This window comes from Megascapheus bottae, chromosome 5 (genome assembly GCF_031878675.1).
Source record: "Megascapheus bottae isolate mThoBot1 chromosome 5, mThoBot2.hap1, whole genome shotgun sequence".
NCBI lineage: Eukaryota > Metazoa > Chordata > Mammalia > Rodentia > Geomyidae > Megascapheus > Megascapheus bottae.
The window spans coordinates 25,160,979-25,287,982 of NC_143513.1; the positions used below are offsets into that span (position 1 = coordinate 25,160,979).

Consider the following 127,004-nt stretch of genomic DNA (forward strand, 5'->3'; position numbering starts at 1 on the left):
AGTTTAATGCAGTCCCACTTATCAAGCCTTTCTCTGATTTGTTATGTTTCTTGGTCCTTATTGAGAAAGTTTCGACCTGTGCCAAGGAGGCCTAGTGTGTCTCCTATTCCTTCTTGTAAAGTTTTTAGTGTGTCAGCTTTTACCTCGAGGTCTTTGATCCATTTAGAGTTAATCCTGGTACAGGGTGACAAAGAAGGATCCAACTTTAGTTTTCTGCAGGTGCTTAACCAGTTCTGCCAGCACCACTTGTTGAAGAGGCTGTCTTTCTTCCATTCTATTTTTTTGGCTCCCTTGTCAAAGATTAGGTGGCCATAGGTGGTTTAATATCTGGGTCCTCAGTTCTATTCCATTGGTCTTCAGGCCTGTTCTTGTGCCAGTACCAGGCTGTTTTGATTATTATAGCTCTGTAATGGGTCATCGAGGAGATCAGAACAGAAATCCAACAGTTTATGAAATTCAACAAAAAGGAGCACACAAAATACCAGCTCCTTTAGGACACAGCAAAGGCAGTATTCAGAGGAAAATTTATAGCTCTGTGTGCCTAAAATAACAAATTGGAAAAATCGCAAACCAACAATTTAACGTGCCACCTTAAGCGCCTGGAAGAAGAGCAACAAACCAACCTTAATCCCAGCAGAAGAAGCAAATTATTAAAATCAAAGAAAAATTAAATGAATTGGAGTCCAAAAAAAACATAGAAAGAATCAACAAAATAAGGAGTTGGTTCTTTGAAAAAATTAACAAAATTGACAGACCCTTAGCAAATCTTACCAAAAAACGAAGGGAGCATACTGAAATAAACAAAATCATACATGAGAATGGTAATATCATGACCGAAATTACCAAAATCCAGAGCATCATGAGGGAATACTTTTCAAACCTTCATGCCAACAAATTTGAGAATCTAAAAGAAATGGATGAATTTCTAGCCAATATTAACATACCCAAACCGAACCAAGAAGACCTAAACCAACTAAACAGGCCTATTTCAAGCACTGAAATAGAAATGGCAATAAGAGACCTTCCACCTAAGAAAAGCCCAGGGCCAGATAGATTCACAGCTGAATTTTTTTTTTTTTTTTTTGTCAGTCATGGGACTTGAATTCTGGGCTTTGACACTCTCCCTGAGCTCTTCTTTTCAAGGCTACTGTCCTACCCCTTGAGCCACACCACCACTTCTGATTTTCTGATGGTTAATTGGAGATAAGAATCTCATGACCAGGGCTGGCCTTGAACTGTAATCCTCAGATCTCAGCCTCCTGAGTAGCTAGGATTACTGAGTCATCGCACCTGGCTGGAATGAATTTTTGCTATGTGCTACCACAACATAAATGAACAGAGACAATAGTGTGTGGTGTGAAATAAACCAGACTCAAGCTAACAAATACTGCATGCTTCCACCTACATGAATTATCTAGTAGATAAGCTCATGCATATAGAAAGTAAAGAAAAGGGGTGGAGAAATAATGGTTTTATGGATACAGAAGTTCTGTTTAGGATGAATGGGCAGTGGTCAGAACTACACTGCATTGGCACAGCAAGGTAGTTCACGCCTGAAATCCTAGCTACTCAGCTGAGATCTGAGGATCAAGATTCAAAGCCAGCCTGGGCACTAAAGACCTTATGACTCTTATTTCCAATTAGCCACTAGAAAACCAAAAGTGGGCCTCTAACTCAAGGGTTAGGGTGTTAGCCTTAAACCGAAGAGCTCAGGGACATCACCCAGACCCAGAGTTCAAGCCCCATGACCTACAAATAAGTAAATAAATAAATAAACAAACAAAGTACACAGCATTGGAATGCCACTGAATGATATACCTGAAAACAATTGAGGTAATAAATCTTATATTATTTTTATCTTGTCACAACATATTAGATAACACAGTAACACAAAATCATATCAGATTTTAAACCTTTAAGTCTATGTTCTAATCCCAAGTTAACCAGTTGTTAAGAATGTATATAACTTTAAACAAAGCCTTTCTGTCTACAAAAGTGAGGATCCTAGCCGGTCACTGGTGACATATAACTGTAATCCTAGCTATTCAGGAGGCTGAGATCTGAGGATCATGGTTCAAAGCCAGCCTGGGCACAAAAATCCTTGAGACCTCATCTCCAGTTGACCACCAAAAAAATGTAAGTGGCTCTGTGGCTCAAGTGGTAGAGCCATTGCCTGGAGTTGAAGATCTCAGGGACAGTACCCATGCCCATAGTTCAAGCTCCACAACTAACAGAAAAAAAAAAAGTAGGGATCTTGCTAATCATCCTAGGAGATTGCTGTAGGAATTGATGTGATTAGCCTGGTACATAGTAATAACTATGTAGGTAAAGGGATCTGATTTATGAACAAAAAATCTAGAGGATTATGTTGAAGCATTATGTTGTATAATTGTTTTTTTCATATGTTTTTATTGTAATTAATAGAAGGGTTACATGATATTTGCCAGATAGAAGGTGCATTAATTCACATACATTGATACCCTTCCACCTGTCTTGGTCCCTATTTCCCTCCCCCCACACCCCTCCTCTTGTTTTCCCCCTTCCCTATCCAATTTCAAATAACCAAATACAAATATATCCGATATATCAGATAACAAAGTGAGATACTGTAACAATATGAGATAACCAAGGGACAGCAAAAGAGATGAGAGATAACATAGTATCTGTTTTTCTGCCTTTGTAGAGATAAGAATATTCTTATTTTTCTTTTTTTTTTAAAAAAAGAATATTCTTATGAAATACAACTGCCATTGGATATTAAAAGTGAAAGAAGAATGGACAGACCTTGTTCTGGTCTTGGAATCCAGGGACTACAGTGCTGGCAGTCACATAAAATGACTGGGCCTAAGCTTGATGCTTCAGTTTGTACTTGGAGTGTCTTTAGGTTATCATATTGCTTTTCCTAACGTGCAAATTGTGTGCTTTCATTAGTACAGGCTTCCTGTCCTTGTAGTATGTCTTGAAAAGAGGTCTATGGCACGCATCAGTACAGAGAGAGAGGGAGGAGAGGGAGAGAGAGAGAAAAGAGGGCCTACAGAAAAATCATGTGTAGCAAAAACGAGATAAGAAGTCTATACAGAGAAGTAGCATGCACACATCCAGATGTCTGTGCAGAAACTAAGACATGAGACAGCAAAGAAAGAACTGACAGGAGAAAAGGAAGCAAGAAAATAGTTAATGCCTTGTGTAAGTCTGCTTGAGGCTGGCATCATGCTAATGTGAAGCCTGTGAAATTCCGAAAGATTAAATTTCATTGTCTGCTTAGGAAGAGGGTCCCATTCAGAATGCACTGAAATGATTTTAATGTTAATAATCTAAGATTACGTTATTAGGGAGAAACAGGTACATACATATGTTTATATGTTCTATTTCTATTCTGACAGAAAGCTAAGCTCTATTTGTTTTACCACCAAGTGATTTCTAAAATCTAGCTACTTTTGTCAGTCCCTAAAACTGCCTACAGTGTGTGTGTTTCTCATAAGATAAGAGATTTAAGTTTAAAACTATCCCTTTGCCAGATAGCCCATTCTTACAATCCTAGCTACTCAGGAGGATGAGATCTGAAGATCGCCATTTGAAGCCAGCCCAAACAGGAAGTCAGTGAGATTCTTATCTCAATTAATCACCAAAAAGCTAGAAGTGGAACTGTGGTTCAAGTGGTAAAGCACGAGCCTTGAACAAAAAAGCTGAACCAATATGCAGGCCCTGACTTCAAGTCCCATACTGGCACAAGTAATAAATTAATAAATAAATCTATTAAATTATAAATCATAATTATTAATTAAATAAAACTATCTCCTCTTTTTCAGAGCAGCAGTTCTTTCTTGGGACCATTCTTGAGCAAGAGACATCAACGCTGTGACATATGCCTGTGCCACCGCCACCACCACCACCTCCCCCACCTCCTCTGCCTCCCCCTCCTCCACCACTCGTGGCTCCTCCCCCTCCTCCACCATCTCTGCCTCTGGTAAGACCAGTTTGTTCCATCTAGTTTACTGTGGCCCATAAGCCACTTGATTATGTTCACTTCAGCATTCAGATCTTCAATATTTGAAAGCAGCTACTGCCAAGCTCCCGTGTCAGGTGGATCTTCAGTGATGTCACTTACTGTTTCCAAGCTAGCTTAATCCAGGGATATCTCACCCCAGTTCCTGGGCACATCCTACTTCCACCCTTTTGGGAGAGGAATCCATTATTTCCTCTCTACATCCTGGTGCTTAATACAGGATTCCCGAGCCTTCTGGAATGACTTTCTATCTCACTGGAAATCTCACATGTAAGGCCATGCCAAAATGCCCAGCTGATAAATAAGACTGCAAAATCAGGTTCCAGTGTGGTCCTTGGAAGGTGTTAATGATACCCTGGGCTTCCCTTTAGCTTCAATAAGATAACTGGCACTTGACATATCACAGTGTCATGCAAAATGTAAATCTAACTGAAGATTCCTTAGCTATACAAGACTGAAACTGGTCTATTTGAGTTTTCAGTTTATGTTGCCTCCTTCTCTTGTGTCTGTCTCTCTGCCTCCCCCGACCCCTCTTTCTCCACTTATTCATTGGTTCATTTGCTTTGGATTTCAGAGAGGCCCAGGGAAAGTTCTGAACTTCAATATCAGTACCTTTATGATCTGATAAATTTTGGTTTGGAATCTGTGTTGTGCATTATAGACACTGAGCAACATTCTTTTCATCTACATCCTAGATTCTAGTAGCACCCCTCACTTGGAGGGGGGCAGGGGAGAAGTCCAGAGTTGTATTTGTCAAGCAGTTTTATTACTGTCCAAATGCCTGAGAAAAGCAATTTCCTTGCTCTGTGGATTCAGAGGGTTCTTCTATTGTGGTGGAAAGGAGAGCAGGACATTTCACTGCATGGCAACCAAGAGAGAAAAAGGGAAAAAGAAAGCACAAAGCAAGATATAGTCCCCCAAAACACCCCACCAACCCCCATCCTGCCTTTCCTACTTCTTCCAAGGAAACTCTACCTCCTATTTTTCACAGCTTCTCCAAAAACCATCATATTGTGAATCCAACAAGGATGCTTCATTAGGTCAGAGCCCCAGGGTATCATGGGCTCTAACAAACACATTTAGAATTATACTTACTAATCTCCTAGGCATTTCTGGAAGAAGTCAAATTGACAATAAAACTAATGCTGATTTCAATAATGGTACAGAGTAAGTAGCCAGTTAAACAACAAACATGTCAAAACTCAAGTTTTTAGAGATTTGGGGGGTAAACTTCCTTTAAACATTGCTAATGACACACAAATAGCTGGGGCTCAATACATGTTAAACCAGACTTTCTGGAGTGTTTATGGCAGATACCAACAGATCTCTATGTAAGAGCTTTCCCTGATGATCAGTAATTTATTTTTTTTTCTTTTTCTTTTTTTTGTTTTTGTTTTTTGTTTTTTATTGTAATTAGTAAAAGGGTTACATGATATTTGCCAGATAGAAGGTGCATTAATTCACATACATTGATACCCTTTCACATGTCTTGGTACCCATTTCCCTCCCCCCCCCACACCCCCCACCCGTCTTGGTTTTCCCCCCTTCCCTATCAAATTTCAAATATCCGAATACAAATAAATTCAATATACCCGATAACAAAGTGAGATACTATACCAATATGAGATAACCAAGGGACAGCAAAGGAGATGAGAGACAACATAGTACATTAAGGACAACAATCATTCATTATATGGCTTTTGTTTCAATATCCTCCACCTCACTCCAGTTAGAATGGCCAGGATCAGGAAAATGAATAACAACAGATGCTGGAGGGGATGTGGCCAGGAGGGATCACTACTACACTGTTGGTGGGAGTGCAAACTCGTTCAACCACTATGGAAAGCAGTGTGGCAGTGCCTCAAAAGGCTAAACATAGAACTCCCCTATGACCCAGCAATTCCACTACTGGGCATTTACCCAACCATCCAGAAACAAGGGCATACTAAATCCACTAGCACAACAATGTTCATTGCAGCATTATTCACCATAGCAAAGATATGGAACCAACCTAGATGTCCCTCAGTTGATGAGTGGATCAACAAGTTGTGGTATTTGTACACAATGGAATTCTATGCTGCTGTCAGAAAGAATGACATCGCCCCATTTGTTAGGAAATGGAAAGACTTAGAAAAAATCATATTAAGTGGAGTAAGCCAGACTCAAAGGAACTTAGGCTCAATGGTTTCCCTCATTCGTCATAATCAGTGGCAACCTTGGGCTCTCCTAGCAGAGATCTGCAATAGAGCAAAATCTTGATACATAAAGCCATATAGTATGAAGCTAATTGAAAGGACCTCCAGGATATTGATGATCAGTAATTTAAGAAATTACTTAAGAATTTAATCCAAAAGATATAGAAACAAAAGCCATATAATGAGTTATTGTTGTTCTTAATGTACTATGTTATCTCTCATCTCTTTTGCTGTCCCTTGGTTATCTCATATTGTTATCTGATATATTGGATATATGCGTATTTGGTTATTTGAAGTCAAATAGGGAAGGGAGGAAAATAAGATGAGGGGTGAGGGTGGGAGGGAAATGGGGACCAAGACATGAGAAAGGCTATCAATATATGTGAAGTAATGCACCTTCTATCTGGTGAATATAATGTAACCCTTCTATTAATTACAAAAATAATATATGAAAAAATAGAATTTAACCCAAAAGGAACCAAAAAGATTTCTGCAAGAATCTGTAGGGAAATGCTCCTTATTCTACTAAAAATATCTACAGTGGGTTTTTGAGGACTAATTAGATTATACTATGCCTTTAATTAAAATGTAATCAAGCCTTAATGTTAGTTAAGATTACATCTATAGGTACTATAAAAAATGGATAAACTGGGTGCTGGTGGCTCACACCTCTTATCCTAGCTACTCAGGAAGCTGAGACCTGAGGATACTGGTTGAAAGTTAGTCCAAGGAGCTTTGAAGCCAGTCTGAGAGACCCTTATCTCCAATTACCACCAGAAAGCCAGAAATGGAGATGTGATTCAAGTACTAGAGTGCCAGCCTTGAGCAAAAGGATACTCAGGCACACTTAGGGACAGTGCCCAGGCACTGAGTTCAAACCCCAGGACTGGCAGACACACACACACACACACACACACACACACACACACACACACACACGCAGAAATGGAGAAGTAAATAGTTAATAAGTAAAGAGTGAATGTTCTTTGTGCATAAAAACTTTCAGATAAATTGAGTAATGTGAGCACAAGTATGATCAGTAAACAGAAATACAAATCTGTGTGTGTGTGTGTGTGTGTGTGTGTGTGTGCGCGCGCGTGCACTCATCAGTTCCCAGAATTATACTCAGGACTTCATGCTCTTCATAGGCTTTCTTGCTCACGATCACAGCTGGTATTCTACTACTTGAACCCTGCCTCTACTCAAGCCTTTTGCTATTTAAATAGAGATAAAATCTTGCAAATTTTGTTTTGCCTAGGCTAGTTTTGAACCTTGACTCCAGGTCTCAGCCTTAAGTAGCTATCATTACAGATGTGAGCCACCAATGTGGATTGGTTTGGCTTTTATTTTATGTCATTACTATTGGATACATGCAAGTTAAAATACAGATTTGGTGTTCTTTCCTTTTTATTTTGAGCATTTTAAATCCAAAAATCCAGAATCTGAAGTATTATAATATCCAAAATATTTTGAGCATCATATCAGTGCTCAAAATTTTTCAGAGGTTGGAGCATTTGGGATTTCAGGTTTTCAAATTATGAATGCTCAATCAGCTACTTAAATGTTCCAAATCTGAAATCTTTTTTTAGCCCAGTGTTTTAGATTTAGGAATAGCCAACTGTCATGAAAAACACTTTTGTACCTATTTGTTTGTCAATTGCGTATCGTATTTGACCCCTTTTTTATTTATTTGGATACCATCTCAGACATTTGCCTGTGATTGACCTAGAATCACAGACTTCCTACCTAAACCTTCTGTGTGACTGAAATTACAATGAACACCATACTGGAGCATCAAGAACAGAGATCTTCTAGTTCTTACTGGAAACAAAAATTGTTATAATTCCCTAGTTTGGAAACATAGATCAAATACTTTATGAAATGGGCATAATCTATGACCCAGTTTCATTTCAAGCATTTTTCTTTAACTAATTATAGTGTTGAGAAATATGTAGTCAGCATATTACTGGACGTGTTACTTACAAGCAACTAAGTAAGAAAAAACCAAACAAAATTTTTACTACCAAGTATTTGGTTAATACATTGATAGAAAATGAATTTTAATGGCCTAGACAGCCATGACAATCTTATGTAGTGTGGTGGTGTGCACCCATTATCCAAACACTCAGGAGGCTAAAGCAGGGAAGATCAAGAATTTGAGGCCTCTCGAATATGGAAGTAAGTTTCAGGCCATATGGCTCTACATAGATACATAGATATCAAAATAAATCATATCCAAACTCATAAATGATTCAAAGACTGTGTATGAAAACTGAATCACTAAGTGAAAGCTTGGGAGAAAGACATGTCCTCAGTGTCCCAAGAATCACCCACCGATGGCTGCTGCTGCTTCTCTTCCTCCTCCTTTTCTTTCAGTGCTGGGGATTAATCTAATGCATCATTTATGCTAAGCAAGTGTTCTGTGATTGAACTATACTCTGCAGCCATTTCCTCCTCCTTTTTGTAGAAAGGAGAAAATTTCTCTTTTAAATGAATTAACCTTCCTATTACCTCCATTGGAACAACCTTGTATCACTAGCCACTTGCTGTCGTGTAGAGAGAAATACATAGCATCACTTTGCAATAATCATCCAAAAATGTGTTCAGACGCATATATTGACCTATGCTCTTTGCAGTATAGATTAGCAAGGTGAATCCTATGGCCCAAATCTAGCTTATGGACCAGATATACCTATATGTGTATATATAGATGGATACAAATAGATCTAGAGTATGTATAGACAGACAGATAGCTAGATGAGTAGATAGATAGATAATACGTATATGGCTAGATCTTCAAAATAGTTTTTAAAAAACAAGAAATATGTTATTCTTCCATGAAAATTTTCTGTGATTTTTTTAAAATAATAGACTTATATTTTCTGCCTTCCTCTCCAGCCTCCTCCCAGCCTCTTTCCTGGTGTCACCCACTTCAGGGCTTTAGCTGTGCTGTGTGTTATGGTAGAAGGAAGGCTGTTTCTCCTGGAGTCAGCTCAAAAGTCTTTCTCCTACCAACACTGGCTTTGATACATATCTTTAAAATCCTCTTTCAGGGAAGTGACTAGTTTTTAATTCTTCTTTTATTTGATTGGCTTCTGCATTTAATATTTTGTGTTCCTTTGTGCTTGATTTAAGCTAGGCACTCAGCTCACTCATGAATGATGAATCTGTAAAGAAGGGTAAGAAATGGAGTTAACCAGGATCCAGGGTGGTAAGCATCAATATTGTTAAGGATTAAAAAATTACTCAGGGGCCAGGAGTTTGGCCTAGTGGTAGAGTGCTTACCTAGCACGCATGAAGACCCGGTTTCAATTCCTCAGAACCACATAGAAAAAGCTAAAAGTGGTGCTGTGGCTCAAGTTGTAGAGCGCTAACCTTGAGAAAGCCCAAAGACAATGGTCAGGCTCAGAGTACAAGCCCCAAGACAGGTAAAAAAAAATATTTAATGGTTTTTTGTTAAAACAAGATAAAGAAGACTTTATTCAGAACCCAAGAGATAGGTACAACTGCAATGGGATTTACCTTGGGAATGAGATATTGGCCTTGTCTCTGAATACATCATGAACAAATGGGAGTCACCCAATGAGGCTCTGTGTGTGTGTGTGTGTGTGTGTGTGTGTGTGTGTGTGTGTGTATGTGTGTGTCAGTGAATGGATGCTTATGAGGAGAAAAGATCAGGAGTCAGGAGGATTTTGGATAAGCTGATGTCACAGACATGTTGTTGGAAGCAGACCAGTGTGATCAGGCAGTAGCTGGGTGGTAGAGATTAAAGAACCCAATTAAATATACAGGGTAATCATATATTGAGAGCTGGGGAGAGGGCAGTTCTTCTTCAACCAAACTAGATCTTATAAATAAATGTGCCAGTGGGTCTAGGTCAAGGTTGAGGAACCTGACAAAAGTTTGGTCAAACAGAAAATCTTTATTCATATGAAGATTTCTCCTTCCCATAACTCACCTCACTACTTCCTCCTTATCTTTAAAAAAAAAATACATGGCAGTAGAGAAGGGAAAGGGCCAAGGGAGCCTGCTGAAGCCTTGTTTCTCCAAGGTTTTGACTCAGCCTAACAGACCCAACTCTCTGCTTTTCTTCCTTCTCTACAGTGTATATTCTGTCTTTCAAGCTCCTTTTTTTCTGTGCTTTCCTTTGTTTTTATTTTAATAGTACTAGAAATTGACTTTATGGCCCTACACTTGCTAGACAAATGTTTTACCACTTAAGCCTTGCCTCCAGCCCTTTTGTTGCATTAGTTATTTTGAGTTAGTGTCTCATTTTACATCTGGGCCAATCCAGAGTGTGATCCCCCTGTGTTCCTAGAGGTCATAGGCTCACACCACTGAACCTCACTGTTGCTTGATAGAGTCCCGCTGTTTTCTGCCTAGGTTGGCCTCAGACCTTAACCCCCAATATCCTCCTCCCAAATAGCTAGGATTAAACTTAGAACTGCTTCAAGCTGTACTCTATGGCTCCATCCCTTTAAAAATCAAGTAACAAATTCAAATTTCCCTACATGGTGCATCAGTTCCTATATTTAAGTTATTTTTATTGCTTTGTTTACACAATATGAATTTCATAAATACCTAAAGAAGGTACAGGATGGTGGGTTTGGCTTTCGAATTACATAATTTTATTGAACTTTTGTTTTCAAATGATTTTTGATCCCTCATAGCTAAAGTTTCCAAAGTGAACTGAACAGGCTGTTTGAGCTTAGTGAATTTTGTTTTCTGGCCACAATCACACAATCCAAATGTACACATCATCCACTAGTAGACAAGTTTTGGAGTTGGATTACTCAAACTGAGGTGAACAGTAGAATTTAGGACCATCACTTATGTGTTTAATTATAAAATAAATTCATGGATTTTGAGCCATAATTTTTTAGTATTACCATTCAAACTAAACACAGAAGGAAGGAATGTCCAAGGACTGGCTGGGTGCATTTTATTGTATAAATACCAATCAGAGACTGGCTTGGACTTTATTTCTGAACCATTAAAACAATTCAGAGGATGAAGGTATTTTTTTTCTGCCCTTACACTCTCAGGCTAATATTTTCTAATAATACTGAAAGAATATTGTAATGAGAAGTCTCTTAAATGCTTCGCTCTTCTGTTCCTTCTTTGCAATTTGCCAGAGTCTTTGTCTACATTCAGGAAGCTTGGCAGCATGATTTCTTTCTCCTATTGACTTAAGAATGGCATAATCCATGGACAAAATCAACTCAGCACTGATGGAAAGTATCAGCTGTGACTTACACACAGAGGTTCCCCCACCGTGTAGACTAGAAGAGTTCACAATACAGAAAAAAATATGCCCAGGTGTAAAGGGTGAGGTGGAGACAGTGTTGGAAGTCCCATGGGAGACTTAGAGTTTTATGTTTGCTGTTGTTTAAAAAAATAATAATAAAAGCGGGGGTGGGGAGTGCTCCTTGGAAGTGTTCTGAATAGAATTGCATATTACATTACATTCTGGAAAAGGCAATTTGCATGTTTTACCCATTCATTTAGAATAATGAGAGGCTTAAAAATTCTGAAATACTGTCACTCATGACGGCTTTCCTGACATTGCCATGCTTTGATTAGTGTGGCTCATAAGGAATGGGAGAGATTTGCCCAGAATAGACAGTGTGGATCAGGAGAAAGTTTTTGCATCAGTCCATCCTATGAGCATTATTTCAGTTGACACACAGTGGTCTCGGTGTGCCAGTTTCAAAACAACACATTTGTGTTCAAGTCTTGTCAAAACTTTGATTCTCCCTGTGTTTGTGAGGTTACAGCAAAGCATTAACAGTGCTTTCTTGAAACCCAGAGTCCATCTTTGCAGCAAATTTCCTGTCTGCAAGTGGGAGAGGTGTGTCAGATCCTGCCACTCATGCTTCCAAAAGACCATTCAATTCGGTATGTAAATGTATTTCTTCTTTCACAGCTGTGAGGTGGGTGTGTGGCTGTGACAGAAAAAAGCAGGCTTGCTCTGGTGTGCTGAAGTGATTGTGCGCTGATAATGCCCCAGACTCAGCAGGAGCAGCCTATGGGCAACCATGAAAGGCCTTTATCAAATGTCCTCATAGCCCAGAAGCAAGAAGGTTGGAGCCAAGGGCTCAGTCACAGAACATAGGACACAATGGATAACCCTTAAATGTGGTCCATTTCTGGAACAATGATTCCTCACTAGAGTTTTTTGTTTTGTTTTTTTTTATGGTACACCTGAACCTTCTGTCCTTTGCCTTTGGAATCCATGAAATTCCATAGTATTACTTATAGCCTTGTAAAAGCCTTCTTGTCTTCTGAATAAGTCACTGTTTATCTTCCAAGTCTGCTTCTCATGTGCATGGAGTTCTTTTCTAAATAGCTGAGTCAGGGGTGAGATGAAAGATGAGCTTTAAGGTGAGGGTTCCTGTAGTAAGCAGCTAACGAGTGACTGTGACATGGAAGATCCATGCCTAAACATGCTCAGTTCGTGGCCTGGTGTTCATTCCCAAGAGGGTGAGTTTCCTGAAGATATTCTAAGTCACTAGGCAAATCTCTGTGAGCTAGCCAGCCACTGTTTCTCATTCTCCACCTGCACAGCCACAGCATATTCTAGGTTGTATTTTACTAAAACACCAGCAACACATCTGTATTCTTGTAGGAATGTTTTACAAAGTAAATACAGATATTGTAGAAGTAAAAGTTAGGGACAACAGCAATTAATGCTTGGGCATTTTTTTTAAAGATTGCCTAGGTATTTAAAAGATTGCCTGGCTCATGGGTATAATCTTAGCTGCTTATAAAAGGCTGAGAATGAGAGGACAGATTACAGTTCAAGGCCAGCTTGGACAAAAAAGTTGGTGATACCCTTCTTTTTTGCCATTGATAAGAAATTTACTATTTATTTTTTTTTGCTAATCCTGGGGCTTGAACTCAGGGCCTGGGCACTGAGCTTTCTCAAGGCTAGTGCTCAGCCACTTGAACCACATCATCACTTCCAGCTTTTTCTGTGTATGAGGCACCAAGGAATTGAACCCAGGGCTGTGTGTATTCTATACAAGCACTCTACTGCTAGACCATACTCCCTGCCCAAATTTACTTAATTTACAATGCTGGCATTGTACAGAGAAACATTTAACAGGTATATTGATAATTATTATGAATTTGAACTGCTGAAACTTGTTAACTGGAACATTACTGCTTTATATCCCAGTTACATTAAAATTCACACACAAATGAACATGGAAAACCTGCCAATACCTGATTTCTGTCCCCTAATTTTCCACTCACAATCACATACTTAGGTACCTTAGGGGGAAAAATGTAACATTCAGACCCACCAATAAGAGAAAGAAGAATAAAATTGCTATTTTTTTGCATTTTTTATTGTAATTAGTAAAAGGGTTACATGATATTTGCCAGATAGAAGGTGCATTAATTCATGTACATTGATACCCTTTCACATGTCTTGGATAAAATTGCTTTTGGGGAATGAAATGCTTCCCATCTAAATGGATTCTTAAGCGTTGTTCTCCATGTATGCAGTATGCATGCAGGATACTGTTTTGGTTGCACTCATGGCACAAATAGCACACAAGTTGGTATCCAACCAGATAGGCCTCATTTTGTCTTCTGCAATCATAGATCTGCTTTGAAGTCCTGGGTAATTTCTTGCTGTAGACCCTGGAAAGGGAGCTTACAAATCAGTTCAGTGGACTTCTGATAGTATCAAACTTCCCAAAGCACCACTCTATCAGACTTGGGTCCCTGGGATTTCTTCACCTCATCTTTACCACGCTGTGAGCAGCTTTGTTTTGTGTGTGTGTGTGTGTGTGTGTGTGTGTGTGTGTGTGTGTGTGTGTGTTTGTGTTGGTCCTGAGTGGGCCTTGAACTCTGGGCCTGGGCATTATCCCTAATCTCTTTTTGCTCAAGGCTAGCACTTTGCCACTTGAGCTACAGCACCACTTCCAGTTTTTCCTGAGATAAAAATCTCTTGGATTTTCCTGCTAGGGCTGACTTTGAACCACAATCTTCGGTCAGAACTCAGGCTCCTGAGTAGCTAGGATTATAGCACAGTAACCCATAGCACCAGTCTTAAATAACTTTTTTTCCCATCTACTTTTTCAGATCTGAGGCCCAAACTTGGGCCTTGTCCTTGCTAAGCAATTGCTCTTCTACTGAGCTAAATCCTCAACCTGAGGCTTTTATAGCTAGTTATTCCCTGGGTGCTTTAGCACTGGTGGAGTTACAAGCAGTCTGCTTGGTTGGTACAAGCCATGGTTTAGAAGGTCTTATTCACCCCCTTTTCTTCTTCTCCTGGAGCTAGGCTAATGAGAGGCCACATTGGCATTGGAGAGCCACTGAAGCACAAAAGCAGCTGCCATGACGGACCTTTCTTAACCCATAACCAGGTATAGTTGCAAGCATAGAAGACTAAAGAAGGAAGAAGGCAAGGATTGTGGTTCCAGGCAAGAAAGTTCAAAGAGACACCATCGCAATGGAAGAAGCCAAGCAGAATGGTGTACATCTCTTTGCTAACTAAAATAGGGAGATTAAAAAAAAAGAGATGCTATTTTATGGCTCAGTGGTAGAACATTTGCCAAGCAAGTACAAGACCTTGAGTTCAAATCCTAGTCCCTCTACAAAGAAAAGGAAATGCCAGAAAGCATTATTTAGCACAGTCTTCTCCATTCCAGTTGGTTATGGTTTTCTAAGAGAACAGACCGGTACCTTTGCTTTACACCGGTACAATATTTTAAAACTCAGGAAAAGTACACCATGTACATGTATTATAATTGGAAGTAATAGATTTCCACTTGGTAATGATTAAGTTCCCACTGTAATACAACCTTTTCTCAATAGAGGAATTTGAATGCGCTGTCAAGCTGGTGAAAGCAGGATTCCACCTGTCCCCTGGGGAGTATTTAAAATGCAAAGGCGTAAAAACGTGCTCATGCCCTAGCACCCACTGTTCAGTTCTCATTGTGCTAAGTTCTCATCTCAGTAGGGACTGTGCAATGTTGCAGCCTGGTGTGTTTAAAAACAAAGACAGTTTTAGAATCAGACAGATTGGAAATCAAATCCCACATGCGCTGTTACTTCCCCAGTTTCCTCATGAAGACAATAATGGCCCCTTTCTAATGTAGGTTTCTCCGAGCATGAAAGCATCACAAAGGGAGGATATTTTGTCTTCCTTGTTCACGTATACCCCTAACACTTCAGCAGTGCCTGACACATAGTGGCAGTTGGTAAGTATGTTGAAACGAGATTTCAATAAGTTAGTTGTTTACAGCTGTTTTCTTAACACATTGTAGTTTCAGTTATTTCAGAGACCAGAAAAACTGGGCAAATCTTGGATTCATAAATTCAAGTCAAATACCCTGTAATCAGTGCAAGGAAATAGGTCAGGTATTCAAAAGTTAAGCTCAAGGATCGAAGTGGAGTTACCCTAAGTGAAGAGTTAGGCCAGTGGTCTGAAAGTAGTCCACAACTCAAGAAAACTAAAGTTTCCTGGAGTTCTGAACCTACCCTGTCATTATCTGCTCTGCATGTGGATTCTGTGGATTTGGTATTTTTCCTTCTCACCCTTTTGGTACAGAGATGAATGGATCTGGATCCACAGGTGTAATCAGAAGTAGCTGGCACACGGTCTGGACTATAGGATTGTTCTTACTGTGGTGAACAATGCAGGGGCTGGCAGAATGACCTTGAGGTGTCCTTTGGCATCCATTCAGCAAAATAGTAACATGATTTGTTAAAGTCTTTCTTTTCTCAGATGCTGTTGATTTCAGCCTTGACAGTAGCAAACCAAGAGACTGATGAAGAAGGCATCAATGGTTTCGGTGTGCGTGTGTGTGTGTGTATGTGTATGAAAGAGACAGAGAGAGAGAGAGAGAGAGAGAGAGAGAGAGAGAGAGAGAGAGAGAGAGAGAGAGAGAGGGAGAACGAATGAGAGAGAGTTCTTTGGGATTTGTAGCAGCTCTTCAAAGCTGAGATTCAAATATTATGGCTTTTCCTCTTTTTGCCTGAGTCAAATATTCATTTAAAGTCTATTGACCAAGCAAACGTGAAACATGGGTGGGACATATTTCTTTTTATTGGTTGTTATAAGGAAATTATAGTTCATTTATAGTTAATTTTAGTTTATTTAATAACATTGCTGTAATTTTAGTAGTTCTTTCTTTTAATAATAAACATTGAACAACCTATGGAAGATACACAATGTTAAATATATATGGCTTTTGTTTTTATTGGTCCTGGGGCTTGACCCCTGTCCTTGGGCTGTTGTGCTCAAGGTTATTGTTCTCCCTTGGACCACACCTCTACATCTCTTTTTGGTGGTTAATTGGAGGTGAGAGTCTCTCAGGTTTGTCTGCTCTGCAATTGCAATTCTCAGATTCAGCCTCCTAAGTAGCTAAGATTACAGTGTGAGCCTATGGCACCTGGGGGTGCGAGAACTATATAATATATATATATACTATATTAGTATATATATTAATATATACTATATTAGTGTGTGTGCACACGTGCACACGCATGTCAATCCTGGGACCTAAACTCAGTGCCTGTGTGCTGTACCTGAGCTTTTGTGCTCAAGGCTAGCACTCTACCACTTGAACCACAACTCCACCACTGGCTTTTTAGGTCATCATTTGGAGATAAGAGTTTCACAAACTTTCCTCTCCTGTCTGGCTTTGGACTCAGATCTCTTGAGTATCCAGGATTACAGGCATGAGCCTACATGTTTTCAAAAAAAAAAACAAAGATTTGTAAGGGAAAATACATTGAGGTATGTTGGATTGGGAATGCAGGTTAGCTATGAGTTAATAACTGTGGTAAAGCTGATTAATGGTTCCCATTTGCATATTGACATATTTCCATAACTGAAAACTTTAATGGCTATCAAATAGTTCATTTAATTCAAAAATAATGGGACAGAATCAGGAAGTTATAAAAACCTGCTTTCATCATTAATTCAGAGGGGAAGTTAAGATGATTAAGATATATATTTTTTAATTTTATAAAATAAGACAAATTATTCAAAATTCTATTGATAATCTGTAATTTGTCTCCTCCTCCCCTCATACAGCCTGGTTCTTGCTATTCTAGGGATTATATTAAGTCTTGGTTTATTTTGTTTTGTTTTTAGTATCCCTTCCCTACAGCTAGAATAAGTAGATTGGTTAGTGGAATGAATTGAGTTTTCTCCTAAGGTAAACGGATACAAGGAACTTTAAAAGGTAGCTGTGGGTTCACCCGAATAATCTCCCCTGCTACTTATTTTTCAAACAAACTTTGAGACTCAGGGAACACCAGATAAGAAGCAATGGTTGATGAAACTGTTGCATTTACAGTTCTCTGCCCCAGTCCAAGGACATCTAGCATGACTTACATTGTCTTCTTAGACAAACCACAGAGAGCAGAACTGAAATAATTGTTAAAATAAAATTCCCCCAGTCAGCAATTCTTCTTAAGGGCAAGGTCACAAAATGTGGAAAAGTTTTTACCTTCATCAAGCTGACTAAATGCTTCTTGTAACCACCTGAAGGACAAACCTGCAGACCTAAATAAGCTAGCAAAAAACATATAATGCATATATAATATAAATATATATAATGTAAAAATTGATAATATAAGTATACAGCCAGGTACCAATGACTTCCACCATAATCCTAACTACTCAGGAGGCTGAGATCTGGGATCATAGTTGGAAGCCAGCCTAGGCAGAAAAGTCTGTGAAATTTATCTCCAATAAACTGTGCAGAAAAAGCCATAAGTCATGCTGTGGCTTAAGTGGTAGAATACTAGTCTTGAGCAAAAAGAGGCTCAGAGACAACACCCAGGCCCTGAGTTCAAGCCCCAGGACTGGCAAAAAAATAAATTTTATATAGCTATATAGATACATATAAATTGAAAACATAAAATGTAAAATATAAGGATTATTTGTAATTGTAATATAATTATATGTAGTACATGATATATGTATAGTTATATAACATATTATGAAAACACTTATATAATGTATTATGACTATGTCATCATTAAATGACATGGGACAATCATTGAAGAGAAAATAGGTCTTGATTGTACTAATAAGGAATTCTTACACATTCCAGAAATACTCTAGCATAAAGACATGACAGTGATGGTTTTCTAGGTAGTTAACTCTTAGACAATGTTGGGTAATTAATTCAGAGCTAATAACCATTAGTCAAATATGTTATATTTTCCTCTGAATTTTTTCTCACCTAACTCTGTTTCCCATCTGGTTAGCTGCTCAACCATGCGCAAACTCACCCATCAATTTAATTCACACATCAGTTCCTCTTTGTCGTTGGGGTTGTCATTTTAGCCCAATTTTCTGTACCTGTTTTTTTGTTGTTGTTCTGTGTATTTATTTATGGCCAAATACCTTCTAGTCTTTACCCTCATCTGGAAAAACTCATGACTGTTTCCCCTCACCAGGACCATTCTGTGCCACTCTCTCCCAACTACTGTGTCCAAGTGAATAATGTAGCATAGCATCACCATTAGTGACAGTGTCAGACTCGGAGTGTTTGGCTCAGTGATTGAGCAATGGACCTTCAAAGCATAGTGAACTTTATGAAGTTCAATACTGTTTCTTCGTGCTGTACTTTGGCAGGAACAGCTACAGGGTCAGCTGCAGGGCTGGGTACACTGATATTAAACTAAGCCCCATGAAATGATCTTCCTTGAACTGGATTTACCAATGCCCTATGTGTCACCTTGAGCATCCCAACTTTGGGACCCACTGTAAGACGTCATTGGAAGATGGTGAGAAGCACTGCCTTTTTCCTTTTTATCTACTTGAATTTCAGTTTATTGTAATTGTTGCTAGGTATTAATTTAATATAAAAGCTATTGTAAAGTGTGAGGTTTGGGTCTATTTTCTTTTTGAAATTTTGTATGTAAGTAATTATGTTTTTTGTGTGAGTCTTAGGGCTTAAATTTGGCCTGGGCATTGTCCCTGAGCTCTTCAGCTCAAGGCTATCACCCTACCCTTGAGCCAAGCCCCACTTCCATTTTCTAGATGTTAACTGGAGATAAGATTCTCAGGTTCTTTTGTGCCCAAGCTGGCTTTGAACCTTGATCCTCAGATCTCAGCCTTCTGAGTAGCTAAGTTTACAGGCGTGAGCCACCACACCCGGCTTATATTATCTTTAAGTAATTGTCCAAAGGGGTTTCAATTCAACATGTTAGTTTATGAGTACAGTGAATTTTGATCAATGTTACCCCTTTCATAATTCTTCTTCATTTCCCCCAATCCCACCCATCCACTTGATTTTCCTAGTTCCATTTTCATATGTACAAGTTGAATATTATAACTGCATTTGCCAACTCTTCCTCTCTCCACTTGTCCTCTCCATTCGTCTACCTCCCCTCCCCTCTGACACCACAGATTCAACATCCTGGTATTTACTTTGTTAAATTACAATTTAAGTTTGAAAGAGTTATACCTTGGAATCTTCCCCTTGAATATATCAGACTATATCAGGCATACAAGCCTCTGTATATTTACATATATATTGATGGCTTAGATCTGATTTCCACACATGAAAGGCAACATGAATCCTTTGTCTCTTTGAGTCTGTTTTTTAAAGGCTATATTTCAAAGTGTAAACTTCAGAGTCTTGATGATGGGTGTGTGGGGACACATGATCACATCACACCTGCCCCTAGCCTCGTCTGAGCAGCCAATGAGATTTCAAGTGAAAACCCTTAACATCTCACGACAAATCACACAGGCTCCTTCTTATTCATACATGAAAGTCGCTGAAACATGACAGCTGTATTAGGATACATTATTCTTGCATCTGTTTCTTTAAGCTTCAGATATCAGGAGATCCAGGACCAGCAAGGATCAAACTCAGCACCCAGTTCCTTAAGTCATTGTGATTCCCAGAACACTAATCCTCAGTTCAGCAGCCCAGTGTAACATCAGATCCTTTCTCTATGGAGAGGCTGTGCATGCCAAGGCTCTCATTCTTTCTGCTACCAGTATATCGCCTTACATAGGGTTCCTGGTAAACCCAGGAGTCTGCTAGAGGTTCAAGTGGGGAGGACAAACTTGTAAAGAGGGAGATGTTAAGCTGTGTGCTGGTGGCTCACACCTGTAATCCTAGCTACTCAGAAGGCTGAGAACTGAGGATCAAAGTTTAAAGCCAGTCCAGGCAATAAAGTCAGTGAGACTATCTCCAAATAACTTCAAAAGCATAAATGAACCAAAACAAAACCCCTTGAAGTGGAGCTGTGTCTCAAATAATACAACACAAACCTTGAGCCCAAAAGCTCGGGAACAACACCCATACTCAGTGTTCAAGCCCCAAGACCAGTACACACATAGACACACACATATACACATCCCCCCCCAAAAAGGAGGATGCATTCAAAATTATTTATTGGCATGGAGACTTTTCCTTAGCAATTATTATAGTACCTTTAAATTACTCCTTAACATGGTGATTGGCTAGCATTTTAATATACATCTTGATATGAACCTCTGATCATTCAACATCCTCTCTGAGACAGGTGGGTCATTGTCTATAATTTAGAGTCCCATAGAGGTAGACTCTCAGGAACATATTTGGTTCAAGTAGTTCTTTAGGGGGCTTTGCACTGCTGGGAACACCAGGAAACTCTGTGAAGCCTGTTGTCCCACTAAATTTTGTTTCTGTCTGGCACTTAAGAGTAGTCAATCTTCCCATGGCAAAGACTACAAACAGCCCACAGGGTTGTGGTCAGAAGCCAGCAAGGCAGAAACAGCTATACATGGGATGACCCATGGCATAGTCACAAGTATGTCTGTCCACAAGGGAAATTCATAGAGGGAGAAACTGAGAGTAAGCAAAAGTTAAGGACTGACTTGGAGCCACCCAGCTGGTTAATAACTTTGAGTTCCTTACAGTCTGCTCCTGACATCTCCTTGTCTCCTGGCTGGTTATGTCCTAAAACTGAGCTGGCCAAACTAGGATTCTTTCCCAGTGTTTGTTATGTGGCTCCTTCAAGTGGTTCATTTTGCACAGTGTTTCAGATTCTTTGAGCCCAGGGGCTGCCTACGTTCCTTTCCTGAAAAAGGACACATTGACTAAATTCCTTAAACATGCTGCGTTCTAGTTTGGTCCTCTATTAAAAATGCAATCTCGGGCTGGGAGTTTGGCCTAGTGGTAAGAGTGCTTGCCTACCATGCATGAAGACCCAGGTTTGATTCCTTGGTACCACATACATAGAAAAAGCCAGAAGTGGTGCTGAGGTTCAAGTGGTAGAGCTCTAGCCTGAGAAAGTCCAAGGACAGTGTTCAGGCCCTGAGCCCAAGCCCAGGACTGGCAAAAAAAAAAAAATGCAATCTCTTTGTGGTTGATATGAAGGCGAAATAAATTAACATGTATAAAGTATTTGACACAGAATAGGGACCACAAATGTGTCCATTGATTCTGGTCAGTTATGTATGAATACATATTTCCCCTTTAATAACATGTTCCTGGCTGTAGAGTTAATGTAAACAAGTTGTGAATCAAATAGTCACATTTCATCCCAGCATTCATGATTTTTTGGTGTTTGGGTTTTTTTAATTAGTATCATTGTTGTTTGTGCTGATACTAGTGGGCTTGCATTCAGGGCCTGGGTGCTGTTTAGTTTTATAGTCAAGGCTAGTGCTCCACCACTTGAGTGAAAGGCCCACTTCCACCTTTCTGGTAGTTCATTAGTGATAAAAGTCTCATGGACTTTTCTGCGCAGTCTGGCATCAAACCACAGTCTTCAGGGACTTTACCACAGTATGTGGAAGACAGGAGAGAAAATAAGTCAAGAGCTATGGAGCTGAAATTTAACCAAGATGCCTAGCAAATATAAATGCTGCCCTGTTGGATAGCGGTAATCCTAACTACTCAGGAAGCTGAGACCTGAGGATCCTGCTTCCAAGCCAGTGCAAACAGCTTCAGAACTAGTCTGAGAGACTCTTATCTCCAATTACCACCAGAAAGCTGGAAGTGGAGCTGTAGTGAGAGTTAGAGTCAGCTTTGAACAAAACTAGATAGAGAGTTCTCCCTGAGCAAAAAAAATAAAATGCTCTAGAAAAGGGCCCAGGCCCAGGCTTAGGATCAGCATACACAAAAAATCTTGTATAAAATGATAAATTAACAATATACCTGGAGCTCTCTGGTGACACTAGAGTTCGCATTGCGCATCTCATGTTGCTTATGACATTGCCAAACATTCTCTCCTCTAAATTTTCTCCATATTTATAGAACATTATTCTGAGACCTCAAAAGAATTTTTAGCTGTGGCTCAGTTCTTACACAGAGCTGAGATGAAACACACAGTGTGACATTCCAATGTGCACTATTAACATGTACCACTAATTATCAGTGTGTGGTAAGGAAATTAATCTTAATATCTGCCTGATCTGGACATGCTCTCTTGCTTGTTTGCTTTATTTATTTATTTTTGTGCCAGTTCTAGGGCTTGAACTCGGGGCCTGAGCACTGATCTTAGACTTTTTCTCAAGGCTAGTGCTCTACCACCTGAGCCACAGCACACTTTTGGACTTTTCTGTGTATGTGGTAACAAGGGATCAAACCCAGGGCTTTGTACATGCTATGCAAGCACTCTATTACACTAGGCCAAACTCCCAGCCCTAGAAATACTCTTTACGATGAGGTCAGTGACAAATTTTATAGACTTTTGTTTAATTTACACAGAAGGAGCGCAGGTCCGTAGATCTGTTCAGACCACCCTGCTGCAGACCTGACCTGGGACAGGTAGCTTGTTCAGTTACCTAGTCCTTGTTGATAAATGTTGGAGACATCCAGTAGCAGCAGCTGTGGCAGCATCACTACAGCAGAGACCTGAGGTGTTGTGGGTTAAAACTGTTCCCTCCCCTACTCAGCACCAGTTGTTAAAGTCCTAATCCTCAGTACTTGAGAAAGTGACTCTTTCAAGAGAGATATTTACAGGGACCAGGACTGTGGCCTAGTGGCACAGTGCTTGCCTAACATGTACAAAACCCTGGGACTGATTCCTTGGTACCACATGAACAGAAAAAGCTGGAAGTAGAGCTGTGGCTCAAGTGGTAGAGTGCTAGCTCTATCAGTACCTAGGCCCTGAGTTCAAGCCCCAGGACTAGCAGAGAGAAGGAGGGAGGGAGAGAGAGAGAGAGAGAGAGAGAGAGAGAGAGAGAGAGAGAGAGAGAGAGAGAGAGAGAGAGAGAGAGAGGGAGAGGGATAGGGATTTACAGAGATAGCAAAAGTAAAATAAGGGCTATGCCTTAATCCTTTAGGGTTGGTAAACTTTAAAGGAGACTAGGACAGAATCAGAGAGGAAGAGCCCAAGAGAGATCTTACTAGAAGTTAACCAGGCTTAATCCTTGATCTTGTTATACTTTGAGTTCCTAAGACTGTGAGAATGAACCCCTGCTGTTTAAGCCATCCAGGTTATGATGCTGTGTATGGAAGCCTGAAGAAATTTATCCCACTGCACCGTCATTAGGAGGTACTTGATGCTGAATCACTCTCCACTCCATGAGCTCGATGCACTTCTATCTTCTGCGTGTCCATTGCCGCTCCTACCGCACTTTCAGAAAGGCCCACCAGAACACCTGCATTTCTAGAGACACATTCACAGCCTGGGCTTGTGCCGGGGCCAGCCGGCAGCAAATTGGGATTCCTGAAATAGGGGGCAGGGACTAGGAAAAAATAAAAGAGAGACAAACAGATGGGGTTCGGGAGGGCTACAGCCCAAACCAGGAGCCACAGATTAAGAAGCCTGTAGCCCAAGACTGTAGCCCAGTTTATTTCAAGTTCCATCCTTAAATACTCTTCTTAAAACTAGGGAACTGCCAGAGGCTACATTCATACAAAATAGTAATCAAGTCACAAATAGGATAAATGAGAAGCGATTAATATTGCCAAAGTCATCTTGATAAGAAGTGATTGACATTGCTTAAAGTTATCATGATAAGAACTACTTCTTTGTGTACACAATTGTGTGGGTCCAAGGTCACTGACCCCACAGTCACAGTCATTAACCCCACAGTCAGTCACTGACCCCACAGTCGGTCCCCAACAGGCTTGAACCTTCACTCCTGTGATACTGCATGTCCAACATCCCCAAGTTTCTGTGCTGCTTTGCTATGTTTTGTCTTTGGTCGTCCAGTATTCAGAAAAGAAAGGAAAAGGATTCCTGATTACAAAAAGCCTTCTCACTGTAAGACCTAGTTTAGGGCTTTGCTTCTAATGACATAGATGCTGACTCTACAGTAGCATTAATGTACTGCAGAATCAATAGGTAAGGAACTACTATTTCTAGAAGCTCTAGGGCCAGTTGTGTCAATTCTTTACAATGATTGGCTCATGTTTTAGTATCCACTGTGGAAGGATTTTTCAGCAAGCACAAAGCAGATGACCCTGCTGCCTTATCATGCAGCATCTTCAGATTTCTTTCTTAGAATCCCCTTCTTTCTGATAGTATTTCCTGTAAAGATAGGGCTCAATTGTGACCAGAGCTGCTAGGCAGACCCACTATGAATAAGACCAGGAAGACTTAGGGTAGATCTGAAGATACATAAGTATACTACGTAAGGCAGAAACCATGAGAAGTCAACGGTAACCTACTTTATACCAATAATCACACTCTCTTTTTCTTTGTTTTCCTCTTTTTTCTTTTTTCTTCACCCAGTTTTATTTCACCTAGACTCTGCTACCAAAGTTAGCTACAAGAAACCCAGGCCTTGTAATTAAATTAGAACTTAAACTAATTTTAAAAAGTAAAAGAATTTCAACTAAGAAATTAAATATGTTACATAAGTATAGTGCAAATGTGGACATACATATGGAATATATATATGTACATATATATGTATATATAAATGTACATATTATATAGATATAGATATATTTGTGGCCAGTGGCTCATGTCTAAAGTCCTAGATGCTCCTGAGATCTGCAGACCATGATTTGAAGCCAGCCCAGGTAAGAAAGTTTCTGACATTCTCCAGTTAACCACCAAAAAGCTGGAAGTAGAGATATAGCTCAAGTGGTAGTGCTAGCCTTGAGCAAAACAAGGTCAGAGACAGTGCCTACACCCCCAGAGTTCAAGCCCCAGAACTGGCACACAAAAAAGAATAGGGTTTAGAATGGAGAGAAATTGAGGACAGTAGAGTCGAGGGATTGCCTTCTTCATTAGAGTGGAGGGCGGAGCAGGGAGGCACTGAGGCTCTCACCTCCTTAACTTTTTTGTTTTGTCAGTCATGGGTCTTGAACTCTAGGCCTGGGCTCTGTCCCCGAGCTCTTCAATTCAAGACCTCAGCTCTACCACTTGAGCCATAGCGCCATATTTGTTTTTATGGTAGTTAATTGGAGATAAGAGTCTCATGAACTTTAGTGCCGAGGCTGGCTTTGAACCACTATCCTCAGATTTCAGCCTTCTGAGTAGCTAGGATTACAGGTGAGAGCCACCGTGCCTACCCATGACCTCCTTAACTTTGCAACCTAAGCCTCTCTCCCACCTCACTTTTCTCCCAGCCCTGTGACACTAAAATTAAACTTTGTTCCCACACAACATAGCTTTTCAGAAACTAAAGTGTATATGTTTCATAAAGAATCCTGTCAACATTTTCCAATTATTTAGTAATATACAAATGAATTTGTTTCTCATAATTTTGGTTTATGTCCTACCTAATTCCATTACAAAATGAGCCAATTGCTTTAAAAAAAAAACTGTGCTTATGGTTTATTTCCTTAGCCTTTTCTGGAACATTTGGCTTCTGCAGATGTTTTTTCCTCTGGTTTTTAAGGTGTCTGACTTATTTTTTTTACAAAATAAATCGATACCCTCTGTACAAGTGTCTGCCAATCCAAGGACAAGCACATTTTCTAGATTTTCAGTTCCTGTGGACAAACTGCCAGGTGATTTCAGTGACAGTGTAGGAGATACTTAAACTACTCTGCACTGAATAGCACTGACTACTGAATTGGGCCCATGAGTTAATTGAAAGCAGTATCAAAGCCTAGTTTCAGGCATTTGCTTTGCATCTGCATCCTTTGAGCTGAGCCATTCTCTTCTGCTATTACTGTAGGGATACAATGGGTTTCAGGAAGGACAGGATTAACCAATAAGCATCTTGTGACAAAAGGCAAACTGCCCCTCCAATAGGAAATGCTTTCTTCATATTGTCTTTTGGCAAAAGGACAACTGCCCCCAAAGAGAGGAAACAGCTAAACACCCAGGACAGACAAAAGCTAGGCAATAATGACATCTCTTCAGCTGTTCACGGCGGTAACAACTTCTGACGGCGGTAACAACTTCTGACAAGGTCTCTGAAACCCCCCAGAGAAGAAAGATCATGATAACAGTCAACTAGGCCATGTGAAATATTTTAACTCTAGCTACTACACTCCTGTTCCCGTGATCTATTTAAACCTAAAACTCAAGTCCATATTCTGAAGACAGCTGAATATAGGCTGTGCTGTCTTCCCAGGCTTGCCCTATCAGGCAATAAATCTCCCTTCTCTACCTTTCACCATATCTCTTTATTGAGCAGAAAAGTGTGAGTGGCAAGAATGGACATATAGAACTTGTGGAGTTCTGGCCCCAGGTCTAAAAAGTCAAATTTCAATGGAGTATTTTTACATTATGATTTTTTTCTCCAAAGTATTTTCGTGTAAACACTAGAATTTTTATGTGTATACATATATGTATACTTTTTAACTTCTAATAGACTATTTTGTTCACAAGCAAAATTAAACAGAAGTATAAAATTAAACAGTACTCAATCACTCCCTACCCTCCTCATTATGAACAACTGATGTTTCATCCAAATTTACGTTCTGTGTTTTGTTAAAGATCCCTCATCTTTAAAATTATCCTTTCGATAGTATTATTACTCATAATGAACTGAAAGGATTTTTTAAACTGTGATTTCTGATAAAAGTTTTATGTACTTATGCTTTACATTCGTATAGTATGGTCACATTTCCTGCTGGTGCAAATATTTTTGGCTTTTAGGGTAAAATTAAATATACCACAGAATGGAATAATAGCTGGCATGTTAAAGGCAGTTGAGACTTAGCTATGTTGATATTCTAGCCCTTTGAGAATCTTGTGACTTTCAAATGCCTTCTGGTCTTTGAATGACTTCTGCTCCAGCAGGGCTGTGCCCTCTTTTTTTTTTTTTCTTTCAGTCATGGGGCTTGAACTCTGGGCCTGGCACTGTCCCTGAGCTCTTCAGCTCAAAGCTAGCACTCTGCCACTTGAAGAAATTCATAAGCAGGTGGCTCTGAGGTTGCAGAAGTGCTGGTGACATCAGCCCACGCCACTCTGATTACATACAGCTTCACTCAGCAGCCCTAATTTTAGGATGTGAGAGACAGAAATACAGTTGAGAGGAGTGAACTAAAAATAGGCTGCCCTTTATCCTATTACGGTTCACTTCCTCAAGTGGTTGCAGTATTCTATTTAAACAAAATGCTTTCCCTGTCATAATTGCCATGAAGACCTTGTGAGGCTTGAGAAGAACAATGGAAGCCTACTTCTCGTGAATCATTGCAGCTGTCATGACCTTCAGTTTACTTCTGCTCTCCTCCAGAACTTCTGGCACGCAGTTAAACAGATGCTACTCTTTTTTCAGGAAGTGTTTTACTAAAAATATTCAAGGAGCATCATTAATGAAAATACGTTGTGAGTGATCCTTTAGTATACTCATGGGCATCTTCTGTTATTCTCCAGGCAAAAACATTTCCTTTGATTTTTGATTTATGCTATTATTTTAAAATTAAAGAGCAAGTGTGGTTTTTGTGTGGTAGGGGGTTGCATTTAGTATGTATAAGACATGGTGCTGAGTATAGGAAGAGAGGATTGAGTTATTATCATTCCTGCCTTAAGGAACTTCCAAGATGCTGCATCTGGCAGCAGAATTGCTCTCAGAAACAATTTTGGAGAAATAACTTGAAAAAAATGACAGGATGGAAGGTTAACAACTTACCTCATTTGATTCAATTCATTTTAACTCAATTCAGAAGAACTGGCTCCATGCTGGCGAGGTTAAGAGTTGACAGTGCTTTAGCTTGCTGCTAGATGATGTCCTCCTATGTTGTCCTTTAATGGCTACAGTGGTCAGTGTGTGGTCATTCATGATGCTTAGCATGGAAGAGTACAGTAAATCTACTGTATGAATGCTTTATAGAAATGTTTGGGGGTCTGTTTTTTTACATGTGTTCTGTTCTGTTTTTGATACGTTGTATCATAGAGGCTCCGAGTTCTATTTTGGAAACTATGAAGAATAATAAAAACAGGTCATAGCAAAGTAGGAATCCAGAAGTAAAGGTGCCTACAAGTTTTCCTAGAATGAAGTAAGTTTTCCTGATTTCAGAAAACTTTGAAGGACTTCAGGTGTCCTAGGGTCATCCAGTAAAACATCTGATCCCATCTCCTCCATATCTCAGGGTCAGAACATCTTAGATATGCTCACATTACTGGAGTAAACTCCTAAAATGTATTTCTGTTACACAATAATCTATGTGTGTATATAAAATGTGAAAGGAATTATTCATTCTAACTCTTTAATTAATGTAGGAGTCTCTGTTTCGTGAATTTCCTTAGGTGGTTTAAAGAACCACTTATCTCTAAACCAGGATGATTTCAACAACCCAAATGATGACTGAAGCAAGTGTAGCTTGAATGAATAAAAAGTTTCAGTAGAGGTTTGCTTATAGAGCAGTGGATGACTGTGAAGGACTATTTACCTCACTTGACCCAAAACTCCTGAAGAGCTATCATCTAGAATCTCTTGAACCCCCTCAAGCTACCAACAATCTATCCCCCTACCAAACTCTCATTGATATGGCTCTAAGTCTATGAAAGAAACAAAGACTTAGCGTTCTATTTACTGTAAAAACATGTGGCAGGAAAAAAGCATGCGATTGGGTCCAAGAGTGTAGCCTAGTGGTAGAGTGCTTGCCTAGCATGTACAAAGCCCTGGGTTTGATTCCTTGATGCCATATATACAGAAAAAGCTGAAAGTAGTGCTTGAGAAATCTCAAGGACAATGCCTAAGCCCCAGAACTGGCAAAAAAAAAAAAAAAAGCATGTGATAGAGTTGGTTACTCAGGGAGCAGAGAATAATTACTTGTGCCTCCTACTGTGTGACTGTAAGAAAGCAGTTAAGAATTCCTGAAAAAAAAATATTTTCAGGGTTACTATTTATGAAGCCATGTTATTTTGTATAATTAATTACTTTTTTTTTTTTTTGCCAGTCCTGGGCTTGAGCTCAGGGCCTGAGCACTGTCCTTGGACTTTCTCAAGGCTAGAGCTCTACCACTTGAGCCTCAGCACCACTTCCGGCTTTTTTCTATGTATGTGGTACCGAGGAATCAAACCTGGGTCTTCATGTATGCTAGGCAAGCACTTTAACCACTAGGCCAAACTCCTGGCCAACATATTTTTTTATTCCATTTTTTTCCTTGAGACTGGTAACCTATGGTAACCCCTTTCTTACTCTATTATGTTGCTTGAAGACAGTGTCTTTCTTCAACGCTTTTCTCTTCTGAAGTTTTAGGTTTTCTTCATTTTTATTACATATTCCTCTGCTTGTAATTTATTCCGTTCTTTTACATTTTTAACTAGCTGTTTTATAGGTCTGCTACACAGCTGTCTTCCGGGGATTTCTTTTTTTCATCCATGGCTTTAATCTGGGGAATGTAAGCTTTAAAACAGGAAAAGGTGGGAGTCGGGTGGAAGCTATTAAAGGGAGCTGATATTAATAGCTAACATTTATTAGGTAATTACTAGGTGTCAAGCACTGTTTTAAACTTGTTATAAGGTTACCTCATATAATCTTCACCATAACTTATGTTGTGCCTGCTATTATTCTTTCTAATTATTACAAATAAGAAAAGGGAGGCAGGCCTGATAATAAGTACTAGATAATAAGTATTAGATCTTAGATCCCATTCAAGATGGCAGGACTGTAGGGATTCTTAATCTACCAAAAACACTTGACTCCTGGAAAACTGAACCTTAAGTGAAACCTTGGGTGGTGGGGGTAGGGGGGAATGGATAGAATGAAGAAGCAAGCCAGATCAACTCTTTACACTAGACTACAGTGCCTTCTCAACATCTGACCAGTGAAGTCGCTGTTGACAGCTGAATAAATACCAGAAGCCATGGCTCAGACAAGAAAAAGGACGTCAAAGAAAAGGACTATAGAGACACTAGATGTGACTGTTCAAGTAGGATGTGAAGGATCACTTGAAAACCAAAGAAGGACACTTTGAATGGCAAGTAAAGAAGGACAGGCCTCCAGGTTTCATTGACAGGGTCCCAGAATAACAGTGGGAGGCCAAGGGTGCTTGTAGAGTTAAATGGTGATCTGAAGACCCAACCCCAGTCAGTCTTGAGACCAGATACTGGAATGATCAGACCTTTATCTGTGCTCCTTTTGGGTAAAGCTGAAAGCAAATTTCTCAAGGATCCAAGGCAAGTCCAAACCTGGAGTCGTTTCTTTTTAACAATTAACTAATAGGCAATTTATTGAACAGTTCACAAAAAAAGTACAAACTGCAAAGAGCATTCTATATTCATAGCTATCATGCTAATACAAATCAAAACAACATTGAGATTTTACTCACTCCAAATGCAAGTCTGGAGACTTCTATTGTACTTTCTATTACAAAAGGTCTAAAGCACTAGCTAGGAAAAACAACATCAGCAACAACAACAACAACAAAAATCTAAATTCATTTACATCATCATCCATAAGTTAGCTTGTGCCACCTTGGAAACATCTTGCACTTGCTAGAAATTTTGAGATTTTTTTTCCTCTTAGTTATCAAACTGCATCTTCGTTTTTGTTACCTTGGTCTTCTCCTTTACATGAACAGTGTTTATAATCACTATTATTTCAGAGTTAACAAGGGAAAGCCAAGTAATGAAACCTTACATTGTTGCCAGAAAGGAGGCATGAAAGGAGAAGAGGACCCAACTCTCAAAAAGAAGTAGGCTAGCAGGGTTGGCACGTAAAAGGCTCTGTGTTACCTGACAAGGGAGTTTCAGGTACAGGTAATTTACAGTTGAAGGTATCAGCCACCCAGCCTAGGGTTACTCTGTGCAGTTTCCATTTTAAGAGTTCCCAGTGACCCCCTGCCAAAGCAGCTGCTGGCTCACATTTAATTCACTCATTGGACTATTCTCAGCGTCCGTCATCACCCTTGGCTGTCAGTTCTGGCTCTAGCAAAGGTCTTGTGTTTAGCTCTATTTCTTTAACCCTGTCTAAATCTATGTCCCCAACCTCCCCCCTCTCACTTTTTTCCTTTTCCTTCTGCAGTGCCCCCTCTCTACCACTCTTCTCCATGCTCTAGCTCTTGCACTTCTTTGTGAAGCAACACTGACTGTGGTCTCAGGCCAGAAAGTTGTGCTTCCTCACCTGCATACTTGCAGTTCTGCCTTGAGTTTCCTGAGTCATTAGAGGCAAAGCCAGATAGCTCAGTGGTTAGGAGAGCTAGAATTGCATGGGCTTAACACTCAGCATGATAAGCTTCCTCTAAATGTCTGTTTAAACACTTTTGCTTCAGCTGTAAACTGGACAGAATGCTTCCAAGCAGAACATACATCACAGTGTTGTTCAATGATACCCAAAATGAGTTAAGACTCTCAAAGTACTAGAAACATGCACACAATGCTTTCCTAGTTCTTCATAATTTGCTATTATTGTCACTACGTCACCCTTTACATGTTGTAGCCCCTCATTAATTCCTTCCCATAGGACTTCAAAATTACCTCTGTGAGCACAATAGAAAAGAGAAAAGGAGGCAGGTCTTCATGGAAGCCTTGCAGTTTCAAATGAAAAGAAGTCTGTGAGTGCCTTGAGGTTTCAAGCTTGGGTGAGTGGCAGAAAGTTTATAATAACTTTGGGAATGGTGAGAGTAAACGAGAGGGTGAACTAGAATGGAAGACAATAGTAGTATTTCCATTTAACAATCAGTGAGGGGCTTGAATTCAGGGAGTCCTCATGCTTTTGCCCAACTTTTACATTTTCACACACCTGTTAATGCATTCTACCACTGGAGCACACATCTACTTCTGGCATTTTGCTGTTACTTGGAGATTATAGTTTCATGGATTTGTCCTCTAAGGCTGGTTTGAGGCCTGTTTCTTTTTCATATTGTTAATTTATTTTTATCTTCAAGAAGAAGACATTAAGTTTTTAAGATATAACTCAATTGCATTATTTATTAGCTAATCATCAGTCTGTTTCTCTGACTCCAGGCCTTGGTCTCAGCTCCTCTCTTTCTCTCTCTTTCTTCTTTTATGACAAGATTGTTCTTTCCATGTTCATTGTAAGAGTTTAAATTCTCTCACAATTTGACATTTTAAAAGTTTGGGATTATTGGCATCATTGAAAAAGAGAATGGCACTCAACTAAACTGACATTTCTAGGTACCAAGTAGCAACAGGACAGAAAGTGAGAGGATGGCTTGAAAGAATCAGGGCTGTGGAATAATCTTAAAGGTTAGCAAGTTTTGTGGAAAGAGCCAGATTCTAGGGATAGCAGAGTAAAAGATTAAGGTCTCCAGTCTATATGGAGTTCATTTTAACAAATTAATGAACGATCACTCATGCAGTCCCTGGTAATAAAATGTTAAGACGCTTAGTTTTTGCACTGAAAAATACAAGGGTAAAGGCTCATACCAATAGACCACTAGACAAGAACCAAGCAATGTAGTAGAGTCACCAATGGTGTGCTTTGATGTCAGGGGGTTTTGCTTATTTGAGGAAGTCAAAGACTAGACTTGATAAAGGAAACTTTTCTTTGGCAGCCAGAAGGAAATTTAAAAAAAAAAAAAAGTTTGGGCCAGGCACTGGTGGCTCCTGCCTGTAATCCTTGTAACTCAGGAGATCTGAGGCTTGCACTTCAAAGTCATCTTGGGCAGGAAAGATTGTAAAAGACTGCAATTAACCACCAGAAAACTGGAATTAGAGCTGTGACTTAAAGTGGTAGAATGCTGGCCTTGAGCAAAAGCACTCAGAGACAGCACCTAATCCTGCGTTCAAGCTCCATGACATACAAAAAAAAAAATGGGGGACTGTGGCAAGGATAAGGTGAAATATGACTAGAAAAGACAAGACCCTGAGCATGGATAGAAGAACAAATGGGAGAAATCCAGATCAGGGGAACAGGCGCCTAGAAAGAATTAGGAAATACAAAACAGTGTGGGAAGGCCCTATGGGCTGGGTACCTTGCTTTGGTAGAGAGTAACAGGTCACTGGAGCACTGTGCAAAGAGAGCTCAGGAAGCCCTCTCAAATAGAGACTAGGAGCCTGCTTTAGAAATCTGCAAAGAAGCTGATGTCTAGAAAATAAGTGATAAGGTAAAAATGTACACACATATGCATTCCTAATGCTATATACATAAGCATGTACATACATGCTCTGAGATCAAGATCGTGATTGTCTTACCCTACTCCATCACTGGCACACACAATTACTATGACAATGCCTAGTAGAGAAGCAGGATTCAAATCTTACATATTATTGAGATACATTAGGAACAAAGCAGTTTTTCTCCACTGATTGCATGTGTGTAGGTGGGGGTGAGATCGAACTCAGGGCCTCATGCTCTTGCTTAGCTTTTACTGCTTATGACCTTTCTAACACTTGAGCCACACCTCCACTTCCAGCTTTTGCTGTTCATCTCTTAGATTTGTCTGACCAATCTGGCTGTGATCCTCAGATTTCAACCTCCTGTGTTGCCATGGCTACAGTTTAAAGCTACAGGTGCCACTACTGATTTTTATTTACCATTTTGTGTGTGTGGGGGGGGGGTCATGGGCCTTGAATTTAGCCTGGGCACTGTCCCTGAGCTCTTGAGCTCTGGGCTACCACCCTATCCTTGAGTCAAGCCCCACTTCTCATTTTCTAGAGATTTATTAGAGATAACAGTCGCAGGTCCTTTTGTGCCCAGGCTGGTTTTGAACCTTGATCCTAAAATCTCAGCCTCTGAAGTAGCTAGGATTACAGGCGTGAGCCACGGCGACCAGCTTATTTACCGTTTTTTAAATTCTTCTTTCTGGCAATTTCCACAAACTACTTTAAAGTTTATTTTCTCAGGTAAAATAACTGTCTTGTGCTTCCTCCAACCCACTCCAGTCCTAGAACGTGAACTCAGGTCCTGGGCTCTGTCCCTGAGCTTCTTTTTTGCTCAAGGCTAAAATTAAGTATTGCGATTTTAGATTATATTTAAGGAGTGATTGCCCTTCAGTAAGACTTCATTGTAACATTTGTATTTTTTGTAATGCCAGCATTTGTGGGTAAACACAGGGTAGCAAATGAGAATGTGGGCAATCCTAGGTGGTGGTGTAAATGCAGACTTGGAATGTTGTATTGTAAACCTCAGAGGCTGTGAGTGGAGGATGACAGGTGCTCTGCTGAGGATATGTTGCTCTAGCAATAAAGACAGAGCTCTTCATCTGGTCTTCCAGGATCCAGGGACTCCTTGGAAGATTGCCAAGAGGCAAATGTAAACCAGTCATTAAGATGAAGTCAAGCCAAGACCTGGAAAAAAGTTTCAGTACCAAATGGAAAGTCTGGGCTAGTTTCATGGGACCTTGTAGGACAAGAGGGGATTTGAGCTAGAATTCTGAGAGCAATAGGGAGACTGAAAAGAGCTTTATGTTTCTTTGGGTCTGGATAGTAAACAAAAAAATGCACTAGGTATTTAGGCATATATACATTGTGAGACCAAAGGATACTCTTAGGAGAAGAACACAAAGGCACAAAACCTATGGGTATCTGATCATAGCAAATAATCTTTATTAAAATGAACTCCAGGGAATAAAACAAGGGGGAGGGTTGGGTTGTTGCTTTTCCTTTCTTTTTTTCTTTTCTTGTTTGTTCATTTAGCTGTCTTTGGGAGAGTGAGGAGGCCACAGAAATGATGGGACAAAGCTGAAGAAATGCAGCAATGGTACTCACTAGACACTCCTTGGGAAATGACCTATACAACATGTGGGAGGGAACAGGCATGAAAAAAATGAGAGCAACTGAAGGAAGGAGTGATGTTCAAAAAGAAATGTACTCATTACCTGACTTATATAACTGTAACACCTCTGTACATCAACTTTCTGGTAACAATTTTAAATGCATTTATTTTATTTTTTTTTTATTTTTATGTTGAATTCTGGGCCTGGGCACTGTTCTTAAGCTCTTCAGCTCAAGGCTACTGCTCTACCATATGAGCCACAGTGCCACTTCCTGTTTTCGGGTGGTTAATTAGAGAGGAAAAAGTCAGGCAATCTGCTTGTGGGGATAAGAGTCTCACAGACTTTAGTGCCAAAGCTGGCTTTGAATCTTAATCCTCAGACTTCAACCTCCTCAGTAGCTAGGATTACAGGTGTGAGCTACCGGCTCCTGGCTAAAAATGCATTTAAAAATTTTTTTATGGAGGAGTGTGACATGATAAATAGAATATCCCTTATAGTGATCATTCTATATGTGGGGAACAGAAAAGCAAGAGGAAGGAAGAGCAGGTAATGGACTCCAGAGGTGATGGCTATCTGTCTAAACACAGCATCACAGGGATGGAGAAGAGGAGCCGAAGAAGAAAATGGCAGGAGTTAGGAGTGAAAACAGGGAAGCCTAAGTTGGCCCCTAAGTCCTCTGGCATTGATCGTAATGCTTTTGCATCTATACTATAAGTTATACTATGGGATGAGATAAGATAACCTCTAAGGATAGGCTTTTTATAAAATGTGCTTCACTTCCAGCTAAGGGAGCAACAAAGAGCAAGCAAGCTCAGTGCTTTGGGGAATGGAGTTTTAATTTTGGACTTTAAGACAAAGGATAGTAGGAAGTGCATTGATTTTGCTTGAAGATTTAAATTACATCCTTGATTTCTAAATGCGAGATATAGTACATCGGGGTCACAGTATGCCTCCTTCTTAAGCAGCTTGACATAGTCATATTTGGTGTGCAAGGAACATTGTGTCAGACCTCACATGGGAGAGTTAGGAGATTTTGTTCTGGATATATTTCAGTCTCTCTTTTATATCCCAAGTTCCCTGTGATCTCTTACCTAAATGACAGCAGCAGGCAAGAATTATGCCATTCTCCGTGTCCTTGAAATTCAGACCTGAAAATGAACTGTGTGTACCCCAGCAGCTGAGACCTGTCTGCAATCAAGTTTAAGGAGGTTGGGGTAGGCTGAAGTTGCAGTGATGAACAGGTTTATATGCTTGGAAGCCTGTGTATCCGTTTTCTATGTAACAGCCACCATGGAGGCTATTAAATTTAAAACAATTTGGGTTTAAACAGGGAGCCTGAGGCTCATGCTATAATCCTAGCTATTGAGAAAGATGAGATCGAAAGACTGTTGTTTGAAGCCAGCCTGGGTAGGAAAGCTCTTGAGAGCCTTATCTCCAATTCAGCACCCAAAACACTGGAAGTGGAGCTGTGACTCTTTGACCAAAAACAGCTCAGGAAAGCATCTAGGTCCTGCATTGAAGCCCCAGAACACACACACACACACACACACACACACACACACACACACACACACACACACACACACCATAAAGAACTAGGATGAACTTAATAGATTTTTATTGAATTTTATTTGTCTGTCATGGGCCTTGAAGAGGCATAATTGCTATCCCTGAGCCTTTTTCCTGAAGGCTCACTCTACCACTTTGAGCCAATCCACTTCTGGTTTTAGAGTGGTTAATTGGAGATGAGTCTCACAGACTTTCTTGCTTGGGTTGGCTTTGAACTATGATCCTCAGATCTCAGACTCCTGGAGTATCTAGGATTACAGGTAAGAGCCATTTATTTCTGCCTCACTAAAGGTTTTTTAATAGACATCAGTATGAAACTGACATAGCATAATAGTATCTAGGTGACAAATAGCAGAATGCATGCAATCTGGGTTTGACTGTCATCTCTTTTCCTAAACTTTATAAGGTGGCTGAATCTTGTAGTAGAAAGAAATAATATGCAAAAGCTTTTATATGTTATCAAGATAGAAGGAAAATCCTTGTATTAATTTTTGAGGCTTGCTGTAGGCAAACTGAGTGACCCAAAGCTGTGTGTGGAACCCAGTAGATGTTCATGCTCCATATCACTTTTCACAAGAATCAGAAATGACCTTTGCATCACATTCTTTGTGTGTTTTTAAAATAAACATCATGGAGCATGGATTTTTCCATGAGGAAAGTGTCCCATAGTGGCTTTTTCTCTGCTGATTATATTTTTAGTGAAATTTCTAGTGATCAGGATTTTCATAGAATAAAAACATTCAAATGAGTATTTAAGAATCTTCTTTCCTCTTTTTGTACCCTGTAGCCATGGTAATAAGAATTCTTAGAGTTGCAGAAGCTATTTTAAAAAGCAGATTATGGTTGAATTGTTGATCAATAATGCAAATAAACTTCAAACGACTGTCTTTGTACAACATGTCTATAGCGTGCAAATGAATATGTCCTTTTATACAAAATCCTTTAAACAGATATAGTTACCACAGCCATGAAGGGAGCAGTTCTTCTCCGCTTTTGGTAGAGGAGAGAGTATGCCCTCTAGCAGAAGGGCATAGAACACACATCGGGACAAAAAAGAAAGCCTGAAGTCAGATAAGCACTTGTGAGTTTGGGGCAGAGTGGAACTGCATTTTGTGAATGTTTGCTGGTGTAGAAAATGTTTATTCACAGACTTGTCAATTTGAATCCCAGAGACTTATGGAGGCACATGCCTGGTAAGTACTAAAATGAATGTCACTACTTCGATGTGACTTCTATAGTGCTCTCCTGAAATACCTGGGCTGGGACAAGGTCAGAGAGTGAAGGTTACAGTTTAGTAATAAACAGTAAGATGAACCCTCTTCCAGGGGAAGTGAAGGCAGGGCTTTCTCATTATTCCAGGTGTTTCTTCTAAACAGAAGAATGAACCATTCAAGCCCTCGCCTTCCCCACCATCTGAATAGGGCTATGAATATCATTATAGTTCATCACTATTTATCTTACACATAGGAAGAAAATTATAAATAACTTCCTTTCCCATATTTCCAACCATAATACATAAATGGGGTTTCATGAATAAGACTTTAAAAATCTCAACCTTTGTACTTTAAAGTGATTTCTGATATTAATTGCTTATATTATATATTTTAGAAACATGTTATATGGGAATGACCCTGATATATGTATGCCTTACATATACATTCTATCTATATCATATAAATATGATTATATATATGTACATTTATCTCTACATGTAAATATACCCAAGGAATGAACTCTGAAGTTTCTGGCTTACAACTGTCATATTAATCACCATCCATAAGCCCCACTCAGCATTTCAGGAAACATGTTTCCAAGCAACAGGAATCAGGCCTGCTGGATGCAGGGTAACCTGAGCTATAGAGCTATGGAACCATCCATGAAAATATGGACTCAGCATACTTTAGCCTAGACTATGGTGGCCTTTATTTCTAGTCTATGAGAATACAGAGCCAAGGAGTTTCTAGTCAGCAACATTACCTTTCATTTTTCTGAACAGAGAATAATAACCACAGCAAAGATTTGTAAATCCCAGTTACACATCAGGGGTAATCTAATATCTCACTTTTCCCTGGAAGCCTGCTCAGCCTTATAAGGTCATTTTTACCTCTCCATCATCATCTCTGTGGGATAGTGGATTTGTAGTTGTGTGTTGCATACTGTGTGTCCTGAGTTCCTTGCATATGTTTACACCTTGGAGAGCAAAACTGCTATCTTATACCTCCTATGTTTAATTCACTCACTCACTCATTTACTCATTTATCTATCCAATAAATCATTTTTTCAAGCCTATCTCAGGCCACTTTCTGAGCTACTTGTTGGTGCACAAAACAGAGGTATATTTTCACTGCTAAGGAAACCTTCATTGTGATGAACATTAAATCCATAGCTTCCAGTGAACATTTTTCACAATGCAAACTTATATCCCATGATAAATAGTAGAGAGAGGAATACGATATCCTAAGACAAACAATGCTGACTTTATTTATATTTGGGGCCAGAAAAGACCTGCAATTTGATGATGCTTAAATGGAAGCCCAAAAACACATGGTATTGTCTATGCAACAGGGACTCAATTATTTCTTGCTTTGAGAAGTGATTAATCATCTCTAAGTTCATATGATGTAAATCTCCTAACTGCAGAGAATTCGCTTGCCCATGTCTTCCAATGAAATTCCTTCCTTTTCTCTTATTACCAGCCTCCCATACAGTTCTTTTTTTTCCCCCTTCTGGTAACCCTGTTCCTTGTCAGCTCGAATTGCAGTGTGGATAGTGCCCAAGGCAGTCTCCCCTGAAACCTGAAGATGATTGCATCTGTAAGGCTGGCCTGGGGAATGGGCATGGAAGACAGAGAACTATGGCAAGAAAAGCTCCCACCAGATAGGGTGTCTTGCTTATCTGCAAATAGTATATGTATGCCATTAGTGAAATCCCTCTTCTTCCCTTACAGGTAAGCACAGACACTTCCAGCCTTAGAAAGCCAGATCTGAAAGGCCGGAGCGCGCTGTTGGCTGACATCCAGCAAGGAACTCGCCTGCGGAAAGTCACACAAATCAATGACCGCAGTGCCCCTCAAATAGAAAGTGAGTAAACAGCTTAATCAGACTTTTCAGGAGCCTGTGGTGGCGCAGGTGTGTAAGACACAGCCAAATATACCCCTGGCTGCATTTGTGACCAGGCCACCTCAAGTGGGTGAGAAAATCCCTGCTTATGTTTTTGTTGTTGTTGTTTGTCTATTTGTCTTTTAATCCATGCTCTATGGATAAGAGCTGTGTGACTGGATTTGTCATCTAATCTTCCCAATGTCAAGTGGGTAAGATTAACCCCACATCTACTTTGGAGTGTGACAGTGGGGGTGGTCCAAAGGGAGAATGGCTCGCTCAGCTCTGCTCATGACTCTCGTCTTCTCTCTGAAGGTTCAAAAGGAACTAATAAAGAAGGAGGAGGCGGAGCAGGAGGAGGAGGAGGAGGAGGAGGAGGAGGAGGAGGAGGAGGATCTTCAAATTCTACCAATGCCCGTGGAGGAAGCACACCCCCAGCCCTGGGAGATCTCTTTGCTGGAGGATTTCCTGTGTTGCGACCAACAGGTCAGAGGGATGCAGCAGGTGAGGAAAAAGTCAATCCAGCTTGTCATCTTTATTTTTCATATCCTCACAATTGTGAAAGCCACTGCACAGCGATATATACAAAGAGAGACTCACACTTCATCTATAGCACAGCAACACAGTACTAAACTAGATTGTTCCCAAAGCACAGCACTGTTCTTGAGGAATCTTCCTTTTGGGGGGAAGAGGGAAGTCGAATTGACTTTTAAACTCTGAACTAGGCAGGAATTCTACCACTGGAGCCACATTTTCAGTCATTTTTTAAAAAATTTTAGTTACTTTTCAAATAGGACCTCAAGTTTTTCTGTGGATACCAGGTTCAGACTGTAATCCTCTTAGCTCTGTATACTTCCCATATAGCTGGGATTACAGGTGAGGACCATCAAACCCACTTTCTTTTGTTGAGATGGGGGTGTCACTAACTTTTTCTCAGGTTTGCCTACTAAGTAGCTAAAGTTACAAGCATGTGCCACCACACTTCACTCCCCTTGAGAACCTTTTAAATAATCATCCTATTCAAATTATATCCCATTGTTAGAATGACAGAGTAACTTGTCATTGTGTTTGTTACTTAGCAGTGGTGTGATAGTGAACACACAGAGGTACAAATCACAATAGAAGTTTATGATGGTATTATTGTCAAGTCTCTGGCAATGGATGAGTTGTAATGGCTGTCCATCATTGTATCAGCTAGGCATTGCTGCATAATAAAGCACTCAAACTTGGGAGCGTTAAACAACCATTTATGCAGCCTGTAATTCTGTTCACTAGTAATTTAGGGTGGTCTCCACTAAGATCCCTCTAGCAACTGCAGACAGCTGTAGGTTGGGCTTTTCTAGTCTTGGGTTTCTCTTGTCTCTGGGATCTCAGCTGAAACAGTTTCCCTGACTCGCCTTAGAACCCCATGGTCTCCCAGTCTCCAGAGACATGGTTCCATGAGAGAAGGAAGATGCACACCCACTCTCTTTTAGGCTTAATACTGGAAGTCTTTCTGGGAACAGAAGTCCAGGTAGTGTCTGTGCCTTTCACATCCTCTTGGCCAGAACAAATGACAAGACCAGCTCAGTGCCCAAGATGGAGCAATGGACCACTCCACTTAATAAGAGGATCTGCCCAGTCTTATTTTTGGTTACCTATTGCAGCCCGTTGTGCCTTGATGGGTACTTGGTGTTTCTAGAGTATTGCATTTAAATGGAGCTTTTGGAAGAGCTATTTGGGTGCTGGCAGGGCCCTTGGAGCTGGGACAACTCATCCCGCTCTAATGAGGAAGTCACTGAGGCCTCTCAGGCCAGTGCAGGAGAAGCCATCTAACATGGGGCTGGCTGACTTCAGGTCTATGTGTCACACATGCCACCTACATACCAAGGATTCTCCTTGTGTTCATGCTGAACTAAGCCAGAGTGTGTTTTATTTTCAGGTGGCAAGACAGGGCCAGCCCCTGGCTCCCGTGCACCTTCTCCCAGACTCCCCATCAAAGCCATCAGCAGTTCGCCTAACCCTCCTGCATCTCCCAGGCTGGGCAATGCTTCAGAGGCACAGAGCACTGCTAGGACCACCCCTCCTCGGCCCAGCGTGCCAGCCCCACCACCTCCCACCCCACCCCTACCTCCACCTTTACCTCCTTCATCCCCCATCAAAGCCTCACTGGTATCCCCACCTGTCCCACCAACCAAAGGGAATCCTCCAGTAGTTGCACCCCCTCTTGCCTGTGTACCTCCACCACCTCCGCCTCCTCCTCTCCCTCCCCCTACCCCACCTCTGCCCCCTGCCTCCGTGCTCAGTGACAAAGCCACGAAGCCCCAGCTAGCCCCCTTGCACCTGCCGCCCATCCCTCCTCCTCTCCCTCTTCTCCCACCTTGTGGGTATCCTGGGCTCAATTCAGAACCTGCCAGCCCAGCCCAAGAGGTGCTGGAGCCTCCAGCACCGCTACCTCTGCCACCCCCACCACCACCCTTACCACCTACACTCCCCATGTATGCTTCCTGCACCGCCAGGGCACCACTGCCCACACCCCCTTTGCCAGGTTCTAATAACAGCTGTGAAACCCCTCCGCCCCTGCCCCCTAAGTCTCCCAGTTTCCAGGCCCAACCTCAGAAGCCTGGAGTGCAGGCCCTGTCTGCTCCTCTGGTCCCACCAGGGTCTCAGATGCTCCTGCAGAAGAAGAGGCTTGGCCGAGGCCCAGGTAAGGCATTGGTGGGATTCTGCTGAGTTGTGCAGGACCTTGGCATGTGTCAAGCCTTGGGATTTTGTTTTAGACAAGAGCAATTCAGCACCTTGTTTCTCCTATGGGGCTTTATTGTTGGAGCTCTTTAGAGATGGAAACCAGGAGTGAAGAGAGAAGGGAGACTTGTACAAGATCATGCAGAAAGCCATGGGTTGGCCATTCGTAGCTGTATGACCCTGGACAGCCATTTAGCCCCTTTGGGCTTCTCATCTGTAAAATGGGGACAGCAAGTTTCTAGCCAACCCTCATGGGACTACTGTAATATTGTGTTGTTGCATGTGTGGTTCTTGGAACAGAGCCTAGCAACAGTAAGAACAAGACAATAGTTGTTTATTCTTGCAACCAACTTTCTGATTCCAAACCTGTTCTGCCAAGTAGAGGGCTAGTGGATGCATCTTTTCCCAGACTGTCTCAGGTTTAGTCTTTGCCTGAGACTAGCTCCCATGAAGAATTTTTATGTCCATCAGTAGACTCTTGTTCTGCCTTGTGGCAGATTCGCAAAAACAGGTCATGTATTTGGAGCTGAAGAGTAAAAGTAGTTCCTTCACATAAAGAGCAGAGAGATCATGAATGGTGGAAACAGGGCTCAAGACCCTATTTCCCTAGTTCCTGCAGCAGGGTGACTTCATGCACCCTTGGTACTGTTTCCCAAGGGAGTCAACCACCAGATGCACCAGATGCACCACACATGCAGACATGCTTGTGAACACAGGCATACACTCAAATAGCCATTCATCTGTGCATACAAACACACTGGTAAACATACAACCGGACACACACAACATCCTCACTTACACAACTACCTCAGTGAAGTCTCTAGGCACTCCCACACACACTGGACATTTACACTAATGTTCCAATAAACATACATTCCACACATACCCAGATACTTCCACAGTTACACAATGCACCCAGGTACATTCAAACACTCTGCACTCAAACACTTTACACCTATCCACATGCATGCAATCATACATAGCTACCTATAATCATACTCCACATACATTTACACTTATACAACCATGCTGACAGATACATTATCCCCACACAACCATATATTTCCACACTTAACAGACACACTCAACACCCTATAAACACACACACACATGCGTGTGCGTGCACACACATACACACATATACATTGTTCTTGGTCTGTCAGCAAGTCTTATAATTAGTAAGTTTCTTAAATGCATTTCCTTGAATTAAACTAATACACATTGTTACAGAGCAAATATATAGAAATTATAATCACTCATAATATCACTCAGATATGAATGTATTTTCATTTTCTTATAAAAATAATATTCACTATCATTTTATACATGCAAATTTATATTATTTTATTTAATACTGCATTCAAATAAACTTAGTCAAATAAATAAAACATATACTTATTTACCAAAAAGTAAAAGGAAATTGATATGACATCAAAATACTCTTTTTTGTAGTGCTACTGTCTATACTTTATTTATAGTGTTATTTAACTCTATTTTGTTCTTAGGGATATTATAGGAAACTCTTTTCTTAAGATTTTATTGCATGTGTTACTCAGTCCTTCTAAGGATATGTTTCTAAAGGAGAAATTACTGGTACAAAGGCAAGGATATTTTAAAACCTTGACAAAAAGAGATAAAGATTTAGTCATTCTGGCTTCAATTGGCCACCAGAAGGATTAACATTTATAATAGTGAATCTGTTCTGATATTTGTGATTTGAAATGGAATGAAAAAAGTCATACCTTGGAATCAAATCCCAAGTTCCCCCTCCACTCTTGTGTACTGAGTTAGTTCCCCATCCTTCTTGTGTAATCCGATAGTTTTCCCATTTAGGAAAAAGAAATATCATTGTTCTCATAGGATTGGTGAGTCTATAAAAGGTCTGAATGTAGCCCAGGCCATGATGTATCTTCCTTCCTCTCCTTCCCATGAAGAAGTCCAGCTGCTCATCCAAAGGAAAGGTGGCTTCCATTTAGACCTTCGCCACTTCAGTTTGCTCACAGGGGCAAGCAGAGCCCTAGTGGATTCTGCCACCTAGGATAGAACAGTCTGACCAAAAGTCTGACAGAAAGAAGGAAAAATCATAGACAGAGGAGAGAGGCAGCATCTTTCCTAAGAAAGCCAGGAAGTATGGAGGAAGGAGGATGGATTTGAGTTGGACCTTAATGGATGAAAAGGGTTTACCAACTGGAAGAGAAAATGGGTTTGCAATAGAGAGCCAGTGGGAATCGAACCCAGCATGAAAACATGTCCTTGTTGCTTCTTTTTTCTGGCTTTCCATTGAGACCTAACCCACATATTGCCTTTCCCATTCATATGACTCTTCAGTGAGCTCCTTTCTAGGATTGCATCATCTGATTATGAAAGCTAAGGTTTACTGATCACTTACTACATTCCACCTGACTTAATTCATTTAAGCATCTCAACAACACTAGTTGGGTGTGCTAGTAGTATTCCCATTCTACAAATGAGGAAGCTGAGGAACAAAGAAGCTGTGTTATTTATCTCAGTGGGAGCACTGTAATACAATCCCAAACAAACTAGATGCAGCAGGGGCTCTTTTGTTCACTTCTATATTTATATCCAAAAGTCAAAACAAATAAACACACACATAAAGTTAGAGCATCCATCATCCCCAGACCTGTATCTGAATGTCCCATCATCTTGTCTGGAAGGAGCCAGTGGAGGGAAGCTAAACCCACCTCCAGCTCCCCCTGCAAGATCACCTACCACAGAGCTTTCAAGCAAGAGCCAGCAGGCCCCGGCCTGGACCACAAGCCAGCAACCTGGAGGCCAGCTGCGAAATGGAAGTCTGCACATCATGGGTAAGTGGGGTGCACACTTTCTACTGGACTGCCTGCTGGTGAGGGGAGTGAGCTCTCCTGACCTCTGGGGAGTTGGCCAACATACCACACCATCATTTCGGAGTGTGTAATTTTCAGTGTACCCACATGCAGAACAGCCTACAGGAGCCTACAGGAGCTGTCTCCCAATACCTTCTAAGTAGTTCCCGGACTCATCCTTTAGCCTTCTGATTCAGACCAGAGGAAGGGAACACAAAGGAATCTGACTAGTGTTGAAACTGTATGTGTCTGTATGTGTGTCCATGTGTCATGTGTGTATGTATGTGTATGTATGTGTGTATGTGTGTGTCTCCATGGAGAGATTCTCCATGAGCCTAAAAGAAATGTATAAACTGGGTAAGAAAGAATGACAAGGAGGCTCAACAAATGGGAAGAATTAGAACAAAAATGCAAAAGTGGGAAGGAAAGCCAAATAGGGTCAGATATGACCATAAAACTTTTGCATCCATCTGAAAGCCGCTAGTAAGCCTAGCTACACAGGAGGCTGAGATCTGAGGATCATGGTTCAAAGCCAGCCTGGGCAGGAAAGATTGTGAGATTCTTATCTCTAACCACCAAAATGCTAGAAACAGAGCTGTGGCATCATCCTACATCCTTGAGAAAAAAAAAACACAAAGCTAAGGAGGAGCACCTAAGCCCTTAGTTCAAGCCCAGGAGTAGCACATACACAAAAAGAAAAAGAACTTCTGCATCCTTTCTGTGTGCTGAGCTCCTGAGTTCCTGTCAGACACAAGGCCTAAAGGAAAAAGCAAGGAGTTAGCCCAGGACATGGCCATATGGCTTCACCCCTCCTCCACCAGGACCATATGGCAGAACCGCTTCACTTTGGGAAGCCCAAGTCCCACACTGGACACGGGCTATGTTCCTCTCCCCCAACTAAGATGAAAACCCCTATTGCCTGCCTCTCCCTCCCATGAAGCCCTCCTACCTAAGGGAGCTTAGCAGGCACCTCAGAGTGCCCACCCCCTCCTCCTGTCTCTGGACCTTTGCCTGATTAGCATTGAACCACTTCTGTCCTGTCTGTAGTCTCTTTAGATGGTTGGAGTCAGTTGCAGTGAGTTATGGGGCAGGACTCTAAATTCTGATAAAACTAAACACAGGTGACTGGCCAGGGAATAGCCCCACCCTTAAAACCTTTCCGAAAAGCAGGAAAACAGAAAGCTGTGTGTTCTGTCAGCATAACCGGCGTGCTCCTAAAAATGGTCACACTTGGGTAGCAACAGTAACCTGAATACACTTTGCCATTTCCCACATGTACAGATGACTTCGAGTCTAAATTCACGTTCCATTCTGTGGAAGACTTTCCCCCTCCAGATGAGTACAAACCATGCCAGAAGATATACCCGAGCAAGCTCACTAGAAGTAAGTACCACCTTGACAAGGCTCCTGGCTTTTCTTGACTCTTCAGATATACAGACTGAATAGCAATGGTAGGGAATCTTGTTTCTCCCTAGGGCCCTTGGGATATGTATAACATTATTCCTGGGCCATACAAAATGATTGATATAGGCAGAGGGCTGAGGACGGCCAATATGAAGCATATGACTGGACCCTCACTTACCAAACAATTTCTTGAGCCTCATATTGCCCAAGGGCTAGATGTTCCACCCTGCCCTCACTCTAGTGTAATGGGTAATATGATTGCACTATCCTACTAGAAGGATGTCATGCTGTGCATACGTGTGGAAATTCCAGATCATTTGTTTGTCCTGATAACTGAGAATTTATTTGAAGGGTTTTATTTTTGGTGTAACTCCAGGGCTATTTGATATCAGATGATGATTTGATGATTAAATGTACCAGGCATTCCTCCTTTTTACTGTTTTGTTTTGTTTGTTTTAAACTGGAAGAACTAAATATACCCCAAACAAGGAAATATGACATAGGAACATTGAATGAATAATTAGAGGAAAACCCAGTTTCCCCTTTCTCCCACTCAGGAAACTTCCTCAATTCTGGTAAATCATGAAATAGAAAAATGTCTTTAGGCCAATGGTTCTCAACGTTGACTACACATTAGAATGAGCTAGAACCTGCCAAAGATCCAGAAGGCCAGGCTGCATCTAATCAGAATATTCAGCATGAGATTCAGATGCCAGTATTTTTGAAAGCTGCCAAGTAGTTCCAGTGAACAGCCATGACTGAGAATCACAGCCCCAAGAGAGCCTCCTCCTGATTTTAATTGTGTTCAGGCTCCATAACCTAGACTTACCTATCTAACCTGTAGAAGAAAGGAGGAGTCCAGCCAGCCTCCCCTTGAGGCAAAACAGGAGGAAGGCCAAGGGATCATGAAGGATTGGGTGCTTGCCACACAGTGATGCTGTGGAGTGCTTGTTATGAGCCACTTCTTATGCAGGGCCGAGCTGATCAGGTAGGGCAGAAGGGACAGAGACAGCAACATGGGGTAAGCTTTGGATGTGTTCCCTGTGCATCACCAAATAGGGCTCCCAGTCCCACCACTTCTGCACTCAAGTGCAAATCATGTGTCTAAGGCTGGCCTTAGACAAGGAATTAATGGGCCTGTCCTTTCAAAGGAGCCTAGTCAAGTACTTCCTGCAGGACTCAGCGTTCAAGCGAGTCTAGCTGTGACCTGCTCTGCTCAAGGCAAAAGTGCATCAGCCTGACACTAGAAAGGACTATATGTAAATGTCACTGCTCTGGAAAGAGACAGATGGAAAGGAAAAGAATCCCAGAAATCCTGTACTTATTATTCCAGTAGACCACGAAACTCAGGAAGAGACAGATACAGTGTATGCCTAACATTGCATTCCTGCTCAGGCCAGCAAATGCCTAGGAATTTCTCATGGTGCCTCAGGTACCCTATGAACACCAGAGGTTGCTGTACGTGAGAAACGGCTTCCCTCACTAAGTGCTCTCCACATGCCTCCTGAGGTAGACATGTGAGAAAGCATCTGTGATTGTCTATAATGATCTCAGCCTACATGGATATAGGGGCGAAAGTTGGGAACCCAAAAGCTTAGAGAGGTCACATTCCCACGTGGCTGTCACTCAGATCTGTAATAGTTCAAGTCTCCTGTGGTACTTCAGGTGTATGGCCTCAGCTGACTGTGCTAAGGCCATTCAGACTCTATAGGTGTTACGTTGGTTAACCAGCAAATCCAGAAGTGGCTTTTTGAAGTGTGGCTCAAGTGGTAGATCACCAGCCTTACATGGAAAAAGCTAAGGTATAGCACCCAGTCCCTGAGTTCAAGCCCCAGTACTGGCACCAATGTTTTAAGTGTTATGACCATACAGTTAGATGTGGTTCAATAATATAAAAGGACATACTGTGTGATTTTATTTATATAAAAGAGGTGAGTCTCCCATAGAAACAGGGGTTAGAGAATGGGAAGTGACTGCATTAGAAAAATGTTTTGGACCTAGATAGTAGTGATGGTGATACATTGTGAATGTAATAAATGTCACTAGTGCTGGAGTTTTATGTTGCATGTGTTTACCACAATAAAAAGAAAGTGACAAGGAACCACATGGGTTGGAATCTTTAGGGGAAAATGCATAGGCCCCTAGTATTTGTGAACATGACAGCAGAAGACTATATCATCAGGATATCAAACACTTGTCCCCAAGGAGAGATTGAAATCTGTGAGTACCTACGTGGCCTTCAGTGTTATATTATGTTGAGAGATGAAAGGAAAGACAGACATGTAAACTTGTCACTGTAATCTGGATTCCTAGCCAGCCCATCTTCTTTATTATAGCCAAAGGAAAAAGGTAACTGTTATCAAACATGGCTATTTTTTCTTAAAAAAAAAACCTTAATTTACCATTATACTAATTTTGAATGTACAGTGCCATGAAGTGCAATTACATCGCTGTGCAGACAAACTCTAGAATGTATTTCCTCTTGCAAAACTCAAACACTATAACTATTAAATAATAACACCATGTTTTTCTCTCCCCTATTTCTTGGCAACCATCATTCTTATTGTTTTTGTATTCATTTGTAGTGGTACTGGGGTTGGAACTCAAAGATTTGGATTCACAGGACAGACATTTCACCACTTGAGCCACATCCCCAGTCCTTTTTGCTCTGGTTATTTTTAAAGTACATTTTTGCTTTATATCCAGGCTGGTTTTGACAGTCATCTGCCTGTTCATGCTTTCTACAATATTAGGGATGGTAGTCACACACCAGAATTTATCCATTGAGACAGGGTCTCAAAAACTTTTTGCCTGCTAGCCTCAAACTGAAATTCTCCTGATTAGCTTACTGAGTAGCTAGGATTATAGATGTGTGCCACCAAGTTTTATACCATTCCATGTTCAATTCCTATGATTTTGAATATTCTTATCCTATTTTCTTTTTGTTGCTGGATTATTTCACTTAATGTAAAGTCCTCAAGGTTCATTCATATCATAGAGTATATCAGAATTTCTTCCTTTTTTAAGCCAGGCACAGGTGGCTCATGCCTGTAATCTTACCTACTCAGCAAGCTGAGATCTAAGGATCTCAGTTCAATGCCAACCCAGGCAGAAAAAACCCTGAGACTCTTATCTAATTAATCAGTGAAAAGCTACAAGTGGCTCAAGTGGTAGAGTGACAGCCTTGAAAGAAAAAGGCAAGCAAGAGCAAAAAACCCTAAGTTCAAGTCTCAGCACCCCACGAAAATGTCTTTCCATTTTTGAGGTTGAGTAATACTCACTGTATGTATTAATCTTTTTTGTTCATTGATCTTTTTCTGGACATCTAAGTTGTTACTACATTTTAGCAATTTAGAAAAATGCTGTTATGCATATGAAGACCCAGGCCCTGCTTTTTTTGTGGATATACAGATGTAGATATAAATAATTGTGTGGTAATTCCATTTTTAATTATTTGATGAACCACATTTTATGCAAAGGTTACAGTTTTCCTACACTAAATCAATTCATGTTATTTTCAGTTTTTTTAACTTAGTTTAATTTTATGAGTCACTCTAATGAGTGTAAAGTGATATGCCATCACTTTCTTTTCATTTAAAGTAGAACAACCCATCCTTATTTCCATGAACAATGAAAGTTCTCTACCAGACACTGCGGTAATTAATGACATAGGATGTGGTGTCATAAAAAAAAAATCTAATAGAGAGAGAAAAGGTGGGGGGGAACTGTCATGCTATTCTGTGTACATATGTGAACATGGAACTCGTTAACTAGAGGGGATGAGTGGGTGGAGTGGATGGAAGGGAAGGTCAGGAGTGGTGACACTCATCAGTATGCATCACATACATTAAGTGACATGTTTCATTGAAATCCCTTTGGTGATCATTTAAATATAAATAAATAATCAAAATTTTAAGGCATTAGATGTCCTGAGAACCCAAAAATCACAGAAAGAAAGTATGTTGGTAGGGGCCGGGGCCTACAGATAGAGTGCTTGCCTAGCATGCACAACACCTTGGGTTCAACTCCTTGGTACCACATACAGGAAAAAAGCTGGAAGTGGTTCTGTGACTCAACTGGTAGAGCTCTAGCCTTGAGAAAACTCAAGGACAGTACCCAGGTTCTGAATTCAATCCCTAGGACTGGCAAAAGATAAAAACAAGCATATTACCAGGGGGAGAGTATTTATTCCTGTCTTGATGCTAGATAGTGAGTAGGACTCTGCTCCAAGTTTTTCTTGGCTACTCTGGCTTTGATACTATTGACTACACTCCTTTCGAAGCTGTCTTGCAGCATCCCACTGTTTCAGATCTATGTAAAAGGTAACTGTCACAAAGAAGATTTGGAGAAGTTAATCCCAGACTTTTTTTTTTTTCTGGGGTAGGAAATTGAGATTAGAGAAAGGACCCAACAGAGAAGCCAAACTGGCTGTTTACTTTCATCTGTGTTCTTTGAATTCTTAACTGTGAGAATATACTTATACTAAGTTGTGCAACACAGAAGTACAATGTATCTTAAAGAGTTGGTTGGATCTCTAATGGAGGGGAAGTCCAGTCATGTCAACAAAGACATATCTTTTGTTTCGCTCATGGTGGGTGACCATCAGATGAGTGTAACCAGAGAGCAGGGATGTGTCAGTCAGTCAGCTCTAATGTGCATTAATGACTTATTACTGTGTTCTCATGGTAGATTGGATATGACTCTTCTGTGTCTGTTGCCTGTGACATGCATGTTCAGTAAAATTGTGTGGTCTAGGGCCAGAAGCCTGAAGGTGTCAGGTTGATGAGTTCACATTGTTGGGTTCCTTTGCTGATATTTTCTGGGCTGAGTTGTGTGCACAGCAGGCTCCTGAGCCAATAGATATTGAGATTGTGTTTTGTTTCTCTCAGGCCGAACACCTGGTCCCTGGCTCCAGGCTGAGGCAGCTGGTCAGAGCTCTGATGACATTAAAGGCAGAAATTCTCAGGTAACATGCCTCTCAAGTCTCTGAACATAAAACTGGGAATTCTCTACAGGAAGCAAAGACACGTTTAGAGCTTTGTCCTTGACAGCTTTAGATCTCTTAGCTTCAGGAAAGCCGTTTGGTGTACCTGCATTGCAAGCCAGAATGAAGTACCTATAGTTTCAAAATCCATAGCAGAAGGCGGGTTTCCATGGAACTATCACAACATGCACAACCTTTTAAACTTATTCTGTGGTAATTATCCATATCATCCCAGGTCTTCTCTGATTATGATGGTCAGAGAAACCTGAGAGAAAATCCCTGTAACATTCAAGTGACATAAGTCAGTGTCCTTTTGCGTGTAAAATGAATGCATGGTTTCTTCTTGCTCTTTCCTCCATCAATACGGTAAGTAATTTTGGCCAACCTTTAATCACAATTTGAGACTTGTGGTGCCTACAGGAAACTGTGATGCTGGGATAAGAATCTGAAGAAATGTCCTAGCACCTAAAGCAACAAACATGTTTCCTAAACTAGGCAGAAGTGACTTCTCACCTTGCATATGATGAAGTCTTTGAACATCCATGGTTTCTTTGAAAACACATACTCAGACAGGAGTGGAAAACAGATTTGGTTTGAGGATGGATACCAGAAGAAAGACTGAAGGAGAAAGGAGAGGGGGAATGGGATGAACATAGTGAAGTATATTATATTATGTACACATATAAAAATAGAACACTAAAGCATAATGACATTGTTTTAATATGAGGAGGAGAGATTAAAGGAAAAGGAGAGAATGACTTTGATGGGGTGCAGTGTAAGAATACCATAATGGAACCTCTGTACAATGAATATATACACATTCAAATGAAGAAAATAAAACAGAAAAGGGGAATTATGATGGCTCACATCCACCCTTTGCCAGTTATACAGAGGGAACTCTAGCTGAGGTCCCAGCTGCTGAGACAGTGGAGGAATAAAGACTGTGTGATAGGGAGAGAGGCAAGGAAGAAAATAAAGCCCCGAGGAATTCCTTCCAACGGGACCAGTCAGTGGGGATAAACACCAGAAACATCTGCCTTTCCCTGAATGTCACAGAATGGATTAACAAAAGTGAACTTACCTCTGCTAAGAACACATATTTCTTCCTAACCAGAAAGGATAAAATTTACATTAAAAAAAAAAAACTGGTCCTATCCTGGCTGAGTTGTGAAACAGCTTTCCAGGCTAATCTACAGATCTATAGAACATCAAAGAAAGTGATCTTTAAAGAAAGGAGTTAGGTTCCTGAAAGTTAGGATAGTCCTGTGGTAAGGATTACTTTCTCTAACAGATAAACACCCAATTTTCTAATCACAGTTCGTCCAAGAATCCCACTAACCTTTCTCAGATATTTGTATGTTCCGAATTGGGTGTAGAAGTTTATTTTAAGTTTATTTTATGCATGGAAGGAAAAAAAGAAGAGAGGAAGGAGATATGAAAAATTATTAATAGAAAGTACTCTTGGAGGATAGAAGAGGAAAAAGCAACTGGAATCTGTTTCCCTACCTAAGCAATAATTGTGCTGGCAAAATCTGTTTGACAGAGCAATCTTGAATTTCTGAGGTCTACTAAAGGCTTGAGTTGTCCAGCAGAATCATAAGAAAAATTATAATTCATTTTGTTAATTTCAACAGCTCCTACTTCTGTATCCCTAGCACCTTGATAGGTAGGTGGGCATGTGTTCTGCAGCAGGGTATGTACAACCTGCAGAAGCTAAGATGAACTGAATAAAAACAGAAAGCTGGTGCTGGTAGCTCACACCTAGAATCCTAGCTACTCTGAAAGCTGATATCGGAAGTCAGCACAGGCAGGAAAAACTCATGAGACACTTAAATCCAATAAACCCACAAACATCCAGAAATGAATGTATCATTCAAGTGTTAAAGTGCCATCCTTGAGTGAAAAAGCCAAGCAAGAACAGGAGAGTTTAGGAGTTCAAACCTCATTACTGGCATGAAACTAACTACATAGCAACAAAAAAAAAAAATCTGCACTGGAAGTATTGGAGCTCTTATAGCCCTTGGCTATAAGATGAAGATAAAAAACGGGGAGGGGTTATTGTTGTGTCTACTCCTGTGCAAGCCCCTCCCTTCTTGGCTGATGGGCAGTCTAGAGAATTTTTTTTCTTACTTTCATTTTTCTTTTCTGTTTCTTTCTTTCTTTTTTTTTTTTAGAGACAGTAGGACATTTGAAGGTAACTTCATATATAAGGTTAATTAGTTATGTAGGCTCAGAGAAAGGCACAGGCTCAGAAAATGCCCAAGATCTCAGTTTACCCCTCAGGCTGATTCTTGGCGCAGAGACAACCCATGAAAACAAAATAATAAAATAAAAATCATCAAAAAGACCCCCAGAAAACCCCTGGGAAAGAGACTCTCATCTGACTTGCCAGGATTAGTGCATATTTGGTTCAAATATAGAGTTTTCAACAGAAAATCACAAATCACAAATCATACAAGGAAATAGAAAAATGATAAACAAAAGTTATCTCTGAAAGAAATGGAAACCAACAAAGGCTTTATAAAAACTTTTTAAAAGATGTTCAGAGAACTAAAGGAGGTTGTGAAAAAAGCCAAGAAAATAATGTATTAATGAGATGGAAGTATCAGTAGAGACAGAAACAAACAAACACAAAACAAAAATTCTTAGGAAATTTCTAGAAACAGAGGAAAGGAGTAGAAAATATATGAATAAATAGTAGCTGCAAATTTTCCAAAAATTTAATGAGAAGCATGAATATAAACATCCAAGAAACTCAGTAAACTCAGTAAGATAAACTAATATGCCAACTACTATAATGAAATCCTTTTCAATAATATACATTGTAGAGAACTGAACAATCTGGAATGTTGTTGGTTCACACTGCAATCCTAGCTACTCAGGAGGCTGAGATCTAAGGATCCTGTCTCAAGGACAGTCCAGGCAGGGAAGTCCGTGAGACTTTTTTTGTGTGTGAGGGGTTTGGGGGAAGGAGAGTGGTTGTTATTTTGGGGTTTTGATGCCTGTCCTGGGGCTTCAACTCAAAGCCTAGACATTCCAGCCTGGGTGCTGTCCCTGTACTTTTCTGCTCAAGGCAAGTGCTCTATCACTTAACCAGTTCCACTTCTGGATTAGATAAGAGTATTTTCTCCTCAGATTGGCTTTAAATCTTAATCTCAGATCTCAGACTCCTGAGTAGCCAGAATTATAGACGTGAACCATTGGTACCCTGCTGAAACTTTTATCTCCAATTAAGCAACAACAACAAATAAATAAATAAACAGGAAATGGAGATGTGGCTACATGGTAGACTTCCAGTCTTTAGAGGAAAAGCTAAGGGACAGTGCCCAGGTCAAACATTGGTTCTGGTGTGCACTCACAGGGGCATGTGCACACACATGTGCCACACACACGTATTCACACATAAACACACACTGAAATGGAAAGGCAGAAAAATGTAAAATGAACCCTGTCCCTGGGGACATAGAAGGGTTCCTAGAAGAAAGTATGAATGGAGAGAATAAAATTGGCCAAAGTACTTTAAACTCATGTATGAGAAACAGACCAATAAAACCTGTTGACATTGTTTTAAGAGATGACAGCTGTAGAGAGGGTGAACAGAATCATGATTCCTTGTGATCATGTGTGGAAAAACTATAATAAAAAATACCATCAGCTTTCTATCTCACTTATCTTTTTTCCACCCACAATCCCCTGCATAAAAATCAGCTCTTTGCATATGACAGAACCTTCTCTCCAACTTTACTGACTTTGCAAGAAAGAGGAAAACCTTCAGGACCCACTCCTGGCAGCCAGTGTTCCAACCCTGATACTAATACCTTCCTATGTTTTCACAGCTATCCCTAAAGACACTCCGATGAGAAGATGGATGAAGCCAAGGTCCCTGGATTCTGTGTAGCCAGGGATGGGCCACCCCCCAAAGAACGTGTCAGACTCCAGCAATCATTAGCTGTACTCAATCCACATATAGGCTCTGAATAGAGCACTTATTTATTGTAAATATATGGTTTGCATGAGCTTTGGCCATTTAAACAACTTTTGAGTAATATTTTTAAAGACAGTCACCATCACTTCTCCATTTTTTTTAAGTTCCTTGACATTGTTTTTGTCTGTACATAGAGCCTTGTCCCACCCGTGGTGTCCATTCTGTGACTGTAAACGTGCTTGTGGGCTGGCCCTTGCTAGATTCTGAACCATTTTTAGAGCATCCTTAGTTGCAAGTACTCCCAAAGTTAGAAGTATCCACAACAACCTCTCATTGGCATGACGTTATATTCTCATCACACCAACTGCAAAATCAGACCAAATAATGCCTTATAAATGATGCAGCTCAGAGGAAGTAATATTTCCCCCACCCCCTTAACCGTGCCACCGTGCAGCCTCCAGGGAGTGAGATGCCATGTCTCATTTCCACTTCACAGTACAGGGATAACTTTTTGCTGCCTAATGTAAATAAGATTGCAATGTAATGGCAAGAGCGGGCTTGGTCCCTCCAAAGCCTTCTGCAGGCTCCCTCCCTTTTTGTAACTGAATTGTAGCCAGTGCTACAATTGTAGGATTGTAGCCAATGCTTTTAACTGTTTACAGCGCCCTCTAGCATCCACGTCTCCATCACTTTCCTCCTGTCTCTAAGCAAAAGGTCCCATCCTGGGAAGATTGGCTTTATGAGATTTCAGTATTTGTTTGCCCCTTCAGGTAAACAAACATATCACCTATGATTATGGTAAACGTGTCTCCCCTCCCATCTTTTCATCCCAAATGCAGGATTTTCATGGACTCTTTAGGAACCTGAAGCATTTGTCCTGACAAATGGATCTCCTTTCTAAGCTGAAAAACAAAACTGGCCTAACAGCTCCCCTGGCCTTGTGCTGGGCCCTCAGGATGTGTTGAAGTACAAAGGGCATTCAGTTGCTTTGCATTTTGGAAGAGTCAGTGCAGGCAGGACCTGTTCCTCACACCCTTTCTCTGAGCCTCAAAGGAATGGAAGTGTGTAGTTTGCTTCCTGTCTGACCCTAAATGTTCTCCATCCATTAGAGTGGGAGGCTGTGACACAGAAAGGAAGAAAAAATAGAAGGGAACAGACTGATCTCTGGGCTGTGCTCAAAATAGCTACAGATGAAAAGAAATCAGGGAGAGAGGGAGAGAGAACAGTGAACAATAACTAGCTCAGAACAACCCACCCACATTCACCCCTTAAGCCTAGCAGGCCCCAAGTTAAGCCATCCAGAAAAGGTGGAATGAGCATTTAGCCAATGTAACTTCAGACACAGACTGCTAGTTGTCCAAATCAAGGACTAAGGCAGTTGTCCTACATCTATGTAGTGTTTCTTTGGCCCAGATAAGAGAAATAGCCAGGGTCAAGTTGCCATCTCTGTGGGGGTGATTTCAGGCAAATTGATGGAAAAGGCCTTCTGATTCGGGCCTTTTGTGTTCTTGATTTGTATTGTTTCTGGAAATTTTCCAAAAGGCCAGAATTCATTCTAACAGCACCCACTCCTTTCAGTTGTGTAGAGTAAGTGTACATGATTTAATCATCCCAATGAAGAAGACAGTCCCACACCATGGAGACTCCAGTGTGGGAGTAAACCGCCTCCCTTGTTCATGACCTGCTGGGATAGAAATTAAAACAAACCTATCTGAGGACAGAGGGAAAGAAGGAGCAGAAACCAAAAAAAAAAATGGCATGTAGTAAGAAATCTCAGGAATCCAACATTAATCTCTCCTCCACACCTTCCACTGATCCCATGCCCCTCTGAGCTCCTGCTGGTACATTGAGCTCCTTCCAGAGTGAACAGACTGAACTTGTCCATGAACTCAAGCCAGGGGTTCCTGACATCCCTCCCTTCTTCTGACATAGTCTGTGACTTCCTGTGTTTCACCCATCTTTTATATTTATTGATGTCTCCTGCAGATTCATTTCTTTGTACTTAATAAACTTTAATAAATGGAAGTGGTTTTGGACATCTCTTTATTGAAAAAAAACCATTTGTGGTTACCAGTACTAATTTGAGTTAGATTTTTAAATTGATAAGTAACAAGTGTACATATGCAAAGGATATGGTAAAATGTTGTGGTATATGTATATACTATGTAATGATCAAAGTTGAGTAGTAAGCCACACTTTGTTAAGGGTTAGGAAGGCTTCCAGGAATGTCTAAGGCAAAGAAAACGTTTGCTGTAATCTACTATTTTAGAAATGAGGCCTTTCTCCTTTGAGTAAACTAACTTAAGAGTGTTGAGGAATGGGCTTGAACTCAGGGCCTCCTCATAATGTTTAAGTGGACCCTGGAGCCTAATCTAGAGGAGATGTGGTTCATCCACTGTTAAAGCTGACTTAGATGCAGAACTTGGATGGCAAACACGGATCTGAATCTCTGCTTTGTCTCTCATAAGTTTGGAAATAAAAATCACTGCTTTTGTGCCTCCATTTCCTCACTCATCAAACGGTGACAAGAATTGCATCCACGAGGCTTATCTGGGTGAAGATACCTGGGCACTACACTCTGAGGAACAACCAGTGTATGTGTTTTGTGCTAAGTCACAAACAGATGTTGCATTTAGAGGTTTACTGCACTGTACTGGCCACAACTTACTAGCTCTGCAACTGAATAGCAAAGTCAGTGCAGCATTTAAAGTTTATAGATGTTCCAAAATAAATCTCATCCAGAAACTCATTTTAAAGTTAAGCTGCTTTGCATAAGGGGATGACTGATTTTTCTCATATTTGTGGAGGCACAGATTAGCTCTTCCATGATCAAAAAGGTCAGTGGGAGTAGGAAAGAAAAGCAAGGATTCCAGATAATCTACTAAAATAAGATATAAACATCCAAGTCACTTACGTGGGCAGATGGTAAAAGAGTTCTGCTGTGAGGCACCTTTTAGTGAGTTGGGACAAGGAGAGAGAGTCCCTCTAAGGGATGAGAGGAATAGTTTAATGGAAAGAACCATAGACTCCAGGAACAGGCTAGTTATTTTTTGTCATTGTGACAAAATACCTGCGAAGACAACTTAAAAATGAGCAAGGATTTCTTTTGGCTCAATTTCACAAGATTCAGTCTATGCTTGGATGGCTTCATGGCTTTTGGCTTGAGATGAGACACAACATGGCAGAGAGGGAGTGGTGGACTAGAGCTGCTTTACCTAAAGCATCCAGAAGCTAAAAAAGCAAACGAGGGACATAGGATCTAGCCCATCAAAGATATGACCACAGCAACCGACTTCCTCTAATCAGCCTCTGCACTCCACACTTTCTTTTGTCTCCCAATAGTCCATTCAATAATGGACCAAACGGTGGATGAATCTATTGGTCAGATTGGAGCCCTCATGATCCAATCACCTCTCGATGCCTAGAGTTGCAACCCATGAGCCTTATAGGGGATACTTCATATTTACTGTAAATCCTAATAGTGAGAAAGTTGCAAATTCTCACTGTGTTCCAGGCATCTGAGTGCATCTGTATCTTGTCCAGCTCCTAATTTCAACTGATTTGTGTATATTCCTAGATGTGTAATTGTTGGTTCCATGTATAATTTTTTTTCACAACCTCCATAGGGTTGTAAACAATGGGCATGCCACTTTACAGTCTCACCAATAGTGCACCAGGGTTCCAGATGTCCATTGTCTCCAGATCCTAACAGGTAATGGGGTTTCTTTTCCCATTTTGTATTTTTGTCTTATAGTGACTATCCTGATGGGTCTGAGTTGATCATCATAGATTTGAGAGGGTTTAGTTCTAAAGAGTGAGTTTATCCAATAATCGGTACATAATGCAGAGAACTGTTGAATCATTTGAATTTTTTGAAGATTTCAGTTAACAAGACACATTCCTGTGTTCATGCCCTGTGTTGTGACTAAATGCCTGATTGCATTCATGAAACATGCAGCAGAAAAAGCCAATACACATTAATTTCAGTATTTTTATTGTATGTTTGATGCATTTAGATACAATCCCAAAGGCAAGCGTTAGACAGGGAAACTATATGATTTGTATATATTTGTACAAAAGATTGTTAAAGGCTATATACTAGAAACACAACAGTTTTCTTTTATATTACTCCCTGCCAATAACATTTTCCAACTAACACATTTAAATTCTCACAACATGATTGTATATACATATATGTATATATATGTATATATGTTCCTATAAAAATTCTGCATACGACATTTCAGGATGGTCGGTGCCAATTAGATAAAGCACACTTGCCACACATCACAGAAGGGGAGCAGGGACTTAAGACTGTGTGAAATGGAATGCCATGCCTACAGGAAGCATAAGGTAATGTTGGGACAACTAACCTTCCACTCCTTCCCTTCCAGTTAAGCATGGGTCTACTCTTTCTCCTCCCTGTGCCTTTTCCCAAAGCTAAGTGCACAGTAGAAGGCTTTTCCAATAAAGGATGCTGGCTCTCCAGTCAGGAATTCAATGGATTTGATGATAGACAAATTGGTCCTACTTTGCTTACCTGTTGAGCTATCCAAGTTATGTGTCACTTGTACCAATATGGGATGACATCGATTAGGACCAAAAGTAATTTACTTGGGTGACATTTAATTTTTATACTTAATAACCCACCCAGTAATAAAGGACCTTCACTGCTAAGAGCTAATAGTCACATACCTGCCCTTTTAGTTTGTAAAAGTAGACTTCTAATAATAACATTGAGCCTTACATGGTTGAATACTAAGGAATCGCCATAATTTTATTATATTCTTATTTTATCTAGAGATGTAAGATGGCTATTCTGTTTTGCTAATTTATTGTAAGTAGGGCATCTGCCCTGTTTTTCACCTATAGTAAATCCCATCTACTAGACGGACTAAGGTTAGGTTTTAAGGGGGATGGAGAAGATGGATTCTGTCCCTTATGTTCATGGCTTCTTTCTGTACAAAGCATGCACAGGCAACCCTACCCCATCTTACTAAACACACAAATGGTATTCTAGAAAGCTTATTTACACATGACTTTTTAACTTTATTTTTATATTTTACCCTGAACATTTATTTTTCTTACATTGCCTTCAGAAAAGCAATCCTTGGTCAAGAAGTTATCCAAGTGGTAAGATTTCTTGAAGCATAATTTGTAGGAAGCATTTCAAAAGACACACTTCCTACAACTGTGTACGTGAAATCCAACATGGTTCCAGCTCATAAGTGGATAAAGTCACTGTAAGATCACACAACTCCATTAGCAGATTCCTAGCTGTCTTCTTACCTTTATCTACCTATTCCAATGCACAAAGGCCTTGCCCACTACTGTTATCTGAGGTTTGACTGCATATAGGCCACTTACATTTCCTGATGAGGGAAATCAAGCTCAGAAATCATGCCAGGCTGTCATGGAGGGACACTCTGCCCTCTAGTGTTCACACTGAGACATCACAGTTATGACATACAGTGACAGCCAAGCCAATTCTCCAAGAGATTGACCTTTCTCTGCCAGTCTTGACTAAGGTCAGTGTCCAGCATCAGGAGTAGCCATTGTGTTTTCTGCTATATAACTAAGCAATTGGAATTGTATCTGTAACCCTTACCAAGAATTCTGTAATTTATTCCTACTAGATTTCTCATCACTCAGAATCTCCTTATCTATCTGGACATGTTATGTATGAAATGTTTCCCAAACAGATGGAGGAGGGGCCATACAATGGGATCTCACAACATTATTCAGTATCCACTTCTTTTAAATAACTCAGCAGGTGGGCTTAGGAGAAAACAGGTTCCTACATCCTCCTTGAACCGCAATCATCCAACCTTAGCTATTATAGACAGACAGTCAGTATGGCCTCTGGACCTGAGACCCTCAATTCAACATCAGGGAAATCTGTCTGAAGTACTCAACAATAAGCCATCACTACGGATGGCCATGAACTTACAGCTGGAGTATTGTTCCTATTTCTCACTGTTTATGGTTACAAAACTATTGAGCAAAAAGCTCATATCTATATCCACCGACAATCACTCTTCAAAGATTACTGGTAGGGAAAAAGAAGATATTCAAGTAAAACCCCTGGTCTTCAATGTTCACATCTAAGGCTGGGTTGTTGCTACCTGTACAGTCTGTGGCACTGCTGCTACCTTTTTGGTTGGAAGATCACTAATCCTGGGTCATTTTGGAGACTAGTCATAAAATATTTCCATTTTCAGTTTCCTGTCATGAATGAGGAAGCATAATTATGCCCAATGGCCAGCTTCCACTAGGTGCTCATAAATTTTTGCCTTCCTCTTGCCAGCTTCACAGTGGCCTAGAGTTTCAACAGATGTCGGTAAGCACCCCACACTCCTTCCAGCCCACTTCAGTCACCTCCTTGCAGCTGTCTGCAGACACAGACTGGACAGGTGGGATAGGAGGGTAATTCAAGAGGATGGCCAAGGAAATCTACTGATTTACACACCAATCTGTGGAATGAAAAAAGAACAAAAAGCAAAAAACAAACAAAAACACCAACAGAAGGCCTGAGCCTGAGTTGTCATGATCCTGCTGAGAAATGCTCCTTCATCCATCTGTCGCCTGCTTGCCCACTGTCTTCCCAGTGCTAAGCACACTTGCTCTTCCTTGTTTGCTTTTCTATGCTCTGATGATGAGTCCGAGTAGTGATAAGAATGGTGAGCCAATAATGTTGGAAAAGTAGGGACCATTAAGATTCTGGCTACTGGGGCCGGGAGTTTGGCCTAGTGGTTAAAGTGCTTGCCAGGCATGCATGAAGACCCAGGTTCGATTCCTCGGTACCACATACATAGAAAAAAGCTGGAAGTGGTGCTGAGGCTCAAGTGGTAGAGCTCTAGCCTTGAGAAAGTCCAAGGACAGTGCTCAGGCCCTGAGCTCAAGCCCAGGACTGGCAAAAAAAAAAAGGTTCTGGCTACTTTAAGAGAGATCTAAGTGCTTAAGAGGGTTTTCTGTTTGTTTTGTTGTTTGTATGTTTCCCTAATTAGCTTTGAGTGACAGCTGTGGAGGATGGAACTATGCCACAGGGCCATTTCATGATTCCTAGACCAGACATTGGATCTGGAATCCCTTCGACACCAGGCTCCCTCCAGGCAGCAGCTCTGTGTCCTGGTAGGGAAAACAGTTGCCCTTTGTGGGGTAAAACATGGTGATTCAGGAGACCTTCAAGGTGATTCATTTTCAGCTAATACCAATGCCCAGCTCTTTGCATTTCATACATAACATGTCCAGATAGAAGCAGGTTGGGATCTGGTGACCGTGGAACAGCTGATAAAGACAAGTTCTTCATTGTTTCAGCACTGGGATGGAGCTTGAAATGCAGGAGGACCCCACCTGTCAAAGGCTCTGTTCCCCAGGACACACCTGTGGGTGCAGTACACTATTACAGGCCAGTGTTCGAGCAAAGGGAAACTGGGGGGTTCTCTCTGACACACAGAGAGAGCCTTCTAGGCAAACAAATACCTTTTGTACTAGAAGAAACCAGTACCAAGAAATAGACTAAACTTTCAAAAGCTCTTGCTTTTCTCACAGACTCAGCTGTGCAAAGCCGGTCTTTCCAGGTTGGAGGAACTCTAACCCCCTTGAAAGAGGCCAGTGTGCCCACTGTGACTGAAATACAAGAAGAGCAGCTTCAAATCCGTAATTCACCATGCCACAGAATTGGGAGATACAGGTGACTGAGCAAAGGAAGGGGACAATTACATGGCAGAGAAGAGGATGTTTGGAGACACAGGGGATTAGCTTGATCGGGCTTCAGAACATGTGGCTACACCGTAGCATTCTCATTTTGCTCACACAGGAGAATGATTTGTTTTGCTGGTCCGTTAGTCAAGTGGGAAGTGTTAAGTAAGAAGAGAGACGAACCGCTTACTTCACTTAAAGAACTTAATCTCCGTGTCAACACAGTCATAGAAAAGGTCCCCCATCTCAGCAGGGTCTGGAGGGTCGGGGCTGCTCAGGATTTCCTCCATGGCTTCCAGACCTTGCTTTTCCAACTCCAGCATAGTCTTCCTCAGCATGCGGCCCTGCTCCTAAGGAACAACACGGAAACCGCACATGTGAGCAGAAGACACTGACAGCACTGGGGATCCTCTGGTTTCCTGCACAAAGACTGTCCACTACCACCGACATGGCTCTAGAATGTGATGACTGCCCTGGCCTGCTCAAAATACTTCCACAGCTCCCCATCGTTCTTCAAGAAAAAGTTCAGACTCCTGAATGCACTCCGTGAAGGCCTGGATAACCCCAAGGTCTTTCTTATCTGACCTCCTGCCAGGCATACCCCTCCTCTTCAGCCACCAGTGGACTGTACTCCTCCAGCTAATGGCTGCACAGGTGACTCTGCCCTCTGGACCCAATGCTTGGTCAGCTTGTGTCCATCTTCATTCTTTGCTGAAAGAACTTTCCTCTGAACCTCCATGGCATAATGCCTTTACCCCAGTCATGGCCACCAGACCCCATCAGATTACAGCTCTCCTACATGGCTGCATCTCTCACTAGACCTCTCCCTCTCCCTCTCCCTTCCTCCCTAACCATCTGTCTCTCTACCCTCCCTCTCCCTCTCCCTCTCTCTCTCTCTCTTTCTCTCCTTCAACTGCTTTCTGCCTGTGTATTCTCATTCTCCCAGGATACCAAGACAAGACCCACTCACTGAGTGACGTTTTCCATCTTTTTGAGTCTTTTGGTTTCAGGACACCACAATTCTCATTCTAGAAAAGGTCTTGAAATCTGGCTTTCTGGGAAGAGACTGCTCTAGCGAGAGAGCAAAGAATTTGCTAGCTGCTTCCCTGCTCCTTTGTCGCTGACATAGTCCCTTCCCTGGCCCTCACCCAGGCTCACCTGGTCATTCTCGATGACAGCACGTGCCCACTCATGGGCCTTATACAGCTCATGCCGACGATCGGGCTTCTCCAGGAACCGAGGCTCCTTTTTGGCAGGATCGTTATCCCCAAAACAGGGAGACTGTGCTTTGGGAACAAGTTTCACATCATCAACAAAGATGAAAGGCTTGAAAATGGACCTGGAGAGAAAGGACAGCTGCTTCAGCCAGATGGAGCTTGAGACTAGGAACATCCAAGCAATTGTCCTTTTAGCCAGCATGCACTTCCTGAGCCAAGAGTAGCCAAGTGAGTAGCCAAGAGTCTGGCCACGAGAGACACAACTGCATGTTTGAGTAGCTACCCTTCATGTGCAAGCTGCAACATCTCTACTTATATGGAGACAACAAAATGGATTTTTCTCTGTTCTGGGAAGACCACATGAGAGGATCCTTTCAGTTGCCTAAAGTAAGGCAGTTAGATGTGCAGTCTTCTGGGACAAGGATCTTTAAAGGACCGTCATCAAGTATTGCCATCTGGGATTACAAAGGTCTTCACCCCTCACTTCTGGAAAGGAAGGGTTTTGTGGTTTTGTTTCTGAAATACTACATTATTGAAAAAAGCGTTTGGGTTTTCATGGACTCAGGAGGGCAGATGAAGACACATAGAAGCAAAGGATCCCAGAAGCCAGTCTGTTTGTATGACTAGGCTAATGCTGCTCACAGCAGGGGACTGAAGCCCCATAGTCACTGATTCTGCTCTGCTGGCAAGATGGATATGGCTTAGGGGAAATGGTGCATACAGGCTTATACGCATGCATACACTTGGGTATGCACGCATGCATGTACACACACACACACACACGCATGCGCATGCACACTCCAAAAGAGTATGCAGCCAGGTACCAGTGGCTCATGCCTCTTTTCCTAGCTATATAGAAGGTTGAGATCTTAGGATTGCAGCCTGGGCAATGTGCCCATGTGCCTCTTATCTCCAATAAACTACCAAAAAATAAAAATATCTAGGAGTGATGCTGTAGCTCAAGTGGTAGAGTACTAGCCTTGAGCACAAAGAGACTCAAAGACAGTGCCCAGGCCCTGAGTTCAAACCACAGGATTAACCCTTTACCCCAAAGAATCATGCATATAGAGTGAGTGGCTACCCACTGGGGAAAGAGGCTGGCCCTCCCCTCTCTGTGCCCAGAGGAAGTAGTGCTGGTAGAAAGGGCAGTCCTGGCAAGCCCAGACCTCACTGGACCTGTTATCAGTCATATCACAGGCAGCGCCTGCCATAATGACAAGAGAGAGGAAGACCCTCACACACTTGGAGTCACGATGCATTTCTTCAATCTGGACATTTCCTTCTTTTCTCGATAGAAACAACTTGGCACACTCCAAGGAGCCTCGGGAAGGTGTAAAGTGAGCTGGGATGTTTCCTTCTCATCCCTGGGTATGTAGGGTTTAAGGCACTCAGAGCACCCTTGTGAATCTTTTCATAATCTGAAAAGGACTAGAAACCAGCCACCCTGGCAACCCAAATTATGTTGTTGACTTTTCAACATCAGCATCCCAGATGGGGGCCGGGGGGAGACATCAGGCCCTGCTCCATCCTGATGAGTCACAGTCACCAGTTTAACAAGACCCCCAGTCAATCGTACCATCCACATCTGAGGTGCTCTGCCCTGGAATGCGGTAATTAGAAGTACCATGTCAATTCATTATCTGATTCCACTATGGGAAAGAGAGCAGGAGAGAGGAAGGACACTGGTCATAGCATGCTAAAGTGAGGCTCAGATCAACACAGCACGAATATCAACAGTGAAGATCCCTAAGCTGGTAGAATATAGACACATAACGACTCTGCTATTTTCTATAGATTATAGATACACGTATAAACTCATCATATGTCCTATGTGCACAGGTACAGGTAGATATAAATATCTCACACATGGGAGTACAAGGTGTGCCAATTGGGTCATCCCACGGCCCTTTTCTCTACTAGGCATCATCAAAGGAATGTTCCCCTAAGGAACAACCCCTAAAGGAGAACATGCACTCTCACTTTCCACACCCTTTAAAAAACAAATCCTTTTTCCCTCCTGCTTCAAAATGTCTAAGCTTATTTGGATTACCTAGGAAAGGAAAGGAGGAAGAGAAATTAAAAGTGGGAGAAAAGGAAATAGAGAAAGAAAGATGCATCTGTGTCCAGCACAGAGATTGCCTCCAGATCACCTGTCTCAGTCTTTCTGCTCTCTCATAAGGCAGCCATATTTCAACTAGTAAACACCATATTTGAGGGGCTAGACAGCACTGGGGAAATCCTGAAAGGTTAGCATATAACCTGCTGCAGTCATCAGACAATGTCTGATGAAGATGACTCCAGCTTCTTGGCTGGTATGTATGGAAACTCTTTAGCAGGACAGGGAACAAGGAGAGCAAGTCCTGCAGACTTGGGCCTGCCCAATCTATAGCTTCTCAGCTCTACAGCTCTGCACTGGATTGGATAAGTGACCACATGGCTCTCTCTAAGAGTCTATTGAGCTAGAGCTGGAGAGAAGTTCTCTTGAACAGTTCTCTACATCTACTCCCACCTGAGATTATCTTCTAAGTGTTTCATCTGTGGATCATTCCATATCTACTATGACAACGTCACCTTAATCACCCCGTCAAAAGTCACACAGAATCCTCAGATAGCACTAGAAATGTGGAGTGAAACTGGAGGAAGGTATCCTATCGTCCAGGCCCTGCGCTGCACTTACAGACTGCAGACTATGCCCTACATAGCCCCAAAGGCTGTAGAAGTTCACAGCCTCACTCCCCCACCCCCACCCCAATGCTTCTTCTAGGGAAAAACAGGTATCCTCTGTAATAACCATTAGAATTGCCCAGATTGTATAGTCTTGGACATTGCAACTTAATCTTCCAAATCCAGTCCACTGGAAGAAGAAAAAGATGATAAAATTCTAGATGGAGGGAAAGGTAAAAAGGAGGATAGGGAGATGAGGGAAGGAAGGAGGGAGAAAAGATGAGAAAGAAATAAAGTCCCTGTCTCTCTCTTGAACACACTGCCACTCATAATAACCCCATTTTTCTAGAGCTTAGTATAATTTGTTTCCTCCTTTTGGCTGATTTACCCTGTATCTTGAGTATTTGCATTTTCATATATGTGAGGGCTGGTCAGGGCTGTGCTGCTCTAATAATGATCATTGAAAAAACCAAAACCCACCTACATTTATGATGCTTGCCAAACTGTTGTGGTGTAAACACCCCAAGTGGCCCGCTTGAAATCGCCAATAACATCACAGTACATGGAGTTGGGCAGAGAAACACACAAAAGTTCTCTTTGATTCCATCACTCTCTAAAAATCTACATTTTACACTGTCTCAAAATGCATAGGTGGGCTTGGAGTTTGGTCTAGTGATACAGTGCTTGCCTAGCATGCATGAAGACCCGGGTTTGATTCCTCAGTACCACATACATAGCAAAATGCCAGAAGTGGTGCTGAGGCTCAACTGGTAGAGTGCTAGACTTGAGAAAGTCCAAGGACAGTGCTCAGGCCCTGAGCCCAAGCCCAGGACTGGCAAAAAAAACAAACAAAAAAAAATGCATAGGTACCTCCCAGATATTCCCTCATTTCCCCACTTTTCACATCAGCGAAGCTTTCACAAGAAATGTTTTCCCAAGGACACAACCAGTTTACTGGAGGTGACTAGTGTTGCTAGATCAAGGAAAGAGGTACTAACAACACTCAACCTAATACTGGTATGATGGAATTTGCCTCTTTGATAAATTTAAAAGACTTTTGTTTTTCCCTCAGTCATTCAAACTCTTGCTTTTCCATCTGCTTCCAACTCTGAAACTTACATGGTACCTGATCTATAATATGAAGGAGGGAGAAACAAAAGACAAAAAGGAATACATGGATGCGGAAGAAAGCCCTTTCAAGAAGAGGATCTGTAAATAATGTGTGTACACAGGACAATGATGTGCTAGAGGAGATAGGTGAAATCCTTTGCTTGTAACATCAACTGGGAGGGGTAAAGCAGCCCTACTTTTTTTTATCATAACCACAGTTTAAAAAAAGTGGTTAAGGGGCCAGTAGTTTGGCTTAGTGGTAGAGTGCCTGCCTAGCATGCACAAAGACCCAGGTTCGACTCCTTGGTACCACATACATAGAAAATGCCAGAAGTGGTACGGTGGCTCAGGGTATAATTCTAGGATAGAGGAAATCCCAAGAACAGTGCTCAGGCCCTGACCTCAAGCCCAGTACTGGCCAAAAAAAAAAAAACAACAACAAAAAAAAAAAAATGGTTGAACTGCTCTGACACTATTCTCCTAGTAGGGAAAAAAAGCCTAATATTTTTAGCACTAGCAAAAACAATCTCAGATCTTTGTAATTTCATTTAAAAAAAACTCCCAAGAGCAGGTAATTATGCTTCCTGATGGCAAAATACAAAATGTCAGACAAGCCCAATTACAGAGAAACACTGAAATGTTGAATGGGAAGAAAAATAACCTGTGACTGCTTTATAGTCACAGTGGGAGAGAAGCCCATTTAATCATGGAAGGCAAAGATGAATGTCTTCTGGAAGGGACTTAATCTTCTACAAGATCTTTTCAATTATTTTAAGCATGAATAATTTTAGTTAAAATTACTTGAAATTTTCCATTTTAAATACCAGAAGACTATTTCTCAGCACATTTATATAATTGAATTAAATGCTTTACTTCAGCCTGGGATACAAACTTCTTTTAGATGAGTGACCTAGCATCACGAAGTCTTTATCCTAACCACAGCTGGTTCTGGTGACCACAGGGACAATGAAGATTTGGCTCACACCAAGCACTCCCTGAAAGGCTTAATAATGAACAATGTGCAAATCCCTTAGCAGACTGTTCCAGATGACTCAGAACAGAACTCTCGAAGCCACGCTGTATCCCTGTGGGTCAGCAGAATCCTCATGCAATCTTATCAAGCCATCAGCAGTCGGGGTACTCTCATCAAGGGAGAGGCCTGGATACCAGGGAGAGGAGGATCCCCAAATCTGGTAGAGCAAACCATGAGTGGAAGTTAGGGTCAATGGAACCCCAGATTTGGAAATGGAGAGTCAATATCAAGAAAAAGCAGTTGAAGTCAACAAGGAAAAGCACTGAGAGAGGATGTCAGGTAAACCACTGCATGGCTCAGGCTCACTGTGGACAGTTAACAGAAGGACCACATGAGGGTAGAAAAATGGAGGAAGAAGTCAGATCTGAAGCTAATTACGAGCTTTATCAATTAGAGGATGCACACCTGAGCATCACTGACAACCATTCTTTGGCTTAGAACATTAATTCTGGCTTTTTGTACCTAATAAATTTCTGCTCTTCCCATAATGCCTAGGACTTGGAAATCCCTCCTTTGTAAAGAACCTCTGTATACATATCTACAACCTCTTATACATATCTCCACCTCTAATTTTCAACAAGCATGATATTTGTTATATAGCAGTTGCTTATTGTTTGCATGAATAAAAATGTAAGAATAGTTTTTACCATACATTCTGTATTCAGATCTTATTAGAAGGATATATTGATATCAGCAGGACTTTAAAAAAAGAGGGCAAAATATATGGATTGATTCTTGACTACATTGCAATATAACTTGTAAACTGATTTGTTAAATGGTAACTCCTTCGTATAATTACTTAAGAATAATAAAAATATAATTTAAAAAATAAGAAACAGCGGGTACCAGTGGTTCATGACTATAGTTCTAACTACTCAAGATAGCCAAGACCTGAGAATCATGATTCAAAGGTAGCCAGGGGGCCGGGAGTTTGGCCTAGTGGTTAAAGTGCTTGCCTAGCATGCATGAAGACCCGGGTTCGATTCTTCGGTACCACATACATAGAAAAAAGCCAGAAGTGGTGCTCAGGCTCAAGTGGTAGAGCTCTAGCCTTGAGAAAGTCCAGGACAGTGCTCAGGCCCTGAGCTCAAGCCCAGGACTGGCAAAAAAAAAAAAAAAAAAAAAAAAAAAAAAAAAGGTAGCCAGGGCAAGAAAGTGTAAGTGATTCTTATTTCTATTTATGCACAAAATGCCAGAAGTTGCTCAAGTGATAGAGTGCTAGCCTTTAGCAAAAGAAGCTCAGGGATAATTCTCAGGCCCTGAGTTTAAGCCTTAGAAGAGGATGGAAGGAAGGAAAAAAGAAAGGGATGGAGGGAGGGAAGGAGGGATGGAAGGAGGGAGGGAGGGAGGAAGGGAGGGAGGGAACGAAAAGACAAAGAAAGAGGGGGGAAAGAAGGAAAGAAAAATGTCCCTAAAACAAAAATAAATAAATAAATAAAAAGTCACAACCTATAAAAAGTCGCAGCTACTCAAGAGACTGAGATCTGAAGATCATGGATTGAAGCCCTCTCATGCAGGCAAATGCAATGAACTCATATCCAGTTAACCAATAAAAACCTGGAAGAGGTGTATGGCTCACATGGTAGAGTACCAGCCATGAAAAAGAAGGAAGTAAAGAAGAAAGGAAGGGAGGAAGGGAGGAAGGGAGGGAGAAGCTAAGATTACTGGCATAGTGTGGTAGTGTTTTTATTTATTTGTTTGTTTATTTATTTATTGCCAGTCCTAGGGCTTGAACTCAGAGTCTGGACTCTGTCCTTGAACCTCTATGTGAGCCACAGTACCACTTCCAGATTTTTCTGTTTGTGTGGTACTGAGAAATCAAACCCAGGGCTTCATGCCTGCTAGCCAAGCATTCTACCACAAGCACATTCCCAGTCCCAAGGTAGTAGTCTTAATCTGTGCAGTATTGCTTCTTTTTTGAAGCATATAGGAAGAAAGCTACTCCCTAAAATACAATGCCTTAAGGAAGTCATAGTATGCTTGAATATGCAATGTCCCTAGGTTTTTTTTTCCAATAACTCTTAGAAATCGATATTCTGGTAAATCTTGGACATTCCTTTATCCCTCTTTCTCACCATGTTTTATCTGCCTTTATGTCCATGGCTATTGTATATTGTTGATATACATATACTTAACAACCATGTGATGGACTTAAAGCAGTTAAATTCCATTGACTGCAAAAAAATACTATGTAACTACCATTAAGCACCTCACCAAAGCAAAACTGCTTAGGTGCTATACTGAGTGTTGTGACTGAAAAATGTGACCTTGCTATCCAAAGGGAGAACCCAGACAGGTTCTTAACATACCCTTGATGTGGAGGGAAATGCACTTTCTTTTTATTTTACCTTCATCACCTTGTCTTAAACAAACCTGGAAGGATCTGGGGTCCCAGTGAAGTAGTGAATGCAGGGCGAGCTTTTTTTCTGAGGCAGGACAGACACTATACTGGCTGTGGTAAGGAAAGATTCAGAATCTATGCAGATTCCACTGGCTTTGTCTCGTAAGATGTTAATCATCATCTGCACAGTGATGCTTTCTGAGAAAATAAAAGAAACAGAAGAGATGGGAAGAGAAAATGTACCAATGGTGGCAGGCTGCTAACCAGAAACCATTCCTTTGTGTCTCATTTTTATTAGTAACTCTCCCTGAAATTATAACTGGGAATATTACTCACTACAGCATATATTTCTCAGCCTCCCTTGTAACTAAGCCTGGCCATGTAATAAATTTTGACCAATGAGGTAAGCAGAAATGGTATATGCAACTTCATGGTCACATTCTTTTCCTTCACTTGTCTCCCTTCCTGTTGTCTGGAAGGTGCCAACAAGTGGGCCACAAATGGAGGCCCTGTGTTAAGGCAGTGTAAATCAAGCCCTAAACTGTCCAGACACCTGTACACAATAACATAAGAATAGAATAACTTCCATTTTTAAGCCACATTTTAAAAAGGGGTGGTAGAATGACTCCAGTACTGTAGCATCTGTGTAGATAAGCACAAGCTCAAGTCTCAGTTTCATCAAAAACACACAAACAACAACAAAAATCACACTTTAACATATGTCTACAGCATTGGAATCATAGCATTTCATAGTTTGTTAGCGCAAGGATCATCATCTTTGCAAATTTCTATTCATATCATTTCACATCTGAAATAGTAAATGTTCTTAATTTCAACTATCCACTGTTCATTCCCTTACTGTCTCTTAAGTTACTGTACTTATTTGAATCAAAACCTTTTACCAATATGTTGTCAGTATCTTTTAAATGATTTAATATCTTCCCGTATTTTCTTCATGAATGTTCCTTTCACTTTATGGAGATTTCCCTGTACAGTTTCCCAGTCTAGATTTTACAGGTGGCATCCTCCAGTAATGTAATGTGTCTTCCATAACCTCTTTCCCATAAACAAACAGCTACACATGTTTTATCAGATTTAGGGCTGATGTTTCATGATGAATATTTAATTACTTTAATCAACTACATCTATTTCAAGTTAAAACACTGAAGTTTTCTAAAGTCCACATTTAAATATTAATACTTTACTCACTCTTCTTAAGTTTTACAGCAAAAGAATCTTTGTGTCACACTAAATTTAGGGGTAGGGAACTTGTTTTTAAAGAATATAAGAATATAAGAAAATATTTCAGGCTTATAATCTACTTTTGTTACTCAAAGAACAATGAAGACATATGTCTCCTTTCCCAGGTCTCTATTGTAACCACTCAATTCTGCCATGGCAGCAGAAAGGCAGGCATAAACTACACAGAAATAAATGAGTGTGCTCCATAGTTTGAATATTTAATGTCCTTCATACATTGTTGAATGCTTGGCGGCGTGTGATACTGTTGGGAGATGATGGAACCTTTGGGAAGTTAGGTTATTGAGGAAAGGCTTTTGAAGGGAATTTGGAGACCTTAGCCATTGCTCTCTCTCTCTATTTGGGTCTTGGTGGCTGTGAGAACTCTTTCCTACATCCTGATCTACTATGTTGCCACATTCCTTGACGCAAGAGAACCAATCATCCATGGCCTGAAACCGCAAGCCAAAATAAACATTTCCTCCTTTTAAGCTGTTTATTTCATGTTTTGCTATGGTGATGAAAAGCTAGTAGAATTTTGTTTACCACACAGGTTGTTCTTGTTGGACATCATATGCTAACATCAATTTTAAATGATCTGGGTTGGCTTGCAGAATACATACGCAACTAGTAAATATAAAATGTTGACCACTGTTGGTTTTGGAAAGATTTCCACTCAGGCACAACCAACACATTCATCTAAATATGGATTCTGATTATGTCAGAAGCTGGATGGCAACAGATTTTGTGAACACAGTTCAGTAGATCAAATCAACTCAGGTGTTCATAACACAAGGGACTATGCCAGCATTATAAGACAGATTTCTAAAAGGAATAAGAGAGATCTCCACCTGATTCAAGACTCAGAGGCTAATGGGCTGGGAAAGAGGAAAGATAATAATAATAATAATTATATAATAATAAGGCAGAAGGATTTTAATAAGTATCATAAAAGTAACAATATGTGTCCAATGGAGACATAATACCAGTAGAAATAAGAAACTTTCATGTAGGAAAAAGAATCATATAAAAATAGATACAAGTTGTCTGCCTGCCTACCTGCCTGTAACAGACTATTGGTACAAATTGATCTTTATGTACAAGGTCTAATCCCTACACCACCTGTCTATTCACCCTTCTAAACCCAGACTAGTAGTCTAGAATAGTCAAAAGACCAAGGGTATAGGAAGGAAAATCACAAGGAAGAGACTCACCTTCTTGTTTTTCTAAGCTATCTTTGCCTGCACAGCAGTCAGGAAGGTCATCAGCTGGAGAAAAAACCTGAGAAAAATTGAACTCATCCTCTCCCGTCCACCAGCCTTGATTCTGAGCATACACCCTGAGTTCCGGGTGCTCGGCATCCATTTTAGAGGTGAGAGAAAGCTGGTTGCAGATGCACCTCACTCCCTCTGCAAAAAGTGTAAGAGTCAGTTGATAGAAAATGCACTTGGGAAGACATGATCAGGAAGAGGAAATGTCTAGGGAATCCTTCCATGAAACCTGACGTCACAGAAAAGGTTGATATGTCTTTCTTTCTTTTATTTTGTTTTATTTTGTTTTGGGATTTTTGGTGCCAATCTAGGACTTGCATTCAGGGCCTGGATACTGTTGCTGGGTTTTTGGGCTCCAAGTGCTCTACCACTTGAACCACAGCTCTACTTCTGGCCTTTTTTTGAGGGGGGGGGGGTAGTTACTTGGAGATAAGCAACCTTCCTGCCTGAGTTGGCTTTGAATGTCGATTCTTAGATCTCAGCTCTTGAGTTGATTACAGACCTGAGCCACCAGTGCCCAGTTCAACTCAGTTTTTGAAAAGGGAAACACAATAGTTGGTCTTCATTATAGGAGATATCCTAGAACGTTTAACCAGTCTTAACTAGGCATTATCACATTTTATAAGAATAGCTAGGATTACAGGCATGAGCCACTGTGCCCAGCTTGTGAGACTCTTATCTCCACTAACCTACCAAAAAAGCTGGAAGTGGAGCTGTGGCTCAAGTGGTAGAGCACTAGCCTTGAACAAAAGAAACTTGGGGCCAGCATCTATGACAAGTTCAAGCCCAGGACCAAACAAAATCAGATATATCTTTATTCAACTTTTTTTTCATTTTTTCAACATTTAAAATATATTGTTAATAGTGGTGAATCATTTCAGAACAATTCTTACAAACATGACACAATCCAGGGGTGAGTGCGTGCGTGCATGCGTGTATGTGTGTGTGTATGTGTGTGTGTGTGTGTGTGTGTAAACAATCTATGGGAATATTGTTTTTCTTATGAAAACGGAAGTGTAGGGCTAGGAATGTGGCCTAATGGTAAAGTGCTTGCCTAGCATGAATGAAGCCCTGGATTCAATTTCCAGAAAAAGCCAGAAGTGGGGCTGTGGCTCAGAGTGGTAGAGCAGTAGCCTTGAGAAAGCCCAAGGCCCTGAGTTCAAGCCCCAGGACTGGCAAAAAAATAAATAAATAAAAGTATAACCAGGTACCAGTGGCTCATACATATCTACTCAAGAGGCTCAGATCTGAGAAACAAGGTTCAAAGCCAGCCAACCAGGAAAGTACATCAAGGCTCTTATCTCTAATTAGCCACCAAAAAGCTGGAAGTAGATTTGTGGCTTCAGTGGTAGAACACTCTCTTGAACAAAAAAGCTAAAGGAAAACACTTAGGCCCTGAATTCAAGCCCCAGTATTGTATCCCCCTGTCAAAAAAATGTATTTAAATAAATCTAGAATGAGAAATGGTTTCATTCTGAACATACTCTATCTACCTTGCTGAATAAATGTTCGGCCAGTTCCTGCCCATCTGCTAGCAAGCTCATTTCATCTTCTCTAAAACATATGGAAACAAAATAAAAACCCAGAAGGCAACCTGGCCTTCAAGCTTCAAGATGCTGCCCAAAGTGCAAACACTAAGGAATCACTGTTAGCTCGAAAAGCAGCTTTGAGTTGCTGTTTGTTCCTAGGGAGCATGGTTAAGCTTCCCAACTATTGGAGAAGGAAGTAAAAAAATGAACAAAAGAGCCTGAAGTGCCAGGTGCACTAAAGATGCTTGAAACCCAGTCTCTAGAGGCAGGATCATTATTTGGCTGAGTTCTCCAAGGACGGTTAGTTGCACTGATTTATAACTCCAAAATAACCTTTCCTGTCCTAAGGACACTGGCCTTTGCCCTGCCTTTTTTTTTCCCCCTCAGAGGGCACAAAAAAGAAATATTTCAAATTAAACAATAAAAAGGCCATTTGGACCTAAACATGTTATTTAGATATCATCCATGCTAAGCTATTTTTAAAGGGCAAAGCTCCTGTAAACAAAATGTTGTTTTCTAGAGGACTGATTTATAGTACACATATGCTTTCAGGAATCAACATTTGGAGGACACAGTATATCAAATCCACTGCCATCAATCACATTCTGCTGGGAAGCAAGGACAGGATGTCGATGCATATAAGAAATGGGATTTTTTGGGGGCCGGGAGTTTGGCCTAGTGGTTAAAGTGCTTGCCTAGCATGCATGAAGACCCGGGTTCGATTCCTCGGTACCACATATAGAAAAAAGCCGGAAATGGTGCTGAGGCGCAAGTGGTAGAGCTCTAGCCTTGAGAAAGTCCAAGGACAGGGCTCAGGCCCTGAGCTCAAGCCCAGGACTGGCAAAAAAAAAAAAAAAGGATTTTTAAACATTTAAATGTTTCGTGAAAGACAACATCCATTTTGTGGAGATAGATTGGTTAAGCTATGTTTGGAAGGAAAGGTTAGCTTTTGAAATGCAGTGCTAGATCCTATTTAAAAGTTGATTGCTGGGGCCGGGAGTTTGGCCTAGTGGTAGAGTGCTTGCCTAGCATGCACGAAGGCCCAGGTTCGATTCCTCGGTACCACATACATAGAAAAAAGCTGGAAGTGGTGCTGAAGCTCAAGTGGTAGAGCTCTAGCCTTGAGAAAGTCCACGGACAGTGCTCAGGCCCGAGCTCAAGCCCAGGACTGGCAAAAAAAAAACAAAAAAACAAAAAAACAACAAAAAGTTGATTGCTTTGAAGTGTGTCCCACTAATGCTCTTGATGGAGCCATTCAACAGAAAGACTTCGTTTATGGAGGAGTTTTGGATAAAGGAATTTTAAGTTCCTGCATTAAGGGAGAGTTACGGACATAGGGGACCACAATGGGTCCCTTTGTTTCTGTAAATATTGTAAGAGTTGGGCAGATTTAGGCCCTGCTGGCTGGATATATGTTAGGCACAAAAGAGTGGAGAAATTCCTTGTGGTGCTGAGGCATGGCTAGCCTATTCTGCACCCAAATAAGCAGAAGCTTCGCTCTCCCCATGTGGACACAGCTGTACAACGGCTAGCCAGAATACTTCAGTGTAGGTTCTTCTGCCTCAGTGGACAATTTTGCATAGGGTTCAAAGCACACATCATCCAGGGAATCCCAATCTCTGGACTGGATGGACAGAAAACAACAACTCCCAATGACTGTAACTATCTGCTTCCAAAGCAGGCAGATTGGTGCTAATCACCCAAAAGCAAGCAGCAGACAGCTTTCACCCCTAAAATAATTTCTGATTTAATTAGATGAGAATCCATAGGAAGTACAGTTGAGAAAAATACACAGACTAGAAACAGGTTCAACAAGAGGTAGTGCACATATCTTTTTTCCTTGTTTGATAACCCTTCAAGAAGATCTCACGTGCCCCTCCCTCTGCCTTGCCCCTTCCTATCGTCCTAACCTGCCCCACAATTTGGAATAAACTCATTCTTCTTGGGTTCTCATTACAAAAAAAGAGGTAGTGCAGAAATCTACTAGTCATGTTTGCTAGAGCCACAAGAAAGGAAAATAGCAGTGTATATGCTATGTATTTTCCATCTTGTCCTAAGGAAGTAAGAGGTGCATCACCTTCTCTCTCAGAATTATGTAGTCCTTTTAGGATCATTTAACCCAAAGGACATTTTCCAAGTACAAACATACTCTGAACCTGACTTACGCAACTGTAACAGCTTTATAATAACAATATAACATTTTAAAATAAAAACAAATTTTAAAGAAGTCCTTTAATGTATCCTGGGATCCCATCACATCAGGAATGGGAAGGTGCTGAGAAAATGCTGTAAGGCTACCATTCCTATTTTAACATTTTCTTCCTTAACACTGCTTAAGAAGTAAGATTTTGCAAAGGCCACATAGCATTAAGTCCTTTTGTGTAGATCACCAACTTCTCTGCTTTTCCTGGACCATTATTTCACAGAGAAATGGCCTATATAGCCCCAAGTGGCAGTCAATGACTCTCCTACAGATCCATTCTCTGAGTACAACAGCTACAGATCCACAGATCCGTGGCTACCTATTGAAGGGAGTTGGTGACCTCTTATAAATGAAGGAAGAATCACCATTCCCTTAGGCCATTAAGAGTGTTCAAGTCATGGAGCTGCTGTTAAGTTGGAAATGGATGCCGCTCAAAAAACAAAGAGAATATATGAAATGTCAAGTGTTGCCATTCCTACGTTCTGGCTCAGAAGATTCCAGGTTCACTTCTGGAAACAGATGGTAGAAGTAAGAGATGTGCCTTAGCAAAAAAAGGCAGCACACAGAGTCTGCCATAGCAAAAAGGTTGGACCCTGTATGTCACCCAGAGCTCCCTCAGTCTTTCCTGTCCTCAAAGCGCTTCACCATTAAGCCATACCTCGTGGCTCACTCCTGTAATCCTAGCTACTTGGGACACTGAGATCAAGGAATCATAGTTCTAGGCTAGCCTGGGGAAAGAGTTGTTGAAACCCTATTGAACCAAAAGCTGACCACACTAGCATTTGCCTATCATCCTAGCACAAACAGGAGGCTTACAGTGAAGGCTGGCCTGAACAAAAGCAAGATTGTGTCTCAAGAATTAATGAGAGCAATAATTTTAATTATGTTCTAAAATTTATGTGCCAGTGATTGCATAGAGAGATTCCATTCTTGAATATTTGTTTATTAAACACGGCATTTAAAATATGATGTAAAAATATCAGGGTTAATAAAATATTTTAATAAAAAAAAAAAAAAACGAGAGCAAGCCAGGCCCTGGTGGCTCACACATGTAATCCTGCTCACTCAGGGGGCTGAGATCTGAGGTTGAAAGCCAGATCTTGATTCTAAGCCACCTTAGGCAGAAAAGTCCATGAGACTCACGTTTTACAAAAAAAAAAAAACAACTGTATTTTATTGTTGGGGTAATGGATAGAGGGTTTACAGTTACATTTGTCATGTAGTGGGTGCGTTACTTCTCAAATCTTGATAACCCTTCCCATGTTTTTGTCCCCCTTTCCCTCCCCCCACCCACTCCCAGTCATCTTGTTTTCCCCCTTCCATTCTCTATTCCAAATAAACAAATAAATGTATTTACAATATGCCAGTTAACAAAGTCAGATACAGTAACCACATGAGATTTACCATAAGAGGAAAAAAAGAGAAAAGAAATGACTTCACATAGTACATTAAGAACAACAATCAAAAGATAAACCTCTTGTTTCCATATCCTAGAGTTCATTTCACTTAGTCTTATCCAATACGATGAGACTCACTCTTATCTCCAATAAACTACTCAGAAAAATTGAGAAGTGGTGCTATGAATGAAGTGGTAGAGATAGCCTTAAGAAACAAAAGTTCATGGACAAAAAATAACCTTTAAAATAAATTTTAACTAAGTAACTAAAACAAAAAGAACTGGAGTCACAGCTCAAGCAACAGAGTGCCTACATAGCAAGTGCAAAGTTCTAAGATCAAACCCCAGCACCACAATAAATAGAACAAGAAAGAAAGAAAGAAAATATTTTTAAGAATAATTCTTTCCTCCTACACCCACTCACCTGTGATTTTTTCTGCAGCCCAGTATTTTCCTACAGTTTCCAGTGCCCAGGCTTCATCACGATCCACAAGCAGATACGCGCTTTGGAAGCTGTGGCAGGAATCTGCATCTTCATAATAATTCCCACCTTGCCCATGTTCTTCCAGCAAAGAGACGATGACATCTAAGGCTTCTTTGGCTGTTGTCGCTCTTTCTAAACCAAGCCTAAATCGGGAAACCAGAAGTATAGCTCAATTATTTCAGACCATTGCATGATCATTACTACAGCAACCAAAAGCTGGGATGCGCCTAAGCCAAGAAGCATGTCAGTGTGTGTCAACATGTTAAATATTCACACCAACACGTATATGGGTTAGCATCACCCCGAACACTTCTCTCATACATCCAATTAGAAATTATGAAGATGGTTTTCTCTTTGGCCATCTTCCAAATAAAATCCACTCAGAAAAATATGAACCAATATCTCTCTCCCTAGAAAGGAAAATCAGTCCCTTCTTTTGGTTTGTTGACCATGTTCAATGGAGATGGCCAAGTCAACTCTGGCTGTTGCCAGACCCCTTTCCTCTGGTCTATGCTGCCTCCTGCCTACCATTTAGGAAACCTCTGCCCTGTACAGATCTCTACTATTCTATGGTAAATATTTTGGCCTGTTTCTGTTGTGTCATAATTCATAGGTAGAAATCCTAGCACACAATGCAGTGGCATTAGGAGGTAGAGTCTTTGGGGGTCAAGGTGGGGTGATTAAAGCATAACTGGGAACAATGTTTTCTAAGAAACTTTCTGCTTCTAAAAATGAGAAAGTAGATCCACATTTTGATTTTGGATTTTTTGACATCTTAATGTTTTATTTTCTATGTACTCATAGAAAATATCAATATCTCTTATTTTAAAACACCCTGTTTATACTATTCTGCTATAAAATCCCAAGCATGGTAAGACAACTAGTAATAAATGCACTTGGATACCAGTCATTGTCTTCTGTGCTTGTCATTTTCCCTTGGAACTCATTAGAAATGAACTGTTAAAGGGAAGGGGGAAAACAAGATGATTGGGAGGGGTGAGGGGAGGGAAATGGGGACAAAAATATGAGAAGGGTATCAATGTGTGAGAAGTAATGTACCCACTACCTGACAAATGTAACTGTAAGCCCTCTATACATTATCCGAACAATAAAAAAAGAAATGAACTGTTAGTGAAGACAAGCCTTTTTCAATATTATTTCCCTCCTCTCAGCCCACATGTATTAAATGGTTTACAGCTTCACTTTTCAAAAGAATACATATTTTATCTGAAGTGAAACATGAATCTCACATCCTCAACCAATTAATAAAGTTTTTAAAGATGGCATGAATGTTGTTCTTAATATGACCTTAAACCGATCACATAATATATCTGAACTTTTGCCTGGTTGGAGCTCCTTTCCCTGATTCATGCATCATAAATAAATGGCACTCCAACCTTAAATTAAATTTGTTACCATTTCATTTTTGACTGGGGGGTGGGGGTGGACTGGGGGGAGCAGTGTATGCTATTTTCTGACTTATCTGAATCTCTCATTGTCCTGAACTTCTCATCTCACTGACAGAAGCACAGTGTGATCTAATACAGAGAGGAGGCCGGGAGTTGGCCTAGTGGTAGAGTGCTTGCCTAGCATGAATGAAGACGCTGGTTCAATTCCTCGGTACCACATACATAGCAAAAAGCCGGAAGTGGTGCTGAGGCTCAAGTGGTAGAGTACTAGCCTTGAGAAAGTCCAAGGACAGTGCTCAAGCCTTGAGCCCAAGCCTAGGACTGGCAAAAAAAAAAAAAAAAAAAAAAAAAAAAACTAGTCCTCTATCATTTGGGGCCGGGAGTTTGGCCTAGTGGTAGAGTGCTTGCCTAGCATGCACGAAGACCCGGGTTTGATTCCTTGGTACCACATACTTAGAAAAAGCCAGAAGTGGTGCTGAGGCTCAAGTGGTAAAGTTCTAGCCTTGAGAAAAATCCAAGGACAGTCCTCAGGCCCTGAGCTTAAGCCCAGGACTGGCAAAAAAAAAAAAAAAAGAGAGAGGAATGCCATTCTCACCCCCTTCCTGGAATTTAGAAGGCATTGGTATCCCTGACTCAGCTGTCTTCCAGGCCTGGGGCTCAGGCAAGCCCCTTAAGTCACTTATAGCTCCAGTTTCCTAATCTATCAAACATAAGAGAATAGGAGCTACTTTACTGCTTTGTGAGGATTAAATGAAATAATAAACAAAAAGAAGCATATCTTCCCAGTGTTCAGGAGGCAGTGGCTTTGATTATATAGGTTTCACCCTCCTAATAGTATTGACCGGGACTCTTTTCTATGATCTGTGAGTTCTCACATTTTGTAGCAACCTAAAAACAAACTTAAGTATTTCCAGATTTTTCCCCCAATTTCCTTTCAAAGGATTTAGTACATGTCACATGCAGAGGCTGACGGATTGAAATACTGAGATTTACTGAATTTTAATGCCAACATTAGAAAATTAGAAGAGCAAAAGTCAGCAAAAGAAGAAACATAAAGCAGTTATGCAAAAGGAAGAGGCACAACACAAAGAGAGAAAATGGTGACCTTGAGAAGCTAGCCAGTACCAGCTCAGAGAGCAAAGTTCAGGGATTATCCTTCATTAAGCATCTTGAAATCTATCACAGTGGGAGAGTTCATATAAAAGGCAACTTAAAAGATGTTCCCCCAACTTTGTATTTGTGATCCTTGATCTAAGCTATTTTCTGCTGGAGTCACCAAGAAAGACCAGATTCATTGATAACCATTTTGTTTGGGAGGCATACTGCCTCTCAAACCAGCAATGTCTTCATCATCTCGTCCAAACAGTCAAAAATCTAGGAGAGCATCTTGTGCCTGTCCTGCTCCAGTAATAAAGTAATAACTCCTCTGGATCTCCTCCAGAGACAAAGACTGGGCTAACTATTAACATGTTTCTCATTACCTGCCTCTAATTCTCCCTATTTAACCAAGGTCTGTAAGTTGGAAAATGGCTGAAGATGTACTACAGTGCTATCTTCCCATGGCTCTCATATAATAAATCTCCTTTCCCTGTCTTTTTATTTTGTGTGTGGGGAGGGTTAAGTTATCAGACATAACTTAGGACTCCTGGTATTTGACCTATCGTCTAAAAACTCAGTTTTATGTATAACACATCTACACATGGGAATATCAGGAAAAGGATACCTTACCCCTCCAGGCTCCTAGTAGATTATTAAACATGGCCCCGTATACCAAGAAGGCTGAAGCCCCATGGTTCTCTTCCATATTGAGGCCCAGAAACATTATCACAACAGACAGACCTGAAGTTGTAAGAGACCCACTGATATCAGAAAATAAATTCTAATCCTTATTAGTTTTTTTCTGTTTAACTGTGTGTTCATGTTTCTTTTCTTTATGGAAAAAAGTTTAATTGTGAATCTTAAAAAGATTTGTAAAGCCAACATGAAGTCACTCATGCTTATAATCCTAGCTACTCAGGAGACTGAAATCTGAGAATCTGAGGCTCAAAGCCAGCCTTGGTAGGAAAGGCTGAGAATCTTATCGCCAATAAACTAATCAGAAAAAGCCAGAAGTGGTGTTGCAGCTCAAAGTGGAGTGCTACCCTTAAGCAAAAGAAGCTCAGGGACAGTGCCCAGGCCCAGTACCAGCAAAAAGAAAAAAAAGAAAAGAAAAAAAATTGTAAATCAAAAGAAGAAAAGATATAAAGAAAAGCACAAAACAGTTTAGACTCTAGCATCCACACTTACCAGAAATGAATTCTCACATGATTGCCTAAGACTTGCATTCTCGTAAGTGTCTAAGGAGCAAACTGTGCCTTTATTTTAGGTAATGCCTATTTGAATTGCTGTCATTCACGTATGCCCCCTCTTTTTAAACAACGTGAACTTGATATGCAGTGGGAAAGCAAAAAGTGCCTGAGTACATAAGGGGCAGCAACAATATTCTTTGAATAATCAGCTACATTTAAACAGAGCTTCAAAGTAGAATGCAAAATGTGAATAGCCTACTCTCCCAGAAGCTGTCCAGGAAAAAGCCGGCAGCACATTAGGACAAGCAAGTACTGGGGTTACAAACAGCAGCATTGAGGGAGATACTGAGCCCCTAGTTGAAAAGTTCAGCCAATACAAAGAGTTTCCTCTGCAGCAGTGGTTCTCCACTTTCATTGTGACATCCCCGCTCTTGTTAAACAGACTGAACACACCAAGATTCAGTAGTGAAGAGATGGAGACTGAGAATTTGCATGTCTAAGAAATCCCTAGGCAGAGCTTTTTCACAAGACATGTTTTGAGAACCACTACCTTAGAACCTACCATTCAAGCCTTGATTTGTGGAGCCAAAACAAAGAACTCACTTAGAGCTTCCCTGGAGATTACTATTTTAGGCTTTCTAGCCTAAGAGTTGCTTTCAGGAATTTGTTAGCATGAAATGGACCCTTAAAATCTTATAGGCTTGGCTGATCATATCTAACAATGCTGAGACCACACCCTATCGCAGACACTGGAGGCAAAGCCCCACTCACTGTGGAGATACATGTCATTTCATTATGAAGAGTCTGCCAGTCTCAGGAAAAAAAAATTTCTTCCTGGCATTTGGGAAATGCTTATTAATAATCTCTCAAAAAGCAATTAACACAAAATAAGTCTGGAGCTGGAGATATGAATCTGAGAGGGGGGGAGGAAAAGAGGGAGCACAAAAGCAAGATAAATGCAAAAGACATGTGTCATTATGCCAGGCCTTGCTAATATCACAATACCAATTATATGTCAAATATATCTTCTTTGTGTCCATTCTACAGTCTTGCAGCAATCACATTTTCTCAAAGCATCTCAAATATGTCTGCGACAATCTCCAAGGACCCAACAGTGTTGCCATAGCCATACCCTAAAACACAGTACCATTCATATGACATCTTATCTTAGAACTCCATGAGTCATCTCTCTCCTATTAAAAGCCTTAAATTTTCCTTGAAATTTCCATTGCTCAGTTTTTTGTCTTCTCCTTGCATATAGAATAAAATCCTTAAAGAGTTTTGAGTTTCTTCATGTCACCTCAGAATCTAGCACAAAGAATATATTTGAGAAATGCCTCCTAATAATTACTCAAGACAGATCATCATCCCTTAGAAATTAAAATCAACACAATGATCTTTGCCAATTCTATAAATCCTATACTGTAAATGTAACGATTCAAAACACAAGATTATAATCATAGATTTAAAAGTCACATTTTTTATGGCTAATTCTTTGTTTTCAGACTATTATGTACAGAGGTTAATAATGACTGGGAGAGCTGTCAAAACATAAATTCAAAGCTTTTGTCATTCTATGCATTTTGTTATTTGAGTCAAGACAAAATTGATGGTAAATATTTGCCTTTATTTTATTTTATTATCTTATTTTGGGGTAGAGGGATTACAATTACATTCACCAGGTAGTAGGAACATTACTTCTCATACATTTGCCTTTCTCTCTTGTTTCTAGTTTGAGCAATCTGTTCCATGTTAATAAGAACCAAGAACAACAAGGAAAGGTAAGAACTGCATAATGGCAAAGGGTCGGGCTGGGAGTTTAGCCCATGGTAGAGTGCTTACCTCACATGCATACCGAGTTCAATTCCTCGATACTACATATATAGAAAAAGCTGGAAGTGGTACTGTGGCTCAAATGGAGGAGTTTTAGCCTTGAGAAAGCCCAAAGACAGTGCTCAGGCCCTGAGTTCAAGCCTCAAGACTGGCAAAAAAAAAAAAATTAAGGCCAGGGTTTACCCAGAGAGTGTTCCTGTCAGGTTGGCAGAAGCAATGAGTCACAGAGGCTCCAGTAAAAAGATAAACTTTCCCCTTAGGAAAATCAGTGTCAGCACCTAGGACTCTCCTAGCAGAGGAATACAATAGCACAAAACCTAGATACATAAGGTCATACAGGATGAGGCGAAATGAAAGGATCTCTAGGATATGGAAACAAGAACTTTACCTTGTGTAATTGTTGTTCTTAATGTACTATGTTATTTCTCTTTTCTTTTGTTGCCCTTTGGTAACATATTGTTACAGTATCTGTAACAATATGTAACAGTATCTGTTATAGTATCTGACTTTGTTGCCTGGCTTATTGCATATATGTTTGTTTATTTGAAATAGGAAAGGGAAGAGGGGAAAACCAGATGATTGGGAGGGAGGAGAGAGAGGGAAATGGGGACAAAAACATGAGGAGTATCAATGTGTGAGAAGTAATGCGCCTACTATCTGGCGAATATAACTGTATCCCCTTTATACATTACAATAAAAGAAGAAGAAAAAAACAGTGTCAGGAAGGAATGACATTGATCTGTTGTATTGTATATATTGTACTAATAAACTGATTTTCTGAATTAAAGACTCTTTGTACAATTATTTAAAGATAATGAAATAATGAATAAATAAACGTTAAACCTCTTTTCCTTCTCATAGGAGGTTAGACTTAGGAAGTTCTTCAGAAGATATCCCATCTAAACCTCATGTTGAAAACAGTTATAACATGACTCAAAAGAAATATAACTTGATATATTTACTCTTTAAACTAAGACTGTCAACTCTCAGCTTACTCTTCAATCAACTATGGCATGATTCCATTTAATATGATTATTTCCTTGAAAAGAAAGCCACTTAGAAAATTTGCTTTGTTCCTACCATTTCCTATAGCCATTCTTTCAAAATTTAGATGTTATTCACCCTTTAGGTGTCAATACTCATGGCTTATAACATGGAAATCAGCAAACAGACAGACACAGACCCCCTACCCCTCCCAGTACCTACATCAAGCTCCTTCTGGAACATGGAGGTTGGGAGAAAGAATAAAAGGAAGAAAAGACAACTGAGATATAGAGTGGGGAGAAAGGAAGTGCTCTGTGTTCCTTTTTGTTTCAGGGTTTGATTTCTTTTCACCTTAAACCTTTTCTTTCACAGTAATAGTATATTGCAAATACAATAAAGTTCAACCTTTACACTGCAGTTGGGTGAGTTAAACCTATACGCAAAGTTGTATCACTATTACCACTAAGTTTAGAACATTTTCAAGACTAACCCCGCCCCGCAAAAAAAAAAAAAAAAAAAAAAACATATCCATTAGGAATCACTCTTCACTCCTCTGCCCCCACTCCAACTCTAGGCAATCATTAGTCTACGTTCTGCCTCTATGAATTTTCCTCCTCTGTATATCTCATAGAAAGAGAATAATAGAATAGGTCAGTTTTATGTCTGCTTCTTATACTTGGTATACTTTTAAGGTCATCCTATTATACCACAGTGCAGGATAATGTTCCATTGCAATCTACTCTTTTTCTCTCACAATTTCTATGAAGACGCACACATCATCTTTAGGAGGACTGTATTATGAGAATGTGAGGCTTAGAAGGAAATCCATCCTGTTCCCAGTTCCAAACACTTCTACACAGTTGTTTCAAAGAATCATCGCATGGTACCTGACTAGATCCATCCCCAGTAAGGCTTCTGTCTCAGCAGCAGGTTCTCTGGTATTGATGGCTTCATTGGCTATGCATACTCCATGTTCATTAGCTCCCATTTCGGCTCCCCAAAGCCAGGCAGGTCTGCTTATCACTATGGCATGGGTTCTCAGAACTTGGTCAATTGAAATGTAAGTGCACTAAAATATGAAAACAAGAAACAAAGCACTGTCATGCCAGATACCATTTACAATAAACCATCAGTTACAAACACAGTCAGAAAAAATGAAATGCCTTGAGAATGATTTCCATAATAAATTTCAGTATATTTGGTTCAAGCCACTCTATTCAGAGTGCCTCCATTTAGGAAACTCATCTGAAACCAGGTATTCAGCCAATCAGCTCCCTAACATTCTGTAACAATTCATCTCCATAATCACAGATAAATATCAGCATTTCAAACATACACATACTTTAATTTTCATTTTCATTTGCGAAACTTGTGCTACATTAGTTACTTTTGAATTTTTCCTATGTCATAGGAATTATAGCTTCAAATGAAACTTCATGTAGAAAGAAGCCTGACAGAATGCAGAGAAAAAGGAGAATGCATTATGTGGAAACTGGAGGTACCCTGTGCCTGCAATGATCCTCAGTGCTTCTTGGAATTCAGAAACAACCAATATGCTTACAGTAGTGGCAGGAAAGGGGAAAGAATATGATAACACTGACATTACAATATACCAACTGTATTTTCCTGGCTGTCCCTGTAGATTCTCATATTAAGTTAATAAGATAGTAAGGAAGCCATCTCAGAGAGTTAAACTTCTTTTCTTCTTCTTCTCTCTCTCTCTGCATATAATGTATAATTGGTAGGTCTGGAGTTTGAACTCAAAAATAAGGGAGCTGATTTAGATCAAATTGTTTTAACTTTAGAACACTTCCTTCACAAATCTGCACACAGAAGTATAAGTACAATAAAACTAGTTGAAATGAATATGTGTGTGGAGGTAGAAGTAATCACTCACATTCTTTTTTTCCATATATTTTTTATTGTACTTAATAGAAAGGTTACATTAAATTCACCAAATAGAGGGTGCATTACTTCAAATACATTTCTTGTGTCTTGGTCCCCATTTCCCTACTCCCATCCCTGCCCCTCATCTTGTTTTCCCCGTTTCCCTATCCAATTTCAAATAACCAAATATGCATACATCCAATATATCAGATAACAAGGTGAAATACTATCACAATATGAGATAACCAAGGGACAGCAAAAGAGATGAGAGATAACATAGTACATTAAGGACAACAATCACTCAAGATAAAGCTCTTGTTTCTTTTTTTTTTTTTTTTTTTTTTTGCCAGTCCTGGGCTTGAGCTCAGGGCCTGGCTTAGTTCACTTAATATGATTTTTTTCTAAGTCTTTCCATTTCCTTACAAACAGGGCAATGTTATTCTTTCTGACAGCAGCATAGAATTCCATTGTGTACAAATACCACATCTTGTTGATCCATTCATCAACTGAGAGGCATCTGGGTTGGTTCCATATCTTTGCTATGGTAAATAGTGCTGCAATGAACATCGTTGTGTTAGTGGATTTAGTATGTCCTTGTTTCTGGACAATTGGGTAAATGCCAAGTAGTGGAATTGCTGGGTCATAGGGGAGTTCTATGTTTAGTCTTTTGAGGAACTGCCATACTGCTTTCCATAGTGGTTGAAGGAGTTTGCACTCGCACCAACAGTGTAGTAGTGATCCCTCCTGGCTCATCGCCTACAGCATCTGTTGTTAGTAGATTTCTTGATCATGGCCATTCTAACTATAGAATCACTCACATTCTTCCCTACCCCTTCTTCCTTCCCTCTCCTCATGCTATGGCTCCTGGTACTAAGTTATGTAAAGGGCCTCGTAACTCTAATGTCCTATGAGCCTGAAACAACCTCTTTGCACACATTTCCATTTGACCAATTATAGAACACTGAGAACACTCAAGGCATTTTATGCCAAATTCTGTTGGTGCAAAGCGCACGGCTAGCCTCTGTCTTTTTATCTGGGAAGGAAGGAGAAGGCCACATAAAATTACTGTAATTATCACAATGGGACTTCAGTACCTGTCACTAAGGCCTGACCATTTCATATGTTTGGCATCTTATACCTCTATCTACTCAACCATATACGACTTCCCATAAACATATCATTTTCTCTTTTCTAAATTATTACACTATTTAACTTGTACTGTTACCATCTCCTTAATTAGAATGTATGTTCCTCGAGGGCAAAAAAACATCTTGGTTGTTTAGTTCACTGACATATCCTGTGTCTGGTACACAGTAGGTATCAATAAACCTTTCTTTTTTTGGATGGATGGATGGATGGATGGATGGATGGATGGATGGATGGATAAATGGATGGATGGATGGTGAGATGATTAGATGTATAGTTAACAAAAGTCTAAGGAGCTTAATAAAGGCTCAAAAGAACCTAAGTGCCTAGAGGGCTGGGCGATTGGTCAAATGGTTTACATTTGATTTATCTTGAAAACTGAGGACAGATACTAAGATATTCCAGAGATGAAAGCCTGAGAAAGAAGCAAGTTTATCCTTGGTGTGCTTGTGACACAGGGAAGTCCTCACTGTGCTGCTGAGGACATCTACTGTGATGGCTTGGAGGCACAAAACTTCAGTGACTCAGTAAAAACCAAATGATAAGACATGTTGCACACTAAAGTGAAAGAATCAGGATATGGCCAGGTGCCAGTGGCTGATGCCTGTAATCCCAGCTATTCAGGAGGCTGAGATCAAAGCCAGCCCTGGCAGGAAAGTCCATAAGATTCTTATCTCCAGTTAACTACCAGGAACCTGGAAGTGGAGCTGTGGCTCAAAGTAATAAGAGTGTTAGCCTTAAGCAAAAGAGCTCAAGACAGCACCACGCAACTGAGTTCAAGCCCCAGGACCAACAACAATAAGTAAGATCAGGATATGCCCATAATTTTAGCTGTTAAGAGGATGTGATCAGGAAGGTCATTGTTGAAGGCTAACCAGGGAAAACATGTTGACAAGTCATATTTCAACAGAAGCTAGATGTGATAGTGTATACCTGTCATAATCAGCTATAGCAAGAAGTACAGACAGAAGAATCATAGTACAAGCTCACTTTGGCAAAAAACAAGTCCTAGTCTAAAAAACAGCCAGGGTAAGCCAGATGCTGGTTGCTCACGCCTATAATCCTGGTTGACTCAGAAGGCTGAAATCTGAGAATTGTGGTTTGAAGCCAACTCAGGCAAGAAAATTCATGTGACTCTATCTCCAAAAGAAGAAGAAGCTCTGGCTCAAGTGGTAGAATGCTAGCTTTGAACAACAACAACAACAAAAAGATCACAAGAAAAAGCCCTTCACTTCAAGCTCCAGCACTGGCGTGCACACACACACACACACACACACACACACACACACACACACTAGCCCAAACATAAAGGAGCTAGAGTCATGGCTCTAGGCTGACTATCTGCCTAGTAAGGGTGAAACCATAAGTTCAAAACCCAGTGCCACAAAAAAGAATGACAATTAAAAGTAAATAAATAAAACAGCAGATGGTCCTTGTGGGAGTTTAAAAGATATGCAGCCAAGTTGACAGTTTTCAGGCTAGATTTAGAATGATGAGGAAGGAAAGGGATCCCCAATTCACCAGATGAGACAAATCAACCTCTACTAAGCACTATCCTAAAAGCCAATGAGCCAATAAAGCAGAAGCCTGAGAGAAAAAAGACCTTTCCTTGATAGCTATTTAGGCCTCTTCTGTTGTGTTTTAAATCTGGATAATCACAGCCACCTCTAGAATTAGGGGTAGAGGGAGGGATAGATGGTCATATTAGTCTCCTATAAATTGATTATTTTTAAAAGTTATTTAAAAGTCACAGCTTGGAAGTAAATCTCACAAAGAAAACCAACACAAGACATAGCTAGATTGTATCACACCAGCTACCTAAAACATCCACCACTGCAGGCAATCACTTTTCCAAACAAAATTGCCACATTACTAATGAAGGGAGGGAATACAGCATGGGTTTCACCTGAGAAACACATCCTAAAGCACCTGCAATCTTTCATTGTGACAAAAAAAACCCCAAAACACAGTGCCCCAAATCAAAATTTCTGGATAAATTCCTGTTAGAAAAGAAAAAGCAAAAGAAAATTGTTCACCACATAGATGGACCTTTACCAAAGTAGATCGGTCCTCAGCTTCAGTTACTAAATTATGTAAATAATCTACATAAGTAGATGGGCAATTTGCCTCACAACTTCATGGTCAGTCCTAATCCATTAGCAATGTGACTTTTGGGTACCAAATGCATGTAACAACAGAAGAAGAGTTTGTATAATAGCTCAAATGTCGGTGCAACCTAATGGAAATCATGAGTTGCTAAAGGTATGGAAAAGCCTTGAAAAAGCTTCCCAGACAGAAACAAAGCCTGCTGTCTTATAGGATTGGGTTCAAAATAAAGAGCAAGATCAGCTTCATGCAGGCGCCTACACCACCCTCATTCCAACACACACTATTTCTGGATGTCACCCAGTAAAAAGGGAACAGATGCTCACACAATAAGCATTTCAGTTAATGAAATGCAACCATTGTGCCTTTCCTACTGTACTCAAATGGTGAACACAGGCCTGGCACCACCAGTAAAAAACCATTATGAGTGATGCTGATGAATCAGCTAATCCTGGTGGGGGGCGGGGGGAAAGGAAAGCCAGGGAACAGGAGAAGCTTTAGAGAAACAGTTTTATTTATAGAAAATCTGCAAACTTAAAAAGAAGCATTGCTCGTGATCACTGAGGGGTTTGTGTTTGTTTCTTTGGGTTTTTCTTTTTTCTTCTGCCTATTTGATTTCAATTCTTTTTCCTGGAGTATTAGGCCTGCTATGTAAACCTTAAGGGAGATAGAAGTCCAAACACTAAGGAAGGTGTTGAGGTCAGAAGGCAAGGAATACCCTTAACCACATTTGGGATGAACACTGCCTGGTATTTTCCCTGAAGCTTCTCGAGGTCTACAAGGGAATACAAGGGAGATCAGCAGTGGATTAGGGTAAGAGACATCCTGGGAGACAGGTCCCCATTAAGGCCCCTCACTATCACAGAGGAAAGAACATTTCTCACCTCACAGAACCTCTCATTCTATGCTAGAGAAAAGGAAACAAAAAGACTGACAGGAAGGACAGCAAAAAGTCTGCCTGGAGGCCAGACTGCATTCAACTGTCTCTACAAAATGATCTGTGATTTTTCATTATAGCTTTGAAAGGTAAAATTGACTGTCACCTTACACACCTTACACAGGAGTTAGGCTGGAATGGGGAAACTTCATGGCTGAGAATGATGACATAATGATAAGAAGTATTATTTTGGCTGCTGATGGTAACAAAATGACTCATAGCATGCATGCATCATTTCCATATCTAGTGGAAAATGACAGCCTTGCTCTGACCAGCCAAGGCCATGAATTGCTGGAGTCAATGTAAAGCAGGAGCTAAGGATGTGGCTCAATTCAAAAATGAATTGTACAGTACTCTGGTTTTGTGTTAACCACCCCATGTCTGTTGACTCCAGTAAAAGCTTGAGGTTTAGGACTTCCAGTGTCATGGTCCGAACTCAGCCTGGGTGCTATCCCTGAGCTCTTCAGCTCAAGGCTACTGTCCTACCCTTGAGCCAAGCCCCAGTTCCCGTTTTCTAGAGGTTAATTGGAGATAAGAGTCTCAGGTTCTTTTGTGCCTAGGCTGGCTTTGAACTTTGATCCTCAGATCTCAGCCTTCTGAGTAGCTAGGATTACAGGCATGAGCGACAACTCACGGCTCTCAAGGTCCTTCTTGAGACTGTCCACTATATCATCTGGAGGACATACTTTGCTTTGCTTTGCATGACTAAACCTGCTCTTTTATAAAAATATATATGTATATATTCTCCTGTATTCATCCTTGAATTCTTTCTCCAATGAGACTACAATTCTCTGGCCACCAGAATTGGTTGCCTGCATCTGGTGACAATACCCCTCACCCCACATATATAGCCTCTACCATACAATTGTTGTTACTGTGCCACTAAGCCATCGCTAATTGTTTTCTTTATGCCTCCTGTAAGTATTTTCACTGATAACAGAAAGAAAAACAATCAACCAAAAAGTCTGCTCCAGCCTATAATCCTAGCTACTTAGGAGGCTGATAACTGTTCAAAGCCAGCCAGGCAGGATAGTTCATGAGACTCTATCTCCAGTTAACCTCTAGAAAACCAGAAATGGTGCTGTGGCTCAAAGTAATAGAGCACTAGCCTTGAGCAAAAGAGCTCAGGGACAACACCCAGGCCCTGAGTTCAAAACCCACAACTGACAAAGAAAAAAAATCTGCCACAAAGCCTAAAAGTTACATAATCCCCTGGAGAATATTGAGTCTGCATAGCACTTTAGGTGAAAAAAATACATAACTTAAAATTTACCTTCCAAAAAAAGAAACAATGAAGGAGAAAAAATGGAGATGAGATTTATTGCCAAATAATAAAAGACTTTGAGGAAGTATCATTTATCAAATAGAATTCTGCTAGTCAAGAGTTCTGTCTCCTTAAACTGACAAATTTAGTTTCCTGGTCATCATGTATAAATAATATAGCCAAAATCCATTGTTTATTCTGGAACAGTATTCTGATATTGGTTCAATGTTTTCCTAAATAGAATATAATAAATATATACCATAAATGGGTATAATCTTACAAATCATATACACGTACACAAATACACACACACACACACACACACACACACACACTCATAATTCAGGGAGCTATTTATCTGTTTCCTCAACCCCTTATACCCCCATATCCAATGGAGGCACTGTTCTCAGACTGAACTGTATGATGATTAAAGGTACAGCATCCTCAGAAGGAAGAGAGACTTTAAAAATTAGCACACATATTTATCTACCCTACCCCATAACTCAAAGATAAATCATTAAAAACCCAGAACACTCACATGGGAAAGACTAAAAAGATATACAATTCAGATGTTCAACTCAGTGAGTTATGCAGCTGAACAAAGCTGTACTTTGTCATTTTAGAAAGTGAGCAATTCAGTGCTGAAGGAACTTACTTCTTATGCTCCTAGTCTTAAGAAGAATAAATTTGACAAGGGCAGGTAAAGGATTGATGCTTCCAATGAGAAGATGACAAGGGGTTGGTGGACAAGGTAGAAGGGCAGACTTCCTGGAAGAACAGAACTGGAGGGCTGAGGGATGGATGAATAATCAGGATGACTTTTTGTGGGTGGTTATTTTCAGGAAATAAGTTCCTGGGGTTTCAATACTCAAGTATGAGGTTTCTCAGATTTCAAGGCATATGTCTCTAAAGTCATGAAATGGATGAAGAATATATGGGCTTGTGAGATGTACTGGCTCTGGATTTTTAAAAATATCTGTATGATACTTTTATGAAAGTTATGATAAAGTAACTGTGGCTCATAGGCCCCTAAATGGCAACAAATCCCCTATCCTATACTCAAGGTAAAGACAGGTTGGAGACAGGTGTGACTATGGGAAGTAAAGGGTAGACGGTAGCTTAAGAGCAGACTCAGAAGCACGTGCCTAAGATAGTAGTTTGGACAATCAGATCCAGAATCATAGTCTGTAAACACAACTCCATCATTTAAAAATAAGACAGGAGAAGCAAGAGAAGGGCAATGTACAAATGCTCTCAGCACTCCCATTTATAAGTGTCAAAGCTTGGATGTAATCAAGATGTCCTTCAATAGGTGAGTGGATAAATAAACTGCAGTATATTCAAGCATTGAAATATTGTAGTAATAAAAAATAGATTATCAGCCGGGCATGGTGGCTCACACTTATAATCCTAGCTACTCAGGAAACTGAGATCTGAGGATCAAGGTTCAAAGCCAGCCCAGGAACAAAAGGATCTGAGACTCTTATCTCCAATTATCCTCTAGAAAATGGGAAATGGGGCTTGGCTCAAGGGTAGGGAGATAGCCTTGAGCTGAAGAGCTCAGAAATAGCGCCCAGGCCAAGTTCAAGCCCCATGACCCACCAAAAAAAGAAAGAAAGAAAGAAAGAAAAAGGCATGGCATTAAATTTAAATATTACTAAGTGAAAGGTGCTACTAATTTGAAAAGGCTACCTACCATATAATTCCATTTACACTTTTTTTTAGAAATCATAACTATGGAGCTGGGAAAGTGCCTTAGCAGTAGAGTGATTGCTTACCATGCTTGAAGCCCTGGATTTAATTCCTTAGTACCATATAAACAGAAAAGGCCAGCAATGGTAATAGGGCTCAAATGGTAGAGTGACTGCCTTGAGCAAAAAGAAGCTCAGGGACAGTGCTCTGGCCCTGAGTTCAAGCTCCAAGACTGGCACATGCACATGCACACACACATACATACACAATCAAAACTATGGAGATGGAAAAAGGAATGATTACATAAGTGGCAGAGAAAACTTTAAGAGTAGCCAAAGTATCCTCTATAATACTGTAGTTGTAGCTACATCTCACTATATGGGTGTAAAATCTCAGAAAGAGACTAACCTAAAGATTTTAGTTAATATTGCATCCATATTGGTTCATCAATCTTTAGCAAGTCTACCAAATTAATACAAGGTATTGATAAAGGAGAGTTAGAAGGAAAAGTGAGAAGATTATAGGCACTTACTATAATTTTCTTTATATTTCTGTAAACAAAACAGAAATAAAATAGAATAGATTGGATACATAAATAGAAATGGAAAAATAGAATATTGTTTCGACATGTTATTCAAGACATAGGATGGTAATATGGAATGAAAAGACCTGAACCAATTGATGCCTACAAAAAATATAGCTCAATGACAAAGAAAAATATATGCTTTAGTGTTGAAGGATAGATCAAGATTTTCCAAACAAATGGCCCCTGAAAGCAAGCAGGAGTATCTATTGTTATATCTGATAAAATAGACTGCAAATTAAAAATCAAAAGACACAAAGAAGGTCATTTTATATTAATTAAGAGAACAATCTATAAAGAAAAATTCACAGTTGTCAGCATATATGCACCAGAAAATATTTCTGGACTTACCAGCACTGATAGACTCAACCACAATAATAGTGAGAGACTTCAATATTTCATTCTCACCAACAGAGAGGTTATTCAAACAAAAATTAACATAGAAACCCCATAGGTCACACTTCACAGACAGACATCTACTGAGAATATCTTCTAGTAGCTACACAATACACAGTCTTCTCAGCAGCCAAGGGAATTTCTCCAAAACAGAACACATTCTATGACCTAAAAAGTCTTAGAAAATATAAGAAAATTGAAATAACTCAATGTATTGTATGATATCATATAGGAATAAAACTCAAAGTCAGCAATATAAGATACCACAAAATTACATGAATGCAAACACATCTGAATTTACCAAAGAAAAAACTGAATGATTAGTTCCACAATCATTGAAAGAAAAAAAATAATAAAACTCCAACAAAATGTAATACCCATGGCTGAATAGTTGATACTTTAAAAAAAAAAACACTCAAAGTAGTTCATGCAAAGTTCTTAATTTGATAAAACTAAATAAAGTTCAGTCCCAGAGCCAGCAACTTACTTAATGTGGTGGCACTAATAGGAATTACATTCAGTTTAGACTCTACCTCTGCTTTATCTAAGATAAAGGTGGAATGATCAGATGCAAAAACAATTAGAGATGGAAAAACAAAGGATCCCTATTTGCTAATAATAATATAACTATATAAGTAGAAACCGCAATAAAAAGCTATACAACCAATAAAACAATCTGGTAAAATAGAATATAAAGCCAACATAAGATAGCTATCTGGAAGTCTGACAACACACTCTAGAAATAAGGAGAAATAAGCATTGTCATACACCACTGGTGAGAACACAACATATTGAAATATCCTTTCGAAGATATCTAAAAATGCTAAACAAAATTATTTAATTACTTTGTTACTCAGCCATTATCAGGAAATAATGACAAAAAAATGGTATCTTTAAATTACTCAAAACAGGATTGGGAGAGATTGAGGGAAGGAGTGACATTGTCCAAAAAGAAATGTACTCTTTACTTGAATTATGTAACTGTAACCCCTCTGTATATTACCTTTATAATAATTAAAAACTACATTTTAAATGCTTAAACTTAAAAAGAGAGGAGTTATAGTTTTTGTTTCTTTGTTTTGCCAGTCCTAACCCTTCAATTCAGTGTCTAGGCACTGTCCCTGAACCTCTTTGTGCTTAAGGCTAGTGCTCTACCATTTGAGCCACACCATCACTTTCAGCTTTTTCTGAGTGGTTTGTTGGAGATAAGAGTCTGACAGACTTTTCTACCAGGGCCAGCTTTGAACCACAATCCTCTTGAGTAGCTAGAATTAAAGGCATGAGCCAGCAGTGCCTGGCTTCATGGATAATTTTTAACAGGATAACAAATAAGATTGAATGGACACTGTGATACATGCACAAGACTATTATCTTGCTACTATTATTTATAGTAGCAAGAGACTGGGGCAATTGTCCAGCAGCATATAGAGTTAATTAAACAATGATACATTTATAGGGTGAAATACAATTCAATGAAGTATAATTAGTACCTACAACACATACTGTATGTTCTGATCTCTTGGATACAATTTTAATATAAATCAAAGCAATGTGGACAACAATGTTCATTGCAGCATTATTCACCATAGCAAAGATATGGAACCAACCTAGATGCCCCTCAGTTGATGAGTGGATCAACAAGATGTGGTATTTGTACACAATGGAATTCTATGCTGCTGTCAGAAAGAATAACATCGACTCATTTTTTAGGAAATGGAAAGACTTAGAAAAAATCATATTAAGTGAAGTAAGCCAGACTCAAAGGAACTTAGGCTCAATGGTTTCCCTCATTCACCATAATCAGTAGAAACCTTGGGCTCTACTAGCAGAGATCTGCAATAGAGCAAAACCTCGATACATAAGGCCATATAGTATGAAGGTAATTGAAAGGACCTCCAGGATATTGAAACAAAAGCCATATAACGAATGATAGTTGTCCTTAATGTACTATGTTATCCCTCATCTCCTTTGCTGTCCCTTGGGTATCTCATATTGTTACAGTATCTCACTTTGTTATCTGATATATTGAATTTATTTGTATTTGGTTATCTGAAACTTGATAGGGAAGGGGGAAAAACCAATACGGGGAGTGGGTGGTGGGTGGGAGGAGGGTAATGGATACCAAGACATGTGAAAGGGTATCAATGTATGTGAATTAATGCATCTTCTATCTGGCAAATATCATGTAACCCTTTTATTAATTACAATAAAAATATATATAAAAAAAGCAATGTGGAGAAAATGATAGATATATGGCACGCTACAGTACTGATAATTTTTATAGAAAAGCAGCACATGTGAATTTGTAATTTATTAAGATACATGTAAATTTTTAACCAAAGAACTTCCAGAACAAAACATGATTTTATTTTGGAAAAACAGATGAAAGAATGCAAGGATAAAAAGTAGATTTCTATGAGCCTATCTTGTTTTGTACATTTAACTTTGGAACTACGAAAATATGTTACTAAATTTTAAAATAAGAGCCATATGAAAAATAGAATTTTCCATGTTATCTTTTTTTTTTTAAGGCTACAATCTTACCTGAATGGAAATAGGAATGAGCATAAAGGCCATGGCAATTCCAAAATGGTATGGGTAGCATCCATAAAGAAGTTAGGTGGCTGGAGGAAACATGAGGCAAGAAGAGGACATGTGACTGAGTAGACAGAATGCCATCCAAGACTCACCTCCACCTTGCTTTCAGGCTCATGATCAGCACCCGGAAAATACACCACCTCCTGCACTTCATCTCTGGGACGAGCTGAATTCTTTCCAAACACCACTAGGCCATCCTTGGTACGTGGTGGGAAAGCCACGAAAGAGTAACTTGGAGGTGCTCCAGCCATCCTGAAAAGAGAATAGCAGGGAGAGAATGACAGCAGGCCTGACATGAAATACTCCAATTGTGAGCGCTTTAAACACTCAACTGTGCACAGTTAGCTCACAAAGCCATCGGAGCTGGCAAAGGAAGGTAGTAGAGGCATGGAGTAGAATTATAGGGCCAAAGAGACCAGATATTATTTAGTACTTTGAGGGATTCAATGAACTCAGACTTCCAACAGACTGCAGAGGTAGCCAAAGGTGTACTGACGGAAGAGAAGGGAAAGAAGGTTATTACAGTTCCAGGCAGAATGTACGCACGCGCATGTGCACACACACACACACACACACACACACACACACTATAATCTGTCACAGGAATAAATAAATATGCGGCCATCCTCTGGTATTTGTGAAAGATTAGTTCCAGAACCACTTGCAGATATCAAAATCTACAGATGCTCATATATAAAAAGGCAAGTGTCCGTACATAACTTAAACACATCTTCCTCTAATTCATCTTGACATTATTTATAATATCTAACACAAATAGTTCATATATTACATAGGAATGATGACAAGGAAAGAGTGTGTATGTTTTGTACAAATCCAATTCTCCTTCATCTCCGTAGAATACTGTATTTTTTTCACTTGTGGTTGGTGGAATTCACAGGTGTATCAACCTCAGAACTGATGGGCTGACCACTTCTTAGAATTGCACTACACAGGTACCTGGAACTAAAGCTACTAACTACTACATAACAGATTTCAGGGTAAGCATCTAATGAATCTAACGATAAGCTAACCCTTACTACAGCCCGATTTTAATAATCTTTTTACTCTTCTGCATTGACATAACCTTTTGGCTTTCCTTTCACCTCTCTAATAGCTCCTGGACAGGATTTTTCTCTAGATGAGAATCATCCATTTTACTTCTTCATATGGGTCTGGGGACCATATTTTCCATCTGATTTTCTATCCCTCAACTCATCACCAAATCCTATAGATTTGAACTCCTAAATCTCAATGGAAATTATCTAATTTCTTCATCCCTATTGGTACCAGCCTGTACCCAAGCTCATTATCTCTGTCTGAACCATACGGGTTTTACTGCAAAACATATATGTGTGTGAGTGTGTGTGTATGTGTGTGTTATATGTTTTATATATATATATATATATAAATTCCCCACAAAACACCCTCCACATTGCAGCCACAGTCCTCTATTTAGAATGATCTAAGTTTGCAATCTTTGCTTAAAATACATCAGAGGCTGTTCACAGCTCTTAGAATAGAATAAAGGTATGTATCCCTTTCCCAGCCTCATCTCAAAACACTCAGCCTTTTTTCTTACAATTCTTACACATAGGATTTTTTTTTTGCCAGTCCTGGGGCTTGAATTCAGGGTCTGAGCACTGTCCATGGGCTTTCTCAAGGCTAAAGCTCTACCACTTGAGCCACAGCACCACTTCTGGCTTTTTCTGTGTATCTGGCACCTATGAATTGAACCCAGGTCTTCATGCATGCTATGCAAGCACTCTACTACTAGGCCATGCTGCTGGCCCCACACAGGCTTTTTATTAATTCCTTTACTATCTCCCAGGGCCTTTGCCTATGCCCCAATAATCTTTCTAAGTATTCTTTTTCTCTGCTCCCTACACCAAAAGTACTTGCCTCTTTATCTCCTGCAGCTCCTTCCACCAGCCCAGAAGACACTCTAATTCACATCACTTTACTATATACACACTTGTAGAACCCTGCCTTTTCCCTTTAGATTAAATCACTATATGAAATTTGTGGAATTATTTTATATCAGTTGCTCCCTCCAAAGACATAATGAGCAACATGAAAGCAGAAGCCATATCTTCTTTGCCTACCAATCTGGACCCACCTCTATACAATAACTTACATAGAGTAAGTTCCAACAACTCACAGACAAGTCCTCTTTTCTATTTCCAGTATTTTACTAACTGAACTTTCTCTACAATTCCCTTTTCTCACCACCATGCCACTGCACTTAGCCTGAATGTCTTCCTTTAGTTTTTTTTCCCTTTAGTCAGATTCTTCAAAGTCTGATACACAACTACCCCCTACAGAAGTGCTTCCATAAAGGACTCTGCCGTTCATTCCACATACAAAGGAACTAACACATCCACTTTGCTGTAGAATAATATACATTTGTTCCTTGTAACTACAACTCTTAACCACTTTCGAAAACAAACAAAAACCTCCCTGATAACAATACTCACACTACCCAAATGTAGCAGTTCCATCTCCAATCTGCAGATTACAGGCATTCAATAAACATTATCTATTAAACCAATTTTTTTATCATTGCCTTCAATAATTCAACTTAAACACAACTAAAACATATTTTGTGCCAGTTCTAGACCTTGCACTCAGGGCTGGGGCACTGTCCTTGAGCTTTTTTTGTTAAAGCTAGTGTGCTACCACTTGAACCACAGCACTGCTTCTGGATTTTTGCTGGCTAACTGGAAATAGTCTCACAGATTTTCCTGCCTAAGCTGGCTTTGGACTGCAATCCTCAGATCTCAGTCTCCTGAGTAAGTAGGATTACAGATATGAGCCACTGATGACAGGCCTAATTTAAACATGTTTTATTGTATGAGTCCAAGATGGGAGTGAGAAGTTCTAAGGAAAACACTTGACCAATATTCAAAACTCAGTCCCAACACCAACTAGCTATATGACCTAGACAAGGCACTTTACTTTTCTAAGCCTGAGTTTTCCTCCTCTGCAAATGTGTTTTCCCCCAGCCACAGGCTTCTGGGTATCAAAAAAATGCCTAAGAACACATTTTACAAACAATGAAAGCTACATGAATAAAAGGTACTTCCATATTTCACTGTTAAAATTGGACAGGAGGTCAAGTTTCTACTAAGTAAACTGGTCAGAACTGACTTGCTTCATTCATACCTACAGTAATTATCAAATCATAGAGTTAATAATAGTCTATGTTTAGAATATGTGAGTGACCATAATGTTCTTTCTCTATGCATGTTACTTCACATACAAGTCTTATATTCGAAAGAAATATCTGTGGCTGGGTGCCAGTATCTTCCACCTGTAATTTTAGCTACTCAGAAGGCTGAAATCTGAGGCTCGAAGTTCGAAGCCAACCCAGTGAGGAAAGCCTGTAAGACTCTTATCTCCAATCTAGGAAAAAGATAGAAGTGGCACTGTGGATCAGCTGGTAGCCTTATGCAAAAAAGAGTTTAGAGACAATGCCCAGGACCAGAGTTCAAGACCAAGGACTGGAAAACACGAATAAACAAGCAAATATCAAACAAGCAAAGAAATATCTGTGGAAAATAAAACCCAAAAGGGTTTGGGTTTTTTTGTTGTTATTGGTTAGTTTTTGGTGTGTGTGTGTGTGTGTGTGTGTGTGTGTGTGTGTGTGTGTGTGTGTGTGTGTGCTGGTCACAAAAGAACACTGCTCCTCGAACACTTTTTTTGTTGTTGTTCAAGGTCAATGTTGTACCACTTGAGCTATGACTCCAATTCCCATTTCGAGCTTTTGGGGAGGGGTCAGAGAGGGAGCAGTTAGCTGGAGATAAGAGTTAATGGGTTTGCCTGTCTGGGCTGGCTTTGACCCATGGTCTTCAGATCTCAGCCTCCTGAGTAGCTGGTATTACAGGCATGTGCCACTGACCCCAGCTCTGGGTTTCTAACAAGCACCCATTCTTCAGCCAGGGCAGCTTTTTCAGCAAGCTTAGATCATCCCTTAACTGTGATGAAGACACAGGCAACAGAAATCCACGGGGAACTGGGACTCCAGGAGGTTGCTTTTGTTACTTTCCTGCCTCTGAAGTTTGTGAATAACCAGGGAATCCCAGAAGGGAACTGAATTTCAGTGTGCAGTGAAAATATTTTTTTTTTGAAAAAGAGGTAAATGAGCCAGCAAAGCACATCACAACTGTAAGAAAATGAGCTGACCTAACTGTCCACTTGTTTTGTCTGAGTCCCAACTCTACACACTACTAGCCTCAATGCTGACTTGGCACGACCCCTTTCCACTGTTCAGGATTAGCATTGTCCAAAAAACTCTCCAAGATGGAAATGTGCTGCTTTCACTCTGCAGCACGGCAGCCACTAATCTCATGCCACTATTGAAGTATACTTAGTATGGTTAAGAACTGAATTTTCAGTTTTATTCAAAATGCTCATGAATTCACAGTTGAAGAAGCTATGAGTAGCTGTGAAGTTATTGGGCAGGAGAGTAATACCATTTCCCAAATTAATTCAGAAATAGAAAAAGATGACCATATCAAGGTTTCTGATGATTCCAAAGACATCTACCATCTTATTTTATTGGCAAAAGGTGCACTCATTCATAAAAACTGACTTAGCAAGAGGAGTCAGGGCACTTTCGGAAGACTGAAGTAAACACTTTAGATGTGACTCTCATAATCCTAATGCTTTCAAGAGGGGGGACATCAGGTGGGTGCAGCCTGCCTTAGCATGCTTTAAGCCTAAAACTGAACTCAGAGACCTCTACATTTTACCAGTACATTGTCCAGACTATGTCCTGTGGCCCTCTCAGGGCAATCCATTGAGTGAAAACACTTATTTTTAAGAAAGGCATTTTTAGAGAAAATATATGATTTCAAGGAATAAGGGCAATTGTTAATATAAGCAACTGTAAATTTAGTGCATATATCTATACATACAATCATGTCTAGGTACTGTATAAAGATACAGCAGTTCTCTCTTTCAAGGGAAAAGTCTTAAAAGCAATACTTAATAATGCCAGGCCTACTGAATAGGGTTATTTTGTGGCAATTGCCAATTAGGACTTTTGCCAGGTTAGCAATAACAGAACTGTTATATTTAATGAAACACTTTTAACTCCCATCAATGATTAAGCTGACACGCATTGTTTAAGAAGGCCTTTGCTGGGAAAGTGCATTTATTGGTACTGTATGTTTTTGCTCTCAAGCTCCTCAAATTATTTTTAAGTTGTATGCTGCTGGAGGAAAAGTGATTTTAAAAGATGGGAGAGTAAGATAAGATACAAGTTGGAATATGAAAGAATATGAAGGAATATAGTAGCTGGTATAATTTTTTTCGATAATACATATATATGCATTATAAATTGCGAAATGACGGCCAAATAGAAAATATAATAGAGACTATCAAGAGTACATTCGGGCATCAGTGAACAACTCTTGTAAGCAGTATATTTTCTAATGAATTAAAGAAGATATTCCAAGTTAAATAATGTTTTATAACATGTGTCATAATTATTTATTTCATGTGTCATAATTTATGTGCGTTTTCAAACTGATTAAAATCCAAATCATTGAAGCAATGTAGAAATATAATTAATGCCTTTAGTCAGTCATTCATTTCACTATGTGAAATGGGCAATGGTATGCTGCCAGTCAACTAAACAACATCTTGAGAAACATTTGCTTCATTCTGTGAGGAATGGGCAGTCTTGAACTGATATTAGGGCCTCATTTTTTATATTAATTCCTTCACTGTTCATTGGCTGTTAATGCACATTACTGCCCCTAACATGGAACCCTAAAAGTATACTTTAAACATAATTTCAAATGTCATGTGACAATAACCTCCAAAAGCTTAATTAATATAAACCCAATGTGTGAGTGATTTCTTTGAAAATACAATGAATACTTTCTTGTGTATGCTTTCTAGGTGTCAGTCATTTGTTTGCCACATGTACACTGTTGCCACATCAGGCAAGAGGATTGTAAAGTTCAAATATCAGCCTGGTCCTTAACACAAATACAGGTTGAAAATCCCTTATCCAAAATGTTTGAAACTAGACGTTTTTTAGATTTCAGATACATTTAGATTTTGGAATATTGTATACACATGAGGAAACACACTGGAGAGGAGGAGAGGACTCAAATCTAAACACAGAATTCACTCAAGATTCATTTGCACTTCACACAGTGAACCTGAATGCAGTTTTATAGTGTGCTTATTGGTGAACCACCTTATAATATCTGATGTGGAATTTTCCACTTTCAATGCCAGGTCAGAGGGCAAAGATTCCAGATTTTTAGTAAATGAGGCACAACCTCACCTATATAAGGCACCTGCAGTAATCAAACACATAGAGATCAAAAAAAAAAAAAAAACAGATAGAATGGTGGCTATTAGAATTTAGCAGAAGGAAATGAGAACATTTCCATTTGTAAAAGGAAAATATTCTGGAAACTGGTGACACACCCATGTGAATTGTGCACTATCAACCTATAGTCAGATGACTGACATGATCAGTTTTATACTACATGTGTTGTAGTGCCATTGTTATGGTGATTTATCCCTAAAAGCAATCTCTAACCATCAAAGACCTTCCCTCAGGATTCTGCTTCCTCTGGGAACAAGACATTAATTCTCTTGGAACTTGCTGCAAGGAGCAGCCTCTACTAGCATTCACTCTCTCACTGGTGACTAGCCTTCAGGCTTGTGGGATTGGAGCTCTGTATGCTTGTAACTAGGAAACTGTTTACGGAATGTCTAGACAAGGATCGAGGAAGTGATGTGGAGAAAAAGTCTTTGTCCTTAGATCTAGTGAGGAGTTATTGAAGGCATAAATTCCCTGAACCCAGGCAGAGATTTTCTTTGCACAACTGCCAAACTGCTAGCTGCTTTATCTCTATGTAGCTAGAGTGACCCTCATCAGACACTATAGCAAGGAATATGCAAGCCTTGAGGTGCCTGAAAAGAGGAAAATGACTCTGTATAAGAGCTATAGACTTGTTAACGGTCTTGCAAAGAACTGTGACAAACTGCCTTTCCTTAAACAAAGAGAGAGGGCCAAATTGCCCATGAGTCTTTCCTATCTTCACCCTCCCATGCTTCACTGAATATGTTTAAATTCAGTGCCTATGAATTGCCACTTTCCAGAAAAGCTAAGAAAAAATTGTTTTATTTATTGTCCTATTCATTTAAAAATTATTAACATTCCTCTTGCACACAAACGTGGAGCAAATGATATTCATTTATGAGTTTCTTTCTACAGTATAATAGAAAAATAGTGTAAAATAACACATTTAGAAAGAAATTTAAAATTCAAATGTAAGTAACAGCTATTCTGCAAGTCATATGTATAAGTGAGCTCAGACTAAAAGAAAGAAAAATTCTAAATGTCTTGTTGAAAGTTCTGTGTAGTAAAGAAAAAGCTTTATGCTCCCTGACTCTATCTCCAGGGAACAGTCAATGTCTTAACTGATCAAGAAAGTCCTTACATTAAGTAAATATGATAGTCAGCTCTCTGTCACTAGAACAAATAACTAAAATATTCACCTTATAAAAAGAAAAGGTTTATTTTGGCTCACAATTTTGTATCTTCTAATCCATGGTCTATTGGCTCCATTGCTTTTTTATCATGAGTTTTTTTATTGTAATTAATAGAAGGGCTACATTATATTCGCTAGATAGAAGGTACATTTCTTAATAATCATTGCTGCCGGGGCCAACCGGCAGCAAACCAGGCTTCGCAGATTGGGGTTCCTGAAATAGGGGGCAAGGACTAGGAAGAAATAGAAGAGAGACAGACACACCGGGTCCGGGATGTCCGCAGTCCAGGTAAAGACTGCCGCGTTTATTTTTCACTCCAGCTTCTTCCCTCCTTGAGACCCAGGGAACTTCCAGGTGTTACATTCATATGGTAAATCTCAGGTCATTTAAACAGAATAAGGCCAGAAAACAATAAGACAATAAAGCCACTGTCTGATGCAAATCAAGGTACAGTTTGATTCCACTCTGGCTCCCAACACATTGCTACCCCTTCTCAAGTTTTTGTCCCCATTTCCCTCTCCCACCCAGCACCATTGCTTTTGTACCCATGGTGAAGCATCTCTTCTAGTGGGCAAAGCTGCTCACTGAATGGCCAGAAGGAAACAAGGAGAGATGGAGGATGCTAGAACTCACCTGTTCTCCTTCTAGAAATCTAGGCCACCTCTTAATGATTTTATAATCTGACAATAGTGCTATAATCTGGGATCCTGCCTTTAACTCTTGGGACTTCAGGGAGTAATTCAGATGCAAGTTGCAGTCATTAGTAAATCAGCAAACTTTGCATTTTACCTGGGTTCCAATCTTGTCATTTCCCCAAACATTTACAAACAGGAACAATGAGTAGCAGTACATTTTTCCCAGGGCCAGGGTGAGATCTAGTTAATACTTTTGTAAGTTTCCAAAGCTTTATGAGTTTCAAAGTGTCCAAATTACCATCTAGGACACAGATTATGAAAATGAGACCAGACTATATGATAAAGCCTGCTTCTTTGGAAATATGGCAAGTCTCTGAGAGCTTTTTTGCATTTTGAAATTTTCCTTCTCACCTTTTGTCTTTTATCTTTTAAGAACTGCTTAACAATCCCTTTCTCTAATTTTCAGAACAATATCTGCCACTAACAGTTTAACCCTTAGTTCCCAGGTGAACACTTTCAGCTGACATACTTCCCAGCATACTGCTGGTGTGTTAGGTTTGTCCTCGATAGTGCTTTTTAGACATCCACATTAGCAGCTAACACTTTGAGATCTATAGGTTCCCAAAGACAATTCAGATATTTAGCCTCTACTGACAATTCAAAGATCTGACAACGATGTCACTGTACTACATGAAAATATAGACGAGAGTTGAGGAAGGAAATGGGCCTGTACCTCTTTATTTACTCCGCAACCTGACACTGGGGTTAATAAAGAACTCTGATAACCTGTATACATTTATACCCCTTTACAAGATCTTTCTGGTCCCAGGTGCACAGGGGCAAGAGAAAAACACACTTTAGAGATACACATACCCTAGTATCCATACTGTCTCGACCCACTAAATTTGAGTAAGAATGTCCTTAAGTGAAAATAGCACTGATCATCCTCTCCCTACCAACAAACACACAACATAACACTTAGGAAAGCATATAAATGTTCACTTTCTTCTATTACAGTGATGTGTTTGTCAGATTTGTATAATTCCTACAATATACCTTCATTTCTTTCATAAATCATTGGCCTTTGATTTATTAGATACAGACATGCTCCAAACTGTAACTAAAATTCACTAATCAACTCTGGATCTAACTACCAACTAATAAGGGATACAAAAGGCACCAATGGATATATTCAGTAATACTAGGATTCAAGGAAATACTGGGATTCTGGAAAACTCAAAAGAAAAAAAATGGCTTCTCTAATAGCAAAGAAAGAAAGTAAGAGAGACAGAAAGGGGGAGGGAAGGAAGGAGGGGAAAGACAAAGGGAGGGAAGGAGAGAGGGATGGGAAAGTTAAGAGATTTAAGATTCTACTTAAGATTCTTAAATAGAATCACAATACAGATGTTAACTATTAGAAGAAGCTGTTTTAGCCAGATGTGGTGGTATGTACATATAATCCCAGCCCCTACAGAAGATGAAGTGGAAGAATTATTCGAACTTACAGATTGGAGATAGAACAAAAGCTACATTAAAAAATCCATCTGAAAAGAAAAAAAAATCATTCTAAAATGCCCACATCTTATGCAGCACTATATACTGTGAAATAAATAGTTCCATGTGAAATGGGATAAAGGAAGTCATTCAGGGCAGAAAGAAAGATTGAGAGCTCAAAGATTAAAAATTGTTAACGCTGAGCAATGGCATATATACAAAGTTTCCTCTACTTGAAAGTTTCCATGATAATATCATTTTCAAAATAAACGATGTGAGCAAATGTTTAAGAATCTATTAAGATGGGAGACAGCATTGGATGCTTTCTTGAAGTGTGTACTTGCATCCTGCTGGGGTCTGGGACACTTCCTTGAAGAGAGAAGACTTCTGTTTGGCATCGTAAGAGGATAGCCTTGGTTCTCCCTTTCTCAGTTTTATTTCATGATGAAACAACTATCTCTGTCAAAGACTGTGACTCTCCCAAGAGCAAGGATTCATGTCAGTCTTCACTTCCCATTACCTACCATAGACACTGATCTCACCCAGTACTTACTGAACACATAAAGGACAACAGTATCTCCATTTCATTTTCAAGAAGAGAAAAGATTGGGGAGTGAAACTGATTATAACTAAGTGCCCCTCTACTGTGTTATACAAACTTGACCAAGCATCAGAAAGGTCTAGTGAGCTACTTAAATGGCAGATTCCTACACATCAGTCTTCAGAGATTCTGGTTCAAGCTCTGATCACAGGAAGGGTATTTTAAAAAAACACCAGTGAATTGGATACAGCTAGTTTAAACCAGTATGTAATAGCCACTGGTAGAGGTTATTTAACCTCTTTGTCTTTTAAAAGTGTTACTATTTTTTTTCTGCCTGATTTATCCAAGGCAATTTTCAGGGAATAATATAACAATCTCTCTGGAGACGTCCACCAGCCTCAAGGGTCTCAACTTTCTTGTGTCTCAGATTCGTTTTCAAGGAAACCATTTAATTTTATCTGACTACAAAAACAGACTTAGTAATAATATTCTCTATCTTTGAGGTGGTGGTAGGTAAAGTCTACTATCCTGATTAACATGAAAGGGGGTGGGGTTTCTCTCAGTGGCAACCAAAGCTACAGAGGGCTAGGTTTTCCCCATTCTTTAGACTCCAGAAATAGAAAATCTGATTGTCATAACTCAGACGACGTGGGATTGTTCAATGTTGCACACTTTTCAATTATTTTAAATAATTTAGAACACTTCTAACTATTTTAAAATGCCATTTGGAAACCATTTCCACTTAAAATTTAGGCAAGGTAAATCCTTTAATGACTCATTCTTAGAGAATCACTTGTATTCCCCAGCCTCAGGAGACTGAAGCTGGAATACCATTTTCAGTCCTAAGTACTAAGTAGCCAGAGCTTGTCTCAAAAAATAAAATAAAAATAAAAAGATAAAAAAATGAAAATAATATCTATTTAAAAACTGAAAAGCAGATTCTAGAAATTCAGTAACTATTTGACTTGAACATAATTCCTGACAATTCAGGGAACCATTACTGCTAGTCTGTCTGCATTTTCCAACAAATATAAACAGTTACATGATCATAAGAATTAAAAATTGTCTATGATAGCTAAACATATTGAATACTGGTAGATATATAATTGCCTTGATAAAAGCTGTAGAAATGAAAAAGCTCACATATCCTTATGTGAAATCATTTAAACTATGTATATTACTTTTAAAGATCTAAAAAATAATAAGGAAATGTAACAAAAATATTAAGAGTAGTAATGATATGATCTGTATACCACATATACATTTTTTTTCTAATTTTCCAATTTCTATATGAAGTAAAGATCAGTACATGTTTTTAAATAGAGTAATGGCAATCAAAGCAATCTGCCATTCAGTTCACTGAAATTAATAAACATTGTATAGAGACCCAATTAGCCATCATAAATAAACTAATTTTACTTTTTGGTCACATCTGATTCTGGCTTACTTGTGAAATATGATTGCAATAGGAAATATAAACTAAAGTAAAATACATAATTTAATGTCTTGCTTCATATGACTTATAATAACTAAGAAAAAGTTTTCCACAGTAAAATGAAATGCTATACTTTAAAATCTACATTTGGTATTATTTAAATCCAAGGGCACAGTCTTATATGATATCTCCTAATTTTTTTTGCCAGTCCTGGGGCTTGAACTCAGGGCCTGATCACTATCCTTGGGCTTTCCTCAAGGCTAGTGCTCTACCACTTGAATCACAGCATACTTCCAGCTTTTCTATGTATGTAGTGCTAAGGCAAGCACTCTACCAGTAGGCCCCACTCCCAGCCCTCCTAATTTTTTAACAGCAAACATTTTCAAGGCAGCTTGGCATAGTGACACATGCCTATAATCTCAGCACTCTGGAAGCTGTGACAGAAGGATCATGGGGCCAGCCAGGGCTACATAGTGAGACATTGTTTGAAAAAGAAAAGAAAAATGTTTTCCAAGGTTATTCTCACATCCTCACTGCAGTTACAGAGAGAACACATTATCAATATACTACATGTCATGAATTTAATAATTTTTGCAAGGAAATTTCTTCACTCAACAGAAACTTTTCACACTTGACAGATAGTATTGCATTTAAAAAAAAAAGTCTCATTGCTTGTTCATCTAATATTGGGACACATGCCTGAGCATCTAAAATGAAATAAGTCTTTAAGATATTCTGAAGTGAAAGAAAAAAAGATACAAACGCATCCATTCTTCCTGGATATAACTTTTTCTTTCTTTGTCATGGAACTTGAACTCTGTGCCTGGGAGCTGTCTCTGAGCTCCTCAGCTCAAGGCTAGTACTTTAAAACGAGCCACAGTGCCACTTCCAGTTTTCTGGTGGTTAACTGGAGGTAAGAATCTCAAGGACTTTCATGCCAGGGCTGGTTTTGAACTGTGATCCTCAGATCTCAGCCTCCTGAATAGCTAGGATTACAGGCATGTGCCACTAGTGCCGGGCTCTAACAATTTTTAATGTATGAACAAAAAGAACACCAATTTAAGTTAGGTATATTCTTTTCACTCAAGCTAGTAAATATATGTATTTATTTACTACTTATATAAATATATATTTACTATATACATAGTGAGACATGTATTATATATTTACTATATATACATACCTAGATATACTTATATATAAATATATATTTACATGTATATATAAATGTGTATATAGATAGATAGATATTTGGTGAGACCAAGTTCATTACAAGGAAGGTGTTTTCCTACACTGACAGGCTGGAAAAGAATTTTCCAAATGTCATAGGATAAGACTAAAGGAAGGTAAGGAGGGAGGGAGTAGCAAAAAAGGAAAGGAGAAAGAAGAAAAACCAATTGAATTGCATTAATGATATAGGTTAGTTATGTGCCATCATAATAACCACTCTAAGAAGGTATACTAAGGCTATTTTTTAAAGTTTGGCTGCCAGAAGCTTGTTGCCCATGACTGTAATCCTAGCAACTCAGGAGGCTGAGATCTGAAAACCTTGAAGCCAGCTGGGGGGGAAAAAAGTCCATAAGTCTTACCTCCAATTACACAGCAAAAAGGCAGAAGTAGAGCTTTGGCTCAAGTGGAAGAACATCAGGCTTGAGTGAAAAAGCCAAATAAGAGTATAAGGCTCTGAATTTAAGCCCCTATACAGGGGTGCACATGCACGCACGCATGCGTGCGGGCATGCACACACACACACACACACACACACACACACACACACAAACAGAGTCAGATAAACTCACATTCTGGCTCATTTCTCCAATTACTATGTTCTTCATCTGAAAAGTGAAGCCATGATGTCAAACATGTACATGTTATTGAGTAAGATAATAGCAAGTGGAAGACTCAAAGACACAGTCAAGAAAAATATGATTCCTGAACTTATTCTTAAAGAACAAAGTCCTAGAGATAAAGGAAAACAAACTGTTTAGAAGAGGCAAGCCTGTAGCTAGCTACCAAAAGCATTCTCTACGGGAAATAGCGGAGAGCTATTAAGCAAGTCATATCTAGGTCCTTTCATTTCCTTCTGTTCTCTTTTCTGATACTGCCACCATTGTGTCCACCAGTTTGGCAGAGTGTTTTGTAGTGTGACCTTCTCATTCTCACCATCTGTCTATTCCTCCCATCAAAGCAGTGCACTGTCTACTCTGATCCTTTTCCATTCGTGCAATTTGAGCTATACCTGTTTACTCTGTACACTGAGATTTTTAAAAAATATTTCAGTCCCTAAAATGTTAGTTAGCCATTTAATTCCCACTCAGTACTTTTAAAATATAGCTTAAATAATCATTTCCTACAGAAGAAAGCATAAAATATAAATCTTGATGGCATTCAAATGTAGGATTACCTCATGTGTCATAAAATGCTTTGTAAATATCCATCTCTATTGGAGTTTTCTGCTGTGTTTACCATTAACTTCATTCCATTTTACTGTTAAAAGAAAACCTATATATTATATGTTGATATAGTAGTGTGTACTTGCATATAAATATATATTACATCTACATTTATGTAAATATAAGTACATATGACATGTAGACATACAGGCATGAAATTAAATTTCAGTTTAATTGGTTATGTAGTTTGAAATTATTTTACAGTGGGGTCAAATTACTTTAGTAGCTTTTCAATTATGCTTTAATCTGATTATTTTAGTCACTAATAAGGACAGTGAGACATTTTTACAGGTCAGTAGGGCACTACTACTAAGTGAGAGGAAATACATACTAAAGCATCATTTTGAGAGAGAAGACAAGGTCACTCAGGAGAGCTATTGATCTGTATATAACTTGTCAGGATTGTTAATTCTATCAAGCGGCCAACATGTATTTTCAGCATCTAAAAGCCTACAAGCTCTCTGTTTAACCCAAGGGAAAAAATGGAGCTCAGAGATGCTTGAAAGGTCTTTATCATTAGGAAGAAAAGGCACTCAAGTACATAGTCAAGAGATTAATTAAATCACTGGATCTTAACAATGATCAGAAAGATGTTTTGGTTACTTCCTAATTGAATGTTCGATCCAAAAAAACAAAGGGACCATGAACCATAGCAAATTCTTTCTCCCAGCTTTGAGTGGGGTTTGGTATGTGAGCCCTTTCTTCACAAGCCCCTGCCTTTCTTTCCCTGTCATCCTGCCTCAGGACCTGACTCAGCTCTAGAATGAGGGAACTTTTAAGGAAGCAGGTACAGGTAGATGTTACTATTATAATATGTTACTTCTTACCTATCTAGTGTAAAGGGAATGGGAGCACAGGGTCTCTCAGCTGTCCCTTTCACTGACAACTTCAGGGCCATGTTTAACAGCTGATAAGTACTAAAATCCTAGCTCCTTGACAGGTTGAGGTGTGAGGGTGGTTCACAGCCAGCCTAGTCAGTAAAGACTGTGAAATGTTTATCTTTAAGAAACTTCCAAAGAGCTGAAAGTAGAACTGTGGCACAAGTGGTAGAACATCATCCTTGAGCAACAAAGTCAAAGGACAAAACACAGGTTCTAAATTCAAGCCACAATATTGGCATGTAGACACACACAAAAGCTGTTGAGAAGAACATTCTAGAGAAAGTTGGCATAGAACAGTGGTATAGAAGAGATGCACAGGATGATGGAGAAGATACGCTTGATACTCTTCACGGAATACGGTACAAAGTAGTAGAGGACTGAGGGTTGTGAATGATCTACAGAAATGTGCAAATCTTCAATGAAGGAAACTGTAAGGTTTTATGGGAACAGAAGAAATTTGAAAGGCAAGGAAATATTCCTTCTATGCTTTCAGATTCAACGTTAAATGGAAGTATTTGTCCCCCCCAAATTAATCAGTGAAATAAAAATGGCAACATTCAATTTACAAATAGAAAAGTATGTTCAACATGATCTTAAAGGCCAAGAATGTAACTGTGATAAAATACATGTTTCAATTTCCAGCATTGTAGAAATAAAAGGAAAAATGAAGATCTTGAAATCTATTTGCAATAGATATATGCTGTTATCAGCCAAAATATCAGACTAGCCCTTTGTGAAATTAAACTATATTATAAAGTTGCAATATTGAAATTGTTTAATGTGATAAAAACAGATTGAGTCATGAAATGTGACCATATAATATAGAAAACTATTAGGTGATGACGACCAAATTTTGAAACTGAAGTGAAAGATATGTCAGACAACAGATGATACTGAGATAATTAACTATGGGATGAGAAGGAATAAAGAAACCTATTCATTACCTAAACTCACTCTTGTTATAACAGAAACAATTTTAAAGTAATATTACAGAGGAAAAGCCTTTTTGTGCAAGCAAAAATAAATAAATGAATAAATAAAGCCAACTTATTAAAGAAAACATTATAGGCTTAATGATAAAAAAAAAACTTTAAAACTTCCTATAGGGTGAAACTATGAATGACTTACTGGGAAATATGTTTGCAATAGCCATCAAAAAGGAAAAATAAGGTTTCTTAATAAATAAAGAGGTATAATCTTGGAAAAAGACCACACTAAGGGAAAAATATGCAAAGCACAAAAAATTCAGTTCCAAAAGAACAACTACAAGTAGGCAAAATACTTAAAATGAACTAAGAATTAAAATAACATTCCATTTTAATGTAAAAGTTTACCATTTTTGATAATATTCAGTCTTGATAAGCGTATGGAAAGTAACTGGATAAGCTGACTACACATATTTAATAAGTTAAATGTGATTTATATCACTCATACTTGAATATGTCTATCACTTCACATCATAATGTAAATTACCTAAGCCTTTTATTTTTATTTTCCTTTAAAAAATCCCCCTACTATCCAGTCCACTAGAATAAAAGAAAAAAAGGCCATATCTTGAGTGCTGGGTCTACAACTCACTTCTTATACCCATCAATCTCCAGGAAATGGAAATGGAAAGGAAGTAGAAAGGCACAAAATGTAATTTTTTACCAATTTATGCGAGCTGGACAACTTGTCTAGGGAAATTTTAAGATAGAGACATGGGGGCCTATATGGTCCTTTAGTTGAAATGCCCATACTTTGTATGTATAGTCTGGGTCACTCTCATATGTAAGCAGATATATCCTTAAATGTGACACCATATTCAAGCATGTGACACCATACGTCAGTATATCATGTTTTGGCACATCAGTGAAAAAATCCAATAATTCCTTGTGATTTCTAATATGTTGTACCTCATCCCATGGAAACCACTGTGTGGAATTGGTGGCTAGCTCTTGTTCATCTTATTTTTTTTTTAAGTAGACAAAATAAATGACATGCTTAAGGTAAGACTCCTAATTAGAGGCAACCAGAGCTAAGTTCCAAGCTCCCTGACTTACAGCTCAAAGTCCACTCTGAATTGGGATAACTTCATCTCATTTGGATGTGCAAACATTGGCCTAGGAGTAGGGAGGTTACCATGCAGTACAACACTGGCACATCAGTGCTTCTTTTCACCATCCTAAAGTCCTATTGCCTTAACGCCTGCCAACTCATACTCCATTCACCCCAGGGCTTGGTTCCTCAGTCTGCTTACAATGCTTCAGAAAGATGCATAGGGCTGAGAGGTAGCACAGTGGTAGGCACTTTCTAACTAAGATAAAGAAAGCCTCATAACCCAACCTGCTATATTCTCCCCTTATACGTTTTATATACAGACTCACTACACACAGCCATTTCCTGGCAACAAGTTCTTTACACCAACACTGTCCAACAGAAATGTAACGAAAAGCAGACATAAGTCACAGGTACAATTTTGTTGTGTAGCAGCCACATTTTAAAAAGATAATGTATGACTTTTATTTAACCCAATATAGTGAACATAATACTTTAAGAAAGTATCAACATAAAAATCACTAATACAGGGCTGGGAGCATGGCCTAGTGGTAGTGTGCTTGTGTGGAATGCATAAGCCCTGGGTTCGATTCCCCAGAACCACATGCACAGAAATAGCCGGAAGTGGCACTATGGCTCAAATGGGAGAGTGCTAGCCTTGAGCAAAAAGTGTCCAAGGACAGTGCCCAGGCCCTGAGTTCAAATCCCAAGACTGGCAAAAAAAAATCACTAATACATTTCAAAATTCTTCTTTTGTATAAAAGTGGAGTACTGAAATGTGGTTTGCATTTTTCAATCATAAAGCTTTCTCAGTTTGGACTAGGCACATTTCAAGTGCTCGATAAACCATAGTTAGCTAATGGCTACTGAATTAGATAGCGCTACTTTCTTATTAAGATTTAAAGAAACAAAAAACTTTTTCTGTAATCCGAGCTACTCTGGAGGCTGAGATCTGAGAATCTTAGTTCAAAGCCAGCCCAAGCAGGAAAGTTCATGAAACATTTAAATCTCCAATATATCACAGGAAAACCCAGAAATGGTATTGTGGTTCAAGTGGTAGAGCATTAGTCTTAAGCAAAAGAAGCCCAAGGTCAGTGTCCAGGCCCAGAGGGGCTGGGAATGTGACTTAGTAGTAGAGTGCTTGCCTACCATGCATGAAGCCCTGTGTTCAATTCCTCAATATCACATAAACAGAAAAAGCCTAAAGTGGTGCTGTGCCTCAAGGGGTAAAGTTCCTTCACCTTGAATTCACGCGACAGGACTGGCAAAACAAAAACAAACAAAAAAAAAACCCTTATGCTTATTCATGTTTTGGGTAGTTCTCCAACAAACATAAGCTTCACTTATTTATATTATCTATCTTCTATCTATCTATCTATCTGTCTATTTGTCTATCTGTCTATCTATCTATCTGTCTGTCTATCTCTTGCAGTCCTTGGAATAGAAGCCAGGGTCTGGAGCATGCTGGGCATGTGCTCTGCCACTGAACCTTATGGATTTTTCTTTAATGTGTCATTAAATATCTTTAATATATCTACACATTCATGCTTTCATGTGAGTAATTTTTTTAAACTGAACATGTGTCAGCAGCATCTGTCTTCACTTCAACATATCTACCATACTTGGCTCCTATCCAGCCCAATGGTTTCAAGTCATCCTTCCTTTTCCCTGCCTCCACCTACGTTCTCCCTCCTCCCTGGTTGTAGAAAGAGAATTCTAGAATGTCCATGTGCTGACCACTGTGCCCAAACCACAACCCTTGCAAAATTTCCAGTTTAGCTTTAGTAGATCTGGAATCACCAATTCATGACTGAGAAAATTCAGTTATTTAAGTTACAGAAAAGCCCTGACATGAGTACTTTATTTTAGAATAAGCTTTATTTCCTCTTAAAATTAGATTCCTTTAAACAATTAGGATATTCTTTTTAAAGGAAATATCCTAAAGGTTCTTCACAAACACAAGCAAGTAATTTTTTAAATGAAAGGATTTTTGAATTTAATGCTACTGGTTACAATTAAAGTTTTGGTTCTTAAAAAGAGATGCAATTTCATCACTAGAAAATGTGACTATGTGGTAGACACAGCTTAAATTAAATGGGCTTGAATTAAGAAATCGAAGGGCTGTCTCTGACCTTAAACACCTATAAGATTTTCAATTCATCCTACAGTTTAGTTTTCTATTGTTCAAAGCGTTGTCCATCATAATAGTAAGTTTCCCCTTTTCCTAAGGTTTTCAAAGGCATGAGGAAATCAGAACTGGGAGGAAGGGGCCAACAGGACTTGGATTTGAACTGTAGATGCCAGTTGATTGGCAGCTAATAAAACCTTAGTAGTACCTTCAATCCAGCTGGATTCAGTCTCCCTGCTGTGAAAATGTGATTGACAACAAGATTTCCCAGCATGACTCCAGCTCCACCCCCCCACCGTACACCTTAGGGGCACATCTTTCAGTTTCCCATTATCCCCAAAGCACTTGCTTGCTCATGCATTTTCTGCTTCCTAAAGACAAGATGGCTGGCAACACAACAGTGAAAAAGGATAGGAAGCTGTAAAAAAACAAAACGAAACAAATGACAACAAAAAATACACCAAAAAATGAGTCATCTTGCAAAATTTTGCCATTCCTTGGTGCTTAAGTGATTGCTTGCTTAGGGTGCTAATTCCGCTCTTGCGGTGAAACCTGACTATCTGTATTTAGTACGTGCATAGTTCTTAAATATTTACATTATACACTCCTCTCTTTTAAGAGCCCCGTATGGATACAAAACATCTAAGCTATGCACCAGACATCAGCAGTCACACAGTCAATTTTAGTTGAGCCTAAAGAAAATCAAATTAAAAGCAGAGTTTCATTTGGGTTTTATGCCAGATTTTTGTAAGTTTGAGAGAAAAAAAAATTACAAATCCTTGAACTTCTCATTTAATGCTCTCTGCCTTTGTCTCCCTTCCCCCATCCCGAACTTGCCCTAGGTTAGATACCCATGACAGAGCAGTCCCTTTCAGCTGACTCTTAGAAAGTGGTAAGTTAGGGGGCTACAGCTGTTGGCTGGGGTCTGTCTAGCTTCAGTCTAGCCTGATTTTATATTCTGCCATTTTGAATTAGCATAGGTTTCCTCTGCAAGTGGTGTGTTTTCCAACCGGGTGTGGAACATTGCAGGTACAGACAGACAGACACTGAGACAGACACAGGTATCAGAAAGCTGGACACAAAATAATTCAATGTACTTGCAAACTACAATTACACAAAGGGAAAAAAAAATTACGTAGCAGAATCCTACTACTAGGTCAGCTTGAGTGACAGAAATGTCAAATTTTCTTAGGAAAGAAGGCAGTAGTGGACATTTTTAGTCCTAGCTCCTCCCTCACCTGTTCTTTAAAACTCAAGCATCCCTTCCAGCTTCCCACGATAAACAGTGCCCCCACATAGAAGCAAACCGAAAAGGCAAAGGTAAGCTGGGGTGAACAGGCACTTCAGAAATACAGTCACTGACCTGACCTGTTCTATCGCCCCTGGATCTCCGGGTGAGGCCTGGGGGAAGGGCGAGTCGTGTAGAGTTCGAGGTGCAGGCCGGAGCAACAGCTGGCAAGTTAGCCTTTCAGCAGACTCGGGCGAGTTAGCCCACCTCAGATCCGCCAGACTCCGGGTGGGGGTGGGGGTAAGGAGGGGAAGGGATCGGAGGGCAGGGGTACAGAGGCCGGTCAAGGACAGAGGCCCCGCTACGCGGCCGGGTCTCCAGCAAACCTGCCCTGGCTGCAGGTGCTTGGCTGGGGGAATTCTCCTGTGTGCCTCCACCGCCGCCACTGAATGGAAATCCTCGCCCTCGGAGTCACGGGCGGGGGGTGGGTGACGAATGCGCAGGCAAACGCCCTAAGGAAGTGCAACGTGGTCGCCAGGAAAAGAAAATACAGGAGAAAGAGAAGTTCTAAGCGGCGGGGAGAGAGTGAAGGGAGGGGTGAGGCCGGGGTGTGGAGGGCCAGGCTGCAGCGCCGGCGCCCCGGGTGGGGTGTCACCACTCTACACCCCGGCCGCGTGGAGGTGGGCGTCACTCCCTGACCGAGCCCACCGCCCCACGGCCCTCCGCATCCTCCGGCTGGCCTGTGCCTGCTACCCTGAGAATCAGGCCCCGGGCGGGTAGCGCTCTCCGGGGATTCGGAGGGACAGCCGGAGGCGAGGCCACCGCCGCCGCGCGCGCTGGACCTCGAGGGTGGCTGGGGATGGAACCTGCGGCGGAAAGCGCGGAGCGCTGCGCGCCTCACCTGCGGGGTGGACAGATGCCGGATCTGCCCTGCGGTGTGGACGCTGAGACCTGGGGGGGGCCGAGAGGGGATGGGGGGACAGCTCGTCTGCGGCGGCAGTGGCGGAAGCGGCCGTGCGCGCTTCCCGCTTCCCAGACTCCGCTGACCGCCCCGCCTCCCTCCCCCCTTCACTCTCCCGCAGCCCACAGCTGGCCGGGATCACGTGACAACGGGCCCCCTCCCCCCCCCTCTTCAACCCCTCTCCCCTCCTCCTCCTGGCTGCCAGCGGCCCCGCCCCACCGCTCCCTCCAGGCTGCGGAGGCTGCAGCGCTGGGGAGGGAAGGTGTCCGGAACCTGGAGGAGCGAGGGGGGAGGGAGGGAGGGAGGGGAGGGCGAGTGGGGGAGCGGACTCACTCTTTTCCCGATTCCCCCCCCCTTTGTTGCCATTCTCTGAAAAGAGGGAGGCCGAGCCCCCCACCCCCTCCATGTTTGGTTGCTGCGTCTGGGCCTGAGCTAGATTTCCCATCAAACTATGTCTGGTATTAACAGGATCGTGTTGGTCAGACAGACCTTATGCTGACCCATCTCACACAAGGCTAAAGTTCTATATGGGCGTTAATAAATTTTTACAAGGACTTAGCTGGGGAGGGGGCGGGGGAGGTGGTCGTGCGCAAGCGCAGGTTCCTTTATGGGCACATCAAGGTCATGGATAGCTCCTTTATGGCCAAAGGCACTCGACGTTTAATAGATTAATAGGTGTCAAAGGATAGTTCTCAGAGAAACAATACAGTAGCAACCACTTCTGAAAAGATACTCATTTAGAAATTAGTAAGCACAAGGTAACATTTTCCTCTTATCAGATTAGCAAAAATCAAAAACAAATAAAAATAAAAACAAGCTTTTATTTCTTTCAATGTAGCAAATACATAGAGAGTGATTCTATGTCTGGAATTGGTCTTATAGATGCATCTGGCACAGTGCAAAAAGAGCACAAGTTCATCCATTGCTACGTTACTTGTGCTGCCAAACATTGGAAGCGAATGTCTATCAATAAACTATTAAAATGCATTAAGTTTTGCTGGGCGCTGATGGCTCATGCCTGTGGTCCTAGAGATTTAACAGGATGAGACCTAAGGGATCCCAATTAGAAGCCATCCTGGCAGATACATCTGTAAGACTTATCAACAATTAACCACTAGAAAACCAGAAATTGTGTCACAGAGTGATAGGCTACTAGACTTGAGCTTAAGGACAGTACCCAGATCCCATGACTAACAAAAAATTAATAAAATAAGTTAGGTTTCATCACCGTCAATAAACTAGAATGATATCCAATTTATTTTTAAAAGCTGAACTCAAACCAGGCCTATAATCCTTGCTATCAGGAGGCTGCTATTTTTGGGATTGCAGTTTGAAGATACCACAAGCAGAAATATCTGTGAATGCTTACCTTCAATTAAGACCCGCCCCCCAAAAAAAATCCATAGTGGAAGTGTGACTCAAGTGGTACAGCACCAGCCTTGAGTGAAAAAATTTTAAGAGATAGAACCTGGGCCTTGAATTCAAGTCCAATTATTGGGGAGGGAGGGAGAATCTGGACTACACAGACATTACAAACTCTCTATGCGATGATTTTTTAAAAAGGAAAAATGACTCCCAACTAAGTGAATGACAAAAAAAGCTAGGTACCCAACATCGTGTGTATTATAGTTTGTGGGAAGAAATATACATATATTTGCACTTTCATTTACAATGTGTTAGACCATCTTGGAAGAGTACATTAGAACATGCCATCGTAAATGTTACCAGGGAGGAGAGCTATGAGATTGGTTGCTAAGGAAGAAAGGAGATTTTTTTCCATGTCTTTTGAATGTTGCATCTATACTTGCAGCTTTCCACATGAGTGAATAGATAGTAGGAGAAGGCTGAGGGAATTAGTGTAGAAAAATAGAGCATTAGTTTGTAGATTCTTCGGAACACAAAGGTACCTTATTGTTCATTGACTCCAGCAAGGAACTGTGACTTCTCACGTAAAGGACATTTGCATAGCATTCTTGGTGCCAGTTATGCCCTCAGTACACAGGGTAGAGAACCAACCAGCCTACTTATTTTCCCTGAAATCTTTGAAGCCTGTGGGTATGTTACCACAGGAAACAAAGTCATGAGACACAGTCACAGAGACACCTGCATACCAAGAAGCTTATTACATGGAATTATTATTTATTAAAAAGCAGAAATACATGTTGTCTCAGTTTTTGTACAGGAGAGGCAGATTTGGCTTCCATTCAAACCCATATACATAGAGACAAGGGAACAGAACAGTCTAAAAACACAGAGAACATCAAGAAATAATTATTAAAATTTTAATCATTAGCTTTCATCAATCATATAAGGTTTAGCAGCAGGTCATTTCAAAGGTTTCCTGAAGCTAGCTTGCAAGGAAAAATTGCCTTGAATAGCCTTCAATTGTTATACTCATTTATATTCCACCTAACCACGTTCAGAGATGTAAGAGCTAAAAAAAATAAAAGTATGCCATTTTTCTGGGGTTTTTTTCCATAAAAATAGGCAAAGACTTTTCTTTTTCTAGGGCAAAATAAGTGTGTGGGGGAGACAGGGTAACTGATGATTTCAGCTTTTACAAAATGTCATATGGGAAGGCTTGTTAGAACCATATCTAGAAAAAGTAACTATGGAAACATGTGTGTGTGTGTGTGTGTGTGTGTGTGTGTGTGTGTGTGTGTGTGTGCAGCATGTATGTACACATCAATCTATGGCTTGAACTCAGCACCTGAGCTCTGGTCCCTGAGTTTTTTGTTCAAAGTTGATGCTCTATCACTTGAGCCACAAATCCACTTGCTGCTTTTTTGGTGGTTAATCAGAGATATGATTCTCACAGATTTTCCTTCCTGCAACTGTAATCCTAAAGTCTCAACCTCTTTGTAGCTAGGATTATAGTGACTACTGGCACTTGGCAATGGAAACATTGTGAGTTTATTTACAAGAATGAAATAATAAATTGCCAAAGAAACTAACTCTTGATAGGCTTGATGCTTGCTAGATATGTGCCCTACTACTGGAGCTATTCCTCCAGTCCTTTGCTCTTGGTAAGTCAAAGAATGTCGAAACTATTTCTTGATATAATTTTTTCCTAAGCATTTGGACTCCATTCATCTTGCATGTAATTTTATTTGTGGCAAAAGACTACATTATGAATAAAGTATCTTTAATTGATCCATAGTTAAGTTTATGTTTGCTGTCAATTTTAATAAACTATGAGTTTGAAGTACATTTTCTATTTAACGAAGCTGGCAACTTTTTTGGGCTAAAAAATTTACTTATTCCTTATCCCCATCTTAGTTACAGTAACTATGCTGTTTCTCTAGGTAATTTGGGTCTTTTAAAGGTTCATTAATAGAGATGTATTAGTTCTCCAAATCTTTCTAAGGAACCAACTTCCATTTTCAATGATGTTTTTCTTTATGCTTATCCTTGTTTTTATTTATTTAGAGCATAATTTGCTCTTCTTTTTCTTGCTTTTTCAAAGGAAACCTTAAATGGTTGCATTTAGATTTTTTTTGTACTATGAGCACATTAAAGCTATGACTTCTTTCAAACCGTTGCCTTATCATTCCATCAAATTTAATATGCTCCATATTAGTTTTCATGGTTGCCATAATAAATCACCACAAATTTGGCCACCATGCCCAGTTTCTTCCACTGAGATGGAGGCTCACAGACTTTTCCACCTGGTATTCTCTGGAACTAAATTGTTCCAATGTCAGCCTTTTATGGAGCAAATGCAGTAGACATATGACTCGGTGCTCAGCTATGGTTTGAATCTGTGTTTGTATGTGTATGAGAGCGGAGGAAAGAAGGGAGAGAAGGAAAAAGAGAGAGGAGGAGGAAGGGATGGAGGGAGGGAGGAAGGGAAGGAGTGAGGAAAGAAGGAAGGGAGAGGGGAAGATTCTACTGAGGTTTAAATGCAAGTCTTCCTGCTTTCACATGATTTCCTTTCTCAAGGCTGACACTGTATCACTTGAGCCACATTTTCATTTCTGGCTTTTTACTGATGAACTGGAAGAAGAGTCTCATAGATTTATCTGACTAATGCTTGTATACCACCCACACATATCCTTCCGTATACTTTTCTTCATTGTTATTGTAAAGAGGATGTACAAAAGGATCAGAGCTACGCACGTACATCAGATAATGAGTAGATTCTTTTTGATCAGTGTCATCCCTTTCCTCTCTTCTCAGTGTTTCCCTGCTGATCTGCCCCCTCCCTCATTTCCAACATAGTCCCAATGAGCATCACTGTTGCATTTGTTCACCCTTTGCCCCACCACCCATTTCTGTACTCTCCCTTATATCCAAGACAACAAGAATAGAAATAAAAAACAACAACAAAGGAGAGAACGATAACAAAACACTCCTTTCCATTTCTGGGAGTGCATTTTTTTTTTCCAGTCCTGAGGTGTGAACTCAGGGCCTGAGCACTGTCCTTAGACTTTCTCAAAGCTAGAGCTCTACTACTTGAGCCACAGCACCACTTTGGGCTTTTTATGTGTATATGGTACTGAGAAATCAAACTCAAGGCTTCGTGCATACTAGGCAAACACTCTACCATTAGGCTCTTCGGAGTTCATTTTGATGAACAGCACTTTATATGATCGTATGCGCATAGCTATTGAGTCTTTGTGAGCTTCTCCTGAGAACACCCTCCCTTGGTCTCACTGTGTGAATGTCTAGAGTCCAGTGTATGTTTGTCATTTACCAGCCAATGTGTTTATTTATTATAGATTTATAGGCACAACAAATGAAGGAAACCATGCAACCAATGTTTCTTTGGGTCTGGTTTATTTCACTTAATTTTTTTTAAGTCTTTCCATTTCCTATTGAGTGGTACAATATAATTCTGATGGAAGTGCAGAATTCCAATAGATAGATAGATAGATAGATAGATAGATAGATAGATAGATAGATAGATAGATAGATATGTATCACATATTCTTGATCCGTTCATCCATTGAGGGGCATCTCGGTTGGTTCCATATCTTGGCTATGGTAAATGAATGCTGCAATGAACATAGTTGGTAGCTTTGGTGTGGCCTTGTTTGTGGTATATTAGATAAATGCCCAGGAATAGTATTGCTGGGTCATAGGGAAGCAATATGTTTAGTCTTTTGAGGAATCCCCATACTGCTTTCGAGAGTGGTTGAACAAGTTTACATTACCACCAACAGTGTAGCAGAATTCTCTTTTGGTGGCATCCACACTACCATCTGTTGTTATTGTTTTCTTGATAATGGTCATTTTAATCTCAATGTTGTTTTCTTTTATGGCCAGAGACACTGAACATTTGTTCATATGTCTATTGGCCACTGTTACTTCTTTTTGGAAGTATCTCTTTAAGTCATTAGCCCATTTATTAATTAAGTAGTTGTTTGAGAGTTTATTTTTAGGGGCTTTAATTTTTTGAGCTATAAGTATATTTTAGATATAAGGTCCTTTACTAATGCATAACAGAACTCTTCTCCCATTCTATGGGCTTTTTATCTTGCTATGTCTTTTGCCATGCAGAAACTCTTCAGTCTGATGCAATCCCATGTGCACAATCTTCTTTTGATTTGTTATGAATATGGATCTTGGGAAGTTTCGATCCATGCCTAGGAGCCATAGTGTTCTCCTTATCTCTTCCTGCCATATTTTCATGCTAGCTGGCCTTACATTGAGGTCTTTGATCCATTTAGAACTGATTCCGGTAAAGGATGGTTTATAAGTATCTAGCTTCAGTTTTCTACATGTGTTATACAATTTTGCCAGCACCATTAGATGAAGAGGTTGTCTTCTTTCCAACCTATTTTCCTCCAGTACACTTTAAGTCAAATCTACACTGTTCATAACACTAAATTATATGTAAATAGTTGTTACACTGGACAGGTAGTGGAAAATGCCTGTAATCCTAGCATTCTGGATGCTGAGGCAAGAGGCCATGAGTTCCATGGCAGGCTATTTAACATAGCAAGGCCCTGAAAAGCAACAATCACAACAAAAAGAAATTTTTGTTTTATTGTATTGTTAAATGAATAGACAAGTGATAATTAGTACATTTTCAGCACATGCACAACTAAAAACAGTTTTTGCCATCTTGTTGGTTAAATTCAACTTGAGGCTATTGAGCATCAACTATATTACATCTGTATTTATGAACTGTTGTTCTGGTGACATGCAAGTTATTCATAGAGCAATACACACACTAGTCTAGCATACTGAGAAATGTAAGTAAGCTTAAAAGGTTGCTGTAATTGAAGAATATTCACACACAGACCATTAAAAGAAATGGATGTCATTTTTGCCTAGTTTTCGAACCAGTGTAATTGCCCAAGTAACCTTACGTGTTAACTTTGAAGAGCTTGAAATACACACACATAAGTGAAATGTGTGCCTTTAGCACATTGAATGTGGATGTATATTCCACCAAGTGCTTCTTCTAGTGTATGTGTATAGGGGAAAAAAAGGCTGGCAATTGACCAAATCTCATGGGAATGAATTAGGCAAGTACATGACAGAGACACTTTTGTACTGACAAGAAAGGCTCATAATTGCCTTGTGAATAATCTTATGAGAATCAAAGAAAGATGCTGACAGGCCATGAAAAGATAAGAAAGAAAAGCAGTAGTCAAGATTAGTCAGCCACCTGTCTTCCTTCTGTAACAATCAAAATAACCTGGTTATTTTTTCTGAATCTGGT

General features: G+C 40.0%; 2 protein-coding genes across 3 annotated transcripts; one reads left to right on the forward strand and one right to left on the reverse strand.

Annotated features, from left to right (window-relative positions):
- The first annotated feature begins 3,812 nt into the window (after window positions 1–3,812).
- Wipf3 (WAS/WASL interacting protein family member 3) lies at window positions 3,813–55,798 on the forward strand. 2 transcript variants are annotated; one of them, XM_090332817.1, is made up of 8 exons: window positions 3,813–3,967; window positions 39,676–39,808; window positions 40,142–40,330; window positions 41,748–42,512; window positions 45,226–45,375; window positions 46,675–46,776; window positions 51,687–51,763; window positions 55,618–55,798. In XM_090332817.1, exons 1-8 carry the CDS (start codon window positions 3,866–3,868, stop codon window positions 55,639–55,641), a joined length of 1,542 nt encoding a protein of 513 aa, XP_090188943.1. In that variant the 5' UTR covers window positions 3,813–3,865; the 3' UTR covers window positions 55,642–55,798. The 2 variants fall into 2 exon arrangements, with proteins under 2 accessions (XP_090188943.1, XP_090188945.1); XM_090332819.1 differs by lacking the exon at window positions 46,675–46,776.
- A 6,988-nt stretch (window positions 55,799–62,786) lies between these two features.
- Window positions 62,787–120,409, reverse strand: Scrn1 (secernin 1). The gene is made up of 8 exons (XM_090332820.1): window positions 120,272–120,409; window positions 99,110–99,269; window positions 87,296–87,477; window positions 79,835–80,037; window positions 74,226–74,420; window positions 71,805–71,970; window positions 64,566–64,746; window positions 62,787–63,757 (listed from the first exon to the last, which is right to left on the reverse strand). The coding sequence occupies exons 2-8, from the start codon at window positions 99,266–99,268 to the stop codon at window positions 63,599–63,601; spliced, it is 1,245 nt and encodes a 414-aa protein (XP_090188946.1). The 5' UTR covers window position 99,269; window positions 120,272–120,409; the 3' UTR covers window positions 62,787–63,598.
- Between the last annotated feature and the right edge of the window lie 6,595 nt (window positions 120,410–127,004).

Coding starts and splice junctions, on each gene's coding strand:
- Wipf3 (XM_090332817.1), top strand. CDS start 3,866: ATGCCTGTGCCACCGCCACCACCACCACCTCCCCCACCTCCTCTGCCT. Junction 39,809..40,141: donor CAGTGCCCCTCAAATAGAAA/GTGAGTAAACAG, acceptor TTCTCTCTGAAG/GTTCAAAAGGAACTAATAAA. Junction 40,331..41,747: donor AGGTCAGAGGGATGCAGCAG/GTGAGGAAAAAG, acceptor TTTTATTTTCAG/GTGGCAAGACAGGGCCAGCC.
- Scrn1 (XM_090332820.1), bottom strand. CDS start 99,268: ATGGCTGGAGCACCTCCAAGTTACTCTTTCGTGGCTTTCCCACCACGT. Junction 64,747..71,804: donor GGGACCCCAGATCCTTCCAG/GTTTGTTTAAGA, acceptor CTTTCTCTCCAG/GTCCATTTTCAAGCCTTTCA. Junction 63,758..64,565: donor CTGTCATCGAGAATGACCAG/GTGAGCCTGGGT, acceptor GTTGTTCCTTAG/GAGCAGGGCCGCATGCTGAG.